At 54.6% G+C, this 138,766-nt stretch overlaps 1 long non-coding RNA gene and 21 other non-coding genes across 22 annotated transcripts; 17 read left to right on the plus strand and 5 right to left on the minus strand.

Moving 5' to 3' along the window:
- The first annotated feature begins 3,347 nt into the window (after window positions 1-3,347).
- TRNAG-UCC (transfer RNA glycine (anticodon UCC)) lies at window positions 3,348-3,419 on the plus strand. Its single transcript has one exon. It is a non-coding gene; the product is annotated as a tRNA-Gly (tRNA).
- A 952-nt stretch (window positions 3,420-4,371) lies between these two features.
- On the plus strand, window positions 4,372-4,454 carry TRNAL-CAG (transfer RNA leucine (anticodon CAG)). Its single transcript has one exon. It is a non-coding gene; the product is annotated as a tRNA-Leu (tRNA).
- A 14,364-nt stretch (window positions 4,455-18,818) lies between these two features.
- TRNAG-UCC (transfer RNA glycine (anticodon UCC)) lies at window positions 18,819-18,890 on the plus strand. The gene has a single exon. It is a non-coding gene; the product is annotated as a tRNA-Gly (tRNA).
- A 4,289-nt stretch (window positions 18,891-23,179) lies between these two features.
- On the plus strand, window positions 23,180-23,251 carry TRNAQ-CUG (transfer RNA glutamine (anticodon CUG)). Its single transcript has one exon. It is a non-coding gene; the product is annotated as a tRNA-Gln (tRNA).
- Window positions 23,252-35,025: 11,774 nt separating this feature from the next.
- TRNAG-UCC (transfer RNA glycine (anticodon UCC)) lies at window positions 35,026-35,097 on the plus strand. The gene has a single exon. It is a non-coding gene; the product is annotated as a tRNA-Gly (tRNA).
- Window positions 35,098-39,386: 4,289 nt separating this feature from the next.
- Window positions 39,387-39,458, plus strand: TRNAQ-CUG (transfer RNA glutamine (anticodon CUG)). Its single transcript has one exon. It is a non-coding gene; the product is annotated as a tRNA-Gln (tRNA).
- An 11,773-nt stretch (window positions 39,459-51,231) lies between these two features.
- TRNAG-UCC (transfer RNA glycine (anticodon UCC)) lies at window positions 51,232-51,303 on the plus strand. Its single transcript has one exon. It is a non-coding gene; the product is annotated as a tRNA-Gly (tRNA).
- Window positions 51,304-55,592: 4,289 nt separating this feature from the next.
- TRNAQ-CUG (transfer RNA glutamine (anticodon CUG)) lies at window positions 55,593-55,664 on the plus strand. Its single transcript has one exon. It is a non-coding gene; the product is annotated as a tRNA-Gln (tRNA).
- An 8,170-nt stretch (window positions 55,665-63,834) lies between these two features.
- On the plus strand, window positions 63,835-63,906 carry TRNAM-CAU (transfer RNA methionine (anticodon CAU)). Its single transcript has one exon. It is a non-coding gene; the product is annotated as a tRNA-Met (tRNA).
- Window positions 63,907-67,437: 3,531 nt separating this feature from the next.
- On the plus strand, window positions 67,438-67,509 carry TRNAG-UCC (transfer RNA glycine (anticodon UCC)). The gene has a single exon. It is a non-coding gene; the product is annotated as a tRNA-Gly (tRNA).
- A 4,289-nt stretch (window positions 67,510-71,798) lies between these two features.
- On the plus strand, window positions 71,799-71,870 carry TRNAQ-CUG (transfer RNA glutamine (anticodon CUG)). Its single transcript has one exon. It is a non-coding gene; the product is annotated as a tRNA-Gln (tRNA).
- Window positions 71,871-80,043: 8,173 nt separating this feature from the next.
- TRNAM-CAU (transfer RNA methionine (anticodon CAU)) lies at window positions 80,044-80,115 on the plus strand. Its single transcript has one exon. It is a non-coding gene; the product is annotated as a tRNA-Met (tRNA).
- Window positions 80,116-83,650: 3,535 nt separating this feature from the next.
- Window positions 83,651-83,722, plus strand: TRNAG-UCC (transfer RNA glycine (anticodon UCC)). Its single transcript has one exon. It is a non-coding gene; the product is annotated as a tRNA-Gly (tRNA).
- Window positions 83,723-84,674: 952 nt separating this feature from the next.
- TRNAL-CAG (transfer RNA leucine (anticodon CAG)) lies at window positions 84,675-84,757 on the plus strand. The gene has a single exon. It is a non-coding gene; the product is annotated as a tRNA-Leu (tRNA).
- An 11,824-nt stretch (window positions 84,758-96,581) lies between these two features.
- TRNAL-CAG (transfer RNA leucine (anticodon CAG)) lies at window positions 96,582-96,664 on the minus strand. The gene has a single exon. It is a non-coding gene; the product is annotated as a tRNA-Leu (tRNA).
- A 952-nt stretch (window positions 96,665-97,616) lies between these two features.
- TRNAG-UCC (transfer RNA glycine (anticodon UCC)) lies at window positions 97,617-97,688 on the minus strand. The gene has a single exon. It is a non-coding gene; the product is annotated as a tRNA-Gly (tRNA).
- A 3,544-nt stretch (window positions 97,689-101,232) lies between these two features.
- TRNAM-CAU (transfer RNA methionine (anticodon CAU)) lies at window positions 101,233-101,304 on the minus strand. The gene has a single exon. It is a non-coding gene; the product is annotated as a tRNA-Met (tRNA).
- Window positions 101,305-102,876: 1,572 nt separating this feature from the next.
- Window positions 102,877-102,958, minus strand: TRNAS-AGA (transfer RNA serine (anticodon AGA)). Its single transcript has one exon. It is a non-coding gene; the product is annotated as a tRNA-Ser (tRNA).
- A 16,589-nt stretch (window positions 102,959-119,547) lies between these two features.
- Window positions 119,548-119,629, plus strand: TRNAS-AGA (transfer RNA serine (anticodon AGA)). Its single transcript has one exon. It is a non-coding gene; the product is annotated as a tRNA-Ser (tRNA).
- Window positions 119,630-121,201: 1,572 nt separating this feature from the next.
- Window positions 121,202-121,273, plus strand: TRNAM-CAU (transfer RNA methionine (anticodon CAU)). The gene has a single exon. It is a non-coding gene; the product is annotated as a tRNA-Met (tRNA).
- A 3,397-nt stretch (window positions 121,274-124,670) lies between these two features.
- On the plus strand, window positions 124,671-124,742 carry TRNAG-UCC (transfer RNA glycine (anticodon UCC)). The gene has a single exon. It is a non-coding gene; the product is annotated as a tRNA-Gly (tRNA).
- Window positions 124,743-127,609: 2,867 nt separating this feature from the next.
- LOC126044027 (uncharacterized) lies at window positions 127,610-132,181 on the minus strand. Its single transcript, XR_007507554.1, has 3 exons — window positions 131,855-132,181; window positions 130,067-130,167; window positions 127,610-128,509 (listed from the first exon to the last, which is right to left on the minus strand). It is a non-coding gene; the product is annotated as an uncharacterized LOC126044027 (long non-coding RNA).
- Window positions 132,182-138,766: the final 6,585 nt, after the last annotated feature.

Consider the following 138,766-nt stretch of genomic DNA (forward strand, 5'->3'; position numbering starts at 1 on the left):
GACGGGTGGCTGTGGAGCAGCAGGCAGAGCTCCCCCCACAAGGAAGTGGGTGGCCTGTGGACACAGGCATTTCTCCCTTCCCATCCGGCAGCTCAATCCCAACTTCCCAGCCGCAAGCAGGGACCTCCAGGAATCTGGGACAAGGCTGCTGCTACTTTGGCAGACACCACTGCAATCAGCTTGACCATCTGGGGGGTTTCTCCATCCTAGTCAGTTTGCTGCCGTGCTCACTCGCAGCTCCAGCCAGGAGCAGGGCTGAGTAGGTATTCCCAGTGGGCACTGTATTGGCCATACGTGGCTCGGTGTTGGCAGTGGTGGGGAGAGGGGCTGCTGCAGGGTGGCCTCTGTGGGGAAGAGCTAAGGGGCTGCCCTGCACCACACACACAGCTGGTTCCAGGGGCCTCCACAACACTGAGCCATCTGCAAAGCTTCTGGCACCCGGGGCACCCATGCTGGCTGGAGCAGGTGGATATTCCTGAAGGAATTGCAACCTGCGGAGAAGGCACGCCAGTGAAGACCTTTCCTGATGGGCCTGAAGCCTGTGGAAGAGCCCACACTGAAAGAGATTTTCCTGTTCAGGAGCGCAGCATGTGGAGAACCCATGCTGGAGTAGTCTGCAGTGAAGGAGTGCAGCTGAGCCTGGAAAAATTGGGAGGCATGGCGGTGTTTTCTTTGTCTTCTCTTGCTCACTACAAGACAAAACACACACATAGCCTGAGACTTTCCCTCTCTTCTGGCTTCTCAGGACTGGAATTCAGTGCTGGACACCCACCCCCTCACTCCCACGTGCACATCAGCAGGTGCTCTGAACCCTAGACTGTACCACAGGTCTGTGCAGAATCCGTGCCTGGAGCCCAGGCCTGGTTTGTCCAGTGTCCTGCTCCAACCCTGGGCAGCCCCTGATGCCAATCCACTCTCCCCACTGGCTAGTGCAGCTTGAGATTTCCTAGCAAATACGCCTCTCTCTCTCTCTCTCACACACACACACACAAAAACACCCGCTAACCCCCCCAAAACCAGAAAAGCACAGTCTGATAGAAATGAGCTAGGAGAAGAATGCAATGAAAACAAGACCAATCGCAGTCTTGTTCTTCACCTGTCTGGAAAGGGTTTCCGGGATGAGTTGCTCCTTCTCCTTCCCAGTGATCGAGGTGAGGAGGACCAGCCTGCTGTTGCCCCCATTCTCCTTTGTGCCTTTTGGGAAGACAGGAGTGACAATGACTTTCTTCCTGGACTCAGGAGCCTCTCCCAGTTGTCGCGACCTTTCAAAGATAATGGAGAGTGGCCTCTTCTATGGGTCTTTCTTGGCTGAGTGCTTCACGTGCTTCCTGGCAGCAGGAAGATAGCACGGGTATCTGCAGGTGAGCTCCCTGTTACCTGAGTACCTGACTGGCCAGAAGCCAGAAGATCGCTTGCATGTTGACTGTGAGTCTGCCTCTGGCTCTGCAGGCAATGGGCCATCCACAGGAATATCGCTTGTGCTAAGTGCTCGTCTTCATTCCAGAGTGGATACCACTGCACGGTATATCTTTTCATATCCAAACACTTCTTGGTCCAAAGGAAGCGGACAGTCCCTGAGAGGGAGATCTGAGAACATGCGGGCATGACAGTGTCAAAAACGGCCGTCCGGCAATCACAAAGCAATAGGAGAACCCACGGGGAATGACGCTGTCAGAAGTTGCCTCTTCCCTTTGTTTAGCGAGTGGGGGCTTCCTTGCCTGACGTGCTTCTGGGTACACAGGTAGGGTTGGCTGGTCCTGGCAGCCAATCACAGGTCTGCCTGAGAGCAGGTGGGTACGACGGGGTCCAGAAATGGCTGTCAGCCAATCACAGAGCAGTAGGAAAACATGGTGGTTATGGTGCTATTTAATAAGAAAATGGCAGCTGAAAGAAAATGGTGCCCCCCGTGTATGTAGGGGAAGGTACGTCCTGGTCACGTGTACTTCATCATTCATCACTGCCGGCATGGGCATTCACCAAAGCAATCATCCATCACCAAAACCAGTGGCAGCACAAGGCAGATTTTAGCCCAGGAACACGTAATGCACGGAGTCCTGCAACACAAATTGCTTACTGGCACACAGCATGGAATGTGGCAGATGCTCATATCCGTCCAACTTCTATAGACCAAGAAACTTGTGCTAGAAATGATCCACCTGGCCTATTGGAACATTATATAGACAGAGAATTGTTACCCTAGCATTGCCTGCTTTTTACTTGCTGATGGCTGAGCTACCACTACACACGTCTACAAGCCATGGACCTATCCAGTGCCTAGGAAGAAACCCAGGCTGGTTGCTGTGCCTTTTTAATTCAACCAAAGGGTACATCATGCAACCACACGTTAACCCAGGACAGTGTGATCGTGACTCTGACTGGGGCAGGCTCCGACCGCTCTACCTCAGCGTTATGCCCTCTGGTATTCCCCATGGGCACTGTATTGGCTAGCCATGGCAAGGTTTTGGTAGTGGAGGGGTCAGGGGGTGCTGCAGAATGGCCTCTGTGGGAAGAGATAAGGGGCTGCCCTGTGTCAGACACAGCCAGTTCCAGCTCCACAGTGGACCCACCGCACAAGACAGCTGAGCCGCCGTCAACATTGGTGGCCCCTCTGTGAAAACATATTCCAGAAAGGGCAGAAAACGCCAGGCAGAGAGAGGTGGGAGGAAAAAACAGAGTGGGTGAGAGCAGAGACACGTCCTGCTTGGGCGGGTAGAGGAGTTTGGTGTGAAGCACTGAAGTTTTCCTGGTACAGGGGAGAGGAAAGGCTGTGTTTTATGTTTGCCTTTTTGTTTCTCAGTACTTGCATCTGTTTTAAGTGGCCAAGAATTGATTTTGCCCAAGTCAAGCCTGATTTTCCCACAAGAGTTTTGGCTAAGCCGTGTCCGTGTGTTTATCTTGAGCCATGAGATTTCTCATTGTGTTTTCAGTGCTCTGCATCGCCCTGCGGGTGGGGAAAGCAGTGAGCAGCTGGGTGGGCGTTTGTCTGTGCTTAAACCACCACAGGTACGTACACGCAAACGCACCTGCACCTGCATAGTACGTGCGCAGCTGGCCCACATATGAACGCAGATGGGGAGCGTGACCATTACCAGCATCCAGGAGCTGGAGTTTCCGTAGCCAACAGCTCAGAGGCAGAGAAGGACACCCACGTGCCAGCAGGTTGAGGTCGTGTGTATGTGTGCAGGGGGCTGGAAGGAGGAGGCGGGAGAGTCTGTGAAGCGGGGGAGCAGGCAAGAGGGCAGTTGGTGACCTGGCAGAGCAGGAGGCAGGCAAGAGTGGGACGTGGAGGAGCAGGAGGGAGGCCAGGCTCTGGGCTGGAGGAGCAGTAGGCAGCAGTGCATCCAGGAGCGTTGGTGGTATAGTGGTGAGCATAGCTGCCTTCCAAGCAGTTGACCCGGGTTTGATTCCTGGCCAATGCAGACCAACTTTCCTTCCTCCTGGCTCCACAGTGCCTTCCCCATTTAGCAACAGCAGGCTGCAGGGGCTGCTTTGTACCATTCTGAGATTTCAGGCAGTGTTGAAGCACTGCAGCAGGTGCCCAGAGAACCTTGGGATTCTCCATGCCTGGGTATCACACTTGGGTTTCAGTGGGGCTCAGGCACTGTGCTACCTGCTCTAGCTTTGGGGCTAGCCCTGCTTTGAGCAGGCATTTGGACTAGTGACCACCTGAGATGCCTTACAGTCTACCTCCTTCCATGAAGCAACAAGTCCCAGAGAGATCTGTGCCCTCCTTCCTCTGCACCATGCGCAATAAGTGAGCCTCTTCCCCACAGGAATGGGAGCTCAGTCGTTGCTCTGCACTTGGCGCATCCTCTGTGCTTTCACCATGACTCTCCAGCCCCTTTCCCACAGACTGGCTCCTTGAGATCGGCACAGCACTGACCCAGAGGTTGGTGTGGCAGAGCCCTCCTTGCCCAGCCTTCCCAGCTCCGAGGAGGGAAGAAGGAAGCACCCTTGTTGTCCCAGGAACAGTTCACGAGGCAGGACTGTGGGCCAAATGCTTAGCTTGCCATCTCCTGCGGCCCTGGAGGAATGGAGGAAGTCATGGGAAAGGTAGATGTGTGCCTGGAGCCCCTTGACATGGTGTTGGCATGTGCAGAGAAGTAATTTGTGATGGTTCGTTTGGTTGCTCCCGTGAAGGAGTGCCTTGGCCTTTGCAAGGAGATGCCCCTGTGCTGGCTACTGTGCAGTCCTGTAGTGCGTGTAGGTGCTGCAGTCACCTGTCAGCCGCCCTTGGTGGGAGCAAGGCAAAGGTGCTCCCAGGATACATCTCCCCCTGCAGCAGTGCCAGGAGGAGGCTGGCTGAGGTGGGGTGGCTCTGGCAGCTGCAAGGGGGTAGAGTGGCAGAGGCAATACTGATTGAAGCAATGGGTCAGGATGGCCGAGTGGTCTAAGGCGCTGCATCCAGGTTGCAGTCTCCCTGGGAGACGTGGGTTCGAGTCCCACTCCTGACAGGCTTGTCTTTCTCTTGCTTTCCTTACCCCCCCGAGGGGTTGGCCTTGCTCCTCTAGGCGTTCTGTGGGTTAGGTCTTGCTGCATATCCCAACCGCCACCACTGCCGGTGGCTTAGAAGAGAAATGCTGCTAGAGAGTCCCTCTGCAGTTCCTTTTTCCACTCTCCCCTATAAAACGTGCATTCTGCATGCCTCTCACCTAGATTGTGGACCTTTGGGCATGCTTCAAACATTCACCCACAAAATCCTCTCTCCCTGCTTCTGCTTTCCCCTCCAACAACCCTTCTGGTTGGAAGGAATTTCAGGGAGAGTGCATCCTCCTGCTTCTGGCAGGCTCCCACCAGCTGATCAGTGCTTTGTCCTTTTGGGTCATAAAATACCTTCAGGACAGACGTTTCACAGCCTCTCTGGACCCCTGTTCCCACGCTTAGGCACCCTCCGGGTGATCATCTGTGTTTGTGTAGCCAGTCACAAACCGCCTGCTCAACTTCTGACGATGGCGCTCATCCTCCAGCCATCGCAGTAGCCTCCTGGAGTAGGAACCAGGAGGCTCCTATTAGATCCCTGCTAAGCATTTTCTTCTCCCAGCTGAGCAAGCCTTGGGTCCTCAGCCTATCCTCACAAGGCCAGAGCCCCCCGCCCTGACTATCCTAGCGATCCTCTGTGGAACATGCTCCAGTATATCATCACCATTCCTTGGTTCCCTAGATAGTCCTTCTCCCCCCGTTTTGGAGATGGGGCAACTTTTCCCTCTCCTTTGTCATCAGGGAGCTCCTCTGCCCTCTGCTCCCAAAGCTGGAGAGCCCCTGCGATGCATCCTTCCCTCTTTCAGGCCCAGTGGCACACTCTGTAGGTGGCAATCCAGGATGTGGCATTGACCAGCAGGATTTCAACACCCAGAAAGTTTCCCTGAGCTGGCAGTTCCTCACCAGCAAACAGGGACAGCACCAGTGGGAAGAGGGACCGGTGGGAGTAAAGGCCCACCAGTAAGAGGCCAATGTGGGCATGGCAGGCTCTCTCCAACACTGCTGACAGGACAGAGGCATCTTCACACAATCCCACCACAGGTTGCACGAGCACTGGTGGCATTTTTCAGAAGGACCCCAGTCAGGAAGTATGAGCCACAGAAGAGGTCCTCCTGTGCACACAGGAGGAGGAAGAGGAAGAGGGGACATGCACAGGGTGGTATCAGAGCATGCCGGAGCATGTCGGGATTCATGCTGAAGGAGCTGGGATTGTTCATCCTGGAGAATAGAGGGTGAGGGGGCTTCTGCTATATTAAGGTAGCTCTCTGGCTTGCCAAGGCCTGCCCTTAGCCAGAAATTTCTTGGGAGTGCAGGACACAGGAGTGGCTTGGCCTCCTGCGTGAGCCAGCCTGGCCTGAGCTGCAGCTCCCAGGAGCTGGGGAGCTCTGGGAGATCTCTGGCTGCCCATTGAAGCCTGTAAGGGGGGCACAAAGTGTCCTCCCCGCAGTGTCCCGCAGGGAGGAGCAGCATCGGAGGCTGCAGTGGACGGAACATTTGCCGTGACCTTGAGGAAGCAAACAGTCTGGGGAGCACGGGCAGCCCCAGCAGGCAGTGCTGCCAGGAAGGAAACCAAGGACAAAATACCCCAAGCAAGGAAGCTGCCTTGTGGGCACTGGCACACACAACCCACTGGCCCAGAACCCTTTCTCCCCAAGTGCTGGGTGAGACTAGCAGAGCCCCAGGAAGACCCTCCATTGCTTGGAGAAACGCTATCTCAGCCCCAGAAGGGACATCCCTCCTCCTGCAGCGGCACAGCTTCTGCATGGGAAAGGGCTGTCCCTTTCCCCGTGCTCCAGCCCCTGGAGTGTGTGGGGGGTCCCTCCACCTCTTTGCAAGACCTTCAGAGACTGGGCCCTGCTCTTGCTGCTCCCAGACACTCCTCCCACCCTGCTCGGTCCTGCAGATCCCAGGGATGGATGAGGAAAGCCCTCAGCGATGCTGCTTCTCTGGGACATGCTTTCAGATTTGTGACTCTGTGGAAATTCAACCCTTCTCCAGTGACTAGGTGTTTCTCACGCCCTCTCTGAATGTAACTCTCCATTTGAAATCTTGGGCTTGGGCACGGCAGCCTGGTCTGTCCTGTGGGTTCAGAAGCACCAGCTGCCAGCCCAGTGCTTTGGGCAGTCCAAAGGTACCAGGCGGTTGCGTCCTCAGTGTCCCGGGCTAAGTGTGAGATCCAGCAGAGTGTCTCCGCATGTGTGTCCTCCCGTCTGACTGCTGGGAGGAAGGGCCCTGCTCTCAACACACAGGCTCAAACCCTGCCACAAGGAGGATAGCTCCAGTGCAGCTTCTCCCCACTGTGTGCGTGGACCCTTGGCCAGGTGGACCCAGGGCATGTGGGAGAGCTGCCTTGAGCTAATAGTAGAATTCACCGAAGTCTGGACCAGTCTGGAGCAGCCTCAGGAGAGAAAAACCTCATTCTCACTGCGGGAAGGGCCGCTTTGGGGCAGAAGGGGACAGCGTGTCCTGCAAAAGAGGACCAGGCTCTGAAGTCAGCCAGGACTGTCCCAGCAGAGGAAGGCAGTCCAGCTTGTGCAACCCATAACAAGCTGCCTTGGGTCCTCCTGCCAGCTCTTCCCTCTGTTGAACCACATCCGACAGCGTGTCCTGCAAAAGAGGACCAGGCTCTGAAGTCAGCCAGGACTGTCCCAGCAGAGGAAGGCAGTCCAGCTTGTGCAACCCATAACAAGCTGCCTTGAGTCCTCCTGCCATCTCTTCCCTCTGTTGAACAACATCCCCTGCCCTCTCTCTTGGTCGCCCCCTTTGGCAAGGTCAGGAGCTTGGTTAGGACCGCAACCAAGAGTAAGGATATGTGGTTAGCGGCTGCTTAGTATGAGGTACAACGTGAGAACAGGACAGGCAATAACTCCATAACACGATTTAGTGGGCATGGATGATGGTTGGACTCGATGATCTTGAAGGTCTCTTCAAACATAAATGATTCTATGATTAGCAGCCTTGCCTTGCTGTCAGGGCAATGGTTTAATGCACTCTCATCTTCCGTCCTTTCCTGTGCTCCTAGCCCTGGGACTGACACCAGTGCCCCTTCTGCTGCCCTGTGCCCACCAGCCGTCTGCAGCTTTCCTGAGCGCTGGACCTCGCCCCCTCTCTGCTCCCTTGGTCTTGATGGCTGCTCCTGGATGAGGGCGTCCAGCAGTGGCTCAGAGAATCACACAACACCTGAGGTGGAGAGCCTGCACTCCAAGCCTGGCTCAAAGCAGCCTCAAGTGGAGGAGGCTATTCAGGGCCTTGTCTGCTTGGATGTGGGACACCTCCAAAGATGGAGACGCTACAACACTCCCTGGGCAACCGTTTCCCGTCTTTCATTACCACTGTGTGTGGCAGTACTTGTATTCCCACCCCTGTCCATTGCTTCTGGTGCCATCTATTTCTCTGAGGCTTTTCTGTCTTTCTCTTGCCTGCTTGTTTATTTTTGGTGCTCTGGTATCAGTTCAGGGAGCTCCACCCACAACTGGCAGTGCCCCGTGCATGGGGACAGACTCACGGTCGTGGGAGAGAGCAGGTTCTCCCTCTGCCTTTATCCTGGGGTCGGCTGGGATAGAGTTTACTTTCACAAGGAGCTGGAGGGGGCCCAGCCAGGACAGCTGACCCGAACTAGCCAAGGGGGTATTCGATACCGTATGATGTCATGCTCAGTATATAACTGGGGGAGCTGGCGGTGGGGGGGTGAAGGGATCACAGCTCAGAAATGGGCTGAGCATCAGGTTCTGTGCAGTGAGCAATTGCACTGTGCGTCACATGCTTTATATATTCATTGGACAGCAAGCAGCCGTGTGGTGCTTAGTTGCCAGCTGGGCTTATCCCACGACATCCTTGCAGCTACGTTGGCGAACGGAGCGGGGAGGAGAACAAACCACCACGAGACTCCAGCGGTGCTGCACAGAGTCTTTAATGAGAAGGAGGAGATGCAGTGGCACGGAACAGAGACCAAGAAACACGTCTGCAGGGTTCAGGGAGGCACAGAGAATGGCCCATTTCCCAAGAACAAGCTCCAGGCAAAGCGCTTGCCTTTCCCCATTCCGATTGAGCCGGTGGCAATGCCAGCCCACCAAGAGCAGGCCCTAACTCCGGCACACTCCCTGCGTCAGCAGGAGGTTCAGCAAAGCAGAAGAGAACGAGCCCTTTCCTGAGGAGCTCAGAGCAAAGCAGAGCCACAGGAGACACGGCGAGGCCTGCAGTGCAGCGAGGAGCAGCAGGCACAGGTGCCTTCTGCCCGGTGGGATGAGGACACTCAGCCCACCTGCAAGCCGTGGCTACGCTCCTGCTGCTGCAGGATCCCTGTCTTCCTTGGTGCTCCAAAGGGGATGATCTGCTGGCTTCAGCAGTTCAGACCGCAGCGGGTGGGAGGCAGACACAGCCCTGACCCCCCCAGACCAAGGGAGCCCCCAGAAGAGATGGGAACCCCCCCGGCGCTGAGGGAGCTCCCAACAGCAGCTGACAGCGAGGATCCCACGGCTGTGCTCTGAGGGAAAGAGGTGAGGATGGGGCCCGGCAGGGTCACCACCACCGGAGAGGCCTGGATGGCCACCGTCGAATCAGCGCAGCGGGCGACACAGGGCTCACTGCAGCTGCTTGCAAGTGGGGTTGGGCCGGAGGCGCCGCAGGGCGTTGGGAGACAGGGTCTCAAGCAAGACATCTCTCGGCGAGGGAGGCAAAGCTGAAACACAGAGCAGGCAGGGAGCATGAACCTCAATAGCAGTCTGTCTGTCTTTTCCTCAGCTCTCTCCGTGGAGACTCTGTGGTTTCAAAACTCCCGGTACGCCTACGTTTGCCACGGCCCCCATTGTGCCCTCCGAGTTGCACGGCACAGGAAGGCTCACCCACTTTTGGAATAGGCCCCAGCGCAGTGGCTTTAAAGCGCCTGTGGAAAGACTGATCATACCCCATCTCCATTGTGGCTTTGAAGATGGCACTGGATGCACTTGGCCATTTGGTTAGAGATGGCCTCCTGCAGGTGCACGTTCTGGTGGGCAGATCCCCCTGCAGCTGAGCCCCATGGATCCCCTTCTGCTTGAATGAGCCCAGGTCTCCCCAGCCACCTCCCCCAAAAGGCAAAGAGATTGCAGCCCTTCAACAGTTGTATGGCAGGGCAAAGCTGAGGCAGCCCAAGTATCAGCCTCAGTAGCCACCAAGACAGCAGTTCAGCTCACAGAGAGAGATGGAGGGGACTCAGGCTTACCTTGCTCCTCGAGGAAAGGGAGGTAAGACAGGAGGATGCAGAGCCTGGAGCAGCGCAGGCTTTTATGCTGTGTCCCAGAGCCCTGGGGGACCCACAAACATTCCTTGCTCATGAAGCCTCTCCACACTTAGTAATTGCAGCTTGCCAAGGCCTCTCTGGTGATTAAGCCCTTGCCTCTTTCACTCAAAATGTTTTCCTCTCACTGCGTATCGCCTAACATCAATATAATTAATTTGTGTCCAGCTCTGCTAAAACCTATTTGCTCCGAGGTCTCAGGCTAGCTGTGCAGAGATTTTAAGTGACTGTGTCCTTCCACAGCTAAATTAACCCGTTTTGCTCAGCAAGGTCATCCCAGATGCCAAAGGCCTAGATGGCCTGCTTTTGAGCAGAGGCTGAGGGCAGTGAGCCAAAAGATCGTGGCTCTTTCTCCTGGGTCAGGGATGGGGGACCCATTCCATGCATTTCAAACTACAAAGGGACATCGGATCAGTCTCCCAGAGCACCTGGGAGTCACATGAGCCCTTGAGCAACCACCAAAAGGCAATGCCTTGGAAGACAGCAAATGCAGGAGGTTGCATAGAAGCACCAGTGGATTCAGGAAGGATGCTAAAATGTGTGGAAAATCCCATGAGGAAAGCGGCACTTTGGGACTATAAGCTCTGGTATCCCTGGTACGCCTCAGTACGGGGCAACGTGTCCACTGAAGTCCACCGCAGGGTGACTCATGTTTGCCTGGAGTTCAGGGTTTTTCCCAACTCCTCCACATCATGATGACTCCCAGGTGCTCTGGGAGACTGATCCGATGTCCCTTTGTAGTTTGAAATGCATGGAATGGGCCAGCCCATCCCTCACCCAGGAAAAAGGGTTGTGAGCTTTTGACTCCCTGCCCTGAGCCTCTCCTCAAAAGCAGGCCATTGAGGCTTCTGGGATGACCTTGCTAAGCAAAACAGGTGAATTTGGGCGTGGGTCTCTTTCAGAGAAGGAAGCGGGCATCTCTTTGATCACAAAACCATGCTGTGGTAGAGCCTGATGAGCGTAAGCTAGGTCCTCCTGGCTGTCACTCCGGCCCACAGGGGTCTTCCTTCCAGCCCACAAAGGACTTCCTTTGACGTTGAGGTTTGCCACATCCCTGGTGAGACGAGGCTCTTCTCCCATATGGGATTGTGCAGTCTTGATGTTCTGCTTAAATTTACTCACAGTCTTGTGTGTGTCTACTAGGTGTTGAGATGCTTCATGAGCAAGGAATGTTTGTGGCCCCCCCGCCAGGGCTCTGGGACACAGCATAAAAGCCTGCGCTGCTCCAGGCTCTGCATCCTCCTGTCTTGCCTCCCTTTCCTCGAGGAGCAAGGTAAGCCTGAGTCCCCTCCATCTCTCTCTGTGAGCTGAACTGCTGTCTTGGTGGCTACTGAGGCTGATACTTGGGCTGCCTCAGCTTTGCCCTGCCATACAACTGTTGAAGGGCTGCAATCTCTTTGCCTTTTGGGGGAGGTGGCTGGGGAGAGCTGGGAGGAGGAGGGCTCTTTCAAGCAGAAGGGGATCCATGGGGCTCAGCTGCAGGGGGGTCTGCGCACCAGAACGTCCACCTGCAGGAGGCCATCTCTAACCAAATGGCCAAGTGCATCCAGTGCCATCTTCAAAGCCACAATGGAGATGGGGTATGATCAGTCTTTCCACAGGCGCTTTAAAGCCACTGCGCTGGGGCCTATTCCAAAAGTGGGTGAGCCTTCCTGTGCCGTGCAACTCGGAGGGCACAATGGGGGCCGTGGCAAACGTAGGCGTACCGGGAGTTTTGAAACCAAAGAGTCTCCACGGAGAGAGCTGAGGAAAAGACAGACAGACTGCTATTGAGGTTCATGCTCCCTGCCTGCTCTGTGTTTCAGCTTTGCCTGCCTCGCCGAGAGATGTCTTGCTTCAGACCCTGTCTCCCAACGCCCTGCGGCGCCTCCGGCCCAACCCCACTTGCAAGCAGCTGCAGTGAGCCCTGTGTCGCCCGCTGCGCTGACTCGACGGTGTTCATCGAAGCCTCCCCGGTGGTGGTGACCCTGCCGGGCCCCATCCTCACCTCTTTCCCTCAGAGCACAGCCGTGGGATCCTCGCTGTCAGCTGCTGTTGGGAGCTCCCTCAGCGCCGGGGGGGTTCCCATCTCTTCTGGGGGCTCCCTTGGTCTGGGGGGGTCAGGGCTGTGTCTGCCTCCCACCCGCTGCGGTCTGAACTGCTGAAGCCAGCAGATCATCCCCTTTGGAGCACCAAGGAAGACAGGGATCCTGCAGCAGCAGGAGCGTAGCCACGGCTTGCAGGTGGGCTGAGTGTCCTCATCCCACCGGGCAGAAGGCACCTGTGCCTGCTGCTCCTCGCTGCACTGCAGGCCTCGCCGTGTCTCCTGTGGCTCTGCTTTGCTCTGAGCTCCTCAGGAAAGGGCTCGTTCTCTTCTGCTTTGCTGAACCTCCTGCTGACGCAGGGAGTGTGCCGGAGTTAGGGCCTGCTCTTGGTGGGCTGGCATGGCCACCGGCTCAATCGGAATGGGGAAAGGCAAGCGCTTTGCCTGGAGCTTGTCCTTGAGAAATGGGCCATTCTCTGTGCCTCCCTGAACCCTGCAGACGTGTTTCTCGGTCTCTGTTCCGTGCCACTGCATTTCCTCCTTCTCATTAAAGACTTTGTGCAGCACAGCTGGAGACCTGTGTTCATCTCTCCTCCTCCCTCAGTTAGCTACGTGCTCTGCAAGAAAGAGTAACTGGGTTCTGTCCTGAGTTTACCACATGTTGTCCATAGAGCTCCCTGAACTGATACCAGAGCACCAAAAATAAACAAGCAGGCAAGAAGAAGACTAAAAGCCCCAGAGAAATGGAGTGTGAGTCTGTAACCTGCTCATCACAGCCCTGAAATGTCTCCCAGGGTCAGCCCTGCGTCCCAACCCTGAAAGCATTCAGAAGCTGATCTCATTTCTTCTGCCAGTGTTCCCAGTGCTTTCTGCATGTATGCTCAGGAAGCAGTGACTTTTCATTGCCTCCCCCGAGTACTCCCTGGCAGAGGATATTAGCAGGCTTATGAACTGGCCTGGGATGGTAACATGGAGAAGTGTGCTCAGCTGAGTTGTGGAGGGTGTCGTCCAAAACAGGCAGGGATAAGTTGCCTCTCTGAGCCTGAATCTCAGCGAGACTCATGGGATTTGGAAGTCAGGTTTATGCCTCCTTTCCTTTTGCTGATGCACCTTGCTACTCACAGGTGTTTTGGAGGCAAGAAGCACCTAAGCTGCTCAGCAGTAAAGCAAGGCCTCCTACTTGCAAGCATGCAGCCAAGCACAAAGCTAGATCCAGTGTCACTGTTTAGTCTTGCAGATTATGCATTACTCTCCTCAGCGCTGCACCACCAACACCTCTCAGCGGTCACTGCTGCTCCAGGTGCATGAATTTTGGACCAGGGGCACATCTTCCCCTGACCGAATGCTGTTGCTTTTGCTTTCTCTCTTGGTCCCATCCGGCAGCAAGTGGAAAGCCTTCTGCAAGGTGTCCTTCCTCTGCAGCAGACCTCCATGTCTGCATGCTAGGTGTCCTTACAGGGATGCCACCAGTGTCTGTGTGGCTGATTCCCACTTCTGCACAGCTAGGGGCTCTGTCAGCCCTGCCAAAGGGACACTGAGGTGATTAAGGACTTGGCTCACCTGTCATACAAGGACAGGCTGGGCAGCTGGGGTTGGTTAGCCTGGGGAAGGGAAGGCTGAGGGTGCTGAAGAGTGGACAGGTAGATTAAAGGAGAAAGCGCCATCCTCTTGTCAGTGGTGCCCAGTGGGAGGGCAAGAAACAATGGACAGAGGTGGAAATATGAGAAATGTCTCACACTAAGTAACCCCATTTTACTGCGGGGGTGGTCAAAGACCAGTGTCCGAATTGGTGAGATGTGATTGTTAATACAGACATTTGAGTTAACGTCTCAGTCCTCTCAATTGTTGCTCACAGTCTTTGTATGAAAAACAGCCATTGCAATTCTCTCTTTCATTGGTGTTGTGGGAATAAACTCCAGGGGATGGGTATGGAGTGGAAAGGAGGAAAGCGCTGGTTTTCATGTCTGGACGTAGGCAGCATGATAGCCAGATGGATTTAGGATGGGCATTTCAGTAGGGAACTGAGCACGCACAATCACAATCCTGATCTTCATAACTCCACCTATTTGTAGCACTGCCGATGACAGAGTGGGAGTCTGTAAATACTGTGCTAATACAACACCACCACCCAGATTGGGTTTTGACTGTCAGCAGAGCAAAGAACGTTGCCTTTCTTGCTTTAAGTAACCGTGGAATCAGAGACTTGAGAAGCTTTGTCCCCTTTAGGTAGAGAGTCTAGTTGAGAGAGGATCCCTTTGACCACAGGCCGTAAGCTGCAAGAGAAGTGAGGGTGTCTCATTTCTTAGTGACCAGGAACATCGTTACACCCAATTCCAGTAAACTTCAGGATGCCTCTGCAATGCTGGAGACTGGACAGGTTAGGTCAGCCTCTCCAGGGTGACTTCAGATCAGACAGAGAGGCCTCTAAGCCACTACATCCACCCCACCTAACGCCCGTAAGTAACTATAGCGTGCAGCACTTCCCCCAAGTAAGTATATGCTCTTAGTTTCAGCAATCCCACTGGTTACGTTCTATGGTCCCCTGAATTTTTTCTCTGAGGGACTGGACATGTATCTTGAAGGCATCTGGCAGTCCTCTAATGAGGGGTTTAAGTCGGTTAGGGTTGACCAGGGCAGCTATGCAGATGATAAACCAATAGGAGATTTGTCTTTCAAAAAAACCCCAGGTATACAGCCATGGCCAGAACAGCAGTCAGCCTGAATCTAGTATAAAATCCTCCACCTGCACGGGATATTGGTTTAGAACAATGAAGATTAACACCCCACTGAGCATCTGTCCACACCACCTGCCCGGGAGAAGCACATACTGATCTTGGGAGCAATAGTAACTGAGTAACATGAGTAATTTGATTGGTCGACACAACTGTATTGTAAACATATACCAACCCTGCTTTCCTCTATCTTGGGGTCCTCCATGCATTAGGCTGGGGCTCCACTATGTGCACAGCCAAAATAGGAGGATTAATTCCCTTGGTAATGTTAAGCGTCCTTTTCTCCGTCCTCGGCTGGCAAAGAACAGACGTTGACACCGGGCACAGTCCCACAGCCCCCTGGGAGCTGGACTTCTGGGCAGGGTGGCAGCCCTCCTGAGCTCGCTGGAGAGCAGCTGCCCTCTGCCCTGCAAAGCAACAAGGCTGCCCCCTCGCTCCGGGGTTTCCTCCAGTGCCTGCAGAGCCAGCTTGGGTGGCCAAGAAGAAAGTCCCCATGCAGGGTTGTGGGCAGGAGATGTGGGGAGAAGGGCAAGGCAAGGCCCTTGAGCTACCCACCCCAGGCCCAAAGGAGGTGAACTTTGCAGAGAGCCCATTTTCTGGCCCGCGTGAGGGCACAGGACAGAGGAAGGGAAGGAGGCATGAGGGCTGGCAGTGCCAGGGAGCATCAAGCAGGGCCGTGGGAGGTGCCGTCAGAGGTGCTGGGGGGAGCAGAGTGGCGCAGCGGAAGCGTGCTGGGCCCATAACCCAGAGGTCGATGGATTGAAACCATCCTCTGCTAATTGGCCCTTTTATTCCCTCCTCCTGACAGCCGCTGCCTCTCCCAGCAACTTTTAACCTGCACTGCCCTAGCTCTCTGGGCACCCATGGCCCTCCTGTTCCGTCAGCCCCTTCCCTCTGCCACTGCCACCTTCTTTCTCCTTTGCCTTCTTAGGTGCCAGCACTCCCATAGTGCCCCTTGGCAAGGCAGACGGGTGGCTGTGGAGCAGCAGGCAGAGCTCCCCCCACAAGGAAGTGGGTGGCCTGTGGACACAGGCATTTCTCCCTTCCCATCCGGCAGCTCAATCCCAACTTCCCAGCCGCAAGCAGGGACCTCCAGGAATCTGGGACAAGGCTGCTGCTACTTTGGCAGACACCACTGCAATCAGCTTGACCATCTGGGGGGTTTCTCCATCCTAGTCAGTTTGCTGCCGTGCTCACTCGCAGCTCCAGCCAGGAGCAGGGCTGAGTAGGTATTCCCAGTGGGCACTGTATTGGCCATACGTGGCTCGGTGTTGGCAGTGGTGGGGAGAGGGGCTGCTGCAGGGTGGCCTCTGTGGGGAAGAGCTAAGGGGCTGCCCTGCACCACACACACAGCTGGTTCCAGGGGCCTCCACAACACTGAGCCATCTGCAAAGCTTGTGGCACCCGGGGCACCCATGCTGGCTGGAGCAGGTGGATATTCCTGAAGGAATTGCAACCTGCGGAGAAGGCACGCCAGTGAAGACCTTTCCTGATGGGCCTGAAGCCTGTGGAAGAGCCCACACTGAAAGAGATTTTCCTGTTCAGAAGCGCAGCATGTGGAGAACCCATGCTGGAGTAGTCTGCAGTGAAGGAGTGCAGCTGAGCCTGGAAAAACTGGGAGGCATGGCGGTGTTTTCTTTGTCTTCTCTTGCTCACTACAAGACAAAACACACACATAGCCTGAGACTTTCCCTCTCTTCTGGCTTCTCAGGACTGGAATTCAGTGCTGGACACCCACCCCCTCACTCCCACGTGCACATCAGCAGGTGCTCTGAACCCTAGACTGTACCACAGGTCTGTGCAGAATCCGTGCCTGGAGCCCAGGCCTGGTTTGTCCAGTGTCCTGCTCCAACCCTGGGCAGCCCCTGATGCCAATCCACTCTCCCCACTGGCTAGTGCAGCTTGAGATTTCCTAGCAAATACGCCTCTCTCTCTCTCTCACACACACACACAAAAACACCCGCTAACCCCCCCAAAACCAGAAAAGCACAGTCTGACAGAAATGAGCTAGGAGAAGAATGCAATGAAAACAAGACCAATCACATTCTTGTTCTTCACCTGTCTGGAAAGGGTTTCCAGGATGAGTTGCTCCTTCCCCTTCCCAGTGATCGAGGTGAGGAGGGCCAGCCTGCCGTTGCCCCCATTCTCCTTTGTGCCTTTTGGGAAGACAGGAGTGACAATGACTTTCTTCCTGGACTCAGGAGCCTCTCCCAGTTGTCGCGACCTTTCAAAGATAATGGAGAGTGGCCTCTTCTATGGGTCTTTCTTGGCTGAGTGCTTCACGTGCTTCCTGGCAGCAGGAAGATAGCACGGGTATCTGCAGGTGAGCTCCCTGTTACCTGAGTACCTGACTGGCCAGAAGCCAGAAGATCGCTTGCATGTTGACTGTGAGTCTGCCTCTGGCTCTGCAGGCAATGGGCCATCCACAGGAATATCGCTTGTGCTAAGTGCTCGTCTTCATTCCAGAGTGGATACCACTGCACGGTATATCTTTTCATATCCAAACACTTCTTGGTCCAAAGGAAGCGGACAGTCCCTGAGAGGGAGATCTGAGAACATGCGGGCATGACAGTGTCAAAAACGGCCGTCCGGCAATCACAAAGCAATAGGAGAACCCACGGGGAATGACGCTGTCAGAAGTTGCCTCTTCCCTTTGTTTAGCGAGTGGGGGCTTCCTTGCCTGACGTGCTTCTGGGTACACAGGTAGGGTTGGCTGGTCCTGGCAGCCAATCACAGGTCTGCCTGAGAGCAGGTGGGTACGACGGGGTCCAGAAATGGCTGTCAGCCAATCACAGAGCAGTAGGAAAACATGGTGGTTATGGTGCTATTTAATAAGAAAATGGCAGCTGAAAGAAAATGGTGCCCCCCGTGTATGTAGGGGAAGGTACGTCCTGGTCACGTGTACTTCATCATTCATCACTGCCGGCATGGGCATTCACCAAAGCAATCATCCATCACCAAAACCAGTGGCAGCACAAGGCAGATTTTAGCCCAGGAACACGTAATGCACGGAGTCCTGCAACACAAATTGCTTACTGGCACACAGCATGGAATGTGGCAGATGCTCATATCCGTCCAACTTCTATAGACCAAGAAACTTGTGCTAGAAATGATCCACCTGGCCTATTGGAACATTATATAGACAGAGAATTGTTACCCTAGCATTGCCTGCTTTTTACTTGCTGATGGCTGAGCTGCTACTACACACGTCTACAAGCCATGGACCTATCCAGTGCCTAGGAAGAAACCCAGGCTGGTTGCTGTGCCTTTTTAATTCAACCAAAGGGTACATCATGCAACCACACGTTAACCCAGGACAGTGTGATCGTGACTCTGACTGGGGCAGGCTCCGACCGCTCTACCTCAGCGTTATGCCCTCTGGTATTCCCCATGGGCACTGTATTGGCTAGCCATGGCAAGGTTTTGGTAGTGGAGGGGTCAGGGGGTGCTGCAGAATGGCCTCTGTGGGAAGAGATAAGGGGCTGCCCTGTGTCAGACACAGCCAGTTCCAGCTCCACAGTGGACCCACCGCACAAGACAGCTGAGCCGCCGTCAACATTGGTGGCCCCTCTGTGAAAACATATTCCAGAAAGGGCAGAAATCGACAGGCAGAGAGAGGTGGGAGGAAAAAACAGAGTGGGTGAGAGCAGAGACACGTCCTGCTTGGACAGGTAAAGGAGTTTGGTGTGAAGCACTGAAGTTGTCTCGGCACAGGGGAGAGGAAAGGCGATGTTTTGTGTTTGTGTTTTTGTTTCTCACTACTTGCATCCGTTTTAAGTGGCCAAGAATTGATTTTGCCCAAGTCAAGCCTGATTTTCCCACAAGAGTTTTGGCTAAGCCGTGTCCGTGTGTTTATCTTGAGCCATGAGATTTCTCATTGTGTTTTCAGTGCTCTGCATCGCCCTGCGGGTGGGGAAAGCAGTGAGCAGCTGGGTGGGCGTTTGTCTGTGCTTAAACCACCACAGGTACGTACACGCAAACGCACCTGCACCTGCATAGTACGTGCGCAGCTGGCCCACATATGAACGCAGATGGGGAGCGTGACCATTACCAGCATCCAGGAGCTGGAGTTTCCGTAGCCAACAGCTCAGAGGCAGAGAAGGACACCCACGTGCCAGCAGGTTGAGGTCGTGTGTATGTGTGCAGGGGGCTGGAAGGAGGAGGCGGGAGAGTCTGTGAAGCGGGGGAGCAGGCAAGAGGGCAGTTGGTGACCTGGCAGAGCAGGAGGCAGGCAAGAGTGGGACGTGGAGGAGCAGGAGGGAGGCCAGGCTCTGGGCTGGAGGAGCAGTAGGCAGCAGAGCATCCAGGAGCGTTGGTGGTATAGTGGTGAGCATAGCTGCCTTCCAAGCAGTTGACCCGGGTTCGATTCCTGGCCAACGCAGACCAGCTTTTCTTCTGCCTGGCTGCATCATGCCTTCCCCATTTAGCAACAGCAGGCTGCAGGGGCTGCTTTATACCATTCTGAGATTTCAGGCAGTGTTGAAGCACTGCAGCAGGTGCCCAGAGAACCTTGGGATTCTCCATGCCTGGGTGTCACACTCAAGTTTCAGTGGGGCTCAGGCACTGTGCTACCTGCTCTAGCTTTCGGGCTAGCCCTGCTTTAGGCAGGCATTTGGACTAGTGACCTCCTGAGATGCCTTACAGTCTACCTCCTTCCATGAAGCAACAATTCCCAGAGAGCTGTGCCCTCCCTCCTTCCTCTACATCACGGGCAGTAAGTCAGCCTCTTCCCCGCAGGAAGGGGAGCCCGCTCATTGCTCGGCACTTGGCGCATCTCCTGTCCTTTTGCCTTGACTCTCCAGACCCTTTCCCACACGCTGACCCCTTGAGACCGACACAGCATTCCCCCAGGTGTCGGTGTGGCACAGCCCTCCTTGCCCAGCATGCCCAGCCCTGAGCAGGGAAGAAGGAAGCACCCTTGCTGCCCCAGGAACCGTCCATGAGGAGGCGCTGCAGGCCAAGTGCTTGGCTTGCCATCCCCTGGGGCTCTGGAGGGAATGGAGGAAGTCACGGGAAAGGCAGACGTGTGCCTGGAGCCCTTGACAGGACACTGGCATGCGTAGAGCCGTAATTCACTGACGGTTCCTTTGGTTGCTCCCCTGAAGGAGTGCCTTGGGCTTTGGGAGATGTGTCGGAAGTGTGCTGCGCCTGTGCTGGGTACTCCGGTTCCATGCGGTACGAAGCGCGTGTAGGAGCTGTGATCACCAGTCCGCAGCCCTTGGTGGGAGCAAGGCAAGGGTGCTCCCAGGATACATCTCCCCCTGCAGCAGTGCCAGGAGGAGGCTGGCTGAGGTGGGCTGGCTCTGGCAGCTGCAGGGTGCGGACCAGCAGCAGCAGCAGCAGCAGCGGGTCAGGATGGCTGAGTGGTCTAAGGCGTGTTGCGTTCAGGTTGCAGCCTCCCTGGGAGGCATGGCTTCGAGTCCCACTCCTGACAGGCTCTTCTCTCTGGCTGCCCCCCTTCATGGTTTCTCTCTCTTGGCCTCTCTCTTCAGTGGAGGATTCTTGCCCCTCTGGGGGCTCTGCTCAGCCTGCTGACCAGGTCTTGCTGCAGTCCCAGCTCCTGTAGAAGGAGAAATGGGCGTACCCATGCTGCCCCACCAGTAGCAGGTGGGTAGGCCTAGAACAGAATCATGGAAGGAGGAGAGCCCCTGGGGAACTCCACTTTTCCACTCTCCCCTACAAAAGTGACATTCTGCATGCCTCTCCTCTCCCCTGCAATATGGAGCTTTGGGCATTCTTCAAACATTCACCCACAGAATACTCTCTCCCTGCTTCTGCTTTACCCTTCAACAACCCTTCTGGTTGGAAGGAATTTCAGGGAGAGTGCATCCTCCTGCTTCTGGCAGGCTCCCACCAGCTGATCAGTGCTTTGTCCTTTTGGGTCATAAAATACCTTCAGGACAGACATTTCACAGCCTCTCTGGACCCCTGTTCCCATGCTTAGGCACCCTCTGGGTGATCATCTGTGTTTGTGTAGCCAGTCACAAACTGCCTGCTCAACTTCTGACGATGGCGCTCATCCTCCAGCCATCGCAGTAGCCTCCTGGTAGGCACCAGGAGGCTCCTATTAGATCCCTGCTAAGCATTTTCTTCTCCCAGCTGAGCAAGCCTTGGGTCCTCAGCCTATCCTCACAAGGCCAGAGCCCCCTGCCCTGACTATCCTAGCGATCCTCTGTGGAACATGCTCCAGTTTATCATCGCCATTCCTTGGTTCCCCAGATAGTCCTTCTCCCCCCGTTTTGGAGATGGGGCAACTTTTCCCTCTCCTTTGTCATCAGGGAGCTCCTCTGCCCTCTGCTCCCAAAGCTGGAGAGCCCCTGCGATGCATCCTTCCCTCTTTCAGGCCCAGTGGCACACTCTGTAGGTGGCAATCCAGGATGTGGCATTGACCAGCAGGATTTCAACACCCAGAAAGTTTCCCTGAGCTGGCAGTTCCTCACCAGCAAACAGGGACAGCACCAGTGGGAAGAGGGACCGGTGGGAGTAAAGGCCCACCAGTAAGAGGCCAATGTGGGCATGGCAGGCTCTCTCCAACACTGCTGACAGGACAGAGGCATCTTCACACAATCCCACCACAGGTTGCACAAGCACTGGTGGCATTTTTCAGAAGGACCCCAGTCAGGAAGTATGAGCCACAGAAGAGGTCCTCCTGTGCACACAGGAAGAGGAAGAGGAAGAGGGGACATGCACAGGGTGGTATCAGAGCATGCCGGAGCATGTCGGGATTGAGGGAGATGCTGAAGGAGCTGGGATTGTTCATCCTGGAGAATAGAGGGTGAGGGGGCTTCTGCTATATTAAGGTAGCTCTCTGGCTTGCCAAGGCCTGCCCTTAGCCAGAAATTTCTTGGGAGTGCAGGACACAGGAGTGGCTTGGCCTCCTGCGTGAGCCAGCCTGGCCTGAGCTGCAGCTCCCAGGAGCTGGGGAGCTCTGGGAGATCTCTGGCTGCCCATTGAAGCCTGTAAGGGGGGCACAAAGTGTCCTCCCCGCAGTGTCCCGCAGGGAGGAGCAGCATCGGAGGCTGCAGTGGACGGAACATTTGCCGTGACCTTGAGGAAGCAAACAGTCTGGGGAGCACAGGCAGCCCCAGCAGGCCGTGCTGCCAGGAAGGAAACCAAGGACAAAATACCCCAAGCAAGGAAGCTGCCTTGTGGGCACTGGCACACACAACCCACTGGCCCAGAACCCTTTCTCCCCAAGTGCTGGGTGAGACTAGCAGAGCCCCAGGAAGACCCTCCATTGCTTGGAGAAACGCTATCTCAGCCCCAGAAGGGACATCCCTCCTCCTGCAGCGGCACAGCTTCTGCATGGGAAAGGGCTGTCCCTTTCCCCGTGCTCCAGCCCCTGGAGTGTGGGGGGGGTCCCTCCACCTCTTTGCAAGACCTTCAGAGACTGGGCCCTGCTCTTGCTGCTCCCAGACACTCCTCCCACCCTGCTCGGTCCTGCAGATCCCAGGGATGGATGAGGAAAGCCCTCAGCGATGCTGCTTCTCTGGGACATGCTTTCAGATTTGTGACTCTGTGGAAATTCAACCCTTCTCCAGTGACTAGGTGTTTCTCACGCCCTCTCTGAATGTAACTCTCCATTTGAAATCTTGGGCTTGGGCACGGCAGCCTGGTCTGTCCTGTGGGTTCAGAAGCACCAGCTGCCAGCCCAGTGCTTTGGGCAGTTCAAAGGTACCAGGCGGTTGCGTCCTCAGTGTCCCGGGCTAAGTGTGAGATCCAGCAGAGTGTCTCCGCATGTGTTTCCTCCCGTCTGACTGCTGGGAGGAAGGGCCCTGCTCTCAACACACAGGCTCAAACCCTGCCACAAGGAGGATAGCTCCAGTGCAGCTTCTCCCCACTGTGTGCGTGGACCCTTGGCCAGGTGGACCCAGGGCATGTGGGAGAGCTGCCTTGAGCTAATAGTAGAATTCACCGAAGTCTGGACCAGTCTGGAGCAGCCTCAGGAGAGAAAAACCTCATTCTCACTGCGGGAAGGGCCGCTTTGGGGCAGAAGGGGACAGCGTGTCCTGCAAAAGAGGACCAGGCTCTGAAGTCAGCCAGGACTGTCCCAGCAGAGGAAGGCAGTCCAGCTTGTGCAACCCATAACAAGCTGCCTTGGGTCCTCCTGCCAGCTCTTCCCTCTGTTGAACCACATCCCCTGCCCTCTCTCTTGGTCGCCCCCTTCGGCAAGGTCAGGAGCTTGGCTAGGACCGCAACCAAGAGTAAGGATATGTGGTTAGCGGCTGCTTAGTATGAGGTACAAGGTGAGAACAGGACAGGCAATAACTTACAGAGGCAGACTTGGAGGCTGTCCAACATGGGGGTGAAGGGAGGCAGCAGCAGAGACCGCAAGTGCAAGCATCGAGCCACAGATCGCTGAGCCACGAATGTAGTCTGCAAGGTGCAACGTTGAAGAGCTTCAGCTGGAAAATTCATAAACTAGTCTAACGAGGAAAAGGCAAGATTCTCCCAGGTTACCAGCCTGGGTCTTGTAAGAGAGGGCGTGCCAGGCTTGCACAAAGTGCTCTGCCACTCCCTTGAAAGATCCTGTGAGCAGAGGGTGGCCTGGTGGCCCTGAAGAAGGCTGCACTTGCTGATGCCCAGGGAGATGGAGAGACTGCCAGGCTCAGCCAGGAGCACGTGGCTCGGCAAGGGTGGCCACAGGGGAAAGACCACACCTGTCCAGGAGGTCCCATGGTGTAATGGTGAGCACTCTGGACTCTGAATCCAGCGATCTGAGTTCAAATCTCAGTGGGACCTTGAGCTTTTGGCTCCCTCAGGGCTTTCCTCCGCATGCTTGCACATTTAGCTCTCTACGGCTACCTGAAGGGGGGTTGTAGTGAGGTGGGTGCTGCTCTCTTCTGTCAGGTGGCTGGAGATAGGATGAGAGGAAAGGGCCTCAAGTTGAGGCAAGGGAGATTTAGGTTAGCTATTAGGAAAAAATTCACTACTGAGAGGGTTGTCACACATTGGAATAGGCTGGCCAGGGAAGTGGTTGAGTCACCATCCCTGGAGGTATTCAAAAGGCGAGCGGTCGGTCGGGGTACTCCATAACACGATTTAGTGGGCATGGATGATGGTTGGACTCGATGATCTTGAAGGTCTCTTCAAACATAAATGATTCTATGATTAGCAGCCTTGCCTTGCTGTCAGGGCAATGGTTTAATGCACTCTCATCTTCCGTCCTTTCCTGTGCTCCCAGCCCTGGGACTGACACCAGTGCCCCTTCTGCTGCCCTGTGCCCACCAGCCGTCTGCAGCTTTCCTGAGCGCTGGACCTCGCCCCCTCTCTGCTCCCTTGGTCTTGATGGCTGCTCCTGGATGAGGGCGTCCAGCAGTGGCTCAGAGAATCACACAACACCTGAGGTGGAGAGCCTGCACTCCAAGCCTGGCTCAAAGCAGCCTCAAGTGGAGGAGGCTATTCAGGGCCTTGTCTGCTTGGATGTGGGACACCTCCAAAGATGGAGACGCTACAACACTCCCCGGGCAACCGTTTCCCGTCTTTCATTACCACTGTGTGTGGCAGTACTTGTATTCCCACCCCTGTCCATTGCTTCTGGTGCCATCCATTTCTCTGAGGCTTTTCTGTCTTTCTCTTGCCTGCTTGTTTATTTTTGGTGCTCTGGTATCAGTTCAGGGAGCTCCACCCACAACTGGCAGTGCCCCGTGCATGGGGACAGACTCACGGTCGTGGGAGAGAGCAGGTTCTCCCTCTGCCTTTATCCTGGGGTCGGCTGGGATAGAGTTTACTTTCACAAGGAGCTGGAGGGGGCCCAGCCAGGACAGCTGACCCGAACTAGCCAAGGGGGTATTCGATACCGTATGATGTCATGCTCAGTATATAACTGGGGGAGCTGGCGGTGGGGGGGTGAAGGGATCACAGCTCAGAAATGGGCTGAGCATCAGGTTCTGTGCGGTGAGCAATTGCACTGTGCGTCACATGCTTTATATATTCATTGGACAGCAAGCAGCCGTGTGGTGCTTAGTTGCCAGCTGGGCTTATCCCACGACATCCTTGCAGCTATGTTGGCGAACGGAGCGGGGAGGAGAACAAACCACCACGAGACTCCAGCGGTGCTGCACAGAGTCTTTAATGAGAAGGAGGAGATGCAGTGGCACGGAACAGAGACCAAGAAACACGTCTGCAGGGTTCAGGGAGGCACAGAGAATGGCCCATTTCCCAAGAACAAGCTCCAGGCAAAGCGCTTGCCTTTCCCCATTCCGATTGAGCCGGTGGCAATGCCAGCCCACCAAGAGCAGGCCCTAACTCCGGCACACTCCCTGCGTCAGCAGGAGGTTCAGCAAAGCAGAAGAGAACGAGCCCTTTCCTGAGGAGCTCAGAGCAAAGCAGAGCCACAGGAGACACGGCGAGGCCTGCAGTGCAGCGAGGAGCAGCAGGCACAGGTGCCTTCTGCCCGGTGGGATGAGGACACTCAGCCCACCTGCAAGCCGTGGCTACGCTCCTGCTGCTGCAGGATCCCTGTCTTCCTTGGTGCTCCAAAGGGGATGATCTGCTGGCTTCAGCAGTTCAGACCGCAGCGGGTGGGAGGCAGACACAGCCCTGACCCCCCCAGACCAAGGGAGCCCCCAGAAGAGATGGGAACCCCCCCGGCGCTGAGGGAGCTCCCAACAGCAGCTGACAGTGAGGATCCCACGGCTGTGCTCTGAGGGAAAGAGGTGAGGATGGGGCCCGGCAGGGTCACCACCACCGGAGAGGCCTGGATGGCCACCGTCGAATCAGCGCAGCGGGCGACACAGGGCTCACTGCAGCTGCTTGCAAGTGGGGTTGGGCCGGAGGCGCCGCAGGGCGTTGGGAGACAGGGTCTCAAGCAAGACATCTCTCGGCGAGGGAGGCAAAGCTGAAACACAAAGCAGGCAGGGAGCATGAACCTCAATAGCAGTCTGTCTGTCTTTTCCTCAGCTCTCTCCGTGGAGACTCTGTGGTTTCAAAACTCCCGGTACGCCTACGTTTGCCACGGCCATCATCGAGCCCTCCGAGTTGCACGGCACAGGAAAGCTGACCCACTTTTGGAATAGGCCCCAGCGCAGTGGCTTTAAAGCGCCTGTGGAAAGACTGATCATACCCCATCTCCATTGTGGCTTTGAAGATGGCACTGGATGCACTTGGCCATTTGGTTAGAGATGGCCTCCTGCAGGTGCACGTTCTGTGGGGCAGACCGCCCTGCAGCTGAGCCCCATGGATCCCCTTCTGCTTGAAAGAGCCCTCCTCCTCCCATGTCTCCCAAGCCACCTCCCCCAAAAGGCAAAGAGATTGCAGCCCTTCAACAGTTGTATGGCAGGGCAAAGCTGAGGCAGCCCAAGTATCAGCCTCAGTAGCCACCAAAACAGCAGTTCAGCTCACAGAGAGAGATGGAGGGGACTCAGGCTTACCTTGCTCCTCGAGGAAAGGGAGGCAAGACAGGAGGATGCAGAGCTTGGAGCAGCGCAGGCTTTTATGCTGTGTCCCAGAGCCCTGGGGGACCCACAAACATTCCTTGCTCATGAAGCCTCTCCACACCTAGTAATTGCAGCTTGCCAAGGCCTCTCTGGTGATTAAGCCCTTGCCTCTTTCACCCAAAATGTTTTCCTCTCACTGCGTATCGTCTAACATCAATATAATTAATTTGTGTCCAGCTCTGCTAAGACCTGTTTGCTCCGAGGTCTCAGGCTAGCTGTGCAGAGATTTTAAGTGACTGTGTCCTTCCCACAGCCAAATTAACCTGTTTTCCTCAGCAAGGTCATCCCAGATGCCAAAGGCCTAGACGGCCTGCTTTTGAGCAGAGGCTGAGCGCAGTGAGCCAAAAGATCGTGGCTCTTTCTCCTGGGTCAGGGATGGGGTGGCCCATTCCATGCATTTCAAACTACAAAGGGACATCGGATCAGTCTCCCAGAGCACCTGGGAGTCACATGGCCCTTGAGCAACCACCAAAAGGCACTGCCTTGGAAGACAGCAAATGCGGGAGGTTGCATAGAAGCACCAGTTGATTCAGGAAGGATGCTAAAATGTGTGGAAAATCCCGTGAGGAAAGCGGCACTTTGGGACTATAAGCTCTGGTATCCCTGGTACGCCTGAGGCTGGGGCAACGTGTGCACTGAAGTCCACTGCAGGGTGACTCATGTTTGCCTGGAGTTCAGGGTTTTTCCCAACTCCTCCACATCATGATGACTCCCAGGTGCTCTGGGAGACTGATCCGATGTCCCTTTGTAGTTTGAAATGCATGGAATGGGCCAGCCCATCCCTCACCCAGGAAAAAGGGCTGTGAGCTTTTGACTCCCTGCCCTGAGCCTCTCCTCAAAAGCAGGCCATTGAGGCTTCTGGGATGACCTTGCTAAGCAAAACAGGTGAATTTGGGCGTGGGTCTCTTTCAGAGAAGGAAGAGGGCAACTCATTGATCACAAAACCATGCTGTGGTAGAGCCTGATGAGCGTAAGCTAGGTCCTCCTGGCTGTCACTCCGGCCCACAGGGGTCTTCCTTCCAGCCCACAAAGGACTTCCTTTGACGTTGAGGTTTGCCACATCCCTGGTGAGATGAGGCTCTTCTCCCATATGGGATTGTGCAGTCTTGATGTTCTGCTTAAATTTACTCACAGTCTCCTGTGTGTCTATTAGGTGTTGAGATGCTTCATGAGCAAGGAATGTTTGTGCCCCCCCCCCCCCAGGGCTCTGGGACACAGCATAAAAGCCTGCGCTGCTCCAGGCTCTGCATCCTCCTGTCTTGCCTCCCTTTCCTCGAGGAGCAAGGTAAGCCTGAGTCCCCTCCATCTCTCTCTGTGAGCTGAACTGCTGTCTTGGTGGCTACTGAGGCTGATACTTGGGCTGCCTCAGCTTTGCCCTGCCATACAACTGTTGAAGGGCTGCAATCTCTTTGCCTTTTGGGGGAGGTGGCTGGGGAGACATGGGAGGAGGAGGGCTCTTTCAAGCAGAAGGGGATCCATGGGGCTCAGCTGCAGGGCGGTCTGCCCCCCAGAATGTGCACCTGCAGGAGGCCATCTCTAACCAAATGGCCAAGTGCATCCAGTGCCATCTTCAAAGCCACAATGGAGATGGGGTATGATCAGTCTTTCCACAGGCGCTTTAAAGCCACTGCGCTGGGGCCTATTCCAAAAGTGGGTGAGCCTTCCTGTGCCGTGCAACTCGGAGGGCACAATGGGGGCCGTGGCAAACGTAGGCGTACCGGGAGTTTTGAAACCAAAGAGTCTCCACGGAGAGAGCTGAGGAAAAGACAGACAGACTGCTATTGAGGTTCATGCTCCCTGCCTGCTCTGTGTTTCAGCTTTGCCTCCCTCGCCGAGAGATGTCTTGCTTGAGACCCTGTCTCCCAACGCCCTGCGGCGCCTCCGGCCCAACCCCACTTGCAAGCAGCTGCAGTGAGCCCTGTGTCGTCCGCTGCGCTGACTCGACGGTGGCCATCCAGGCCTCTCCGGTGGTGGTGACCCTGCCGGGCCCCATCCTCACCTCTTTCCCTCAGAGCACAGCCGTGGGATCCTCCCTGTCAGCTGCTGTTGGGAGCTCCCTCAGCGCCGGGGGGGTTCCCATCTCTTCTGGGGGCTCCCTTGGTCTGGGGGGGTCAGGGCTGTGTCTGCCTCCCACCCGCTGCGGTCTGAACTGCTGAAGCCAGCAGATCATCCCCTTTGGAGCACCAAGGAAGACAGGGATCCTGCAGCAGCAGGAGCGTAGCCACGGCTTGCAGGTGGGCTGAGTGTCCTCATCCCACCGGGCAGAAGGCACCTGTGCCTGCTGCTCCTCGCTGCACTGCAGGCCTCGCCGTGTCTCCTGTGGCTCTGCTTTGCTCTGAGCTCCTCAGGAAAGGGCTCGTTCTCTTCTGCTTTGCTGAACCTCCTGCTGACGCAGGGAGTGTGCCGGAGTTAGGGCCTGCTCTTGGTGGGCTGGCATTGCCACCGGCTCAATCGGAATGGGGAAAGGCAAGCGCTTTGCCTGGAGCTTGTCCTTGAGAAATGGGCCATTCTCTGTGCCTCCCTGAACCCTGCAGACGTGTTTCTCGGTCTCTGTTCCGTGCCACTGCATTTCCTCCTTCTCATTAAAGACTTTGTGCAGCACAGCTGGAGACCTGTGTTCATCTCTCCTCCTCCCTCAGTTAGCTACGTGCTCTGCAAGAAAGAGTAACTGGTTTCTGTCCTGAGTTTACCACATGTTGTCCATAGAGCTCCCTGAACTGATACCAGAGCACCAAAAATAAACAAGCAGGCAAGAAGAAGACTAAAAGCCCCAGAGAAATGGAGTGTGAGTCTGTAACCTGCTCATCACAGCCCTGAAATGTCTCCCAGGGTCAGCCCTGCGTCCCAACCCTGAAAGCATTCAGAAGCTGATCTCATTTCTTCTGCCAGTGTTCCCAGTGCTTTCTGCATGTATGCTCAGGAAGCAGTGACTTTTCATTGCCTCCCCCGAGTACTCCCTGGCAGAGGATATTAGCAGGCTTATGAACTGGCCTGGGATGGTAACATGGAGAAGTGTGCTCAGCTGAGTTGTGGAGGGTGTCGTCCAAAACAGGCAGGGATAAGTTGCCTCTCTGAGCCTGAATCTCAGCGAGACTCATGGGATTTGGAAGTCAGGTTTATGCCTCCTTTCCTTTTGCTGATGCACCTTGCTACTCACAGGTGTTTTGGAGGCAAGAAGCACCTAAGCTGCTCAGCAGTAAAGCAAGGCCTCCTACTTGCAAGCATGCAGCCAAGCACAAAGCTAGATCCAGTGTCACTGTTTAGTCTTGCAGATTATGCATTACTCTCCTCAGCGCTGCACCACCAACACCTCTCAGCGGTCACTGCTGCTCCAGGTGCATGAATTTTGGACCAGGGGCACATCTTCCCCTGACCGAATGCTGTTGCTTTTGCTTTCTCTCTTGGTCCCATCCGGCAGCAAGTGGAAAGCCTTCTGCAAGGTGTCCTTCCTCTGCAGCAGACCTCCATGTCTGCATGCTAGGTGTCCTTACAGGGATGCCACCAGTGTCTTTGTGTGGCTGATTCCCACTTCTGCACAGCTAGGGGCTCTGTCAGCCCTGCCAAAGGGACACTGAGGTGATTAAGGACTTGGCTCATCTGTCATACAAGGACAGGCTGGGCAGCTGGGGTTGGTTAGCCTGGGGAAGGGAAGGCTGAGGGTGCTGAAGAGTGGACAGGTAGATTAAAGGAGAAAGCGCCATCCTCTTGTCAGTGGTGCCCAGTGGGAGGGCAAGAAACAATGGACAGAGGTGGAAATATGAGAAATGTCTCACACTAAGTAACCCCATTTTACTGCGGGGGTGGTCAAAGACCAGTGTCCGAATTGGTGAGATGTGATTGTTAATACAGACATTTGAGTTAACGTCTCAGTCCTCTCAATTGTTGCTCACAGTCTTTGTATGAAAAACAGCCATTGCAATTCTCTCTTTCATTGGTGTTGTGGGAATAAACTCCAGGGGATGGGTATGGAGTGGAAAGGAGGAAAGCGCTGGTTTTCATGTCTGGACGTAGGCAGCATGATAGCCAGATGGATTTAGGATGGGCATTTCAGTAGGGAACTGAGCACGCACAATCACAATCCTGATCTTCATAACTCCACCTATTTGTAGCACTGCCGATGACAGAGTGGGAGTCTGTAAATACTGTGCTAATACAACACCACCACCCAGATTGGGTTTTGACTGTCAGCAGAGCAAAGAACGTTGCCTTTCTTGCTTTAAGTAACCGTGGAATCAGAGACTTGAGAAGCTTTGTCCCCTTTAGGTAGAGAGTCTAGTTGAGAGAGGATCCCTTTGACCACAGGCCGTAAGCTGCAAGAGAAGTGAGGGTGTCTCATTTCTTAGTGACCAGGAACATCGTTACACCCAATTCCAGTAAACTTCAGGATGCCTCTGCAATGCTGGAGACTGGACAGGTTAGGTCAGCCTCTCCAGGGTGACTTCAGATCAGACAGAGAGGCCTCTAAGCCACTACATCCACCCCACCTAACGCCCGTAAGTAACTATAGCGTGCAGCACTTCCCCCAAGTAAGTATATGCTCTTAGTTTCAGCAGTCCCACTGGTTACGTTCTATGGTCCCCTGAATTTTTTCTCTGCGGGACTGGACATGTATCTTGAAGGCATCTGGCAGTCCTCTAATGAGGGGTTTAAGTCGGTTAGGGTTGACCAGGGCAGCTATGCAGATGATAAACCAATAGGAGATTTGTCTTTCAAAAAAACCCCAGGTATACAGCCATGGCCAGAACAGCAGTCAGCCTGAATCTAGTATAAAATCCTCCACCTGCACGGGATATTGGTTTAGAACAATGAAGATTAACACCCCACTGAGCATCTGTCCACACCACCTGCCCGGGAGAAGCACATACTGATCTTGGGAGCAATAGTAACTGAGTAACATGAGTAATTTGATTGGTCGACACAACTGTATTGTAAACATATACCAACCCTGCTTTCCTCTATCTTGGGGTCCTCCATGCATTAGGCTGGGGCTCCACTATGTGCACAGCCAAAATAGGAGGATTAATTCCCTTGGTAATGCTAAGCGTCCTTTTCTCCGTCCTCGGCCGGCAAAGAACAGACGTTGACACCGGGCACAGTCCCACAGCCCCCTGGGAGCTGGACTTCTGGGCAGGGTGGCAGCCCTCCTGAGCTCGCTGGAGAGCAGCTGCCCTCTGCCCTGCAAAGCAACAAGGCTGCCCCCTCGCTCCGGGGTTTCCTCCAGTGCCTGCAGAGCCAGCTTGGGTGGCCAAGAAGAAAGTCCCCATGCAGGGTTGTGGGCAGGAGATGTGGGGAGAAGGGCAAGGCAAGGCCCTTGAGCTACCCACCCCAGGCCCAAAGGAGGTGAACTTTGCAGAGAGCCCATTTTCTGGCCCGCGTGAGGGCACAGGACAGAGGAAGGGAAGGAGGCATGAGGGCTGGCAGTGCCAGGGAGCATCAAGCAGGGCTGTGGGAGGTGCCGTCAGAGGTGCTGGGGGGAGCAGAGTGGCGCAGCGGAAGCGTGCTGGGCCCATAACCCAGAGGTCGATGGATTGAAACCATCCTCTGCTAATTGGCCCTTTTATTCCCTCCTCCTGACAGCCGCTGCCTCTCCCAGCAACTTTTAACCTGCACTGCTCTAGCTCTCTGGGCACCCATGGCCCTCCTGTTCCGTCAGCCCCTTCCCTCTGCCACTGCCACCTTCTTTCTCCTTTGCCTTCTTAGGTGCCAGCACTCCCATAGTGCCCCTCGGCAAGGCAGACGGGTGGCTGTGGAGCAGCAGGCAGAGCTCCCCCCACAAGGAAGTGGGTGGCCTGTGGACACAGGCATTTCTCCCTTCCCATCCGGCAGCTCAATCCCAACTTCCCAGCCGCAAGCAGGGACCTCCAGGAATCTGGGACAAGGCTGCTGCTACTTTGGCAGACACCACTGCAATCAGCTTGACCATCTGGGGGGTTTCTCCATCCTAGTCAGTTTGCTGCCGTGCTCACTCGCAGCTCCAGCCAGGAGCAGGGCTGAGTAGGTATTCCCAGTGGGCACTGTATTGGCCATACGTGGCTCGGTGTTGGCAGTGGTGGGGAGAGGGGCTGCTGCAGGGTGGCCTCTGTGGGGAAGAGCTAAGGGGCTGCCCTGCACCACACACACAGCTGGTTCCAGGGGCCTCCACAACACTGAGCCATCTGCAAAGCTTGTGGCACCCGGGGCACCCATGCTGGCTGGAGCAGGTGGATATTCCTGAAGGAATTGCAACCTGCGGAGAAGGCACGCCAGTGAAGACCTTTCCTGATGGGCCTGAAGCCTGTGGAAGAGCCCACACTGAAAGAGATTTTCCTGTTCAGAAGCGCAGCATGTGGAGAACCCATGCTGGAGTAGTCTGCAGTGAAGGAGTGCAGCTGAGCCTGGAAAAATTGGGAGGCATGGCGGTGTTTTCTTTGTCTTCTCTTGCTCACTACAAGACAAAACACACACATAGCCTGAGACTTTCCCTCTCTTCTGGCTTCTCAGGACTGGAATTCAGTGCTGGACACCCACCCCCTCACTCCCACGTGCACATCAGCAGGTGCTCTGAACCCTAGACTGTACCACAGGTCTGTGCAGAATCCGTGCCTGGAGCCCAGGCCTGGTTTGTCCAGTGTCCTGCTCCAACCCTGGGCAGCCCCTGATGCCAATCCACTCTCCCCACTGGCTAGTGCAGCTTGAGATTTCCTAGCAAATACGCCTCTCTCTCTCTCTCACACACACACACAAAAACACCCGCTAACCCCCCCAAAACCAGAAAAGCACAGTCTGACAGAAATGAGCTAGGAGAAGAATGCAATGAAAACAAGACCAATCGCATTCTTGTTCTTCACCTGTCTGGAAAGGGTTTCCAGGATGAGTTGCTCCTTCCCCTTCCCAGGGATCGAGGTGAGGAGGACCAGCCTGCCGTTGCCCCCATTCTCCTTTGTGCCTTTTGGGAAGACAGGAGTGACAATGACTTTCTTCCTGGACTCAGGAGCCTCTCCCAGTTGTCGCGACCTTTCAAAGATAATGGAGAGTGGCCTCTTCTATGGGTCTTTCTTGGCTGAGTGCTTCACGTGCTTCCTGGCAGCAGGAAGATAGCACGGGTATCTGCAGGTGAGCTCCCTGTTACCTGAGTACCTGACTGGCCAGAAGCCAGAAGATCGCTTGCATGTTGACTGTGAGTCTGCCTCTGGCTCTGCAGGCAATGGGCCATCCACAGGAATATCGCTTGTGCTAAGTGCTCGTCTTCATTCCAGAGTGGATACCACTGCACGGTATATCTTTTCATATCCAAACACTTCTTGGTCCAAAGGAAGCGGACAGTCCCTGAGAGGGAGATCTGAGAACATGCGGGCATGACAGTGTCAAAAACGGCCGTCCGGCAATCACAAAGCAATAGGAGAACCCACGGGGAATGACGCTGTCAGAAGTTGCCTCTTCCCTTTGTTTAGCGAGTGGGGGCTTCCTTGCCTGACGTGCTTCTGGGTACACAGGTAGGGTTGGCTGGTCCTGGCAGCCAATCACAGGTCTGCCTGAGAGCAGGTGGGTACGACGGGGTCCAGAAATGGCTGTCAGCCAATCACAGAGCAGTAGGAAAACATGGTGGTTATGGTGCTATTTAATAAGAAAATGGCAGCTGAAAGAAAATGGTGCCCCCCGTGTATGTAGGGGAAGGTACGTCCTGGTCACGTGTACTTCATCATTCATCACTGCCGGCATGGGCATTCACCAAAGCAATCATCCATCACCAAAACCAGTGGCAGCACAAGGCAGATTTTAGCCCAGGAACACGTAATGCACGGAGTCCTGCAACACAAATTGCTTACTGGCACACAGCATGGAATGTGGCAGATGCTCATATCCGTCCAACTTCTATAGACCAAGAAACTTGTGCTAGAAATGATCCACCTGGCCTATTGGAACATTATATAGACAGAGAATTGTTACCCTAGCATTGCCTGCTTTTTACTTGCTGATGGCTGAGCTACCACTACACACGTCTACAAGCCATGGACCTATCCAGTGCCTAGGAAGAAACCCAGGCTGGTTGCTGTGCCTTTTTAATTCAACCAAAGGGTACATCATGCAACCACACGTTAACCCAGGACAGTGTGATCGTGACTCTGACTGGGGCAGGCTCCGACCGCTCTACCTCAGCGTTATGCCCTCTGGTATTCCCCATGGGCACTGTATTGGCTAGCCATGGCAAGGTTTTGGTAGTGGAGGGGTCAGGGGGTGCTGCAGAATGGCCTCTGTGGGAAGAGATAAGGGGCTGCCCTGTGTCAGACACAGCCAGTTCCAGCTCCACAGTGGACCCACCGCACAAGACAGCTGAGCCGCCGTCAACATTGGTGGCCCCTCTGTGAAAACATATTCCAGAAAGGGCAGAAATCGACAGGCAGAGAGAGGTGGGAGGAAAAAACAGAGTGGGTGAGAGCAGAGACACGTCCTGCTTGGACAGGTAAAGGAGTTTGGTGTGAAGCACTGAAGTTGTCTCGGCACAGGGGAGAGGAAAGGCGATGTTTTGTGTTTGTGTTTTTGTTTCTCACTACTTGCATCCGTTTTAAGTGGCCAAGAATTGATTTTGCCCAAGTCAAGCCTGATTTTCCCACAAGAGTTTTGGCTAAGCCGTGTCCGTGTGTTTATCTTGAGCCATGAGATTTCTCATTGTGTTTTCAGTGCTCTGCATCGCCCTGCGGGTGGGGAAAGCAGTGAGCAGCTGGGTGGGCGTTTGTCTGTGCTTAAACCACCACAGGTACGTACACGCAAACGCACCTGCACCTGCATAGTACGTGCGCAGCTGGCCCACATATGAACGCAGATGGGGAGCGTGACCATTACCAGCATCCAGGAGCTGGAGTTTCCGTAGCCAACAGCTCAGAGGCAGAGAAGGACACCCACGTGCCAGCAGGTTGAGGTCGTGTGTATGTGTGCAGGGGGCTGGAAGGAGGAGGCGGGAGAGTCTGTGAAGCGGGGGAGCAGGCAAGAGGGCAGTTGGTGACCTGGCAGAGCAGGAGGCAGGCAAGAGTGGGACGTGGAGGAGCAGGAGGGAGGCCAGGCTCTGGGCTGGAGGAGCAGTAGGCAGCAGAGCATCCAGGAGCGTTGGTGGTATAGTGGTGAGCATAGCTGCCTTCCAAGCAGTTGACCCGGGTTCGATTCCTGGCCAACGCAGACCAGCTTTTCTTCTGCCTGGCTGCATCATGCCTTCCCCATTTAGCAACAGCAGGCTGCAGGGGCTGCTTTATACCATTCTGAGATTTCAGGCAGTGTTGAAGCACTGCAGCAGGTGCCCAGAGAACCTTGGGATTCTCCATGCCTGGGTGTCACACTCAAGTTTCAGTGGGGCTCAGGCACTGTGCTACCTGCTCTAGCTTTCGGGCTAGCCCTGCTTTAGGCAGGCATTTGGACTAGTGACCTCCTGAGATGCCTTACAGTCTACCTCCTTCCATGAAGCAACAATTCCCAGAGAGCTGTGCCCTCCCTCCTTCCTCTACATCACGGGCAGTAAGTCAGCCTCTTCCCCGCAGGAAGGGGAGCCCGCTCATTGCTCGGCACTTGGCGCATCTCCTGTCCTTTTGCCTTGACTCTCCAGACCCTTTCCCACACGCTGACCCCTTGAGACCGACACAGCATTCCCCCAGGTGTCGGTGTGGCACAGCCCTCCTTGCCCAGCATGCCCAGCCCTGAGCAGGGAAGAAGGAAGCACCCTTGCTGCCCCAGGAACCGTCCATGAGGAGGCGCTGCAGGCCAAGTGCTTGGCTTGCCATCCCCTGGGGCTCTGGAGGGAATGGAGGAAGTCACGGGAAAGGCAGACGTGTGCCTGGAGCCCTTGACAGGACACTGGCGTGCGTAGAGCCGTAATTCACTGACGGTTCCTTTGGTTGCTCCCCTGAAGGAGTGCCTTGGGCTTTGGGAGATGTGTCGGAAGTGTGCTGCGCCTGTGCTGGGTACTCCGGTTCCATGCGGTACGAAGCGCGTGTAGGAGCTGTGATCACCAGTCCGCAGCCCTTGGTGGGAGCAAGGCAAGGGTGCTCCCAGGATACATCTCCCCCTGCAGCAGTGCCAGGAGGAGGCTGGCTGAGGTGGGCTGGCTCTGGCAGCTGCAGGGTGCGGACCAGCAGCAGCAGCAGCAGCAGCGGGTCAGGATGGCTGAGTGGTCTAAGGCGTGTTGCGTTCAGGTTGCAGCCTCCCTGGGAGGCATGGCTTCGAGTCCCACTCCTGACAGGCTCTTCTCTCTGGCTGCCCCCCTTCATGGTTTCTCTCTCTTGGCCTCTCTCTTCAGTGGAGGATTCTTGCCCCTCTGGGGGCTCTGCTCAGCCTGCTGACCAGGTCTTGCTGCAGTCCCAGCTCCTGTAGAAGGAGAAATGGGCGTACCCATGCTGCCCCACCAGTAGCAGGTGGGTAGGCCTAGAACAGAATCATGGAAGGAGGAGAGCCCCTGGGGAACTCCACTTTTCCACTCTCCCCTACAAAAGTGACATTCTGCATGCCTCTCCTCTCCCCTGCAATATGGAGCTTTGGGCATTCTTCAAACATTCACCCACAGAATACTCTCTCCCTGCTTCTGCTTTACCCTTCAACAACCCTTCTGGTTGGAAGGAATTTCAGGGAGAGTGCATCCTCCTGCTTCTGGCAGGCTCCCACCAGCTGATCAGTGCTTTGTCCTTTTGGGTCATAAAATACCTTCAGGACAGACATTTCACAGCCTCTCTGGACCCCTGTTCCCATGCTTAGGCACCCTCTGGGTGATCATCTGTGTTTGTGTAGCCAGTCACAAACTGCCTGCTCAACTTCTGACGATGGCGCTCATCCTCCAGCCATCGCAGTAGCCTCCTGGTAGGCACCAGGAGGCTCCTATTAGATCCCTGCTAAGCATTTTCTTCTCCCAGCTGAGCAAGCCTTGGGTCCTCAGCCTATCCTCACAAGGCCAGAGCCCCCTGCCCTGACTATCCTAGCGATCCTCTGTGGAACATGCTCCAGTTTATCATCGCCATTCCTTGGTTCCCCAGATAGTCCTTCTCCCCCCGTTTTGGAGATGGGGCAACTTTTCCCTCTCCTTTGTCATCAGGGAGCTCCTCTGCCCTCTGCTCCCAAAGCTGGAGAGCCCCTGCGATGCATCCTTCCCTCTTTCAGGCCCAGTGGCACACTCTGTAGGTGGCAATCCAGGATGTGGCATTGACCAGCAGGATTTCAACACCCAGAAAGTTTCCCTGAGCTGGCAGTTCCTCACCAGCAAACAGGGACAGCACCAGTGGGAAGAGGGACCGGTGGGAGTAAAGGCCCACCAGTAAGAGGCCAATGTGGGCATGGCAGGCTCTCTCCAACACTGCTGACAGGACAGAGGCATCTTCACACAATCCCACCACAGGTTGCACAAGCACTGGTGGCATTTTTCAGAAGGACCCCAGTCAGGAAGTATGAGCCACAGAAGAGGTCCTCCTGTGCACACAGGAAGAGGAAGAGGAAGAGGGGACATGCACAGGGTGGTATCAGAGCATGCCGGAGCATGTCGGGATTGAGGGAGATGCTGAAGGAGCTGGGATTGTTCATCCTGGAGAATAGAGGGTGAGGGGGCTTCTGCTATATTAAGGTAGCTCTCTGGCTTGCCAAGGCCTGCCCTTAGCCAGAAATTTCTTGGGAGTGCAGGACACAGGAGTGGCTTGGCCTCCTGCGTGAGCCAGCCTGGCCTGAGCTGCAGCTCCCAGGAGCTGGGGAGCTCTGGGAGATCTCTGGCTGCCCATTGAAGCCTGTAAGGGGGGCACAAAGTGTCCTCCCCGCAGTGTCCCGCAGGGAGGAGCAGCATCGGAGGCTGCAGTGGACGGAACATTTGCCGTGACCTTGAGGAAGCAAACAGTCTGGGGAGCACAGGCAGCCCCAGCAGGCCGTGCTGCCAGGAAGGAAACCAAGGACAAAATACCCCAAGCAAGGAAGCTGCCTTGTGGGCACTGGCACACACAACCCACTGGCCCAGAACCCTTTCTCCCCAAGTGCTGGGTGAGACTAGCAGAGCCCCAGGAAGACCCTCCATTGCTTGGAGAAACGCTATCTCAGCCCCAGAAGGGACATCCCTCCTCCTGCAGCGGCACAGCTTCTGCATGGGAAAGGGCTGTCCCTTTCCCCGTGCTCCAGCCCCTGGAGTGTGGGGGGGGTCCCTCCACCTCTTTGCAAGACCTTCAGAGACTGGGCCCTGCTCTTGCTGCTCCCAGACACTCCTCCCACCCTGCTCGGTCCTGCAGATCCCAGGGATGGATGAGGAAAGCCCTCAGCGATGCTGCTTCTCTGGGACATGCTTTCAGATTTGTGACTCTGTGGAAATTCAACCCTTCTCCAGTGACTAGGTGTTTCTCACGCCCTCTCTGAATGTAACTCTCCATTTGAAATCTTGGGCTTGGGCACGGCAGCCTGGTCTGTCCTGTGGGTTCAGAAGCACCAGCTGCCAGCCCAGTGCTTTGGGCAGTTCAAAGGTACCAGGCGGTTGCGTCCTCAGTGTCCCGGGCTAAGTGTGAGATCCAGCAGAGTGTCTCCGCATGTGTTTCCTCCCGTCTGACTGCTGGGAGGAAGGGCCCTGCTCTCAACACACAGGCTCAAACCCTGCCACAAGGAGGATAGCTCCAGTGCAGCTTCTCCCCACTGTGTGCGTGGACCCTTGGCCAGGTGGACCCAGGGCATGTGGGAGAGCTGCCTTGAGCTAATAGTAGAATTCACCGAAGTCTGGACCAGTCTGGAGCAGCCTCAGGAGAGAAAAACCTCATTCTCACTGCGGGAAGGGCCGCTTTGGGGCAGAAGGGGACAGCGTGTCCTGCAAAAGAGGACCAGGCTCTGAAGTCAGCCAGGACTGTCCCAGCAGAGGAAGGCAGTCCAGCTTGTGCAACCCATAACAAGCTGCCTTGGGTCCTCCTGCCAGCTCTTCCCTCTGTTGAACCACATCCCCTGCCCTCTCTCTTGGTCGCCCCCTTCGGCAAGGTCAGGAGCTTGGCTAGGACCGCAACCAAGAGTAAGGATATGTGGTTAGCGGCTGCTTAGTATGAGGTACAAGGTGAGAACAGGACAGGCAATAACTTACAGAGGCAGACTTGGAGGCTGTCCAACATGGGGGTGAAGGGAGGCAGCAGCAGAGACCGCAAGTGCAAGCATCGAGCCACAGATCGCTGAGCCACGAATGTAGTCTGCAAGGTGCAACGTTGAAGAGCTTCAGCTGGAAAATTCATAAACTAGTCTAACGAGGAAAAGGCAAGATTCTCCCAGGTTACCAGCCTGGGTCTTGTAAGAGAGGGCGTGCCAGGCTTGCACAAAGTGCTCTGCCACTCCCTTGAAAGATCCTGTGAGCAGAGGGTGGCCTGGTGGCCCTGAAGAAGGCTGCACTTGCTGATGCCCAGGGAGATGGAGAGACTGCCAGGCTCAGCCAGGAGCACGTGGCTCGGCAAGGGTGGCCACAGGGGAAAGACCACACCTGTCCAGGAGGTCCCATGGTGTAATGGTGAGCACTCTGGACTCTGAATCCAGCGATCTGAGTTCAAATCTCAGTGGGACCTTGAGCTTTTGGCTCCCTCAGGGCTTTCCTCCGCATGCTTGCACATTTAGCTCTCTACGGCTACCTGAAGGGGGGTTGTAGTGAGGTGGGTGCTGCTCTCTTCTGTCAGGTGGCTGGAGATAGGATGAGAGGAAAGGGCCTCAAGTTGAGGCAAGGGAGATTTAGGTTAGCTATTAGGAAAAAATTCACTACTGAGAGGGTTGTCACACATTGGAATAGGCTGGCCAGGGAAGTGGTTGAGTCACCATCCCTGGAGGTATTCAAAAGGCGAGCGGTCGGTCGGGGTACTCCATAACACGATTTAGTGGGCATGGATGATGGTTGGACTCGATGATCTTGAAGGTCTCTTCAAACATAAATGATTCTATGATTAGCAGCCTTGCCTTGCTGTCAGGGCAATGGTTTAATGCACTCTCATCTTCCGTCCTTTCCTGTGCTCCCAGCCCTGGGACTGACACCAGTGCCCCTTCTGCTGCCCTGTGCCCACCAGCCGTCTGCAGCTTTCCTGAGCGCTGGACCTCGCCCCCTCTCTGCTCCCTTGGTCTTGATGGCTGCTCCTGGATGAGGGCGTCCAGCAGTGGCTCAGAGAATCACACAACACCTGAGGTGGAGAGCCTGCACTCCAAGCCTGGCTCAAAGCAGCCTCAAGTGGAGGAGGCTATTCAGGGCCTTGTCTGCTTGGATGTGGGACACCTCCAAAGATGGAGACGCTACAACACTCCCCGGGCAACCGTTTCCCGTCTTTCATTACCACTGTGTGTGGCAGTACTTGTATTCCCACCCCTGTCCATTGCTTCTGGTGCCATCCATTTCTCTGAGGCTTTTCTGTCTTTCTCTTGCCTGCTTGTTTATTTTTGGTGCTCTGGTATCAGTTCAGGGAGCTCCACCCACAACTGGCAGTGCCCCGTGCATGGGGACAGACTCACGGTCGTGGGAGAGAGCAGGTTCTCCCTCTGCCTTTATCCTGGGGTCGGCTGGGATAGAGTTTACTTTCACAAGGAGCTGGAGGGGGCCCAGCCAGGACAGCTGACCCGAACTAGCCAAGGGGGTATTCGATACCGTATGATGTCATGCTCAGTATATAACTGGGGGAGCTGGCGGTGGGGGGGTGAAGGGATCACAGCTCAGAAATGGGCTGAGCATCAGGTTCTGTGCGGTGAGCAATTGCACTGTGCGTCACATGCTTTATATATTCATTGGACAGCAAGCAGCCGTGTGGTGCTTAGTTGCCAGCTGGGCTTATCCCACGACATCCTTGCAGCTATGTTGGCGAACGGAGCGGGGAGGAGAACAAACCACCACAAGACTCCAGCGGTGCTGCACAGAGTCTTTAATGAGAAGGAGGAGATGCAGTGGCACGGAACAGAGACCAAGAAACACGTCTGCAGGGTTCAGGGAGGCACAGAGAATGGCCCATTTCCCAAGAACAAGCTCCAGGCAAAGCGCTTGCCTTTCCCCATTCCGATTGAGCCGGTGGCAATGCCAGCCCACCAAGAGCAGGCCCTAACTCCGGCACACTCCCTGCGTCAGCAGGAGGTTCAGCAAAGCAGAAGAGAACGAGCCCTTTCCTGAGGAGCTCAGAGCAAAGCAGAGCCACAGGAGACACGGCGAGGCCTGCAGTGCAGCGAGGAGCAGCAGGCACAGGTGCCTTCTGCCCGGTGGGATGAGGACACTCAGCCCACCTGCAAGCCGTGGCTACGCTCCTGCTGCTGCAGGATCCCTGTCTTCCTTGGTGCTCCAAAGGGGATGATCTGCTGGCTTCAGCAGTTCAGACCGCAGCGGGTGGGAGGCAGACACAGCCCTGACCCCCCCAGACCAAGGGAGCCCCCAGAAGAGATGGGAACCCCCCCGGCGCTGAGGGAGCTCCCAACAGCAGCTGACAGTGAGGATCCCACGGCTGTGCTCTGAGGGAAAGAGGTGAGGATGGGGCCCGGCAGGGTCACCACCACCGGAGAGGCCTGGATGGCCACCGTCGAATCAGCGCAGCGGGCGACACAGGGCTCACTGCAGCTGCTTGCAAGTGGGGTTGGGCCGGAGGCGCCGCAGGGCGTTGGGAGACAGGGTCTCAAGCAAGACATCTCTCGGCGAGGGAGGCAAAGCTGAAACACAAAGCAGGCAGGGAGCATGAACCTCAATAGCAGTCTGTCTGTCTTTTCCTCAGCTCTCTCCGTGGAGACTCTGTGGTTTCAAAACTCCCGGTACGCCTACGTTTGCCACGGCCATCATCGAGCCCTCCGAGTTGCACGGCACAGGAAAGCTGACCCACTTTTGGAATAGGCCCCAGCGCAGTGGCTTTAAAGCGCCTGTGGAAAGACTGATCATACCCCATCTCCATTGTGGCTTTGAAGATGGCACTGGATGCACTTGGCCATTTGGTTAGAGATGGCCTCCTGCAGGTGCACGTTCTGTGGGGCAGACCGCCCTGCAGCTGAGCCCCATGGATCCCCTTCTGCTTGAAAGAGCCCTCCTCCTCCCATGTCTCCCAAGCCACCTCCCCCAAAAGGCAAAGAGATTGCAGCCCTTCAACAGTTGTATGGCAGGGCAAAGCTGAGGCAGCCCAAGTATCAGCCTCAGTAGCCACCAAAACAGCAGTTCAGCTCACAGAGAGAGATGGAGGGGACTCAGGCTTACCTTGCTCCTCGAGGAAAGGGAGGCAAGACAGGAGGATGCAGAGCTTGGAGCAGCGCAGGCTTTTATGCTGTGTCCCAGAGCCCTGGGGGACCCACAAACATTCCTTGCTCATGAAGCCTCTCCACACCTAGTAATTGCAGCTTGCCAAGGCCTCTCTGGTGATTAAGCCCTTGCCTCTTTCACCCAAAATGTTTTCCTCTCACTGCGTATCGTCTAACATCAATATAATTAATTTGTGTCCAGCTCTGCTAAGACCTGTTTGCTCCGAGGTCTCAGGCTAGCTGTGCAGAGATTTTAAGTGACTGTGTCCTTCCCACAGCCAAATTAACCTGTTTTCCTCAGCAAGGTCATCCCAGATGCCAAAGGCCTAGACGGCCTGCTTTTGAGCAGAGGCTGAGCGCAGTGAGCCAAAAGATCGTGGCTCTTTCTCCTGGGTCAGGGATGGGGTGGCCCATTCCATGCATTTCAAACTACAAAGGGACATCGGATCAGTCTCCCAGAGCACCTGGGAGTCACATGGCCCTTGAGCAACCACCAAAAGGCACTGCCTTGGAAGACAGCAAATGCGGGAGGTTGCATAGAACCACCAGTTGATTCAGGAAGGATGCTAAAATGTGTGGAAAATCCCATGAGGAAAGCGGCACTTTGGGACTATAAGCTCTGGTATCCCTGGTACGCCTGAGGCTGGGGCAACGTGTGCACTGAAGTCCACTGCAGGGTGACTCATGTTTGCCTGGAGTTCAGGGTTTTTCCCAACTCCTCCACATCATGATGACTCCCAGGTGCTCTGGGAGACTGATCCGATGTCCCTTTGTAGTTTGAAATGCATGGAATGGGCCAGCCCATCCCTCACCCAGGAAAAAGGGTTGTGAGCTTTTGACTCCCTGCCCTGAGCCTCTCCTCAAAAGCAGGCCATTGAGGCTTCTGGGATGACCTTGCTAAGCAAAACAGGTGAATTTGGGCGTGGGTCTCTTTCAGAGAAGGAAGAGGGCAACTCATTGATCACAAAACCATGCTGTGGTAGAGCCTGATGAGCGTAAGCTAGGTCCTCCTGGCTGTCACTCCGGCCCACAGGGGTCTTCCTTCCAGCCCACAAAGGACTTCCTTTGACGTTGAGGTTTGCCACATCCCTGGTGAGATGAGGCTCTTCTCCCATATGGGATTGTGCAGTCTTGATGTTCTGCTTAAATTTACTCACAGTCTCCTGTGTGTCTATTAGGTGTTGAGATGCTTCATGAGCAAGGAATGTTTGTGCCCCCCCCCCCCAGGGCTCTGGGACACAGCATAAAAGCCTGCGCTGCTCCAGGCTCTGCATCCTCCTGTCTTGCCTCCCTTTCCTCGAGGAGCAAGGTAAGCCTGAGTCCCCTCCATCTCTCTCTGTGAGCTGAACTGCTGTCTTGGTGGCTACTGAGGCTGATACTTGGGCTGCCTCAGCTTTGCCCTGCCATACAACTGTTGAAGGGCTGCAATCTCTTTGCCTTTTGGGGGAGGTGGCTGGGGAGACATGGGAGGAGGAGGGCTCTTTCAAGCAGAAGGGGATCCATGGGGCTCAGCTGCAGGGCGGTCTGCCCCCCAGAATGTGCACCTGCAGGAGGCCATCTCTAACCAAATGGCCAAGTGCATCCAGTGCCATCTTCAAAGCCACAATGGAGATGGGGTATGATCAGTCTTTCCACAGGCGCTTTAAAGCCACTGCGCTGGGGCCTATTCCAAAAGTGGGTGAGCCTTCCTGTGCCGTGCAACTCGGAGGGCACAATGGGGGCCGTGGCAAACGTAGGCGTACCGGGAGTTTTGAAACCAAAGAGTCTCCACGGAGAGAGCTGAGGAAAAGACAGACAGACTGCTATTGAGGTTCATGCTCCCTGCCTGCTCTGTGTTTCAGCTTTGCCTGCCTCGCCGAGAGATGTCTTGCTTCAGACCCTGTCTCCCAACGCCCTGCGGCGCCTCCGGCCCAACCCCACTTGCAAGCAGCTGCAGTGAGCCCTGTGTCGCCCGCTGCGCTGACTCGACGGTGTTCATCGAAGCCTCCCCGGTGGTGGTGACCCTGCCGGGCCCCATCCTCACCTCTTTCCCTCAGAGCACAGCCGTGGGATCCTCGCTGTCAGCTGCTGTTGGGAGCTCCCTCAGCGCCGGGGGGGTTCCCATCTCTTCTGGGGGCTCCCTTGGTCTGGGGGGGTCAGGGCTGTGTCTGCCTCCCACCCGCTGCGGTCTGAACTGCTGAAGCCAGCAGATCATCCCCTTTGGAGCACCAAGGAAGACAGGGATCCTGCAGCAGCAGGAGCGTAGCCACGGCTTGCAGGTGGGCTGAGTGTCCTCATCCCACCGGGCAGAAGGCACCTGTGCCTGCTGCTCCTCGCTGCACTGCAGGCCTCGCCGTGTCTCCTGTGGCTCTGCTTTGCTCTGAGCTCCTCAGGAAAGGGCTCGTTCTCTTCTGCTTTGCTGAACCTCCTGCTGACGCAGGGAGTGTGCCGGAGTTAGGGCCTGCTCTTGGTGGGCTGGCATTGCCACCGGCTCAATCGGAATGGGGAAAGGCAAGCGCTTTGCCTGGAGCTTGTCCTTGAGAAATGGGCCATTCTCTGTGCCTCCCTGAACCCTGCAGACGTGTTTCTCGGTCTCTGTTCCGTGCCACTGCATTTCCTCCTTCTCATTAAAGACTTTGTGCAGCACAGCTGGAGACCTGTGTTCATCTCTCCTCCTCCCTCAGTTAGCTACGTGCTCTGCAAGAAAGAGTAACTGGTTTCTGTCCTGAGTTTACCACATGTTGTCCATAGAGCTCCCTGAACTGATACCAGAGCACCAAAAATAAACAAGCAGGCAAGAAGAAGACTAAAAGCCCCAGAGAAATGGAGTGTGAGTCTGTAACCTGCTCATCACAGCCCTGAAATGTCTCCCAGGGTCAGCCCTGCGTCCCAACCCTGAAAGCATTCAGAAGCTGATCTCATTTCTTCTGCCAGTGTTCCCAGTGCTTTCTGCATGTATGCTCAGGAAGCAGTGACTTTTCATTGCCTCCCCCGAGTACTCCCTGGCAGAGGATATTAGCAGGCTTATGAACTGGCCTGGGATGGTAACATGGAGAAGTGTGCTCAGCTGAGTTGTGGAGGGTGTCGTCCAAAACAGGCAGGGATAAGTTGCCTCTCTGAGCCTGAATCTCAGCGAGACTCATGGGATTTGGAAGTCAGGTTTATGCCTCCTTTCCTTTTGCTGATGCACCTTGCTACTCACAGGTGTTTTGGAGGCAAGAAGCACCTAAGCTGCTCAGCAGTAAAGCAAGGCCTCCTACTTGCAAGCATGCAGCCAAGCACAAAGCTAGATCCAGTGTCACTGTTTAGTCTTGCAGATTATGCATTACTCTCCTCAGCGCTGCACCACCAACACCTCTCAGCGGTCACTGCTGCTCCAGGTGCATGAATTTTGGACCAGGGGCACATCTTCCCCTGACCGAATGCTGTTGCTTTTGCTTTCTCTCTTGGTCCCATCCGGCAGCAAGTGGAAAGCCTTCTGCAAGGTGTCCTTCCTCTGCAGCAGACCTCCATGTCTGCATGCTAGGTGTCCTTACAGGGATGCCACCAGTGTCTTTGTGTGGCTGATTCCCACTTCTGCACAGCTAGGGGCTCTGTCAGCCCTGCCAAAGGGACACTGAGGTGATTAAGGACTTGGCTCATCTGTCATACAAGGACAGGCTGGGCAGCTGGGGTTGGTTAGCCTGGGGAAGGGAAGGCTGAGGGTGCTGAAGAGTGGACAGGTAGATTAAAGGAGAAAGCGCCATCCTCTTGTCAGTGGTGCCCAGTGGGAGGGCAAGAAACAATGGACAGAGGTGGAAATATGAGAAATGTCTCACACTAAGTAACCCCATTTTACTGCGGGGGTGGTCAAAGACCAGTGTCCGAATTGGTGAGATGTGATTGTTAATACAGACATTTGAGTTAACGTCTCAGTCCTCTCAATTGTTGCTCACAGTCTTTGTATGAAAAACAGCCATTGCAATTCTCTCTTTCATTGGTGTTGTGGGAATAAACTCCAGGGGATGGGTATGGAGTGGAAAGGAGGAAAGCGCTGGTTTTCATGTCTGGACGTAGGCAGCATGATAGCCAGATGGATTTAGGATGGGCATTTCAGTAGGGAACTGAGCACGCACAATCACAATCCTGATCTTCATAACTCCACCTATTTGTAGCACTGCCGATGACAGAGTGGGAGTCTGTAAATACTGTGCTAATACAACACCACCACCCAGATTGGGTTTTGACTGTCAGCAGAGCAAAGAACGTTGCCTTTCTTGCTTTAAGTAACCGTGGAATCAGAGACTTGAGAAGCTTTGTCCCCTTTAGGTAGAGAGTCTAGTTGAGAGAGGATCCCTTTGACCACAGGCCGTAAGCTGCAAGAGAAGTGAGGGTGTCTCATTTCTTAGTGACCAGGAACATCGTTACACCCAATTCCAGTAAACTTCAGGATGCCTCTGCAATGCTGGAGACTGGACAGGTTAGGTCAGCCTCTCCAGGGTGACTTCAGATCAGACAGAGAGGCCTCTAAGCCACTACATCCACCCCACCTAACGCCCGTAAGTAACTATAGCGTGCAGCACTTCCCCCAAGTAAGTATATGCTCTTAGTTTCAGCAGTCCCACTGGTTACGTTCTATGGTCCCCTGAATTTTTTCTCTGCGGGACTGGACATGTATCTTGAAGGCATCTGGCAGTCCTCTAATGAGGGGTTTAAGTCGGTTAGGGTTGACCAGGGCAGCTATGCAGATGATAAACCAATAGGAGATTTGTCTTTCAAAAAAACCCCAGGTATACAGCCATGGCCAGAACAGCAGTCAGCCTGAATCTAGTATAAAATCCTCCACCTGCACGGGATATTGGTTTAGAACAATGAAGATTAACACCCCACTGAGCATCTGTCCACACCACCTGCCCGGGAGAAGCACATACTGATCTTGGGAGCAATAGTAACTGAGTAACATGAGTAATTTGATTGGTCGACACAACTGTATTGTAAACATATACCAACCCTGCTTTCCTCTATCTTGGGGTCCTCCATGCATTAGGCTGGGGCTCCACTATGTGCACAGCCAAAATAGGAGGATTAATTCCCTTGGTAATGCTAAGCGTCCTTTTCTCCGTCCTCGGCCGGCAAAGAACAGACGTTGACACCGGGCACAGTCCCACAGCCCCCTGGGAGCTGGACTTCTGGGCAGGGTGGCAGCCCTCCTGAGCTCGCTGGAGAGCAGCTGCCCTCTGCCCTGCAAAGCAACAAGGCTGCCCCCTCGCTCCGGGGTTTCCTCCAGTGCCTGCAGAGCCAGCTTGGGTGGCCAAGAAGAAAGTCCCCATGCAGGGTTGTGGGCAGGAGATGTGGGGAGAAGGGCAAGGCAAGGCCCTTGAGCTACCCACCCCAGGCCCAAAGGAGGTGAACTTTGCAGAGAGCCCATTTTCTGGCCCGCGTGAGGGCACAGGACAGAGGAAGGGAAGGAGGCATGAGGGCTGGCAGTGCCAGGGAGCATCAAGCAGGGCTGTGGGAGGTGCCGTCAGAGGTGCTGGGGGGAGCAGAGTGGCGCAGCGGAAGCGTGCTGGGCCCATAACCCAGAGGTCGATGGATTGAAACCATCCTCTGCTAATTGGCCCTTTTATTCCCTCCTCCTGACAGCCGCTGCCTCTCCCAGCAACTTTTAACCTGCACTGCTCTAGCTCTCTGGGCACCCATGGCCCTCCTGTTCCGTCAGCCCCTTCCCTCTGCCACTGCCACCTTCTTTCTCCTTTGCCTTCTTAGGTGCCAGCACTCCCATAGTGCCCCTCGGCAAGGCAGACGGGTGGCTGTGGAGCAGCAGGCAGAGCTCCCCCCACAAGGAAGTGGGTGGCCTGTGGACACAGGCATTTCTCCCTTCCCATCCGGCAGCTCAATCCCAACTTCCCAGCCGCAAGCAGGGACCTCCAGGAATCTGGGACAAGGCTGCTGCTACTTTGGCAGACACCACTGCAATCAGCTTGACCATCTGGGGGGTTTCTCCATCCTAGTCAGTTTGCTGCCGTGCTCACTCGCAGCTCCAGCCAGGAGCAGGGCTGAGTAGGTATTCCCAGTGGGCACTGTATTGGCCATACGTGGCTCGGTGTTGGCAGTGGTGGGGAGAGGGGCTGCTGCAGGGTGGCCTCTGTGGGGAAGAGCTAAGGGGCTGCCCTGCACCACACACACAGCTGGTTCCAGGGGCCTCCACAACACTGAGCCATCTGCAAAGCTTGTGGCACCCGGGGCACCCATGCTGGCTGGAGCAGGTGGATATTCCTGAAGGAATTGCAACCTGCGGAGAAGGCACGCCAGTGAAGACCTTTCCTGATGGGCCTGAAGCCTGTGGAAGAGCCCACACTGAAAGAGATTTTCCTGTTCAGAAGCGCAGCATGTGGAGAACCCATGCTGGAGTAGTCTGCAGTGAAGGAGTGCAGCTGAGCCTGGAAAAATTGGGAGGCATGGCGGTGTTTTCTTTGTCTTCTCTTGCTCACTACAAGACAAAACACACACATAGCCTGAGACTTTCCCTCTCTTCTGGCTTCTCAGGACTGGAATTCAGTGCTGGACACCCACCCCCTCACTCCCACGTGCACATCAGCAGGTGCTCTGAACCCTAGACTGTACCACAGGTCTGTGCAGAATCCGTGCCTGGAGCCCAGGCCTGGTTTGTCCAGTGTCCTGCTCCAACCCTGGGCAGCCCCTGATGCCAATCCACTCTCCCCACTGGCTAGTGCAGCTTGAGATTTCCTAGCAAATACGCCTCTCTCTCTCTCTCACACACACACACAAAAACACCCGCTAACCCCCCCAAAACCAGAAAAGCACAGTCTGACAGAAATGAGCTAGGAGAAGAATGCAATGAAAACAAGACCAATCGCATTCTTGTTCTTCACCTGTCTGGAAAGGGTTTCCAGGATGAGTTGCTCCTTCCCCTTCCCAGGGATCGAGGTGAGGAGGACCAGCCTGCCGTTGCCCCCATTCTCCTTTGTGCCTTTTGGGAAGACAGGAGTGACAATGACTTTCTTCCTGGACTCAGGAGCCTCTCCCAGTTGTCGCGACCTTTCAAAGATAATGGAGAGTGGCCTCTTCTATGGGTCTTTCTTGGCTGAGTGCTTCACGTGCTTCCTGGCAGCAGGAAGATAGCACGGGTATCTGCAGGTGAGCTCCCTGTTACCTGAGTACCTGACTGGCCAGAAGCCAGAAGATCGCTTGCATGTTGACTGTGAGTCTGCCTCTGGCTCTGCAGGCAATGGGCCATCCACAGGAATATCGCTTGTGCTAAGTGCTCGTCTTCATTCCAGAGTGGATACCACTGCACGGTATATCTTTTCATATCCAAACACTTCTTGGTCCAAAGGAAGCGGACAGTCCCTGAGAGGGAGATCTGAGAACATGCGGGCATGACAGTGTCAAAAACGGCCGTCCGGCAATCACAAAGCAATAGGAGAACCCACGGGGAATGACGCTGTCAGAAGTTGCCTCTTCCCTTTGTTTAGCGAGTGGGGGCTTCCTTGCCTGACGTGCTTCTGGGTACACAGGTAGGGTTGGCTGGTCCTGGCAGCCAATCACAGGTCTGCCTGAGAGCAGGTGGGTACGACGGGGTCCAGAAATGGCTGTCAGCCAATCACAGAGCAGTAGGAAAACATGGTGGTTATGGTGCTATTTAATAAGAAAATGGCAGCTGAAAGAAAATGGTGCCCCCCGTGTATGTAGGGGAAGGTACGTCCTGGTCACGTGTACTTCATCATTCATCACTGCCGGCATGGGCATTCACCAAAGCAATCATCCATCACCAAAACCAGTGGCAGCACAAGGCAGATTTTAGCCCAGGAACACGTAATGCACGGAGTCCTGCAACACAAATTGCTTACTGGCACACAGCATGGAATGTGGCAGATGCTCATATCCGTCCAACTTCTATAGACCAAGAAACTTGTGCTAGAAATGATCCACCTGGCCTATTGGAACATTATATAGACAGAGAATTGTTACCCTAGCATTGCCTGCTTTTTACTTGCTGATGGCTGAGCTACCACTACACACGTCTACAAGCCATGGACCTATCCAGTGCCTAGGAAGAAACCCAGGCTGGTTGCTGTGCCTTTTTAATTCAACCAAAGGGTACATCATGCAACCACACGTTAACCCAGGACAGTGTGATCGTGACTCTGACTGGGGCAGGCTCCGACCGCTCTACCTCAGCGTTATGCCCTCTGGTATTCCCCATGGGCACTGTATTGGCTAGCCATGGCAAGGTTTTGGTAGTGGAGGGGTCAGGGGGTGCTGCAGAATGGCCTCTGTGGGAAGAGATAAGGGGCTGCCCTGTGTCAGACACAGCCAGTTCCAGCTCCACAGTGGACCCACCGCACAAGACAGCTGAGCCGCCGTCAACATTGGTGGCCCCTCTGTGAAAACATATTCCAGAAAGGGCAGAAATCGACAGGCAGAGAGAGGTGGGAGGAAAAAACAGAGTGGGTGAGAGCAGAGACACGTCCTGCTTGGACAGGTAAAGGAGTTTGGTGTGAAGCACTGAAGTTGTCTCGGCACAGGGGAGAGGAAAGGCGATGTTTTGTGTTTGTGTTTTTGTTTCTCACTACTTGCATCCGTTTTAAGTGGCCAAGAATTGATTTTGCCCAAGTCAAGCCTGATTTTCCCACAAGAGTTTTGGCTAAGCCGTGTCCGTGTGTTTATCTTGAGCCATGAGATTTCTCATTGTGTTTTCAGTGCTCTGCATCGCCCTGCGGGTGGGGAAAGCAGTGAGCAGCTGGGTGGGCGTTTGTCTGTGCTTAAACCACCACAGGTACGTACACGCAAACGCACCTGCACCTGCATAGTACGTGCGCAGCTGGCCCACATATGAACGCAGATGGGGAGCGTGACCATTACCAGCATCCAGGAGCTGGAGTTTCCGTAGCCAACAGCTCAGAGGCAGAGAAGGACACCCACGTGCCAGCAGGTTGAGGTCGTGTGTATGTGTGCAGGGGGCTGGAAGGAGGAGGCGGGAGAGTCTGTGAAGCGGGGGAGCAGGCAAGAGGGCAGTTGGTGACCTGGCAGAGCAGGAGGCAGGCAAGAGTGGGACGTGGAGGAGCAGGAGGGAGGCCAGGCTCTGGGCTGGAGGAGCAGTAGGCAGCAGAGCATCCAGGAGCGTTGGTGGTATAGTGGTGAGCATAGCTGCCTTCCAAGCAGTTGACCCGGGTTCGATTCCTGGCCAACGCAGACCAGCTTTTCTTCTGCCTGGCTGCATCATGCCTTCCCCATTTAGCAACAGCAGGCTGCAGGGGCTGCTTTATACCATTCTGAGATTTCAGGCAGTGTTGAAGCACTGCAGCAGGTGCCCAGAGAACCTTGGGATTCTCCATGCCTGGGTGTCACACTCAAGTTTCAGTGGGGCTCAGGCACTGTGCTACCTGCTCTAGCTTTCGGGCTAGCCCTGCTTTAGGCAGGCATTTGGACTAGTGACCTCCTGAGATGCCTTACAGTCTACCTCCTTCCATGAAGCAACAATTCCCAGAGAGCTGTGCCCTCCCTCCTTCCTCTACATCACGGGCAGTAAGTCAGCCTCTTCCCCGCAGGAAGGGGAGCCCGCTCATTGCTCGGCACTTGGCGCATCTCCTGTCCTTTTGCCTTGACTCTCCAGACCCTTTCCCACACGCTGACCCCTTGAGACCAACACAGCATTCCCCCAGGTGTCGGTGTGGCACAGCCCTCCTTGCCCAGCATGCCCAGCCCTGAGCAGGGAAGAAGGAAGCACCCTTGCTGCCCCAGGAACCGTCCATGAGGAGGCGCTGCAGGCCAAGTGCTTGGCTTGCCATCCCCTGGGGCTCTGGAGGGAATGGAGGAAGTCACGGGAAAGGCAGACGTGTGCCTGGAGCCCTTGACAGGACACTGGCGTGCGTAGAGCCGTAATTCACTGACGGTTCCTTTGGTTGCTCCCCTGAAGGAGTGCCTTGGGCTTTGGGAGATGTGTCGGAAGTGTGCTGCGCCTGTGCTGGGTACTCCGGTTCCATGCGGTACGAAGCGCGTGTAGGAGCTGTGATCACCAGTCCGCAGCCCTTGGTGGGAGCAAGGCAAGGGTGCTCCCAGGATACATCTCCCCCTGCAGCAGTGCCAGGAGGAGGCTGGCTGAGGTGGGCTGGCTCTGGCAGCTGCAGGGTGCGGACCAGCAGCAGCAGCAGCAGCAGCGGGTCAGGATGGCTGAGTGGTCTAAGGCGTGTTGCGTTCAGGTTGCAGCCTCCCTGGGAGGCATGGCTTCGAGTCCCACTCCTGACAGGCTCTTCTCTCTGGCTGCCCCCCTTCATGGTTTCTCTCTCTTGGCCTCTCTCTTCAGTGGAGGATTCTTGCCCCTCTGGGGGCTCTGCTCAGCCTGCTGACCAGGTCTTGCTGCAGTCCCAGCTCCTGTAGAAGGAGAAATGGGCGTACCCATGCTGCCCCACCAGTAGCAGGTGGGTAGGCCTAGAACAGAATCATGGAAGGAGGAGAGCCCCTGGGGAACTCCACTTTTCCACTCTCCCCTACAAAAGTGACATTCTGCATGCCTCTCCTCTCCCCTGCAATATGGAGCTTTGGGCATTCTTCAAACATTCACCCACAGAATACTCTCTCCCTGCTTCTGCTTTACCCTTCAACAACCCTTCTGGTTGGAAGGAATTTCAGGGAGAGTGCATCCTCCTGCTTCTGGCAGGCTCCCACCAGCTGATCAGTGCTTTGTCCTTTTGGGTCATAAAATACCTTCAGGACAGACATTTCACAGCCTCTCTGGACCCCTGTTCCCATGCTTAGGCACCCTCTGGGTGATCATCTGTGTTTGTGTAGCCAGTCACAAACTGCCTGCTCAACTTCTGACGATGGCGCTCATCCTCCAGCCATCGCAGTAGCCTCCTGGTAGGCACCAGGAGGCTCCTATTAGATCCCTGCTAAGCATTTTCTTCTCCCAGCTGAGCAAGCCTTGGGTCCTCAGCCTATCCTCACAAGGCCAGAGCCCCCTGCCCTGACTATCCTAGCGATCCTCTGTGGAACATGCTCCAGTTTATCATCGCCATTCCTTGGTTCCCCAGATAGTCCTTCTCCCCCCGTTTTGGAGATGGGGCAACTTTTCCCTCTCCTTTGTCATCAGGGAGCTCCTCTGCCCTCTGCTCCCAAAGCTGGAGAGCCCCTGCGATGCATCCTTCCCTCTTTCAGGCCCAGTGGCACACTCTGTAGGTGGCAATCCAGGATGTGGCATTGACCAGCAGGATTTCAACACCCAGAAAGTTTCCCTGAGCTGGCAGTTCCTCACCAGCAAACAGGGACAGCACCAGTGGGAAGAGGGACCGGTGGGAGTAAAGGCCCACCAGTAAGAGGCCAATGTGGGCATGGCAGGCTCTCTCCAACACTGCTGACAGGACAGAGGCATCTTCACACAATCCCACCACAGGTTGCACAAGCACTGGTGGCATTTTTCAGAAGGACCCCAGTCAGGAAGTATGAGCCACAGAAGAGGTCCTCCTGTGCACACAGGAAGAGGAAGAGGAAGAGGGGACATGCACAGGGTGGTATCAGAGCATGCCGGAGCATGTCGGGATTGAGGGAGATGCTGAAGGAGCTGGGATTGTTCATCCTGGAGAATAGAGGGTGAGGGGGCTTCTGCTATATTAAGGTAGCTCTCTGGCTTGCCAAGGCCTGCCCTTAGCCAGAAATTTCTTGGGAGTGCAGGACACAGGAGTGGCTTGGCCTCCTGCGTGAGCCAGCCTGGCCTGAGCTGCAGCTCCCAGGAGCTGGGGAGCTCTGGGAGATCTCTGGCTGCCCATTGAAGCCTGTAAGGGGGGCACAAAGTGTCCTCCCCGCAGTGTCCCGCAGGGAGGAGCAGCATCGGAGGCTGCAGTGGACGGAACATTTGCCGTGACCTTGAGGAAGCAAACAGTCTGGGGAGCACAGGCAGCCCCAGCAGGCCGTGCTGCCAGGAAGGAAACCAAGGACAAAATACCCCAAGCAAGGAAGCTGCCTTGTGGGCACTGGCACACACAACCCACTGGCCCAGAACCCTTTCTCCCCAAGTGCTGGGTGAGACTAGCAGAGCCCCAGGAAGACCCTCCATTGCTTGGAGAAACGCTATCTCAGCCCCAGAAGGGACATCCCTCCTCCTGCAGCGGCACAGCTTCTGCATGGGAAAGGGCTGTCCCTTTCCCCGTGCTCCAGCCCCTGGAGTGTGGGGGGGGTCCCTCCACCTCTTTGCAAGACCTTCAGAGACTGGGCCCTGCTCTTGCTGCTCCCAGACACTCCTCCCACCCTGCTCGGTCCTGCAGATCCCAGGGATGGATGAGGAAAGCCCTCAGCGATGCTGCTTCTCTGGGACATGCTTTCAGATTTGTGACTCTGTGGAAATTCAACCCTTCTCCAGTGACTAGGTGTTTCTCACGCCCTCTCTGAATGTAACTCTCCATTTGAAATCTTGGGCTTGGGCACGGCAGCCTGGTCTGTCCTGTGGGTTCAGAAGCACCAGCTGCCAGCCCAGTGCTTTGGGCAGTTCAAAGGTACCAGGCGGTTGCGTCCTCAGTGTCCCGGGCTAAGTGTGAGATCCAGCAGAGTGTCTCCGCATGTGTTTCCTCCCGTCTGACTGCTGGGAGGAAGGGCCCTGCTCTCAACACACAGGCTCAAACCCTGCCACAAGGAGGATAGCTCCAGTGCAGCTTCTCCCCACTGTGTGCGTGGACCCTTGGCCAGGTGGACCCAGGGCATGTGGGAGAGCTGCCTTGAGCTAATAGTAGAATTCACCGAAGTCTGGACCAGTCTGGAGCAGCCTCAGGAGAGAAAAACCTCATTCTCACTGCGGGAAGGGCCGCTTTGGGGCAGAAGGGGACAGCGTGTCCTGCAAAAGAGGACCAGGCTCTGAAGTCAGCCAGGACTGTCCCAGCAGAGGAAGGCAGTCCAGCTTGTGCAACCCATAACAAGCTGCCTTGGGTCCTCCTGCCAGCTCTTCCCTCTGTTGAACCACATCCCCTGCCCTCTCTCTTGGTCGCCCCCTTCGGCAAGGTCAGGAGCTTGGCTAGGACCGCAACCAAGAGTAAGGATATGTGGTTAGCGGCTGCTTAGTATGAGGTACAAGGTGAGAACAGGACAGGCAATAACTTACAGAGGCAGACTTGGAGGCTGTCCAACATGGGGGTGAAGGGAGGCAGCAGCAGAGACCGCAAGTGCAAGCATCGAGCCACAGATCGCTGAGCCACGAATGTAGTCTGCAAGGTGCAACGTTGAAGAGCTTCAGCTGGAAAATTCATAAACTAGTCTAACGAGGAAAAGGCAAGATTCTCCCAGGTTACCAGCCTGGGTCTTGTAAGAGAGGGCGTGCCAGGCTTGCACAAAGTGCTCTGCCACTCCCTTGAAAGATCCTGTGAGCAGAGGGTGGCCTGGTGGCCCTGAAGAAGGCTGCACTTGCTGATGCCCAGGGAGATGGAGAGACTGCCAGGCTCAGCCAGGAGCACGTGGCTCGGCAAGGGTGGCCACAGGGGAAAGACCACACCTGTCCAGGAGGTCCCATGGTGTAATGGTGAGCACTCTGGACTCTGAATCCAGCGATCTGAGTTCAAATCTCAGTGGGACCTTGAGCTTTTGGCTCCCTCAGGGCTTTCCTCCGCATGCTTGCACATTTAGCTCTCTACGGCTACCTGAAGGGGGGTTGTAGTGAGGTGGGTGCTGCTCTCTTCTGTCAGGTGGCTGGAGATAGGATGAGAGGAAAGGGCCTCAAGTTGAGGCAAGGGAGATTTAGGTTAGCTATTAGGAAAAAATTCACTACTGAGAGGGTTGTCACACATTGGAATAGGCTGGCCAGGGAAGTGGTTGAGTCACCATCCCTGGAGGTATTCAAAAGGCGAGCGGTCGGTCGGGGTACTCCATAACACGATTTAGTGGGCATGGATGATGGTTGGACTCGATGATCTTGAAGGTCTCTTCAAACATAAATGATTCTATGATTAGCAGCCTTGCCTTGCTGTCAGGGCAATGGTTTAATGCACTCTCATCTTCCGTCCTTTCCTGTGCTCCCAGCCCTGGGACTGACACCAGTGCCCCTTCTGCTGCCCTGTGCCCACCAGCCGTCTGCAGCTTTCCTGAGCGCTGGACCTCGCCCCCTCTCTGCTCCCTTGGTCTTGATGGCTGCTCCTGGATGAGGGCGTCCAGCAGTGGCTCAGAGAATCACACAACACCTGAGGTGGAGAGCCTGCACTCCAAGCCTGGCTCAAAGCAGCCTCAAGTGGAGGAGGCTATTCAGGGCCTTGTCTGCTTGGATGTGGGACACTTCCAAAGATGGAGACGCTACAACACTCCCCGGGCAACCGTTTCCCGTCTTTCATTACCACTGTGTGTGGCAGTACTTGTATTCCCACCCCTGTCCATTGCTTCTGGTGCCATCCATTTCTCTGAGGCTTTTCTGTCTTTCTCTTGCCTGCTTGTTTATTTTTGGTGCTCTGGTATCAGTTCAGGGAGCTCCACCCACAACTGGCAGTGCCCCGTGCATGGGGACAGACTCACGGTCGTGGGAGAGAGCAGGTTCTCCCTCTGCCTTTATCCTGGGGTCGGCTGGGATAGAGTTTACTTTCACAAGGAGCTGGAGGGGGCCCAGCCAGGACAGCTGACCCGAACTAGCCAAGGGGGTATTCGATACCGTATGATGTCATGCTCAGTATATAACTGGGGGAGCTGGCGGTGGGGGGGTGAAGGGATCACAGCTCAGAAATGGGCTGAGCATCAGGTTCTGTGCGGTGAGCAATTGCACTGTGCGTCACATGCTTTATATATTCATTGGACAGCAAGCAGCCGTGTGGTGCTTAGTTGCCAGCTGGGCTTATCCCACGACATCCTTGCAGCTATGTTGGCGAACGGAGCGGGGAGGAGAACAAACCACCACAAGACTCCAGCGGTGCTGCACAGAGTCTTTAATGAGAAGGAGGAGATGCAGTGGCACGGAACAGAGACCAAGAAACACGTCTGCAGGGTTCAGGGAGGCACAGAGAATGGCCCATTTCCCAAGAACAAGCTCCAGGCAAAGCGCTTGCCTTTCCCCATTCCGATTGAGCCGGTGGCAATGCCAGCCCACCAAGAGCAGGCCCTAACTCCGGCACACTCCCTGCGTCAGCAGGAGGTTCAGCAAAGCAGAAGAGAACGAGCCCTTTCCTGAGGAGCTCAGAGCAAAGCAGAGCCACAGGAGACACGGCGAGGCCTGCAGTGCAGCGAGGAGCAGCAGGCACAGGTGCCTTCTGCCCGGTGGGATGAGGACACTCAGCCCACCTGCAAGCCGTGGCTACGCTCCTGCTGCTGCAGGATCCCTGTCTTCCTTGGTGCTCCAAAGGGGATGATCTGCTGGCTTCAGCAGTTCAGACCGCAGCGGGTGGGAGGCAGACACAGCCCTGACCCCCCCAGACCAAGGGAGCCCCCAGAAGAGATGGGAACCCCCCCGGCGCTGAGGGAGCTCCCAACAGCAGCTGACAGTGAGGATCCCACGGCTGTGCTCTGAGGGAAAGAGGTGAGGATGGGGCCCGGCAGGGTCACCACCACCGGAGAGGCCTGGATGGCCACCGTCGAATCAGCGCAGCGGGCGACACAGGGCTCACTGCAGCTGCTTGCAAGTGGGGTTGGGCCGGAGGCGCCGCAGGGCGTTGGGAGACAGGGTCTCAAGCAAGACATCTCTCGGCGAGGGAGGCAAAGCTGAAACACAAAGCAGGCAGGGAGCATGAACCTCAATAGCAGTCTGTCTGTCTTTTCCTCAGCTCTCTCCGTGGAGACTCTGTGGTTTCAAAACTCCCGGTACGCCTACGTTTGCCACGGCCATCATCGAGCCCTCCGAGTTGCACGGCACAGGAAAGCTGACCCACTTTTGGAATAGGCCCCAGCGCAGTGGCTTTAAAGCGCCTGTGGAAAGACTGATCATACCCCATCTCCATTGTGGCTTTGAAGATGGCACTGGATGCACTTGGCCATTTGGTTAGAGATGGCCTCCTGCAGGTGCACGTTCTGTGGGGCAGACCGCCCTGCAGCTGAGCCCCATGGATCCCCTTCTGCTTGAAAGAGCCCTCCTCCTCCCATGTCTCCCAAGCCACCTCCCCCAAAAGGCAAAGAGATTGCAGCCCTTCAACAGTTGTATGGCAGGGCAAAGCTGAGGCAGCCCAAGTATCAGCCTCAGTAGCCACCAAAACAGCAGTTCAGCTCACAGAGAGAGATGGAGGGGACTCAGGCTTACCTTGCTCCTCGAGGAAAGGGAGGCAAGACAGGAGGATGCAGAGCTTGGAGCAGCGCAGGCTTTTATGCTGTGTCCCAGAGCCCTGGGGGACCCACAAACATTCCTTGCTCATGAAGCCTCTCCACACCTAGTAATTGCAGCTTGCCAAGGCCTCTCTGGTGATTAAGCCCTTGCCTCTTTCACCCAAAATGTTTTCCTCTCACTGCGTATCGTCTAACATCAATATAATTAATTTGTGTCCAGCTCTGCTAAGACCTGTTTGCTCCGAGGTCTCAGGCTAGCTGTGCAGAGATTTTAAGTGACTGTGTCCTTCCCACAGCCAAATTAACCTGTTTTCCTCAGCAAGGTCATCCCAGATGCCAAAGGCCTAGACGGCCTGCTTTTGAGCAGAGGCTGAGCGCAGTGAGCCAAAAGATCGTGGCTCTTTCTCCTGGGTCAGGGATGGGGTGGCCCATTCCATGCATTTCAAACTACAAAGGGACATCGGATCAGTCTCCCAGAGCACCTGGGAGTCACATGGCCCTTGAGCAACCACCAAAAGGCACTGCCTTGGAAGACAGCAAATGCGGGAGGTTGCATAGAACCACCAGTTGATTCAGGAAGGATGCTAAAATGTGTGGAAAATCCCATGAGGAAAGCGGCACTTTGGGACTATAAGCTCTGGTATCCCTGGTACGCCTGAGGCTGGGGCAACGTGTGCACTGAAGTCCACTGCAGGGTGACTCATGTTTGCCTGGAGTTCAGGGTTTTTCCCAACTCCTCCACATCATGATGACTCCCAGGTGCTCTGGGAGACTGATCCGATGTCCCTTTGTAGTTTGAAATGCATGGAATGGGCCAGCCCATCCCTCACCCAGGAAAAAGGGTTGTGAGCTTTTGACTCCCTGCCCTGAGCCTCTCCTCAAAAGCAGGCCATTGAGGCTTCTGGGATGACCTTGCTAAGCAAAACAGGTGAATTTGGGCGTGGGTCTCTTTCAGAGAAGGAAGAGGGCAACTCATTGATCACAAAACCATGCTGTGGTAGAGCCTGATGAGCGTAAGCTAGGTCCTCCTGGCTGTCACTCCGGCCCACAGGGGTCTTCCTTCCAGCCCACAAAGGACTTCCTTTGACGTTGAGGTTTGCCACATCCCTGGTGAGATGAGGCTCTTCTCCCATATGGGATTGTGCAGTCTTGATGTTCTGCTTAAATTTACTCACAGTCTCCTGTGTGTCTATTAGGTGTTGAGATGCTTCATGAGCAAGGAATGTTTGTGCCCCCCCCCCCCAGGGCTCTGGGACACAGCATAAAAGCCTGCGCTGCTCCAGGCTCTGCATCCTCCTGTCTTGCCTCCCTTTCCTCGAGGAGCAAGGTAAGCCTGAGTCCCCTCCATCTCTCTCTGTGAGCTGAACTGCTGTCTTGGTGGCTACTGAGGCTGATACTTGGGCTGCCTCAGCTTTGCCCTGCCATACAACTGTTGAAGGGCTGCAATCTCTTTGCCTTTTGGGGGAGGTGGCTGGGGAGACATGGGAGGAGGAGGGCTCTTTCAAGCAGAAGGGGATCCATGGGGCTCAGCTGCAGGGCGGTCTGCCCCCCAGAATGTGCACCTGCAGGAGGCCATCTCTAACCAAATGGCCAAGTGCATCCAGTGCCATCTTCAAAGCCACAATGGAGATGGGGTATGATCAGTCTTTCCACAGGCGCTTTAAAGCCACTGCGCTGGGGCCTATTCCAAAAGTGGGTGAGCCTTCCTGTGCCGTGCAACTCGGAGGGCACAATGGGGGCCGTGGCAAACGTAGGCGTACCGGGAGTTTTGAAACCAAAGAGTCTCCACGGAGAGAGCTGAGGAAAAGACAGACAGACTGCTATTGAGGTTCATGCTCCCTGCCTGCTCTGTGTTTCAGCTTTGCCTCCCTCGCCGAGAGATGTCTTGCTTGAGACCCTGTCTCCCAACGCCCTGCGGCGCCTCCGGCCCAACCCCACTTGCAAGCAGCTGCAGTGAGCCCTGTGTCGTCCGCTGCGCTGACTCGACGGTGGCCATCCAGGCCTCTCCGGTGGTGGTGACCCTGCCGGGCCCCATCCTCACCTCTTTCCCTCAGAGCACAGCCGTGGGATCCTCCCTGTCAGCTGCTGTTGGGAGCTCCCTCAGCGCCGGGGGGGTTCCCATCTCTTCTGGGGGCTCCCTTGGTCTGGGGGGGTCAGGGCTGTGTCTGCCTCCCACCCGCTGCGGTCTGAACTGCTGAAGCCAGCAGATCATCCCCTTTGGAGCACCAAGGAAGACAGGGATCCTGCAGCAGCAGGAGCGTAGCCACGGCTTGCAGGTGGGCTGAGTGTCCTCATCCCACCGGGCAGAAGGCACCTGTGCCTGCTGCTCCTCGCTGCACTGCAGGCCTCGCCGTGTCTCCTGTGGCTCTGCTTTGCTCTGAGCTCCTCAGGAAAGGGCTCGTTCTCTTCTGCTTTGCTGAACCTCCTGCTGACGCAGGGAGTGTGCCGGAGTTAGGGCCTGCTCTTGGTGGGCTGGCATTGCCACCGGCTCAATCGGAATGGGGAAAGGCAAGCGCTTTGCCTGGAGCTTGTCCTTGAGAAATGGGCCATTCTCTGTGCCTCCCTGAACCCTGCAGACGTGTTTCTCGGTCTCTGTTCCGTGCCACTGCATTTCCTCCTTCTCATTAAAGACTTTGTGCAGCACAGCTGGAGACCTGTGTTCATCTCTCCTCCTCCCTCAGTTAGCTACGTGCTCTGCAAGAAAGAGTAACTGGTTTCTGTCCTGAGTTTACCACATGTTGTCCATAGAGCTCCCTGAACTGATACCAGAGCACCAAAAATAAACAAGCAGGCAAGAAGAAGACTAAAAGCCCCAGAGAAATGGAGTGTGAGTCTGTAACCTGCTCATCACAGCCCTGAAATGTCTCCCAGGGTCAGCCCTGCGTCCCAACCCTGAAAGCATTCAGAAGCTGATCTCATTTCTTCTGCCAGTGTTCCCAGTGCTTTCTGCATGTATGCTCAGGAAGCAGTGACTTTTCATTGCCTCCCCCGAGTACTCCCTGGCAGAGGATATTAGCAGGCTTATGAACTGGCCTGGGATGGTAACATGGAGAAGTGTGCTCAGCTGAGTTGTGGAGGGTGTCGTCCAAAACAGGCAGGGATAAGTTGCCTCTCTGAGCCTGAATCTCAGCGAGACTCATGGGATTTGGAAGTCAGGTTTATGCCTCCTTTCCTTTTGCTGATGCACCTTGCTACTCACAGGTGTTTTGGAGGCAAGAAGCACCTAAGCTGCTCAGCAGTAAAGCAAGGCCTCCTACTTGCAAGCATGCAGCCAAGCACAAAGCTAGATCCAGTGTCACTGTTTAGTCTTGCAGATTATGCATTACTCTCCTCAGCGCTGCACCACCAACACCTCTCAGCGGTCACTGCTGCTCCAGGTGCATGAATTTTGGACCAGGGGCACATCTTCCCCTGACCGAATGCTGTTGCTTTTGCTTTCTCTCTTGGTCCCATCCGGCAGCAAGTGGAAAGCCTTCTGCAAGGTGTCCTTCCTCTGCAGCAGACCTCCATGTCTGCATGCTAGGTGTCCTTACAGGGATGCCACCAGTGTCTTTGTGTGGCTGATTCCCACTTCTGCACAGCTAGGGGCTCTGTCAGCCCTGCCAAAGGGACACTGAGGTGATTAAGGACTTGGCTCATCTGTCATACAAGGACAGGCTGGGCAGCTGGGGTTGGTTAGCCTGGGGAAGGGAAGGCTGAGGGTGCTGAAGAGTGGACAGGTAGATTAAAGGAGAAAGCGCCATCCTCTTGTCAGTGGTGCCCAGTGGGAGGGCAAGAAACAATGGACAGAGGTGGAAATATGAGAAATGTCTCACACTAAGTAACCCCATTTTACTGCGGGGGTGGTCAAAGACCAGTGTCCGAATTGGTGAGATGTGATTGTTAATACAGACATTTGAGTTAACGTCTCAGTCCTCTCAATTGTTGCTCACAGTCTTTGTATGAAAAACAGCCATTGCAATTCTCTCTTTCATTGGTGTTGTGGGAATAAACTCCAGGGGATGGGTATGGAGTGGAAAGGAGGAAAGCGCTGGTTTTCATGTCTGGACGTAGGCAGCATGATAGCCAGATGGATTTAGGATGGGCATTTCAGTAGGGAACTGAGCACGCACAATCACAATCCTGATCTTCATAACTCCACCTATTTGTAGCACTGCCGATGACAGAGTGGGAGTCTGTAAATACTGTGCTAATACAACACCACCACCCAGATTGGGTTTTGACTGTCAGCAGAGCAAAGAACGTTGCCTTTCTTGCTTTAAGTAACCGTGGAATCAGAGACTTGAGAAGCTTTGTCCCCTTTAGGTAGAGAGTCTAGTTGAGAGAGGATCCCTTTGACCACAGGCCGTAAGCTGCAAGAGAAGTGAGGGTGTCTCATTTCTTAGTGACCAGGAACATCGTTACACCCAATTCCAGTAAACTTCAGGATGCCTCTGCAATGCTGGAGACTGGACAGGTTAGGTCAGCCTCTCCAGGGTGACTTCAGATCAGACAGAGAGGCCTCTAAGCCACTACATCCACCCCACCTAACGCCCGTAAGTAACTATAGCGTGCAGCACTTCCCCCAAGTAAGTATATGCTCTTAGTTTCAGCAGTCCCACTGGTTACGTTCTATGGTCCCCTGAATTTTTTCTCTGAGGGACTGGACATGTATCTTGAAGGCATCTGGCAGTCCTCTAATGAGGGGTTTAAGTCGGTTAGGGTTGACCAGGGCAGCTATGCAGATGATAAACCAATAGGAGATTTGTCTTTCAAAAAAACCCCAGGTATACAGCCATGGCCAGAACAGCAGTCAGCCTGAATCTAGTATAAAATCCTCCACCTGCACGGGATATTGGTTTAGAACAATGAAGATTAACACCCCACTGAGCATCTGTCCACACCACCTGCCCGGGAGAAGCACATACTGATCTTGGGAGCAATAGTAACTGAGTAACATGAGTAATTTGATTGGTCGACACAACTGTATTGTAAACATATACCAACCCTGCTTTCCTCTATCTTGGGGTCCTCCATGCATTAGGCTGGGGCTCCACTATGTGCACAGCCAAAATAGGAGGATTAATTCCCTTGGTAATGCTAAGCGTCCTTTTCTCCGTCCTCGGCCGGCAAAGAACAGACGTTGACACCGGGCACAGTCCCACAGCCCCCTGGGAGCTGGACTTCTGGGCAGGGTGGCAGCCCTCCTGAGCTCGCTGGAGAGCAGCTGCCCTCTGCCCTGCAAAGCAACAAGGCTGCCCCCTCGCTCCGGGGTTTCCTCCAGTGCCTGCAGAGCCAGCTTGGGTGGCCAAGAAGAAAGTCCCCATGCAGGGTTGTGGGCAGGAGATGTGGGGAGAAGGGCAAGGCAAGGCCCTTGAGCTACCCACCCCAGGCCCAAAGGAGGTGAACTTTGCAGAGAGCCCATTTTCTGGCCCGCGTGAGGGCACAGGACAGAGGAAGGGAAGGAGGCATGAGGGCTGGCAGTGCCAGGGAGCATCAAGCAGGGCTGTGGGAGGTGCCGTCAGAGGTGCTGGGGGGAGCAGAGTGGCGCAGCGGAAGCGTGCTGGGCCCATAACCCAGAGGTCGATGGATCGAAACCATCCTCTGCTAATTGGCCCTTTTATTCCCTCCTCCTGACAGCCGCTGCCTCTCCCAGCAACTTTTAACCTGCACTGCTCTAGCTCTCTGGGCACCCATGGCCCTCCTGTTCCGTCAGCCCCTTCCCTCTGCCACTGCCACCTTCTTTCTCCTTTGCCTTCTTAGGTGCCAGCACTCCCATAGTGCCCCTCGGCAAGGCAGACGGGTGGCTGTGGAGCAGCAGGCAGAGCTCCCCCCACAAGGAAGTGGGTGGCCTGTGGACACAGGCATTTCTCCCTTCCCATCCGGCAGCTCAATCCCAACTTCCCAGCCGCAAGCAGGGACCTCCAGGAATCTGGGACAAGGCTGCTGCTACTTTGGCAGACACCACTGCAATCAGCTTGACCATCTGGGGGGTTTCTCCATCCTAGTCAGTTTGCTGCCGTGCTCACTCGCAGCTCCAGCCAGGAGCAGGGCTGAGTAGGTATTCCCAGTGGGCACTGTATTGGCCATACGTGGCTCGGTGTTGGCAGTGGTGGGGAGAGGGGCTGCTGCAGGGTGGCCTCTGTGGGGAAGAGCTAAGGGGCTGCCCTGCACCACACACACAGCTGGTTCCAGGGGCCTCCACAACACTGAGCCATCTGCAAAGCTTGTGGCACCCGGGGCACCCATGCTGGCTGGAGCAGGTGGATATTCCTGAAGGAATTGCAACCTGCGGAGAAGGCACGCCAGTGAAGACCTTTCCTGATGGGCCTGAAGCCTGTGGAAGAGCCCACACTGAAAGAGATTTTCCTGTTCAGAAGCGCAGCATGTGGAGAACCCATGCTGGAGTAGTCTGCAGTGAAGGAGTGCAGCTGAGCCTGGAAAAATTGGGAGGCATGGCGGTGTTTTCTTTGTCTTCTCTTGCTCACTACAAGACAAAACACACACATAGCCTGAGACTTTCCCTCTCTTCTGGCTTCTCAGGACTGGAATTCAGTGCTGGACACCCACCCCCTCACTCCCACGTGCACATCAGCAGGTGCTCTGAACCCTAGACTGTACCACAGGTCTGTGCAGAATCCGTGCCTGGAGCCCAGGCCTGGTTTGTCCAGTGTCCTGCTCCAACCCTGGGCAGCCCCTGATGCCAATCCACTCTCCCCACTGGCTAGTGCAGCTTGAGATTTCCTAGCAAATACGCCTCTCTCTCTCTCTCTCACACACACACAAAAACACCCGCTAACCCCCCCAAAACCAGAAAAGCACAGTCTGACAGAAATGAGCTAGGAGAAGAATGCAATGAAAACAAGACCAATCGCATTCTTGTTCTTCACCTGTCTGGAAAGGGTTTCCAGGATGAGTTGCTCCTTCCCCTTCCCAGGGATCGAGGTGAGGAGGACCAGCCTGCCGTTGCCCCCATTCTCCTTTGTGCCTTTTGGGAAGACAGGAGTGACAATGACTTTCTTCCTGGACTCAGGAGCCTCTCCCAGTTGTCGCGACCTTTCAAAGATAATGGAGAGTGGCCTCTTCTATGGGTCTTTCTTGGCTGAGTGCTTCACGTGCTTCCTGGCAGCAGGAAGATAGCACGGGTATCTGCAGGTGAGCTCCCTGTTACCTGAGTACCTGACTGGCCAGAAGCCAGAAGATCGCTTGCATGTTGACTGTGAGTCTGCCTCTGGCTCTGCAGGCAATGGGCCATCCACAGGAATATCGCTTGTGCTAAGTGCTCGTCTTCATTCCAGAGTGGATACCACTGCACGGTATATCTTTTCATATCCAAACACTTCTTGGTCCAAAGGAAGCGGACAGTCCCTGAGAGGGAGATCTGAGAACATGCGGGCATGACAGTGTCAAAAACGGCCGTCCGGCAATCACAAAGCAATAGGAGAACCCACGGGGAATGACGCTGTCAGAAGTTGCCTCTTCCCTTTGTTTAGCGAGTGGGGGCTTCCTTGCCTGACGTGCTTCTGGGTACACAGGTAGGGTTGGCTGGTCCTGGCAGCCAATCACAGGTCTGCCTGAGAGCAGGTGGGTACGACGGGGTCCAGAAATGGCTGTCAGCCAATCACAGAGCAGTAGGAAAACATGGTGGTTATGGTGCTATTTAATAAGAAAATGGCAGCTGAAAGAAAATGGTGCCCCCCGTGTATGTAGGGGAAGGTACGTCCTGGTCACGTGTACTTCATCATTCATCACTGCCGGCATGGGCATTCACCAAAGCAATCATCCATCACCAAAACCAGTGGCAGCACAAGGCAGATTTTAGCCCAGGAACACGTAATGCACGGAGTCCTGCAACACAAATTGCTTACTGGCACACAGCATGGAATGTGGCAGATGCTCATATCCGTCCAACTTCTATAGACCAAGAAACTTGTGCTAGAAATGATCCACCTGGCCTATTGGAACATTATATAGACAGAGAATTGTTACCCTAGCATTGCCTGCTTTTTACTTGCTGATGGCTGAGCTACCACTACACACGTCTACAAGCCATGGACCTATCCAGTGCCTAGGAAGAAACCCAGGCTGGTTGCTGTGCCTTTTTAATTCAACCAAAGGGTACATCATGCAACCACACGTTAACCCAGGACAGTGTGATCGTGACTCTGACTGGGGCAGGCTCCGACCGCTCTACCTCAGCGTTATGCCCTCTGGTATTCCCCATGGGCACTGTATTGGCTAGCCATGGCAAGGTTTTGGTAGTGGAGGGGTCAGGGGGTGCTGCAGAATGGCCTCTGTGGGAAGAGATAAGGGGCTGCCCTGTGTCAGACACAGCCAGTTCCAGCTCCACAGTGGACCCACCGCACAAGACAGCTGAGCCGCCGTCAACATTGGTGGCCCCTCTGTGAAAACATATTCCAGAAAGGGCAGAAATCGACAGGCAGAGAGAGGTCGGAGGAAAAAACAGAGTGGGTGAGAGCAGAGACACGTCCTGCTTGGACAGGTAAAGGAGTTTGGTGTGAAGCACTGAAGTTGTCTCGGCACAGGGGAGAGGAAAGGCGATGTTTTGTGTTTGTGTTTTTGTTTCTCACTACTTGCATCCGTTTTAAGTGGCCAAGAATTGATTTTGCCCAAGTCAAGCCTGATTTTCCCACAAGAGTTTTGGCTAAGCCGTGTCCGTGTGTTTATCTTGAGCCATGAGATTTCTCATTGTGTTTTCAGTGCTCTGCATCGCCCTGCGGGTGGGGAAAGCAGTGAGCAGCTGGGTGGGCGTTTGTCTGTGCTTAAACCACCACAGGTACGTACACGCAAACGCACCTGCACCTGCATAGTACGTGCGCAGCTGGCCCACATATGAACGCAGATGGGGAGCGTGACCATTACCAGCATCCAGGAGCTGGAGTTTCCGTAGCCAACAGCTCAGAGGCAGAGAAGGACACCCACGTGCCAGCAGGTTGAGGTCGTGTGTATGTGTGCAGGGGGCTGGAAGGAGGAGGCGGGAGAGTCTGTGAAGCGGGGGAGCAGGCAAGAGGGCAGTTGGTGACCTGGCAGAGCAGGAGGCAGGCAAGAGTGGGACGTGGAGGAGCAGGAGGGAGGCCAGGCTCTGGGCTGGAGGAGCAGTAGGCAGCAGAGCATCCAGGAGCGTTGGTGGTATAGTGGTGAGCATAGCTGCCTTCCAAGCAGTTGACCCGGGTTCGATTCCTGGCCAACGCAGACCAGCTTTTCTTCTGCCTGGCTGCATCATGCCTTCCCCATTTAGCAACAGCAGGCTGCAGGGGCTGCTTTATACCATTCTGAGATTTCAGGCAGTGTTGAAGCACTGCAGCAGGTGCCCAGAGAACCTTGGGATTCTCCATGCCTGGGTGTCACACTCAAGTTTCAGTGGGGCTCAGGCACTGTGCTACCTGCTCTAGCTTTCGGGCTAGCCCTGCTTTAGGCAGGCATTTGGACTAGTGACCTCCTGAGATGCCTTACAGTCTACCTCCTTCCATGAAGCAACAATTCCCAGAGAGCTGTGCCCTCCCTCCTTCCTCTACATCACGGGCAGTAAGTCAGCCTCTTCCCCGCAGGAAGGGGAGCCCGCTCATTGCTCGGCACTTGGCGCATCTCCTGTCCTTTTGCCTTGACTCTCCAGACCCTTTCCCACACGCTGACCCCTTGAGACCGACACAGCATTCCCCCAGGTGTCGGTGTGGCACAGCCCTCCTTGCCCAGCATGCCCAGCCCTGAGCAGGGAAGAAGGAAGCACCCTTGCTGCCCCAGGAACCGTCCATGAGGAGGCGCTGCAGGCCAAGTGCTTGGCTTGCCATCCCCTGGGGCTCTGGAGGGAATGGAGGAAGTCACGGGAAAGGCAGACGTGTGCCTGGAGCCCTTGACAGGACACTGGCGTGCGTAGAGCCGTAATTCACTGACGGTTCCTTTGGTTGCTCCCCTGAAGGAGTGCCTTGGGCTTTGGGAGATGTGTCGGAAGTGTGCTGCGCCTGTGCTGGGTACTCCGGTTCCATGCGGTACGAAGCGCGTGTAGGAGCTGCGATCACCAGTCCGCAGCCCTTGGTGGGAGCAAGGCAAGGGTGCTCCCAGGATACATCTCCCCCTGCAGCAGTGCCAGGAGGAGGCTGGCTGAGGTGGGCTGGCTCTGGCAGCTGCAGGGTGCGGACCAGCAGCAGCAGCAGCAGCAGCGGGTCAGGATGGCTGAGTGGTCTAAGGCGTGTTGCGTTCAGGTTGCAGCCTCCCTGGGAGGCATGGCTTCGAGTCCCACTCCTGACAGGCTCTTCTCTCTGGCTGCCCCCCTTCATGGTTTCTCTCTCTTGGCCTCTCTCTTCAGTGGAGGATTCTTGCCCCTCTGGGGGCTCTGCTCAGCCTGCTGACCAGGTCTTGCTGCAGTCCCAGCTCCTGTAGAAGGAGAAATGGGCGTACCCATGCTGCCCCACCAGTAGCAGGTGGGTAGGCCTAGAACAGAATCATGGAAGGAGGAGAGCCCCTGGGGAACTCCACTTTTCCACTCTCCCCTACAAAAGTGACATTCTGCATGCCTCTCCTCTCCCCTGCAATATGGAGCTTTGGGCATTCTTCAAACATTCACCCACAGAATACTCTCTCCCTGCTTCTGCTTTACCCTTCAACAACCCTTCTGGTTGGAAGGAATTTCAGGGAGAGTGCATCCTCCTGCTTCTGGCAGGCTCCCACCAGCTGATCAGTGCTTTGTCCTTTTGGGTCATAAAATACCTTCAGGACAGACATTTCACAGCCTCTCTGGACCCCTGTTCCCATGCTTAGGCACCCTCTGGGTGATCATCTGTGTTTGTGTAGCCAGTCACAAACTGCCTGCTCAACTTCTGACGATGGCGCTCATCCTCCAGCCATCGCAGTAGCCTCCTGGTAGGCACCAGGAGGCTCCTATTAGATCCCTGCTAAGCATTTTCTTCTCCCAGCTGAGCAAGCCTTGGGTCCTCAGCCTATCCTCACAAGGCCAGAGCCCCCTGCCCTGACTATCCTAGCGATCCTCTGTGGAACATGCTCCAGTTTATCATCGCCATTCCTTGGTTCCCCAGATAGTCCTTCTCCCCCCGTTTTGGAGATGGGGCAACTTTTCCCTCTCCTTTGTCATCAGGGAGCTCCTCTGCCCTCTGCTCCCAAAGCTGGAGAGCCCCTGCGATGCATCCTTCCCTCTTTCAGGCCCAGTGGCACACTCTGTAGGTGGCAATCCAGGATGTGGCATTGACCAGCAGGATTTCAACACCCAGAAAGTTTCCCTGAGCTGGCAGTTCCTCACCAGCAAACAGGGACAGCACCAGTGGGAAGAGGGACCGGTGGGAGTAAAGGCCCACCAGTAAGAGGCCAATGTGGGCATGGCAGGCTCTCTCCAACACTGCTGACAGGACAGAGGCATCTTCACACAATCCCACCACAGGTTGCACAAGCACTGGTGGCATTTTTCAGAAGGACCCCAGTCAGGAAGTATGAGCCACAGAAGAGGTCCTCCTGTGCACACAGGAAGAGGAAGAGGAAGAGGGGACATGCACAGGGTGGTATCAGAGCATGCCGGAGCATGTCGGGATTGAGGGAGATGCTGAAGGAGCTGGGATTGTTCATCCTGGAGAATAGAGGGTGAGGGGGCTTCTGCTATATTAAGGTAGCTCTCTGGCTTGCCAAGGCCTGCCCTTAGCCAGAAATTTCTTGGGAGTGCAGGACACAGGAGTGGCTTGGCCTCCTGCGTGAGCCAGCCTGGCCTGAGCTGCAGCTCCCAGGAGCTGGGGAGCTCTGGGAGATCTCTGGCTGCCCATTGAAGCCTGTAAGGGGGGCACAAAGTGTCCTCCCCGCAGTGTCCCGCAGGGAGGAGCAGCATCGGAGGCTGCAGTGGACGGAACATTTGCCGTGACCTTGAGGAAGCAAACAGTCTGGGGAGCACAGGCAGCCCCAGCAGGCCGTGCTGCCAGGAAGGAAACCAAGGACAAAATACCCCAAGCAAGGAAGCTGCCTTGTGGGCACTGGCACACACAACCCACTGGCCCAGAACCCTTTCTCCCCAAGTGCTGGGTGAGACTAGCAGAGCCCCAGGAAGACCCTCCATTGCTTGGAGAAACGCTATCTCAGCCCCAGAAGGGACATCCCTCCTCCTGCAGCGGCACAGCTTCTGCATGGGAAAGGGCTGTCCCTTTCCCCGTGCTCCAGCCCCTGGAGTGTGGGGGGGGTCCCTCCACCTCTTTGCAAGACCTTCAGAGACTGGGCCCTGCTCTTGCTGCTCCCAGACACTCCTCCCACCCTGCTCGGTCCTGCAGATCCCAGGGATGGATGAGGAAAGCCCTCAGCGATGCTGCTTCTCTGGGACATGCTTTCAGATTTGTGACTCTGTGGAAATTCAACCCTTCTCCAGTGACTAGGTGTTTCTCACGCCCTCTCTGAATGTAACTCTCCATTTGAAATCTTGGGCTTGGGCACGGCAGCCTGGTCTGTCCTGTGGGTTCAGAAGCACCAGCTGCCAGCCCAGTGCTTTGGGCAGTCCAAAGGTACCAGGCGGTTGCGTCCTCAGTGTCCCGGGCTAAGTGTGAGATCCAGCAGAGTGTCTCCGCATGTGTTTCCTCCCGTCTGACTGCTGGGAGGAAGGGCCCTGCTCTCAACACACAGGCTCAAACCCTGCCACAAGGAGGATAGCTCCAGTGCAGCTTCTCCCCACTGTGTGCGTGGACCCTTGGCCAGGTGGACCCAGGGCATGTGGGAGAGCTGCCTTGAGCTAATAGTAGAATTCACCGAAGTCTGGACCAGTCTGGAGCAGCCTCAGGAGAGAAAAACCTCATTCTCACTGCGGGAAGGGCCGCTTTGGGGCAGAAGGGGACAGCGTGTCCTGCAAAAGAGGACCAGGCTCTGAAGTCAGCCAGGACTGTCCCAGCAGAGGAAGGCAGTCCAGCTTGTGCAACCCATAACAAGCTGCCTTGGGTCCTCCTGCCAGCTCTTCCCTCTGTTGAACCACATCCCCTGCCCTCTCTCTTGGTCGCCCCCTTCGGCAAGGTCAGGAGCTTGGCTAGGACCGCAACCAAGAGTAAGGATATGTGGTTAGCGGCTGCTTAGTATGAGGTACAAGGTGAGAACAGGACAGGCAATAACTTACAGAGGCAGACTTGGAGGCTGTCCAACATGGGGGTGAAGGGAGGCAGCAGCAGAGACCGCAAGTGCAAGCATCGAGCCACAGATCGCTGAGCCACGAATGTAGTCTGCAAGGTGCAACGTTGAAGAGCTTCAGCTGGAAAATTCATAAACTAGTCTAACGAGGAAAAGGCAAGATTCTCCCAGGTTACCAGCCTGGGTCTTGTAAGAGAGGGCGTGCCAGGCTTGCACAAAGTGCTCTGCCACTCCCTTGAAAGATCCTGTGAGCAGAGGGTGGCCTGGTGGCCCTGAAGAAGGCTGCACTTGCTGATGCCCAGGGAGATGGAGAGACTGCCAGGCTCAGCCAGGAGCACGTGGCTCGGCAAGGGTGGCCACAGGGGAAAGACCACACCTGTCCAGGAGGTCCCATGGTGTAATGGTGAGCACTCTGGACTCTGAATCCAGCGATCTGAGTTCAAATCTCAGTGGGACCTTGAGCTTTTGGCTCCCTCAGGGCTTTCCTCCGCATGCTTGCACATTTAGCTCTCTACGGCTACCTGAAGGGGGGTTGTAGTGAGGTGGGTGCTGCTCTCTTCTGTCAGGTGGCTGGAGATAGGATGAGAGGAAAGGGCCTCAAGTTGAGGCAAGGGAGATTTAGGTTAGCTATTAGGAAAAAATTCACTACTGAGAGGGTTGTCACACATTGGAATAGGCTGGCCAGGGAAGTGGTTGAGTCACCATCCCTGGAGGTATTCAAAAGGCGAGCGGTCGGTCGGGGTACTCCATAACACGATTTAGTGGGCATGGATGATGGTTGGACTCGATGATCTTGAAGGTCTCTTCAAACATAAATGATTCTATGATTAGCAGCCTTGCCTTGCTGTCAGGGCAATGGTTTAATGCACTCTCATCTTCCGTCCTTTCCTGTGCTCCCAGCCCTGGGACTGACACCAGTGCCCCTTCTGCTGCCCTGTGCCCACCAGCCGTCTGCAGCGTTCCTGAGCGCTGGACCTCGCCCCCTCTCTGCTCCCTTGGTCTTGATGGCTGCTCCTGGATGAGGGCGTCCAGCAGTGGCTCAGAGAATCACACAACACCTGAGGTGGAGAGCCTGCACTCCAAGCCTGGCTCAAAGCAGCCTCAAGTGGAGGAGGCTATTCAGGGCCTTGTCTGCTTGGATGTGGGACACCTCCAAAGATGGAGACGCTACAACACTCCCCGGGCAACCGTTTCCCGTCTTTCATTACCACTGTGTGTGGCAGTACTTGTATTCCCACCCCTGTCCATTGCTTCTGGTGCCATCCATTTCTCTGAGGCTTTTCTGTCTTTCTCTTGCCTGCTTGTTTATTTTTGGTGCTCTGGTATCAGTTCAGGGAGCTCCACCCACAACTGGCAGTGCCCCGTGCATGGGGACAGACTCACGGTCGTGGGAGAGAGCAGGTTCTCCCTCTGCCTTTATCCTGGGGTCGGCTGGGATAGAGTTTACTTTCACAAGGAGCTGGAGGGGGCCCAGCCAGGACAGCTGACCCGAACTAGCCAAGGGGGTATTCGATACCGTATGATGTCATGCTCAGTATATAACTGGGGGAGCTGGCGGTGGGGGGGTGAAGGGATCACAGCTCAGAAATGGGCTGAGCATCAGGTTCTGTGCGGTGAGCAATTGCACTGTGCGTCACATGCTTTATATATTCATTGGACAGCAAGCAGCCGTGTGGTGCTTAGTTGCCAGCTGGGCTTATCCCACGACATCCTTGCAGCTATGTTGGCGAACGGAGCGGGGAGGAGAACAAACCACCACGAGACTCCAGCGGTGCTGCACAGAGTCTTTAATGAGAAGGAGGAGATGCAGTGGCACGGAACAGAGACCAAGAAACACGTCTGCAGGGTTCAGGGAGGCACAGAGAATGGCCCATTTCCCAAGAACAAGCTCCAGGCAAAGCGCTTGCCTTTCCCCATTCCGATTGAGCCGGTGGCAATGCCAGCCCACCAAGAGCAGGCCCTAACTCCGGCACACTCCCTGCGTCAGCAGGAGGTTCAGCAAAGCAGAAGAGAACGAGCCCTTTCCTGAGGAGCTCAGAGCAAAGCAGAGCCACAGGAGACACGGCGAGGCCTGCAGTGCAGCGAGGAGCAGCAGGCACAGGTGCCTTCTGCCTGGTGGGATGAGGACACTCAGCCCACCTGCAAGCCGTGGCTACGCTCCTGCTGCTGCAGGATCCCTGTCTTCCTTGGTGCTCCAAAGGGGATGATCTGCTGGCTTCAGCAGTTCAGACCGCAGCGGGTGGGAGGCAGACACAGCCCTGACCCCCCCAGACCAAGGGAGCCCCCAGAAGAGATGGGAACCCCCCCGGCGCTGAGGGAGCTCCCAACAGCAGCTGACAGTGAGGATCCCACGGCTGTGCTCTGAGGGAAAGAGGTGAGGATGGGGCCCGGCAGGGTCACCACCACCGGAGAGGCCTGGATGGCCACCGTCGAATCAGCGCAGCGGGCGACACAGGGCTCACTGCAGCTGCTTGCAAGTGGGGTTGGGCCGGAGGCGCCGCAGGGCGTTGGGAGACAGGGTCTCAAGCAAGACATCTCTCGGCGAGGGAGGCAAAGCTGAAACACAAAGCAGGCAGGGAGCATGAACCTCAATAGCAGTCTGTCTGTCTTTTCCTCAGCTCTCTCCGTGGAGACTCTGTGGTTTCAAAACTCCCGGTACGCCTACGTTTGCCACGGCCATCATCGAGCCCTCCGAGTTGCACGGCACAGGAAAGCTGACCCACTTTTGGAATAGGCCCCAGCGCAGTGGCTTTAAAGCGCCTGTGGAAAGACTGATCATACCCCATCTCCATTGTGGCTTTGAAGATGGCACTGGATGCACTTGGCCATTTGGTTAGAGATGGCCTCCTGCAGGTGCACGTTCTGTGGGGCAGACCGCCCTGCAGCTGAGCCCCATGGATCCCCTTCTGCTTGAAAGAGCCCTCCTCCTCCCATGTCTCCCAAGCCACCTCCCCCAAAAGGCAAAGAGATTGCAGCCCTTCAACAGTTGTATGGCAGGGCAAAGCTGAGGCAGCCCAAGTATCAGCCTCAGTAGCCACCAAAACAGCAGTTCAGCTCACAGAGAGAGATGGAGGGGACTCAGGCTTACCTTGCTCCTCGAGGAAAGGGAGGCAAGACAGGAGGATGCAGAGCTTGGAGCAGCGCAGGCTTTTATGCTGTGTCCCAGAGCCCTGGGGGACCCACAAACATTCCTTGCTCATGAAGCCTCTCCACACCTAGTAATTGCAGCTTGCCAAGGCCTCTCTGGTGATTAAGCCCTTGCCTCTTTCACCCAAAATGTTTTCCTCTCACTGCGTATCGTCTAACATCAATATAATTAATTTGTGTCCAGCTCTGCTAAGACCTGTTTGCTCCGAGGTCTCAGGCTAGCTGTGCAGAGATTTTAAGTGACTGTGTCCTTCCCACAGCCAAATTAACCTGTTTTCCTCAGCAAGGTCATCCCAGATGCCAAAGGCCTAGACGGCCTGCTTTTGAGCAGAGGCTGAGCGCAGTGAGCCAAAAGATCGTGGCTCTTTCTCCTGGGTCAGGGATGGGGTGGCCCATTCCATGCATTTCAAACTACAAAGGGACATCGGATCAGTCTCCCAGAGCACCTGGGAGTCACATGGCCCTTGAGCAACCACCAAAAGGCACTGCCTTGGAAGACAGCAAATGCGGGAGGTTGCATAGAACCACCAGTTGATTCAGGAAGGATGCTAAAATGTGTGGAAAATCCCGTGAGGAAAGCGGCACTTTGGGACTATAAGCTCTGGTATCCCTGGTACGCCTGAGGCTGGGGCAACGTGTGCACTGAAGTCCACTGCAGGGTGACTCATGTTTGCCTGGAGTTCAGGGTTTTTCCCAACTCCTCCACATCATGATGACTCCCAGGTGCTCTGGGAGACTGATCCGATGTCCCTTTGTAGTTTGAAATGCATGGAATGGGCCAGCCCATCCCTCACCCAGGAAAAAGGGTTGTGAGCTTTTGACTCCCTGCCCTGAGCCTCTCCTCAAAAGCAGGCCATTGAGGCTTCTGGGATGACCTTGCTAAGCTAAACAGGTGAATTTGGGCGTGGGTCTCTTTCAGAGAAGGAAGAGGGCAACTCATTGATCACAAAACCATGCTGTGGTAGAGCCTGATGAGCGTAAGCTAGGTCCTCCTGGCTGTCACTCCGGCCCACAGGGGTCTTCCTTCCAGCCCACAAAGGACTTCCTTTGACGTTGAGGTTTGCCACATCCCTGGTGAGATGAGGCTCTTCTCCCATATGGGATTGTGCAGTCTTGATGTTCTGCTTAAATTTACTCACAGTCTCCTGTGTGTCTATTAGGTGTTGAGATGCTTCATGAGCAAGGAATGTTTGTGCCCCCCCCCCCCCCCGGGGCTCTGGGACACAGCATAAAAGCCTGCGCTGCTCCAGGCTCTGCATCCTCCTGTCTTGCCTCCCTTTCCTCGAGGAGCAAGGTAAGCCTGAGTCCCCTCCATCTCTCTCTGTGAGCTGAACTGCTGTCTTGGTGGCTACTGAGGCTGATACTTGGGCTGCCTCAGCTTTGCCCTGCCATACAACTGTTGAAGGGCTGCAATCTCTTTGCCTTTTGGGGGAGGTGGCTGGGGAGACATGGGAGGAGGAGGGCTCTTTCAAGCAGAAGGGGATCAATGGGGCTCAGCTGCAGGGCGGTCTGCCCCCCAGAATGTGCACCTGCAGGAGGCCATCTCTAACCAAATGGCCAAGTGCATCCAGTGCCATCTTCAAAGCCACAATGGAGATGGGGTATGATCAGTCTTTCCACAGGCGCTTTAAAGCCACTGCGCTGGGGCCTATTCCAAAAGTGGGTGAGCCTTCCTGTGCCGTGCAACTCGGAGGGCACAATGGGGGCCGTGGCAAACGTAGGCGTACCGGGAGTTTTGAAACCAAAGAGTCTCCACGGAGAGAGCTGAGGAAAAGACAGACAGACTGCTATTGAGGTTCATGCTCCCTGCCTGCTCTGTGTTTCAGCTTTGCCTCCCTCGCCGAGAGATGTCTTGCTTGAGACCCTGTCTCCCAACGCCCTGCGGCGCCTCCGGCCCAACCCCACTTGCAAGCAGCTGCAGTGAGCCCTGTGTCGTCCGCTGCGCTGACTCGACGGTGGCCATCCAGGCCTCTCCGGTGGTGGTGACCCTGCCGGGCCCCATCCTCACCTCTTTCCCTCAGAGCACAGCCGTGGGATCCTCCCTGTCAGCTGCTGTTGGGAGCTCCCTCAGCGCCGGGGGGGTTCCCATCTCTTCTGGGGGCTCCCTTGGTCTGGGGGGGTCAGGGCTGTGTCTGCCTCCCACCCGCTGTGGTCTGAACTGCTGAAGCCAGCAGATCATCCCCTTTGGAGCACCAAGGAAGACAGGGATCCTGCAGCAGCAGGAGCGTAGCCACGGCTTGCAGGTGGGCTGAGTGTCCTCATCCCACCGGGCAGAAGGCACCTGTGCCTGCTGCTCCTCGCTGCACTGCAGGCCTCGCCGTGTCTCCTGTGGCTCTGCTTTGCTCTGAGCTCCTCAGGAAAGGGCTCGTTCTCTTCTGCTTTGCTGAACCTTCTGCTGACGCAGGGAGTGTGCCGGAGTTAGGGCCTGCTCTTGGTGGGCTGGCATTGCCACCGGCTCAATCGGAATGGGGAAAGGCAAGCGCTTTGCCTGGAGCTTGTCCTTGAGAAATGGGCCATTCTCTGTGCCTCCCTGAACCCTGCAGACATGTTTCTCGGTCTCTGTTCCGTGCCACTGCATTTCCTCCTTCTCATTAAAGACTTTGTGCAGCACAGCTGGAGACCTGTGTTCATCTCTCCTCCTCCCTCAGTTAGCTACGTGCTCTGCAAGAAAGAGTAACTGGGTTCTGTCCTGAGTTTACCACATGTTGTCCATAGAGCTCCCTGAACTGATACCAGAGCACCAAAAATAAACAAGCAGGCAAGAAGAAGACTAAAAGCCCCAGAGAAATGGAGTGTGAGTCTGTAACCTGCTCATCACAGCCCTGAAATGTCTCCCAGGGTCAGCCCTGCGTCCCAACCCTGAAAGCATTCAGAAGCTGATCTCATTTCTTCTGCCAGTGTTCCCAGTGCTTTCTGCATGTATGCTCAGGAAGCAGTGACTTTTCATTGCCTCCCCCGAGTACTCCCTGGCAGAGGATATTAGCAGGCTTATGAACTGGCCTGGGATGGTAACATGGAGAAGTGTGCTCAGCTGAGTTGTGGAGGGTGTCGTCCAAAACAGGCAGGGATAAGTTGCCTCTCTGAGCCTGAATCTCAGCGAGACTCATGGGATTTGGAAGTCAGGTTTATGCCTCCTTTCCTTTTGCTGATGCACCTTGCTACTCACAGGTGTTTTGGAGGCAAGAAGCACCTAAGCTGCTCAGCAGTAAAGCAAGGCCTCCTACTTGCAAGCATGCAGCCAAGCACAAAGCTAGATCCAGTGTCACTGTTTAGTCTTGCAGATTATGCATTACTCTCCTCAGCGCTGCACCACCAACACCTCTCAGCGGTCACTGCTGCTCCAGGTGCATGAATTTTGGACCAGGGGCACATCTTCCCCTGACCGAATGCTGTTGCTTTTGCTTTCTCTCTTGGTCCCATCCGGCAGCAAGTGGAAAGCCTTCTGCAAGGTGTCCTTCCTCTGCAGCAGACCTCCATGTCTGCATGCTAGGTGTCCTTACAGGGATGCCACCAGTGTCTTTGTGTGGCTGATTCCCACTTCTGCACAGCTAGGGGCTCTGTCAGCCCTGCCAAAGGGACACTGAGGTGATTAAGGACTTGGCTCATCTGTCATACAAGGACAGGCTGGGCAGCTGGGGTTGGTTAGCCTGGGGAAGGGAAGGCTGAGGGTGCTGAAGAGTGGACAGGTAGATTAAAGGAGAAAGCGCCATCCTCTTGTCAGTGGTGCCCAGTGGGAGGGCAAGAAACAATGGACAGAGGTGGAAATATGAGAAATGTCTCACACTAAGTAACCCCATTTTACTGCGGGGGTGGTCAAAGACCAGTGTCCGAATTGGTGAGATGTGATTGTTAATACAGACATTTGAGTTAACGTCTCAGTCCTCTCAATTGTTGCTCACAGTCTTTGTATGAAAAACAGCCATTGCAATTCTCTCTTTCATTGGTGTTGTGGGAATAAACTCCAGGGGATGGGTATGGAGTGGAAAGGAGGAAAGCGCTGGTTTTCATGTCTGGACGTAGGCAGCATGATAGCCAGATGGATTTAGGATGGGCATTTCAGTAGGGAACTGAGCACGCACAATCACAATCCTGATCTTCATAACTCCACCTATTTGTAGCACTGCCGATGACAGAGTGGGAGTCTGTAAATACTGTGCTAATACAACACCACCACCCAGATTGGGTTTTGACTGTCAGCAGAGCAAAGAACGTTGCCTTTCTTGCTTTAAGTAACCGTGGAATCAGAGACTTGAGAAGCTTTGTCCCCTTTAGGTAGAGAGTCTAGTTGAGAGAGGATCCCTTTGACCACAGGCCGTAAGCTGCAAGAGAAGTGAGGGTGTCTCATTTCTTAGTGACCAGGAACATCGTTACACCCAATTCCAGTAAACTTCAGGATGCCTCTGCAATGCTGGAGACTGGACAGGTTAGGTCAGCCTCTCCAGGGTGACTTCAGATCAGACAGAGAGGCCTCTAAGCCACTACATCCACCCCACCTAACGCCCGTAAGTAACTATAGCGTGCAGCACTTCCCCCAAGTAAGTATATGCTCTTAGTTTCAGCAATCCCACTGGTTACGTTCTATGGTCCCCTGAATTTTTTCTCTGAGGGACTGGACATGTATCTTGAAGGCATCTGGCAGTCCTCTAATGAGGGGTTTAAGTCGGTTAGGGTTGACCAGGGCAGCTATGCAGATGATAAACCAATAGGAGATTTGTCTTTCAAAAAAACCCCAGGTATACAGCCATGGCCAGAACAGCAGTCAGCCTGAATCTAGTATAAAATCCTCCACCTGCACGGGATATTGGTTTAGAACAATGAAGATTAACACCCCACTGAGCATCTGTCCACACCACCTGCCCGGGAGAAGCACATACTGATCTTGGGAGCAATAGTAACTGAGTAACATGAGTAATTTGATTGGTCGACACAACTGTATTGTAAACATATACCAACCCTGCTTTCCTCTATCTTGGGGTCCTCCATGCATTAGGCTGGGGCTCCACTATGTGCACAGCCAAAATAGGAGGATTAATTCCCTTGGTAATGCTAAGCGTCCTTTTCTCCGTCCTCGGCCGGCAAAGAACAGACGTTGACACCGGGCACAGTCCCACAGCCCCCTGGGAGCTGGACTTCTGGGCAGGGTGGCAGCCCTCCTGAGCTCGCTGGAGAGCAGCTGCCCTCTGCCCTGCAAAGCAACAAGGCTGCCCCCTCGCTCCGGGGTTTCCTCCAGTGCCTGCAGAGCCAGCTTGGGTGGCCAAGAAGAAAGTCCCCATGCAGGGTTATGGGCAGGAGATGTGGGGAGAAGGGCAAGGCAAGGCCCTTGAGCTACCCACCCCAGGCCCAAAGGAGGTGAACTTTGCAGAGAGCCCATTTTCTGGCCCGCGTGAGGGCACAGGACAGAGGAAGGGAAGGAGGCATGAGGGCTGGCAGTGCCAGGGAGCATCAAGCAGGGCCGTGGGAGGTGCCGTCAGAGGTGCTGGGGGGAGCAGAGTGGCGCAGCGGAAGCGTGCTGGGCCCATAACCCAGAGGTCGATGGATCGAAACCATCCTCTGCTAATTGGCCCTTTTATTCCCTCCTCCTGACAGCCGCTGCCTCTCCCAGCAACTTTTAACCTGCACTGCTCTAGCTCTCTGGGCACCCATGGCCCTCCTGTTCCGTCAGCCCCTTCCCTCTGCCACTGCCACCTTCTTTCTCCTTTGCCTTCTTAGGTGCCAGCACTCCCATAGTGCCCCTCGGCAAGGCAGACGGGTGGCTGTGGAGCAGCAGGCAGAGCTCCCCCCACAAGGAAGTGGGTGGCCTGTGGACACAGGCATTTCTCCCTTCCCATCCGGCAGCTCAATCCCAACTTCCCAGCCGCAAGCAGGGACCTCCAGGAATCTGGGACAAGGCTGCTGCTACTTTGGCAGACACCACTGCAATCAGCTTGACCATCTGGGGGGTTTCTCCATCCTAGTCAGTTTGCTGCCGTGCTCACTCGCAGCTCCAGCCAGGAGCAGGGCTGAGTAGGTATTCCCAGTGGGCACTGTATTGGCCATACGTGGCTCGGTGTTGGCAGTGGTGGGGAGAGGGGCTGCTGCAGGGTGGCCTCTGTGGGGAAGAGCTAAGGGGCTGCCCTGCACCACACACACAGCTGGTTCCAGGGGCCTCCACAACACTGAGCCATCTGCAAAGCTTGTGGCACCCGGGGCACCCATGCTGGCTGGAGCAGGTGGATATTCCTGAAGGAATTGCAACCTGCGGAGAAGGCACGCCAGTGAAGACCTTTCCTGATGGGCCTGAAGCCTGTGGAAGAGCCCACACTGAAAGAGATTTTCCTGTTCAGAAGCGCAGCATGTGGAGAACCCATGCTGGAGTAGTCTGCAGTGAAGGAGTGCAGCTGAGCCTGGAAAAATTGGGAGGCATGGCGGTGTTTTCTTTGTCTTCTCTTGCTCACTACAAGACAAAACACACACATAGCCTGAGACTTTCCCTCTCTTCTGGCTTCTCAGGACTGGAATTCAGTGCTGGACACCCACCCCCTCACTCCCACGTGCACATCAGCAGGTGCTCTGAACCCTAGACTGTACCACAGGTCTGTGCAGAATCCGTGCCTGGAGCCCAGGCCTGGTTTGTCCAGTGTCCTGCTCCAACCCTGGGCAGCCCCTGATGCCAATCCACTCTCCCCACTGGCTAGTGCAGCTTGAGATTTCCTAGCAAATACCCCTCTCTCTCTCTCTCTCTCACACACACACACAAAAACACCCGCTAACCCCCCCAAAACCAGAAAAGCACAGTCTGACAGAAATGAGCTAGGAGAAGAATGCAATGAAAACAAGACCAATCGCATTCTTGTTCTTCACGTGTCTGGAAAGGCTTTCCAGGATGAGTTGCTCCTTCCCCTTCCCAGTGATCGAGGTGAGGAGGACCAGCCTGCTGTTGCCCCCATTCTCCTTTGTGCCTTTTGGGAAGACAGGAGTGACAATGACTTTCTTCCTGGACTCAGGAGCCTCTCCCAGTTGTCGCGACCTTTCAAAGATAATGGAGAGTGGCCTCTTCTACGGGTCTTTCTTGGCTGAGTGCTTCACGTGCTTCCTGGCAGCAGGAAGATAGCACGGGTATCTGCAGGTGAGCTCCCTGTTACCTGAGTACCTGACTGGCCAGAAGCCAGAAGATCGCTTGCATGTTGACTGTGAGTCTGCCTCTGGCTCTGCAGGCAATGGGCCATCCACAGGAATATCGCTTGTGCTAAGTGCTCGTCTTCATTCCAGAGTGGATACCACTGCACGGTATATCTTTTCATATCCAAACACTTCTTGGTCCAAAGGAAGCGGACAGTCCCTGAGAGGGAGATCTGAGAACATGCGGGCATGACAGTGTCAAAAACGGCCGTCCGGCAATCACAAAGCAATAGGAGAACCCACGGGGAATGACGCTGTCAGAAGTTGCCTCTTCCCTTTGTTTAGCGAGTGGGGGCTTCCTTGCCTGACGTGCTTCTGGGTACACAGGTAGGGTTGGCTGGTCCTGGCAGCCAATCACAGGTCTGCCTGAGAGCAGGTGGGTACGACGGGGTCCAGAAATGGCTGTCAGCCAATCACAGAGCAGTAGGAAAACATGGTGGTTATGGTGCTATTTAATAAGAAAATGGCAGCTGAAAGAAAATGGTGCCCCCCGTGTATGTAGGGGAAGGTACGTCCTGGTCACGTGTACTTCATCATTCATCACTGCCGGCATGGGCATTCACCAAAGCAATCATCCATCACCAAAACCAGTGGCAGCACAAGGCAGATTTTAGCCCAGGAACACGTAATGCACGGAGTCCTGCAACACAAATTGCTTACTGGCACACAGCATGGAATGTGGCAGATGCTCATATCCGTCCAACTTCTATAGACCAAGAAACTTGTGCTAGAAATGATCCACCTGGCCTATTGGAACATTATATAGACAGAGAATTGTTACCCTAGCATTGCCTGCTTTTTACTTGCTGATGGCTGAGCTACCACTACACACGTCTACAAGCCATGGACCTATCCAGTGCCTAGGAAGAAACCCAGGCTGGTTGCTGTGCCTTTTTAATTCAACCAAAGGGTACATCATGCAACCACACGTTAACCCAGGACAGTGTGATCGTGACTCTGACTGGGGCAGGCTCCGACCGCTCTACCTCAGCGTTATGCCCTCTGGTATTCCCCATGGGCACTGTATTGGCTAGCCATGGCAAGGTTTTGGTAGTGGAGGGGTCAGGGGGTGCTGCAGAATGGCCTCTGTGGGAAGAGATAAGGGGCTGCCCTGTGTCAGACACAGCCAGTTCCAGCTCCACAGTGGACCCACCGCACAAGACAGCTGAGCCGCCGTCAACATTGGTGGCCCCTCTGTGAAAACATATTCCAGAAAGGGCAGAAAACGACAGGCAGAGAGAGGTGGGAGGAAAAAACAGAGTGGGTAAGAGCAGAGACACGTCCTGCTTGGACAGGTAAAGGAGTTTGGTGTGAAGCACTGAAGTTGTCCCGGCACAGGGGAGAGGAAAGGCGATGTTTTGTGTTTGTCTTTTTGTTTCTCACTACTTGCATCCGTTTTAAGTGGCCAAGAATTGATTTTGCCCAAGTCAAGCCTGATTTTCCCACAAGAGTTTTGGCTAAGCCGTGTCCGTGTGTTTATCTTGAGCCATGAGATTTCTCATTGTGTTTTCAGTGCTCTGCATCGCCCTGCGGGTGGGGAAAGCAGTGAGCAGCTGGGTGGGCGTTTGTCTGTGCTTAAACCACCACAGGTACGTACACGCAAACGCACCTGCACCTGCATAGTACGTGCGCAGCTGGCCCACATATGAACGCAGATGGGGAGCGTGACCATTACCAGCATCCAGGAGCTGGAGTTTCCGTAGCCAACAGCTCAGAGGCAGAGAAGGACACCCACGTGCCAGCAGGTTGAGGTCGTGTGTATGTGTGCAGGGGGCTGGAAGGAGGAGGCGGGAGAGTCTGTGAAGCGGGGGAGCAGGCAAGAGGGCAGTTGGTGACCTGGCAGAGCAGGAGGCAGGCAAGAGTGGGACGTGGAGGAGCAGGAGGGAGGCCAGGCTCTGGGCTGGAGGAGCAGTAGGCAGCAGTGCATCCAGGAGCGTTGGTGGTATAGTGGTGAGCATAGCTGCCTTCCAAGCAGTTGACCCGGGTTTGATTCCTGGCCAATGCAGACCAACTTTCCTTCCTCCTGGCTCCACAGTGCCTTCCCCATTTAGCAACAGCAGGCTGCAGGGGCTGCTTTGTACCATTCTGAGATTTCAGGCAGTGTTGAAGCACTGCAGCAGGTGCCCAGAGAACCTTGGGATTCTCCATGCCTGGGTATCACACTTGGGTTTCAGTGGGGCTCAGGCACTGTGCTACCTGCTCTAGCTTTGGGGCTAGCCCTGCTTTGAGCAGGCATTTGGACTAGTGACCACCTGAGATGCCTTACAGTCTACCTCCTTCCATGAAGCAACAAGTCCCAGAGAGATCTGTGCCCTCCTTCCTCTGCACCATGCGCAATAAGTGAGCCTCTTCCCCACAGGAATGGGAGCTCAGTCGTTGCTCTGCACTTGGCGCATCCTCTGTGCTTTCACCATGACTCTCCAGCCCCTTTCCCACAGACTGGCTCCTTGAGATCGGCACAGCACTGACCCAGAGGTTGGTGTGGCAGAGCCCTCCTTGCCCAGCCTTCCCAGCTCCGAGGAGGGAAGAAGGAAGCACCCTTGTTGTCCCAGGAACAGTTCACGAGGCAGGACTGTGGGCCAAATGCTTAGCTTGCCATCTCCTGCGGCCCTGGAGGAATGGAGGAAGTCATGGGAAAGGTAGATGTGTGCCTGGAGCCCCTTGACATGGTGTTGGCATGTGCAGAGAAGTAATTTGTGATGGTTCGTTTGGTTGCTCCCGTGAAGGAGTGCCTTGGCCTTTGCAAGGAGATGCCCCTGTGCTGGCTACTGTGCAGTCCTGTAGTGCGTGTAGGTGCTGCAGTCACCTGTCAGCCGCCCTTGGTGGGAGCAAGGCAAAGGTGCTCCCAGGATACATCTCCCCCTGCAGCAGTGCCAGGAGGAGGCTGGCTGAGGTGGGGTGGCTCTGGCAGCTGCAAGGGGGTAGAGCGGCAGAGGCAATACTGATTGAAGCAATGGGTCAGGATGGCCGAGTGGTCTAAGGCGCTGCATCCAGGTTGCAGTCTCCCTGGGAGACGTGGGTTCGAGTCCCACTCCTGACAGGCTTGTCTTTCTCTTGCTTTCCTTACCCCCCCGAGGGGTTGGCCTTGCTCCTCTAGGCGTTCTGTGGGTTAGGTCTTGCTGCATATCCCAACCGCCACCACTGCCGGTGGCTTAGAAGAGAAATGCTGCTAGAGAGTCCCTCTGCAGTTCCTTTTTCCACTCTCCCCTATAAAACGTGCATTCTGCATGCCTCTCACCTAGATTGTGGACCTTTGGGCATTCTTCAAACATTCACCCACAAAATCCTCTCTCCCTGCTTCTGCTTTCCCCTCCAACAACCCTTCTGGTTGGAAGGAATTTCAGGGAGAGTGCATCCTCCTGCTTCTGGCAGGCTCCCACCAGCTGATCAGTGCTTTGTCCTTTTGGGTCATAAAATACCTTCAGGACAGACGTTTCACAGCCTCTCTGGACCCCTGTTCCCACGCTTAGGCACCCTCCGGGTGATCATCTGTGTTTGTGTAGCCAGTCACAAACCGCCTGCTCAACTTCTGACGATGGCGCTCATCCTCCAGCCATCGCAGTAGCCTCCTGGAGTAGGAACCAGGAGGCTCCTATTAGATCCCTGCTAAGCATTTTCTTCTCCCAGCTGAGCAAGCCTTGGGTCCTCAGCCTATCCTCACAAGGCCAGAGCCCCCCGCCCTGACTATCCTAGCGATCCTCCGCAGAATGTGCTCCAGTATATCATCACCATTCCTTGGTTCCCTAGATAGTCCTTCTCCCCCCGTTTTGGAGATGGGGCAACTTTTCCCTCTCCTTTGTCATCAGGGAGCTCCTCTGCCCTCTGCTCCCAAAGCTGGAGAGCCCCTGCGATGCATCCTTCCCTCTTTCAGGCCCAGTGGCACACTCTGTAGGTGGCAATCCAGGATGTGGCATTGACCAGCAGGATTTCAACACCCAGAAAGTTTCCCTGAGCTGGCAGTTCCTCACCAGCAAACAGGGACAGCACCAGTGGGAAGAGGGACCGGTGGGAGTAAAGGCCCACCAGTAAGAGGCCAATGTGGGCATGGCAGGCTCTCTCCAACACTGCTGACAGGACAGAGGCATCTTCACACAATCCCACCACAGGTTGCACGAGCACTGGTGGCATTTTTCAGAAGGACCCCAGTCAGGAAGTATGAGCCACAGAAGAGGTCCTCCTGTGCACACAGGAGGAGGAAGAGGAAGAGGGGACATGCACAGGGTGGTATCAGAGCATGCCGGAGCATGTCGGGGTTCATGCTGAAGGAGCTGGGATTGTTCATCCTGGAGAATAGAGGGTGAGGGGGCTTCTGCTATATTAAGGTAGCTCTCTGGCTTGCCAAGGCCTGCCCTTAGCCAGAAATTTCTTGGGAGTGCAGGACACAGGAGTGGCTTGGCCTCCTGCGTGAGCCAGCCTGGCCTGAGCTGCAGCTCCCAGGAGCTGGGGAGCTCTGGGAGATCTCTGGCTGCCCATTGAAGCCTGTAAGGGGGGCACAAAGTGTCCTCCCCGCAGTGTCCCGCAGGGAGGAGCAGCATCGGAGGCTGCAGTGGACGGAACATTTGCCGTGACCTTGAGGAAGCAAACAGTCTGGGGAGCACGGGCAGCCCCAGCAGGCAGTGCTGCCAGGAAGGAAACCAAGGACAAAATACCCCAAGCAAGGAAGCTGCCTTGTGGGCACTGGCACACACAACCCACTGGCCCAGAACCCTTTCTCCCCAAGTGCTGGGTGAGACTAGCAGAGCCCCAGGAAGACCCTCCATTGCTTGGAGAAACGCTGTCTCAGCCCCAGAAGGGACATCCCTCCTCCTGCAGCGGCACAGCTTCTGCATGGGAAAGGGCTGTCCCTTTCCCCGTGCTCCAGCCCCTGGAGTGTGGGGGGGGTCCCTCCACCTCTTTGCAAGACCTTCAGAGACTGGGCCCTGCTCTTGCTGCTCCCAGACACTCCTCCCACCCTGCTCGGTCCTGCAGATCCCAGGGATGGATGAGGAAAGCCCTCAGCGATGCTGCTTCTCTGGGACATGCTTTCAGATTTGTGACTCTGTGGAAATTCAACCCTTCTCCAGTGACTAGGTGTTTCTCACGCCCTCTCTGAATGTAACTCTCCATTTGAAATCTTGGGCTTGGGCACGGCAGCCTGGTCTGTCCTGTGGGTTCAGAAGCACCAGCTGCCAGCCCAGTGCTTTGGGCAGTCCAAAGGTACCAGGCGGTTGCGTCCTCAGTGTCCCGGGCTAAGTGTGAGATCCAGCAGAGTGTCTCCGCATGTGTTTCCTCCCGTCTGACTGCTGGGAGGAAGGGCCCTGCTCTCAACACACAGGCTCAAACCCTGCCACAAGGAGGATAGCTCCAGTGCAGCTTCTCCCCACTGTGTGAGTGGACCCTTGGCCAGGTGGACCCAGGGCATGTGGGAGAGCTGCCTTGAGCTAATAGTAGAATTCACCGAAGTCTGGACCAGTCTGGAGCAGCCTCAGGAGAGAAAAACCTCATTCTCACTGCGGGAAGGGCCGCTTTGGGGCAGAAGGGGACAGCGTGTCCTGCAAAAGAGGACCAGGCTCTGAAGTCAGCCAGGACTGTCCCAGCAGAGGAAGGCAGTCCAGCTTGTGCAACCCATAACAAGCTGCCTTGGGTCCTCCTGCCAGCTCTTCCCTCTGTTGAACCACATCCGACAGCGTGTCCTGCAAAAGAGGACCAGGCTCTGAAGTCAGCCAGGACTGTCCCAGCAGAGGAAGGCAGTCCAGCTTGTGCAACCCATAACAAGCTGCCTTGGGTCCTCCTGCCAGCTCTTCCCTCTGTTGAACAACATCCCCTGCCCTCTCTCTTGGTCGCCCCCTTCGGCAAGGTCAGGAGCTTGGTTAGGACCGCAACCAAGAGTAAGGATATGTGGTTAGCGGCTGCTTAGTATGAGGTACAACGTGAGAACAGGACAGGCAATAACTCCATAACACGATTTAGTGGGCATGGATGATGGTTGGACTCGATGATCTTGAAGGTCTCTTCAAACATAAATGATTCTATGATTAGCAGCCTTGCCTTGCTGTCAGGGCAATGGTTTAATGCACTCTCATCTTCCGTCCTTTCCTGTGCTCCCAGCCCTGGGACTGACACCAGTGCCCCTTCTGCTGCCCTGTGCCCACCAGCCGTCTGCAGCTTTCCTGAGCGCTGGACCTCGCCCCCTCTCTGCTCCCTTGGTCTTGATGGCTGCTCCTGGATGAGGGCGTCCAGCAGTGGCTCAGAGAATCACACAACACCTGAGGTGGAGAGCCTGCACTCCAAGCCTGGCTCAAAGCAGCCTCAAGTGGAGGAGGCTATTCAGGGCCTTGTCTGCTTGGATGTGGGACACCTCCAAAGATGGAGACGCTACAACACTCCCTGGGCAACCGTTTCCCGTCTTTCATTACCACTGTGTGTGGCAGTACTTGTATTCCCACCCCTGTCCATTGCTTCTGGTGCCATCCATTTCTCTGAGGCTTTTCTGTCTTTCTCTTGCCTGCTTGTTTATTTTTGGTGCTCTGGTATCAGTTCAGGGAGCTCCACCCACAACTGGCAGTGCCCCGTGCATGGGGACAGACTCACGGTCGTGGGAGAGAGCAGATTCTCCCTCTGCCTTTATCCTGGGGTCGGCTGGGATAGAGTTTACTTTCACAAGGAGCTGGAGGGGGCCCAGCCAGGACAGCTGACCCGAACTAGCCAAGGGGGTATTCGATACCGTATGATGTCATGCTCAGTATATAACTGGGGGAGCTGGCGGTGGGGGGGGTGAAGGGATCACAGCTCAGAAATGGGCTGAGCATCAGGTTCTGTGCGGTGAGCAATTGCACTGTGCGTCACATGCTTTATATATTCATTGGACAGCAAGCAGCCGTGTGGTGCTTACTTGCCAGCTGGGCTTAACCCACGACATCCTTGCAGCTATGTTGGTGAACGAAGCGGGGAGGAGAACAAACCACCACGAGACTCCAGCTGTGCTGCACAGAGTTTTTAATGAGAAGGAGGAGATGCAGTGGCACGGAACAGAGACCGAGAAACACGTCTACAGGGTTCAGGGAGGCACAGAGAATGGCCCATTTCCCAAGAACAAGCTCCAGGCAAAGCGCTTGCCTTTCCCCATTCCGATTGAGCCGGTGGCAATGCCAGCCCACCAAGAGCAGGCCCTATCTCCGGCACACTCCCTGCGTCAGCAGGAGGTTCAGCAAAGCAGAAGAGAGCGAGCCCTTTCCTGAGGAGCTCAGAGCAAAGCAGAGCCACAGGAGACACGGCGAGGCCTGCAGTGCAGCGAGGAGCAGCAGGCACAGGTGCCTTCTGCCCGGTGGGATGAGGACACTCAGCCCACCTGCAAGCTGTGGCTACGCTCCTGCTGCTGCAGGATCCCTGTCTTCCTTGGTGCTCCAAAGGGGATGATCTGCTGGCTTCAGCAGTTCAGACCGCAGCGGGTGGGAGGCAGACACAGCCCTGACCCCCCCAGACCAAGGGAGCCCCCAGAAGAGATGGGAACCCCTCCGGCGCTGAGGGAGCTCCCAACAGCAGCTGACAGGGAGGATCCCACGGCTGTGCTCTGAGGGAAAGAGGTGAGGATGGGGCCCGGCAGGGTCACCACCACCGGAGAGGCCTGGATGGCCACCGTCGAATCAGCGCAGCGGGCGACACAGGGCTCACTGCAGCTGCTTGCAAGTGGGGTTGGGCCGGAGGCGCCGCAGGGCGTTGGGAGACAGGGTCTCAAGCAAGACATCTCTCGGCGAGGCAGGCAAAGCTGAAACACAGAGCAGGCAGGGAGCATGAACCTCAATAGCAGTCTGTCTGTCTTTTCCTCAGCTCTCTCCGTGGAGACTCTGTGGTTTCAAAACTCCCGGTACGCCTACGTTTGCCACGGCCATCATCGTGCCCTCCGAGTTGCACGGCACAGGAAGGCTCACCCACTTTTGGAATAGGCCCCAGCGCAGTGGCTTTAAAGCGCCTGTGGAAAGACTGATCATACCCCATCTCCATTGTGGCTTTGAAGATGGCACTGGATGCACTTGGCCATTTGGTTAGAGATGGCCTCCTGCAGGTGCACGTTCTGTGGGGCAGACCGCCCTGCAGCTGAGCCCCATGGATCCCCTTCTGCTTGAAAGAGCCCTCCTCCTCCCATGTCTCCCCAGCCACCTCCCCCAAAAGGCAAAGAGATTGCAGCCCTTCAACAGTTGTATGGCAGGGCAAAGCTGAGGCAGCCCAACTATCAGCCTCAGTAGCCACCAAGACAGCAGTTCAGCTCACAGAGAGAGATGGAGGGGACTCAGGCTTACCTTGCTCCTCGAGGAAAGGGAGGCAAGACAGGAGGATGCAGAGCCTGGAGCAGCGCAGGCTTTTATGCTGTGTCCCAGAGCCCTGGCGGGGGGGCCACAAACATTCCTTGCTCATGAAGCCTCTCCACACCTAGTAATTGCAGCTTGCCAAGGCCTCTCTGGTGATTAAGCCCTTGCCTCTTTCACCCAAAATGTTTTCCTCTCACTGCGTATCGTCTGACATCAATATAATTAATTTGTGTCCAGCTCTGCTAAGACCTGTTTGCTCCGAGGTCTCAGGCTAGCTGTGCAGAGATTTTAAGTGACTGTGTCCTTCCCACAGCCAAATTAACCTGTTTTCCTCAGCAAGGTCATCCCAGATGCCAAAGGCCTAGACGGCCTGCTTTTGAGCAGAGGCTGAGCGCAGTGAGCCAAAAGATCGTGGCTCTTTCTCCTGGGTCAGGGATGGGGTGGCCCATTCCATGCATTTCAAACTACAAAGGGACATCGGATCAGTCTCCCAGAGCACCTGGGAGTCACATGAGCCCTTGAGCAACCACCAAAAGGCACTGCCTTGGAAGACAGCAAATGCGGGAGGTTGCATAGAACCACCAGTTGATTCAGGAAGGATGCTAAAATGTGTGGAAAATCCCATGAGGAAAGCGACACTTTGGGACTATAAGCTCTGGTATCCCTGGTACGCCTGAGGCTGGGGCAACGTGTCCACTGAAGTCCACTGCAGGGTGACTCATGTTTGCCTGGAGTTCAGGGTTTTTCCCAACTCCTCCACATCATGATGACTCCCAGGTGCTCTGGGAGACTGATCCGATGTCTCTTTGTAGTTTGAAATGCATGGAATGGGCCAGCCCATCCCTCACCCAGGAAAAAGGGTTGTGAGCTTTTGACTCCCTGCCCTGAGCCTCTCCTCAAAAGCAGGCCATTGAGGCTTCTGGGATGACCTTGCTAAGCAAAACAGGTGAATTTGGGCGTGGGTCTCTTTCAGAGAAGGAAGCGGGCATCTCTTTGATCACAAAACCATGCTGTGGTAGAGCCTGATGAGCGTAAGCTAGGTCCTCCTGGCTGTCACTCCGGCCCACAGGGGTCTTCCTTCCAGCCCACAAAGGACTTCCTTTGACGTTGAGGTTTGCCACATCCCTGGTGAGATGAGGCTCTTCTCCCATATGGGATTGTGCAGTCTTGATGTTCTGCTTAAATTTACTCACAGTCTCCTGTGTGTCTACTAGGTGTTGAGATGCTTCATGAGCAAGGAATGTTTGTGCCCCCCCCGCCAGGGCTCTGGGACACAGCATAAAAGCCTGCGCTGCTCCAGGCTCTGCATCCTCCTGTCTTGCCTCCCTTTCCTCGAGGAGCAAGGTAAGCCTGAGTCCCCTCCATCTCTCTCTGTGAGCTGAACTGCTGTCTTGGTGGCTACTGAGGCTGATAGTTGGGCTGCCTCAGCTTTGCCCTGCCATACAACTGTTGAAGGGCTGCAATCTCTTTGCCTTTTGGGGGAGGTGGCTGGGGAGACATGGGAGGAGGAGGGCTCTTTCAAGCAGAAGGGGATCCATGGGGCTCAGCTGCAGGGCGGTCTGCCCCACAGAACGTGCACCTGCAGGAGGCCATCTCTAACCAAATGGCCAAGTGCATCCAGTGCCATCTTCAAAGCCACAATGGAGATGGGGTATGATCAGTCTTTCCACAGGCGCTTTAAAGCCACTGCGCTGGGGCCTATTCCAAAAGTGGGTGAGCCTTCCTGTGCCGTGCAACTCGGAGGGCACGATGATGGCCGTGGCAAACGTAGGCGTACCGGGAGTTTTGAAACCACAGAGTCTCCACGGAGAGAGCTGAGGAAAAGACAGACAGACTGCTATTGAGGTTCATGCTCCCTGCCTGCTCTGTGTTTCAGCTTTGCCTGCCTCGCCGAGAGATGTCTTGCTTGAGACCCTGTCTCCCAACGCCCTGCGGCGCCTCCGGCCCAACCCCACTTGCAAGCAGCTGCAGTGAGCCCTGTGTCGCCCGCTGCGCTGATTCGACGGTGGCCATCCAGGCCTCTCCGGTGGTGGTGACCCTGCCGGGCCCCATCCTCACCTCTTTCCCTCAGAGCACAGCCGTGGGATCCTCGCTGTCAGCTGCTGTTGGGAGCTCCCTCAGCGCCGGAGGGGTTCCCATCTCTTCTGGGGGCTCCCTTGGTCTGGGGGGGTCAGGGCTGTGTCTGCCTCCCACCCGCTGCGGTCTGAACTGCTGAAGCCAGCAGATCATCCCCTTTGGAGCACCAAGGAAGACAGGGATCCTGCAGCAGCAGGAGCGTAGCCACAGCTTGCAGGTGGGCTGAGTGTCCTCATCCCACCGGGCAGAAGGCACCTGTGCCTGCTGCTCCTCGCTGCACTGCAGGCCTCGCCGTGTCTCCTGAGGCTCTGCTTTGCTCTGAGCTCCTCAGGAAAGGGCTCGCTCTCTTCTGCTTTGCTGAACCTCCTGCTGACGCAGGGAGTGTGCCGGAGATAGGGCCTGCTCTTGGTGGGCTGGCATTGCCACCGGCTCAATCGGAATGGGGAAAGGCAAGCGCTTTGCCTGGAGCTTGTTCTTGGGAAATGGGCCATTCTCTGTGCCTCCCTGAACCCTGTAGACGTGTTTCTCGGTCTCTGTTCCGTGCCACTGCATCTCCTCCTTCTCATTAAAAACTCTGTGCAGCACAGCTGGAGTCTCGTGGTGGTTTGTTCTCCTCCCCGCTTCGTTCACCAACATAGCTGCAAGGATGTCGTGGGTTAAGCCCAGCTGGCAACTAAGCACCACACGGCTGCTTGCTGTCCAATGAATATATAAAGCATGTGACGCACAGTGCAATTGCTCACCGCACAGAACCTGATGCTCAGCCCATTTCTGAGCTGTGATCCCTTCACCCCCCCACCGCCAGCTCCCCCAGTTATATACTGAGCATGACATCATACGGTATCGAATACCCCCTTGGCTAGTTCGGGTCAGCTGTCCTGGCTGGGCCCCCTCCAGCTCCTTGTGAAAGTAAACTCTATCCCAGCCGACCCCAGGATAAAGGCAGAGGGAGAACCTGCTCTCTCCCACGACCGTGAGTCTGTCCCCATGCACGGGGCACTGCCAGTTGTGGGTGGAGCTCCCTGAACTGATACCAGAGCACCAAAAATAAACAAGCAGGCAAGAGAAAGACAGAAAAGCCTCAGAGAAATGGATGGCACCAGAAGCAATGGACAGGGGTGGGAATACAAGTACTGCCACACACAGTGGTAATGAAAGACGGGAAACGGTTGCCCAGGGAGTGTTGTAGCGTCTCCATCTTTGGAGGTGTCCCACATCCAAGCAGACAAGGCCCTGAATAGCCTCCTCCACTTGAGGCTGCTTTGAGCCAGGCTTGGAGTGCAGGCTCTCCACCTCAGGTGTTGTGTGATTCTCTGAGCCACTGCTGGACGCCCTCATCCAGGAGCAGCCATCAAGACCAAGGGAGCAGAGAGGGGGCGAGGTCCAGCGCTCAGGAAAGCTGCAGACGGCTGGTGGGCACAGGGCAGCAGAAGGGGCACTGGTGTCAGTCCCAGGGCTGGGAGCACAGGAAAGGACGGAAGATGAGAGTGCATTAAACCATTGCCCTGACAGCAAGGCAAGGCTGCTAATCATAGAATCATTTATGTTTGAAGAGACCTTCAAGATCATCGAGTCCAACCATCATCCATGCCCACTAAATCGTGTTATGGAGTTATTGCCTGTCCTGTTCTCACGTTGTACCTCATACTAAGCAGCCGCTAACCACATATCCTTACTCTTGGTTGCGGTCCTAGCCAAGCTCCTGACCTTGCCGAAGGGGGCGACCAAGAGAGAGGGCAGGGGATGTTGTTCAACAGAGGGAAGAGCTGGCAGGAGGACCCAAGGCAGCTTGTTATGGGTTGCACAAGCTGGACTGCCTTCCTCTGCTGGGACAGTCCTGGCTGACTTCAGAGCCTGGTCCTCTTTTGCAGGACACGCTGTCGGATGTGGTTCAACAGAGGGAAGAGCTGGCAGGAGGACCCAAGGCAGCTTGTTATGGGTTGCACAAGCTGGACTGCCTTCCTCTGCTGGGACAGTCCTGGCTGACTTCAGAGCCTGGTCCTCTTTTGCAGGACACACTGTCCCCTTCTGCCCCAAAGCGGCCCTTCCCGCAGTGAGAATGAGGTTTTTCTCTCCTGAGGCTGCTCCAGACTGGTCCAGACTTCGGTGAATTCTACTATTAGCTCAAGGCAGCTCTCCCACATGCCCTGGGTCCACCTGGCCAAGGGTCCACGCACACAGTGGGGAGAAGCTGCACTGGAGCTATCCTCCTTGTGGCAGGGTTTGAGCCTGTGTGTTGAGAGCAGGGCCCTTCCTCCCAGCAGTCAGACGGGAGGAAACACATGCGGAGACACTCTGCTGGATCTCACACTTAGCCCGGGACACTGAGGACGCAACCGCCTGGTACCTTTGGACTGCCCAAAGCACTGGGCTGGCAGCTGGTGCTTCTGAACCCACAGGACAGACCAGGCTGCCGTGCCCAAGCCCAAGATTTCAAATGGAGAGTTACATTCAGAGAGGGCGTGAGAAACACCTAGTCACTGGAGAAGGGTTGAATTTCCACAGAGTCACAAATCTGAAAGCATGTCCCAGAGAAGCAGCATCGCTGAGGGCTTTCCTCATCCATCCCTGGGATCTGCAGGACCGAGCAGGGTGGGAGGAGTGTCTGGGAGCAGCAAGAGCAGGGCCCAGTCTCTGAAGGTCTTGCAAAGAGGTGGAGGGACCCCCCCCACACTCCAGGGGCTGGAGCACGGGGAAAGGGACAGCCCTTTCCCATGCAGAAGCTGTGCCGCTGCAGGAGGAGGGATGTCCCTTCTGGGGCTGAGACAGCGTTTCTCCAAGCAATGGAGGGTCTTCCTGGGGCTCTGCTAGTCTCACCCAGCACTTGGGGAGAAAGGGTTCTGGGCCAGTGGGTTGTGTGTGCCAGTGCCCACAAGGCAGCTTCCTTGCTTGGGGTATTTTGTCCTTGGTTTCCTTCCTGGCAGCACTGCCTGCTGGGGCTGCCCGTGCTCCCCAGACTGTTTGCTTCCTCAAGGTCACGGCAAATGTTCCGTCCACTGCAGCCTCCGATGCTGCTCCTCCCTGCGGGACACTGCGGGGAGGACACTTTGTGCCCCCCTTACAGGCTTCAATGGGCAGCCAGAGATCTCCCAGAGCTCCCCAGCTCCTGGGAGCTGCAGCTCAGGCCAGGCTGGCTCACGCAGGAGGCCAAGCCACTCCTGTGTCCTGCACTCCCAAGAAATTTCTGGCTAAGGGCAGGCCTTGGCAAGCCAGAGAGCTACCTTAATATAGCAGAAGCCCCCTCACCCTCTATTCTCCAGGATGAACAATCCCAGCTCCTTCAGCATGAACCCCGACATGCTCCGGCATGCTCTGATACCACCCTGTGCATGTCCCCTCTTCCTCTTCCTCCTCCTGTGTGCACAGGAGGACCTCTTCTGTGGCTCATACTTCCTGACTGGGGTCCTTCTGAAAAATGCCACCAGTGCTCGTGCAACCTGTGGTGGGATTGTGTGAAGATGCCTCTGTCCTGTCAGCAGTGTTGGAGAGAGCCTGCCATGCCCACATTGGCCTCTTACTGGTGGGCCTTTACTCCCACCGGTCCCTCTTCCCACTGGTGCTGTCCCTGTTTGCTGGTGAGGAACTGCCAGCTCAGGGAAACTTTCTGGGTGTTGAAATCCTGCTGGTCAATGCCACATCCTGGATTGCCACCTACAGAGTGTGCCACTGGGCCTGAAAGAGGGAAGGATGCATCGCAGGGGCTCTCCAGCTTTGGGAGCAGAGGGCAGAGGAGCTCCCTGATGACAAAGGAGAGGGAAAAGTTGCCCCATCTCCAAAACGGGGGGAGAAGGACTATCTAGGGAACCAAGGAATGGTGATGATATACTGGAGCACATTCTGCGGAGGATCGCTAGGATAGTCAGGGCGGGGGGCTCTGGCCTTGTGAGGATAGGCTGAGGACCCAAGGCTTGCTCAGCTGGGAGAAGAAAATGCTTAGCAGGGATCTAATAGGAGCCTCCTGGTTCCTACTCCAGGAGGCTACTGCGATGGCTGGAGGATGAGCGCCATCGTCAGAAGTTGAGCAGGCGGTTTGTGACTGGCTACACAAACACAGATGATCACCCGGAGGGTGCCTAAGCGTGGGAACAGGGGTCCAGAGAGGCTGTGAAACGTCTGTCCTGAAGGTATTTTATGACCCAAAAGGACAAAGCACTGATCAGCTGGTGGGAGCCTGCCAGAAGCAGGAGGATGCACTCTCCCTGAAATTCCTTCCAACCAGAAGGGTTGTTGGAGGGGAAAGCAGAAGCAGGGAGAGAGGATTTTGTGGGTGAATGTTTGAAGAATGCCCAAAGGTCCACAATCTAGGTGAGAGGCATGCAGAATGCACGTTGTATAGGGGAGAGTGGAAAAAGGAACTGCAGAGGGACTCTCTAGCAGCATTTCTCTTCTAAGCCACCGGCAGTGGTGGCGGTTGGGATATGCAGCAAGACCTAACCCACAGAACGCCTAGAGGAGCAAGGCCAACCCCTCGGGGGGGTAAGGAAAGCAAGAGAAAGACAAGCCTGTCAGGAGTGGGACTCGAACCCACGTCTCCCAGGGAGACTGCAACCTGGATGCAGCGCCTTAGACCACTCGGCCATCCTGACCCATTGCTTCAATCAGTATTGCCTCTGCCGCTCTACCCCCTTGCAGCTGCCAGAGCCACCCCACCTCAGCCAGCCTCCTCCTGGCACTGCTGCAGGGGGAGATGTATCCTGGGAGCACCTTTGCCTTGCTCCCACCAAGGGCGGCTGACAGGTGACTGCAGCACCTACACGCACTACAGGACTGCACAGTAGCCAGCACAGGGGCATCTCCTTGCAAAGGCCAAGGCACTCCTTCACGGGAGCAACCAAACGAACCATCACAAATTACTTCTCTGCACATGCCAACACCATGTCAAGGGGCTCCAGGCACACATCTACCTTTCCCATGACTTCCTCCATTCCTCCAGGGCCGCAGGAGATGGCAAGCTAAGCATTTGGCCCACAGTCCTGCCTCGTGAACTGTTCCTGGGACAACAAGGGTGCTTCCTTCTTCCCTCCTCGGAGCTGGGAAGGCTGGGCAAGGAGGGCTCTGCCACACCAACCTCTGGGTCAGTGCTGTGCCGATCTCAAGGAGCCAGTCTGTGGGAAAGGGGCTGGAGAGTCATGGTGAAAGCACAGAGGATGCGCCAAGTGCAGAGCAACGACTGAGCTCCCATTCCTGTGGGGAAGAGGCTCACTTATTGCGCATGGTGCAGAGGAAGGAGGGCACAGATCTCTCTGGGACTTGTTGCTTCATGGAAGGAGGTAGACTGTAAGGCATCTCAGGTGGTCACTAGTCCAAATGCCTGCTCAAAGCAGGGCTAGCCCCAAAGCTAGAGCAGGTAGCACAGTGCCTGAGCCCCACTGAAACCCAAGTGTGATACCCAGGCATGGAGAATCCCAAGGTTCTCTGGGCACCTGCTGCAGTGCTTCAACACTGCCTGAAATCTCAGAATGGTACAAAGCAGCCCCTGCAGCCTGCTGTTGCTAAATGGGGAAGGCACTGTGGAGCCAGGAGGAAGGAAAGTTGGTCTGCATTGGCCAGGAATCAAACCCGGGTCAACTGCTTGGAAGGCAGCTATGCTCACCACTATACCACCAACGCTCCTGGATGCACTGCTGCCTACTGCTCCTCCAGCCCAGAGCCTGGCCTCCCTCCTGCTCCTCCACATCCCACTCTTGCCTGCCTCCTGCTCTGCCAGGTCACCAACTGCCCTCTTGCCTGCTCCCCCGCTTCACAGACTCTCCCGCCTCCTCCTTCCAGCCCCCTGCACACATACACACGACCTCAACCTGCTGGCACGTGGGTGTCCTTCTCTGCCTCTGAGCTGTTGGCTACGGAAACTCCAGCTCCTGGATGCTGGTAATGGTCACGCTCCCCATCTGCGTTCATATGTGGGCCAGCTGCGCACGTACTATGCAGGTGCAGGTGCGTTTGCGTGTACGTACCTGTGGTGGTTTAAGCACAGACAAACGCCCACCCAGCTGCTCACTGCTTTCCCCACCCGCAGGGCGATGCAGAGCACTGAAAACACAATGAGAAATCTCATGGCTCAAGATAAACACACGGACATGGCTTAGCCAAAACTCTTGTGGGAAAATCAGGCTTGACTTGGGCAAAATCAATTCTTGGCCACTTAAAACGGATGCAAGTAGTGAGAAACAAAAACACAAACACAAAACATCGCCTTTCCTCTCCCCTGTGCCGGGACAACTTCAGTGCTTCACACCAAACTCCTTTACCTGTCCAAGCAGGACGTGTCTCTGCTCTCACCCACTCTGTTTTTTCCTCCCACCTCTCTCTGCCTGTCGTTTTCTGCCCTTTCTGGAATATGTTTTCACAGAGGGGCCACCAATGTTGACGGCGGCTCAGCTGTCTTGTGCGGTGGGTCCACTGTGGAGCTGGAACTGGCTGTGTATGACACAGGGCAGCCCCTTATCTCTTCCCACAGAGGCCATTCTGCAGCACCCCCTGACCCCTCCACTACCAAAACCTTGCCATGGCTAGCCAATACAGTGCCCATGGGGAATACCAGAGGGCATAACGCTGAGGTAGAGCGGTCGGAGCCTGCCCCAGTCAGAGTCACGATCACACTGTCCTGGGTTAACGTGTGGTTGCATGATGTACCCTTTGGTTGAATTAAAAAGGCACAGCAACCAGCCTGGGTTTCTTCCTAGGCACTGGATAGGTCCATGGCTTGTAGACGTGTGTAGTGGTAGCTCAGCCATCAGCAAGTAAAAAGCAGGCAATGCTAGGGTAACAATTCTCTGTCTATATAATGTTCCAATAGGCCAGGTGGATCATTTCTAGCACAAGTTTCTTGGTCTATAGAAGTTGGACGGATATGAGCATCTGCCACATTCCATGCTGTGTGCCAGTAAGCAATTTGTGTTGCAGGACTCCGTGCATTACGTGTTCCTGGGCTAAAATCTGCCTTGTGCTGCCACTGGTTTTGGTGATGGATGATTGCTTTGGTGAATGCCCATGCCGGCAGTGATGAATGATGAAGTACACGTGACCAGGACGTACCTTCCCCTACATACACGGGGGGCACCATTTTCTTTCAGCTGCCATTTTCTTATTAAATAGCACCATAACCACCATGTTTTCCTACTGCTCTGTGATTGGCTGACAGCCATTTCTGGACCCCGTCGTACCCACCTGCTCTCAGGCAGACCTGTGATTGGCTGCCAGGACCAGCCAACCCTACCTGTGTACCCAGAAGCACGTCAGGCAAGGAAGCCCCCACTCGCTAAACAAAGGGAAGAGGCAACTTCTGACAGCGTCATTCCCCGTGGGTTCTCCTATTGCTTTGTGATTGCCGGACGGCCGTTTTTGACACTGTCATGCCCGCATGTTCTCAGATCTCCCTCTCAGGGACTGTCCGCTTCCTTTGGACCAAGAAGTGTTTGGATATGAAAAGATATACCGTGCAGTGGTATCCACTCTGGAATGAAGACGAGCACTTAGCACAAGCGATATTCCTGTGGATGGCCCATTGCCTGCAGAGCCAACTCACAGTCAACATGCAAGCGATCTTCTGGCTTCCGGCCAGTCAGGTACTCAGGTAGCAGAGAGCTCACCTGCAGATACCCGTGCTATCTTCCTGCTGCCAGGAAGCACGTGAAGCACTCAGCCAAGAAAGACCCATAGAAGAGGCCACTCTCCATTATCTTTGAAAGGTCGCGACAACTGGGAGAGGCTCCTGAGTCCAGGAAGAAAGTCATTGTCACTCCTGTCTTCCCAAAAGGCACAAAGGAGAATGGGGGCAACGGCAGGCTGGTCCTCCTCACCTCGATCCCTGGGAAGGGGAAGGAGCAACTCATCCTGGAAACCCTTTCCAGACACGTGAAGAACAAGAATGCGATTGGTCTTGTTTTCATTGCATTCTTCTCCTAGCTCATTTCTGTCAGACTGTGCTTTTCTGGTTTTGGGGGGGTTAGGGGGTGTTTTTGTGTGTGTGTGTGTGTTAGAGAGAGAGAGAGGGGTATTTGCTAGGAAATCTCAAGCTGCACTAGCCAGTGGGGAGAGTGGATTGGCATCAGGGGCTGCCCAGGGTTGGAGCAGGACACTGGACAAACCAGGCCTGGGCTCCAGGCACGGATTCTGCACAGACCTGTGGTACAGTCTAGGGTTCAGAGCACCTGCTGATGTGCACGTGGGAGTGAGGGGGTGGGTGTCCAGCACTGAATTCCAGTCCTGAGAAGCCAGAAGAGAGGGAAAGTCTCAGGCTATGTGTGTGTTTTGTCTTGTAGTGAGCAAGAGAAGACAAAGAAAACACCGCCATGCCTCCCAATTTTTCCAGGCTCAGCTGCACTCCTTCACTGCAGACTACTCCAGCATGGGTTCTCCACATGCTGCGCTCCTGAACAGGAAAATCTCTTTCAGTGTGGGCTCTTCCACAGGCTTCAGGCCCATCAGGAAAGGTCTTCACTGGCGTGCCTTCTCCGCAGGTTGCAATTCCTTCAGGAATATCCACCTGCTCCAGCCAGCATGGGTGCCCCGGGTGCCAGAAGCTTTGCAGATGGCTCAGTGTTGTGGAGGCCCCTGGAACCAGCTGTGTGTGTGGTGCAGGGCAGCCCCTTAGCTCTTCCCCACAGAGGCCACCCTGCAGCAGCCCCTCTCCCCACCACTGCCAACACCTAGCCACGTATGGCCAATACAGTGCCCACTGGGAATACCTACTCAGCCCTGCTCCTGGCTGGAGCTGCGAGTGAGCACGGCAGCAAACTGACTAGGATGGAGAAACCCCCCAGATGGTCAAGCTGATTGCAGTGGTGTCTGCCAAAGTAGCAGCAGCCTTGTCCTCCTCCTCCCCACCTGCAGATTCCTGGAGGTCCCTGCTTGCGGCTGGGAAGTTGGGATTGAGCTGCCGGATGGGAAGGGAGAAATGCCTGTGTCCACAGGCCACCCACTTCCTTGTGGGGGGAGCTCTGCCTGCTGCTCCACAGCCACCCGTCTGCCTTGCCGAGGGGCACTATGGGAGTGCTGGCACCTAAGAAGGCAAAGGAGAAAGAAGGTGGCAGTGGCAGAGAGAAGGGGCTGACGGAACAGGAGGGCCATGGGTGCCCAGAGAGCTAGAGCAGTGCAGGTTAAAAGTTGCTGGGAGAGGCAGCAGCTGTCAGGAGGAGGGAATAAAAGGGCCAATTAGCAGAGGATGGTTTCGATCCATCGACCTCTGGGTTATGGGCCCAGCACGCTTCCGCTGCGCCACTCTGCTCCCCCCAGCACCTCTGACGGCACCTCCCACGGCCCTGCTTGATGCTCCCTGGCACTGCCAGCCCTCATGCCTCCTTCCCTTCCTCTGTCCTGTGCCCTCACGCGGGCCAGAAAATGGGCTCTCTGCAAAGTTCACCTCCTTTGGGCCTGGGGTGGGTAGCTCAAGGGCCTTGCCTTGCCCTTCTCCCCACATCTCCTGCCCATAACCCTGCATGGGGACTTTCTTCTTGGCCACCCAAGCTGGCTCTGCAGGCACTGGAGGAAACCCCGGAGCGAGGGGGCAGCCTTGTTGCTTTGCAGGGCAGAGGGCAGCTGCTCTCCAGCGAGCTCAGGAGGGCTGCCACCCTGCCCAGAAGTCCAGCTCCCAGGGGGCTGTGGGACTGTGCCCGGTGTCAACGTCCGTTCTTTGCCGGCCGAGGACGGAGACAAGGACGCTTAGCATCACCAAGCGTAGAATTACCACAAGGGAACTAATACTCCTAATTTGGCTGTGCACATAGTGGAGCCCCAGCCTAACGCATGGAGGACCCCGAGACAGAGGAAAGCAGGGTTGGTATATGTTTACAATACAGTTGTGTCAACCAATCAAATTACTCATGTTAAGGGGTGGGCTAATCAGTTACTATTGCTCCCAAGATCAGTATGTGCTTCTCCCGGGCAGGTGGTGTGGACAGATGCTCTGTGGGGTGTTAATCTTCATTCTTCTAAACCAATGTCCCGTGCAGGTGGAGGGGCTTTATACTAGATTCAGGTTGATTGCTGTTCTGGCCGTGGCTGTATACCCGGGGTTTTTTTGAAAGACAAATCTCCCATTGGTTTATCATCTGCATGGGGTGTTGTCAGCCAGTGAGAACCAGTCTAGGTTGGGTCGTCAGGTGACGTTGACGCTCAGGTAAAAGCCCTTAGTCCTAGGCAGTGTTCGTTCTTCTAAGCAAGTTGTCGAGCAGTTGGTGCCTTGCCTTTCACACCAGCGGTGAGGGCCTTGCCCTGCCGGTGCTGTGCTGTGCTGTGCTCTCCCATTCTGTAGCTCATAGTTGGCACTGGCCCCTTCCCTTCCCCCCACCCCCACCCCTTGCCTGCTGCTCCACACCAGTCTGCCTTTGTAAGACCTAAAGTGAGGGGCACTTTGTGAGTGCTGGCAAGATCTCAGATCCAGGAGGTGCCTCCCCTTCATCTTTAGCAATGAGGGCCATGCTGTGCAGGCTGTCTTTGGAGGTGAGCTGCTGTAGGTTCAGGCCTAGGGAGGACAGACAGCTGGTAGGGTTGTTCTGCATGAGGTCTGAGGTGAGATCAGGCTCTTAAGTTCTGTTCAAGAGCCAACAACGGTGGACCTCTTGTCATGGCTGGTACTCGGCACTGGTCCATTCTCTTCCCCAACCTGCCTACCTTGTCAATGGGAGCAGGATTTCCCTGTCATCCAGGAATTTCTGAGGTGGTGGGGGGAAGGCGCAGACAAGTGCTGTAGGCAAAGGGCTTTCACTGAGTCCCTGGGCGCCAGGCACAGTGTGGAGCTGAGTCCCACTGCTGGCTGCAGCGTGGTCAATTGCAGGGAGCCCAAAAGGGAACTGCGCCCCGTAGTTGGCAGGATTCGAACCTCCGCGGGGAAACCCCAATGGATTTCTAGTCCATCGCCTTCACCACTCGGCCACAACTACCTGCTCCAGCCCTCTCTGCCCTGCTGATCACGTGCCCTGTGCAATGACACCCGGCTCCCTGGGAGTTTCAGGGCTAGGCTCCACTCGAAGATTTGCAGTTGGGACCTGCACTGAGCATGACGGGCACCTGCTGCCAGCCTTGCAGAGGCCTTGAGAGGCGTAACCCCAGGGGCTACAGCTGAAGCTCCCAGCGCCTTGTCCTCAGCCGGGCATCTGGGATATTCTGCCACCGGAGGGGGGGATGGTTTCACCCCCCAGCTGGTGTCTCTGCTGCTTCCAGGGAAGAAGAGAAGGCAGCTGGGTGGAGACAACCAGGGTGAGGCGAGATATTAGACCCCACTTTGCCTCTCAGATTTATCTGAGGGGGCCTCCAAGCCTGCTGTGAGCACTACGGCGGGGACACTGCTGCAGGGCAGATGGTGATCTCCTGGCAGCACTTCCAGCCTCTTGGGGACATAGGGCAGCGTCAGCCCTTGAACACAGACCATGACCGCCGTGCAGGTTGTTGGTGTGTAGGGGCAATGGTTTGCGAGAGTGGCAGAGATCCATGGAAAAGGCAAGGTAGAGACTGGCTGAGCAAAAGCGTGGAGGGGCAAAGGGAGAATAAATGGGGGGTGTGGGTGACTTAGAGGGAGACTGGGGAGAGCTTGATTTGGTGGAATAGGTATGTGCAGAGCTTTTTTCCACCACTGCAAGCCTTGTCCAGTTCCTGAGCAAGGACCAAAATATCAAACGATCCACAAAAGCGGTAATTTACACCACTAGACGCAAGTGGCTCCCCTTCTGTCTTGGCTCTGGAGCAGGAAAATGGCGTTAAGGAGGCAGTGTGGAGGTGGTGCACCTGGCAGTGTCTGACTGCATGCAGAGCAAGGGAGGGAGGTGGTTGCAGCTGAGAGGCTGAGCATGAGGAGTGGCTTGAGGAAGTGTGGGGGGGAGGGGGGCTGGAGGGAGGAGGCCGGCCAGTCTGTGAAGTGGAACAGCAGGAGGCTGGCCAGGCTCTGATCTGGAGGAGCAGGAGGCAGCACTGCCCACAGGTGCATTGCTGGAATATTAGTGAGCACAGCTGCTTTCCAAGCCGTTGACCCAGCTTTGATTCCTGGCCAAGAGACAGATGTCTCTTCAGGCTGGCTCCAGGGTGGGTGCCTTACATCTTCTGCAGGCAGGCTCTTCTGCTCAGAAAATGCCCAGCTTTCCCCTGGGGTTTCAAGCCAGTCCCCTTGCCTCCTTGCAGCCTTGAGACCGCCTGAGGCCAGTGCTTTCTGCCTGTTGGGAGGGCTCCAGGCTGGGCTCCTCACTGCAGTGCTGGTACAGGAGCCAGGAGGGAGGCTTTTTTTGGCCTGGCACAGAACTGCACCTGCTGCTGCTGCTGGTGGTTGCACCTGTCAAGACAAGCATGCTGCCATGGCAGGGTACAGATGAAGATCAATAATGCTGTCCTGGTTTCAGCTGGGATAGAGTTAACTCTCTTCCTAGAAGCTGGTACGGTGCTATGTTGTGAGTTCAGTATGCAAAGAATGTTGATAACACTGATGTTTTCAGTTGTTGCTCAGTAGTGTTTAGACCAAAGTCAAGGATTTTTCAGCTTCTCAAGCCCAGCCAGTGAGAATGCTGGAGGGGCACAAGAAGCTGGCGGAGGACACTGCCAGGGCAGCTGACCCAAACTGGACAACGGGGTATTCCTTACCATGTGACGTCCCATCTAGTATAGGAACTGAGGGGTGGGGGTGGGGAATCGCAGCTCGGAGACTAGCTGGGTGTTGGTCGGCGGGTGGTGAGCAATGGCACTGCGCATCATTTGTACATTCCAATCCTTTTATTACTACTGTTGTAATTTTATTAGTATTATCATTATCATTATTAGTTCTTTTCTGTTCTATTAAACCATTCATATGTCAACCCCGGAGTTTTACTTCTTTTCACGATTCTCTCCCCCATCCCACTGGGTGTTGGGGGCGGTGAGTGAGTGAGCGGCTGCGTGGTGCTTAGGTGCTGGCTGGGGTTAAACCACAACAGTCCTTTTTAGGCACCCAACATGGGGCCTGAAAGGTTGAGATAAGGAGAAACCTGACCGGAGCTCGTTAAAACAAATTTGTTATATGCATTCATTATATTGGTCTAATAGTCACTGGTCATTATGTTGATTTGTGTGTTCTTAGAGTTGTTGCTCTGGTTTTTGAAGTTCTGTTATTTATCACCTCGTTTGCTATATGTAGTCCCTCTTCTGCTGCTTATCATCCATGGGAAGCGGATTAAGGTTTTCACTTTGATGTATTATATAACATTGGTTTATGGTATGATGAAGTCATCGGTTGTGGGATTAATCCGGTATTTGCACTCAGCATTGTCACCTTTATACTGTGGGAGCCATCTGTGGGAAACTATTAATAATTACACCATTTACCTTTCCTCCTTGGGAAACCAGTCTATGGGTGGGATACCTCTCTTCACGTCTCCTTTCTCCTTCAGTCCAGTTACAATGGTGTTTGAGAATTTTGAAAAATTTGAATACCCTTGCGATGTTGAGACCAGCATGGTCCTAGCCCTACTGCTAGGAATTAGCATACTTCTGAATGTGGTTCAGCTGTCGTTTAAGGTTAAACAACTATTTAAGAAGATCACTCAGAGATCTGCCCCGAGGCTGGATAATTATGAGTGGCAGGGTGTGTGGTGTAGTATGGGCAACTACCTAGAGAAGTGGGCACCTCCAGTGTTTTGGAAATTCACCCCTGAACAAGTGCAGAATCTGGAAGAACTAGTAAAATATTTGGAAAAGGTATGCTGCCACCCTGGCAGCTCCAGAGAGATACAAATCACTGCAATGTGCTGGGGCCTGGCCCGTGCCTATTGAGCCCTGTTCAACACCACTCAGTACCCTCAAGGGGAAGAGAAGGTCTCTGGACTTAACAATGAAACAATGAGCTCTGCGGTCACCCAAACCTCAGCAACGGGCACTGCGGTCCCTCCAGCCCCAGTGATGAGCACTGCTGCTACCCAAACCTCGGCAACAGACACTGCGGTTATCCAAAACCCGGCGAGCGATACTGCAACTGAACCAGCGGACCAACCTGCACCAGTATCAGTTGCCCCCGTACAGAAAAAGACATACACAAAAAAGTCAGCTTGCTTAGCGAAGGATGAAGGTGAACCAGGGTCATCACAGGAACAGGAGGAAGAGGCAGAACCAGAGGTAATAACACGTTCCCTATCCTTGAGTGAGCTGCAGGATATGCGAAAAGATTTCGGTCACCGTATAGGTGAGCATATTACCACCTGGCTCCTCCGATGCTGGGACAATGGGGCTTGGAATTAGAAGGCAGGGAAGCCAAGCAGCTGGGATCGCTTGCCAGGGAAGGTGACATTGACAAGGTAATTGGAGAAGGGACACAAGCCATCAGCCTCTGGAGGTGACCCCTGTCAAGTGTGAAGGAAAGGTACCCCTTTAAGGAAGATGTTATATGTCAATCAAGCAAGTGGACCACCATGGAAAAAGGTATCCAATATCTGAGGGAATTAGCTGTACTAGAGATGATTCATCATGTCCCGGACAACCCACAATTACCCAAAGATCCAGGTGAAGTCCAATGCACACGACCCATGTGGCGGAAGTTTGTACGGAGCACACCATCGTCCTATGCCAACTCACTGGCAATAATGACCTGGAAAGACGCAGAGGCACCGACAGTGGATGAAGTGGCTTGCCAACTCTGTCAATACAAAGAAAATCTCTCCTCCTCCCTACAAGCCTGCATTTCAGCTGTGGAGAAGCTGTCCAAGGATTTCCAGCAATTCAAGGATCATATGTCCTATTGCCCACCTGTAAGGACCAATGTCTCAGCTATTAGGAGTGAGCGCTCCTCTGCCCAAGAGAGAGAATACAGAAGGTACACGCCGCGAGGTGCCCTGTGGTTTTACCTATGGGATCATGGAGAGGACATGAGGAAATGGGATGGAAAACCTACCTCGGTCCTAAATGCACAGAGACGTGAGCTGCGAGAAAAAAACACCACAAAAGGGGATTCTACCAGGAAAAATGCCGGTCCAGTTTCCAAACAGAGTAGAAGGGCTGATCTTATTTCTGATCGTCTTGAAGGGAATTCTGAGCCAATTTTATGAGAAGTGAATACTGGATACTCTGACCAGAATTAGAGGGGCCCTGCCTCCAGCCATGTGGAGGAAAGGGATAACTGGTTCTATTGGACTGTGTGGATTAGATGGCCTGGCACGTCAGACCCACAGGAGTATAAGGCTCTAGTAGACACCGGTGCACAGTGCGCTCTAATGCCATCAAGTTATAAAGGGACAGAACCCATTTGTATTTCTGGTGTGACAGGGGGATCCCAAGAGTTGACTGTATTGGAAGCTGAAGTAAGCCTAACTGGAAATGAACGGCAGAAACACCCCATCATGACTGGTCCAGAGGCTCCGTGTATCCTTGGCATAGACTATCTCAGGAGAGGGTATTTTAAGGACCCGGAGCTTTTGGTATAGCTGCCTTGGAGACGGAGGGCACTGAACAGCTGTCTACCCTGCCTGGTCTCTCTCAAGACCCTTTGATTGTGGGGTTGCTGAAGGTTGAAGAACAACAAGTGCCAACTGCTACCACGACGGTGCAGTGGCGGCAATATCGCACCAACTGAGACTCTCTGATTCCCATCCACAAGTTGATTGGCCAACTGGAGAGCCAAGGAGTGATCAGCAAAACTCGCTCACCCTGTAATAGTCCCATATGGCCAGTGCAGAAGTCTAATGGGGAATGGAGATTAACAGTTGACTATCGCGGCCTGAATGAAGTTAGCCACCGCTGAGTGCTGCCGTTTCAGATATGCTAGAACTTCAATACGAGCTAGTCAAAGGCAGCCAAGTGGTATGCCACAACTGACATTGCTAATGCATTTTTCTCAATCCCTCTGGCAGCGGAGTGTCATCCACAATTTGCCTTTTCTTGGAGGGGTGTCCAGTACACTTGGAATCGATTGCCCCAGGGGTGGAAACACAGCCCCACCATTTGCCACGGACTAATCCAGACTGCACTGGAAAAAGGTGAAGCCCCAGAACACCTGCAATACATAGATGACATCATCGTATCGGGCAACATGCCAGAAGAAGTCTTTGAGAAAGGGAAGAAAATAATCCAAATCCTTCTGAAAGCTGGTTTTGCCATAAAAGAAACTAAGGTCAAGGGACCTGCACAGGAGATCCAGTTTTTAGGAATAAAATGGCAAGATGGACGACGTCAGATCCCAATGGACGTACGTAACAAAATAGCAGCTATGTCTCCCCCAACTAATAAAAAGGACACACAGGCCTTCTTAGGTGTCGTGGGTTTTTGGAGAATGCATATTCCAAATTACAGTCTGATTGTAAGCCCTCTCTATCAAGTGACCCGGAAGAAGAATGATTTTGAATGGGGCCCTGAGCAACAACAAGCCTTTGAACAAATTAAGCAGGAGGTTGTTCATGCAGTAGCCCTTGGACCAGTCCAGACAGGACAAGATGTTAAAAATGTGCTTTATACTGCAGCTGGGGAGAATGGCCTTACCTGGAGCCTCTGGCAGAAAGCACCTGGGAACACCTGAGGCTGACCCCTGGGGTTTTGGAGTCGAGGATATCAAGGATCCGAGGCTCGCTATAATCCAACTGAAAAAGAGATATTGGCAGCATATGAAGGAGTTCGAGCTGCCTCAGAAGCGGTTAGTACTGAAACACAGTTCCTCTTAGCACCCTGACTGCCAGTGCTGGGCTGGATGTTCAAAGGGAGGGTCTCCTCTACACATCACGCAACTGATGCCAACATGGAGTAAGTGGATTGCACTGATCACACAATGGGCTCGCATAGGAAACCCCAGTCACCCAGGAATTTTAGAAGTGATCATGGACTGGCCAGAAGGCAAAGATTTTGGAATGTCGCCAAAGGAGGAGGTGACACGTGCTGAAGAAGCCTCGCTGTATAATAAACTGCCAGAAAATGAGAGGCAATATGCCCTGTTCACTGACGGATCCTGTCGCATTGTGGGAAAGCATCGGAGGTGGAAGGCTGCTGTATGGAGTCCTACACGACAAGTTGCAGAAATTGCTGAAGGAGGAGGTGAATTGAGTCAGTTTGCAGAGGTGAAAGCCATCCAGCTAGCATTAGACATTGCTGAAAGAGAAAAGTGGCCAGTGCTCTATCTCTCTACTGACTCATGGATGGTGGCAAATGCCCTGTGGGGGTGGTTACAGCAATGGAAGCACAGCAACTGGCAGTGCAGAGGTAAACCCATTTGGGCTGCCACACTGTGGCAAGATATTGCATCCTGGCTAGAGAATCTGGTTGTAAAAGTACGCCATGTAGATGCTCACGTACCCAAGAGTTGGGCCACTGAAGAACTTCAAAACAACCAACAGGCAGATCAGGCCAATAAGATTGAAGTGTCTCAGGTGGACATAAGGGTGAGCTATTTATGGCTTGGTGGGCCCATGATACTTCAGGCCATCAGGGAAGAGATGCAACATATAGATGGGCTCATGATCAAAGGGTGGACTTGACCATGGACACTATCACACAGTTTATCCATGAATGTGAAACATGTGCTGCAATTAAGCAAGCCAAGCAGTTAAAGCCCCTGTGGTATGGAGGGCGATGGCTGAAATATAAATATGGGGAAGCCTGGCAAATTGACTATATCACACTCCCACTAACTCACCAAGGCACGCGCTGTGTGCCTACAATGGTGGAAGCAACCACCAGATGGCTGGAAACATATTCTGTACTCTATGCCACTGCCCAGAACACTATCCTGGGCCTTGAAAAGCAGGTCTTGTGGTGACATGGCACCCCAGAAAGAATTGAGTCAGACAACGGGACTCATTTCCGAAACAAACCTCATAGACACCTGGGCCAAAGAGCATGGCATTGAGTGGGTGTATCATATCCCCTATCATGCACCAGCCTCTGGGAAAATTGAGCGATACAATGGACTGTTAAAGACTACATTGAAAGCAATGGGGTGGGGGGAACTTTCAAACATTGGGATACACATTTAGCAAAAGCCACCTGGTTAGTCAACACCAGAGGATCTGCCAGTCAGGGTGGCCCTGCCCAGTCAGAATTTTTATATACTGTAGAAGGGGATAAAGTCCCTGTAGTGCACATAAAAAAATATGTTAGGGAAGGCAGTCTGGGTTACTCCTGCCTCAGGCAAAGGTAAACCCATTCGTGGGATTGCTTTTCCTCAATGGCCTGGGTGCACTTGGTGGGTGATGCAAAAAGATGGAGAAGTCCGATGTATGCCTCAAGGGGATTTGATTTTAGGTGAGAATAGCCAGAAGTAAACTGTATGATATTAGTTGCTATATAACCCTGCTACTGTATGCTATCATTACTATAATTGTTATATGATATATCCATAGTACTATAGTAAGAATCACTTAGATCAAGCAAGAATGAACTATGATAAAACTGAGCGAAGCGCAGTAGTGATGGAACCAGAATTGACTCCAGCATGCAACAATCCAACGGTGCACACCATCCTCCTGCTGCATCCAATGTCACCTGCTCATCGCACCAGACTGAAGCCCAATTCTGCTCTACCAACTGAGAGGACTTTGCACCATCCCTCCTGCCCAGAAAGACTGGTAGGACAGCTGGCACCCTGAGTCAGGAACTAAATTAACTCAATGAACACTTTATGAACATGACGCATAAACTAAAGGAATGCTATCTCTGTGTGTGTATACATATATACATATATATATTTCTAATTGTTCATAAGTCTCAAAGGGATGGAAAAGGTGATGATGATTGACAAGGATGTAACTAAAGTTATGGGAACTGAGCATGACGTCAATGGTATAGAATAAAGGGTGGATACTGTCCTGGTTTCAGCTGGGATAGAGTTAACTGTCTTCCTAGAAGCTGGTACGGTGCTATGTTTTGAGTTCAGTATGCAAAGAATGTTGATAATGCTGATGTTTTCAGTTGTTGCTGAGTAGACCAAAGTCGAGGATTTTTCAGCTTCTCAAGCCCAGCCAGTGAGAATGCTGGAGGGGCACGAGAAGCTGGCAGAGGACGGAGCCAGGGCAGCTGACCCAAACTGGCCAACGGGGTATTCCTTACCATGTGACGTCCCATCTAGTATAGGAACTGGGCAGTGGGGGCGGGGAATGGCCGCTCGGGGACTAGCTGGGTGTTGGTCGGCGGGTGGTGAGCAATTGCACTGCGCATCATTTGTACATTCCAATCCTTTTATTATTGCTGTTGTCATTGTTATTGTTATCATTATCATTATTAGTTTCTTCTTTTCTGTTCTATTAAACCATTCTTATCTCAACCCATGAGTTTTACTTCTTTTCACGATTCTCTCCCTCATCCCACTGGGAGGGTGTGAGGGGGTGGTGAGTGAGTGAGTGGCTGCGTGGTGCTTAGTTGCTGGCTGGGGTTAAATCACGACAAATGCCTAGGTGGTGGTCAAGGGACAGGCTGTGCTTCATGAGGCCAGCAAGGCAATTGGGCTGTGTGGTGGCAGGAGGCCTGCTCCTTACGTAATGGCTCAGAGGCCTGTCTGTCAGATCTGAAGTCACCCTGGAGAGGCTGACCTAACCTGTCCAGGCTCTGGCATTGCAGAGGCATCCTGAAGTTTACTGGAACTGGATGTAACGATGTTCCTGGTAAGTAAGAACTGAGACACTCTCATTTCTCTTGCAGCTTACAGCCTGTGGGCCAAGGGCACCACAAGGAGCCTCTCACAGCTAGACTCTCTACCTAAAGCTTCTCAAGTCTCTGATTCCAGGGCTGCTTAAAGCAAAAAGCATGGATTTGCTGTGCTGACAGTCAAAACGCAGTCTGGACAGTGGGCTTGTATGCGGGGTGCGTGTTAGCACAATATATACAGACTCCCGCCCTGCCAATAGCAGTTCGACAAGTAGGTGGAGTTACGAAGAGGGGGTTCGTGATTGTGCATGCTCAGTTCCCTAGTGAAATGCCCAGCCTAACCCCATCTTGCAGTCACACTGCCTACGTCCAGCCATGAAAAGAAGGGCTTTTCTGCTTTCCACTCCATACCTATCCCCTGGAGTTTCTTTCCACAACACCAATGAAAGAGAGAAGTGCCATGACTGTTTTTCGTATGATTTTGTGAACAACAATTGAGAGGACTGAAAAGTTAATTCAAAAGGTCTCTATTAACTTTCACAATGAACAATTTGGCAACTGGCCCCACAGGGCCGTGATCACCAGGTTACAGACTCATGCTCAATGACTCTGAGGCTTTTTGGTGCTCTGCTCTAAGTTCAGGGAGCTCCACCCACAACTGCTGGTAGAGATTGGGACAGAAGCCAGTGCTCCTCCTTGCAGAGCGCGTAGCCAACGGAGGGAGGAGGAGAACAAACCGCCACAAGACTCCAGCTGTGCTGCACAAAGTCTTTAATGAGAAGGAGGAAATGCAGTGGCACGTAACAGAGACCAAGAAACACGTCTGCAGGGTTCAGGGAGGCACAGAGAATGGCCCATTTCCCAAGAACAAGCTCCAGGCAAAGCGCTTGCCTTTCCCCATTCCGATTGAGCCGGTGGCAATGCCAGCCCACCAAGAGCAGGCCCTAACTCCGGCACACTCCCTGCGTCAGCAGGAGGTTCAGCAAAGCAGAAGAGAACGAGCCCTTTCCTGAGGAGCTCAGAGCAAAGCAGAGCCACAGGAGACACGGCGAGGCCTGCAGTGCAGCGAGGAGCAGCAGGCACAGGTGCCTTCTGCCCGGTGGGATGAAGACACTCAGCCCACCTGCAAGCCGTGGCTACGCTCCTGCTGCTGCAGGATCCCTGTCTTCCTTGGTGCTCCAAAGGGGATGATCTGCTGGCTTCAGCAGTTCAGACCGCAGCGGGTGGGAGGCAGACACAGCCCTGACCCCCCCAGACCAAGGGAGCCCCCAGAAGAGATGGGAACCCCCCCAGCGCTGAGGGAGCTCCCAACAGCAGCTGACAGCGAGGATCCCACGGCTGTGCTCTGAGGGAAAGAGGTGAGGATGGGGCCCGGCAGGGTCACCACCACCGGAGAGGCCTGGATGGCCACTGTCGAGTCAGCGCAGCGGGCGACACAGGGCTCACTGCAGCTGCTTGCAAGTGGGGTTGGGCCGGAGGCGCCGCAGGGCGTTGGGAGACAGGGTCTGAAGCAAGACATCTCTCGGCGAGGGAGGCAAAGCTGAAACACAGAGCAGGCAGGGAGCATGAACCTCAATAGCAGTCTGTCTGTCTTTTCCTCAGCTCTCTCCGTGGAGACTCTGTGGTTTCAAAACTCCCGGTACGCCTACGTTTGCCACGGCCCCCATTGTGCCCTCCGAGTTGCACGGCACAGAAAGGCTCACCCACTTTTGGAACAGGCCCCAGCGCAGTGGCTTTAAAGCGCCTGTGGAAAGACTGATCATACCCCATCTCCATTGTGGCTTTGAAGATGGCACTGGATGCACTTGGCCATTTGGTTAGAGATGGCCTCCTGCAGGTGCATGTTCTGGTGCGCTGACCCCCCGGCAGCTGAGCCCCATTGATCCCCTTCAGCTTGAATGAGCCCAGGTCTCCCCAGCCACCTCCCCCAAAAGGCAAAGAGATTGCAGCCCTTCAACAGTTGTATGGCAGGGCAAAGCTGAGGCAGCCCAAGTATCAGCCTCAGTAGCCACCAAGACAGCAGTTCAGCTCACAGAGAGAGATGGAGGGGACTCAGGCTTACCTTGCTCCTCGAGGAAAGGGAGGCAAGACAGGAGGATGCAGAGCCTGGAGCAGCGCAGGCTTTTATGCTGTGTCCCAGAGCCCGGGGGGGGGGGGGGGGGGCACAAACATTCCTTGCTCATGAAGCATCTCAACACCTAGTAGACACACACGAGACTGTGAGTAAATTTAAGCAGAACATCAAGACTGCACAATCCCATATGGGAGAAAAGCCTCATCTCACCAGGGATGTGGCAAACCTCAACGTCAAAGGAAGTCCTTTGTGGGCTGGAAGGAAGACCCCTGTGGGCCTGAGTTACAGGCAGGTGGACCTAGCTTACGCTCATCAGGCTCTACCTGATTTGTGATCAAAGAGATGCCCGCTTCCTTCTCTGAAAGAGACCCACGCCCAAATTCACCTGTTTTGCTTAGCAAGGTCATCCCAGAGGCCAGAGGCCTGGATTGTCTGCTTTTGAGGAGAGGCTCAGGGCAGGGAGCCAAAAGCTCACAGCCCTTTTTCCTGGGTGAGGGATGGGCTGGCCCATTCCATGCATTTCAAACTACAAAGGGACATTGGATCAGTCTCCCAGAGCACCTGGGAGTCATCATGATGTGGAGGAGTTGGGAAAAACCCTGAACTCCAGGCAAACATGAGTCACCCTGCAGTGGACTTCAGTGGACATGTTGCCCCAGCCTGAGGCATACCAGGCATACCAGAGCTTCTAGTCCCAAAGTGCCGCTTTTCTCACAGGCTTTTCCACACATTTTAGCATCCTTCCTGAATCAACTGGTGCTTCTATGCAACCTCCTGCATTTTGCATGTGTCCACGAATCACAGTGAAATTCAACTAGGAAGGGCACCTCAAACCAGCTCTCAAGTGCTTTCACTTCAGGCACTCAGGCTGAACTGGGGAGGCATTTATCCCTGCGCATGATCATAGGTACACAGAAGACTGCAGGTAGGTTCAGGCAGCAGGTCAAAACTGCACAATCTCATATGAGAGAAGAGATGCCCTTTCCAGGGATGTGGCGAAGCTCCATGGCAAGGAAAAACCATGGTGTGCTGCAGGGAAGTCCCCTGCCCGTAGGTGTTATGGCCACGAAGACCATGCTTGCACTCATCAGACTGTACCACAGCATGGTTTTGTGATCAAAAAGATGCCCGCATCCTTCCCTGAGACAGACCCACAGCCAAATTTACATGTTTTGCTCAGAAAGGTCATCCCAGAGGCGAGAGGCCTGGATGGCCTGCTTTTGAGCAGAGGCTGAGGGCAGTGAGCCAAAAGATCGTGGCTCTTTCTCCTGGGTCAGGGATGGGGGACCCATTCCATGCATTTCAAACTACAAAGGGACGTCGGATCAGTCTCCCAGAGCACCTGGGAGTCACATGAGCCCTTGAGCAACCACCAAAAGGCACTGCCTTGGAAGACAGCAAATGCAGGAGGTTGCATAGAAGCACCAGTGGATTCAGGAAGGATGCTAAAATGTGTGGAAAATCCCATGACGAAAGCGGCACTTTGGGACTATAAGCTCTGGTATCCCTGGTACGCCTCAGTACGGGGCAACGTGTCCACTGAAGTCCACCGCAGGGTGACTCATGTTTGCCTGGAGTTCAGGGTTTTTCCCAACTCCTCCACATCATGATGACTCCCAGGTGCTCTGGGAGACTGATCCGATGTCCCTTTGTAGTTTGAAATGCATGGAATGGGCCAGCCCATCCCTCACCCAGGAAAAAGGGTTGTGAGCTTTTGACTCCCTGCCCTGAGCCTCTCCTCAAAAGCAGGCCATTGAGGCTTCTGGGATGACCTTGCTAAGCAAAACAGGTGAATTTGGGCGTGGGTCTCTTTCAGAGAAGGAAGCGGGCATCTCTTTGATCACAAAACCATGCTGTGGTAGAGCCTGATGAGCGTAAGCTAGGTCCTCCTGGCTGTCACTCCGGCCCACAGGGGTCTTCCTTCCAGCCCACAAAGGACTTCCTTTGACGTTGAGGTTTGCCACATCCCTGGTGAGACGAGGCTCTTCTCCCATATGGGATTGTGCAGTCTTGATGTTCTGCTTAAATTTACTCACAGTCTCGTGTGTGTCTACTAGGTGTTGAGATGCTTCATGAGCAAGGAATGTTTGTGGCCCCCCCGCCAGGGCTCTGGGACACAGCATAAAAGCCTGCGCTGCTCCAGGCTCTGCATCCTCCTCTCTTGCCTCCCTTTCCTCGAGGAGCAAGGTAAGCCTGAGTCCCCTCCATCTCTCTCTGTGAGCTGAACTGCTGTCTTGGTGGCTACTGAGGCTGATACTTGGGCTGCCTCAGCTTTGCCCTGCCATACAACTGTTGAAGGGCTGCAATCTCTTTGCCTTTTGGGGGAGGTGGCTGGGGAGAGCTGGGAGGAGGAGGGCTCTTTCAAGCAGAAGGGGATCCATTGGGCTCAGCTGCAGGGGGGTCTGCCCACCAGAACGTGCACCTGCAGGAGGCCGTCTCTAACCAAATGGCCAAGTGCATCCAGTGCCATCTTCAAAGCCACAATGGAGATGGGGTATGATCAGTCTTTCCACAGGCGCTTTAAAGCCACTGCGCTGGGGCCTATTCCAAAAGTGGGTGAGCCTTTCTGTGCCGTGCAACTCGGAGGGCACAATGGGGGCCGTGGCAAACGTAGGCGTACCGGGAGTTTTGAAACCACAGAGTCTCCACGGAGAGAGCTGAGGAAAAGACAGACAGACTGCTATTGAGGTTCATGCTCCCTGCCTGCTCTGTGTTTCAGCTTTGCCTCCCTCGCCGAGAGATGTCTTGCTTGAGACCCTGTCTCCCAACGCCCTGCGGCGCCTCCGGCCCAACCCCACTTGCAAGCAGCTGCAGTGAGCCTTGTGTCGCCCGCTGCGCTGACTCGACGGTGTTCATCGAAGCCTCCCCAGTGGTGGTGACCCTGCCGGGCCCCATCCTCACCTCTTTCCCTCAGAGCACAGCCGTGGGATCCTCGCTGTCAGCTGCTGTTGGGAGCTCCCTCAGCGCCGGGGGGGTTCCCATCTCTTCTGGGGGCTCCCTTGGTCTGGGGGGGTCAGGGCTGTGTCTGCCTCCCACCCGCTGCGGTCTGAACTGCTGAAGCCAGCAGATCATCCCCTTTGGAGCACCAAGGAAGACAGGGATCCTGCAGCAGCAGGAGCGTAGCCACGGCTTGCAGGTGGGCTGAGTGTCCTCATCCCACCGGGCAGAAGGCACCTGTGCCTGCTGCTCCTCGCTGCACTGCAGGCCTCGCCGTGTCTCCTGTGGCTCTGCTTTGCTCTGAGCTCCTCAGGAAAGGGCTCGTTCTCTTCTGCTTTGCTGAACCTCCTGCTGACGCAGGGAGTGTGCCGGAGTTAGGGCCTGCTCTTGGTGGGCTGGCATTGCCACCGGCTCAATCGGAATGGGGAAAGGCAAGCGCTTTGCCTGGAGCTTGTTCTTGGGAAATGGGCCATTCTCTGTGCCTCCCTGAACCCTGCAGACGTGTTTCTCGGTCTCTGTTCCATGCCACTGCATTTCCTCCTTCTCATTAAAGACTTTGTGCAGCACAGCTGGAGTCTTGTGGCGGTTTGTTCTCCTCCTCCCTCCGTTGGCTACGCGCTCTGCAAGGAGGAGCACTGGCTTCTGTCCCAATCTCTACCAGCAGTTGTGGGTGGAGCTCCCTGAACTTAGAGCAGAGCACCAAAAAGCCTCAGAGTCATTGAGCATGAGTCTGTAACCTGGTGATCACGGCCCTGTGGGGCCAGTTGCCAAATTGTTCATTGTGAAAGTTAATAGAGACCTTTTGAATTAACTTTTCAGTCCTCTCAATTGTTGTTCACAAAATCATACGAAAAACAGTCATGGCACTTCTCTCTTTCATTGGTGTTGTGGAAAGAAACTCCAGGGGATAGGTATGGAGTGGAAAGCAGAAAAGCCCTTCTTTTCATGGCTGGACGTAGGCAGTGTGACTGCAAGATGGGGTTAGGCTGGGCATTTCACTAGGGAACTGAGCATGCACAATCACGAACCCCCTCTTCGTAACTCCACCTACTTGTCGAACTGCTATTGGCAGGGCGGGAGTCTGTATATATTGTGCTAACACGCACCCCGCATACAAGCCCACTGTCCAGACTGCGTTTTGACTGTCAGCACAGCAAATCCATGCTTTTTGCTTTAAGCAGCCCTGGAATCAGAGACTTGAGAAGCTTTAGGTAGAGAGTCTAGCTGTGAGAGGCTCCTTGTGGTGCCCTTGGCCCACAGGCTGTAAGCTGCAAGAGAAATGAGAGTGTCTCAGTTCTTACTTACCAGGAACATCGTTACATCCAGTTCCAGTAAACTTCAGGATGCCTCTGCAATGCCAGAGCCTGGACAGGTTAGGTCAGCCTCTCCAGGGTGACTTCAGATCTGACAGACAGGCCTCTGAGCCATTATGTAAGGAGCAGGCCTCCTGCCACCACACAGCCCAATTGCCTTGCTGGCCTCATGAAGCACAGCCTGTCCCTTGACCACCACCTAGGCATTATTGATCTTCATCTGTACCCTGCCATGGCAGCATGCTTGTCTTGACAGGTGCAACCACCAGCAGCAGCAGCAGGTGCAGTTCTGTGCCAGGCCAAAAAAAGCCTCCCTCCTGGCTCCTGTACCAGCACTGCAGTGAGGAGCCCAGCCTGGAGCCCTCCCAACAGGCAGAAAGCACTGGCCTCAGGCGGTCTCAAGGCTGCAAGGAGGCAAGGGGACTGGCTTGAAACCCCAGGGGAAAGCTGGGCATTTTCTGAGCAGAAGAGCCTGCCTGCAGAAGATGTAAGGCACCCACCCTGGAGCCAGCCTGAAGAGACATCTGTCTCTTGGCCAGGAATCAAAGCTGGGTCAACGGCTTGGAAAGCAGCTGTGCTCACTAATATTCCAGCAATGCACCTGTGGGCAGTGCTGCCTCCTGCTCCTCCAGATCAGAGCCTGGCCAGCCTCCTGCTGTTCCACTTCACAGACTGGCCGGCCTCCTCCCTCCAGCCCCCCTCCCCCCCCACACTTCCTCAAGCCACTCCTCATGCTCAGCCTCTCAACTGCAACCACCTCCCTCCCTTGCTCTGCATGCAGTCAGACACTGCCAGGTGCACCACCTCCACACTGCCTCCTTAACGCCATTTTCCTGCTCCAGAGCCAAGACAGAAGGGGAGCCACTTGCGTCTAGTGGTGTAAATTACCGCTTTTGTGGATCGTTTGATATTTTGGTCCTTGCTCAGGAACTGGACAAGGCTTGCAGTGGTGGAAAAAAGCTCTGCACATACCTATTCCACCAAATCAAGCTCTCCCCAGTCTCCCTCTAAGTCACCCACACCCCCCATTTATTCTCCCTTTGCCCCTCCACGCTTTTGCTCAGCCAGTCTCTACCTTGCCTTTTCCATGGATCTCTGCCACTCTCGCAAACCATTGCCCCTACACACCAACAACCTGCACGGCGGTCATGGTCTGTGTTCAAGGGCAGACGCTGCCCTACGTCCCCAAGAGGCTGGAAGTGCTGCCAGGAGATCACCATCTGCCCTGCAGCAGTGTCCCCGCCGTAGTGCTCACAGCAGGCTTGGAGGCCCCCTCAGATAAATCTGAGAGGCAAAGTGGGGTCTAATATCTCGCCTCACCCTGGTTGTCTCCACCCAGCTGCCTTCTCTTCTTCCCTGGAAGCAGCAGAGACACCAGCTGGGGGGTGAAACCATCCCCCCCTCCGGTGGCAGGATATCCCAGATGCCCGGCTGAGGACAAGGCGCTGGGAGCTTCAGCTGTAGCCCCTGGGGTTACGCCTCTCAAGGCCTCTGCAAGGCTGGCAGCAGGTGCCCGTCATGCTCAGTGCAGGTCCCAACTGCAAATCTTCGAGTGGAGCCTAGCCCTGAAACTCCCAGGGAGCCGGGTGTCATTGCACAGGGCACGTGATCAGCAGGGCAGAGAGGGCTGGAGCAGGTAGTTGTGGCCGAGTGGTGAAGGCGATGGACTAGAAATCCATTGGGGTTTCCCCGCGCAGGTTCGAATCCTGCCAACTACGGGGCGCAGTTCCCTTTTGGGCTCCCTGCAATTGACCACGCTGCAGCCAGCAGTGGGACTCAGCTCCACACTGTGCCTGGCGCCCAGGGACTCAGTGAAAGCCCTTTGCCTACAGCACTTGTCTGCGCCTTCCCCCCACCACCTCAGAAATTCCTGGATGACAGGGAAATCCTGCTCCCATTGACAAGGTAGGCAGGTTGGGGAAGAGAATGGACCAGTGCCGAGTACCAGCCATGACAAGAGGTCCACCGTTGTTGGCTCTTGAACAGAACTTAAGAGCCTGATCTCACCTCAGACCTCATGCAGAACAACCCTACCAGCTGTCTGTCCTCCCTAGGCCTGAACCTACAGCAGCTCACCTCCAAAGACAGCCTGCACAGCATGGCCCTCATTGCTAAAGATGAAGGGGAGGCACCTCCTGGATCTGAGATCTTGCCAGCACTCACAAAGTGTCCCTCACTTTAGGTCTTACAAAGGCAGACTGGTGTGGAGCAGCAGGCAAGGGGTGGGGGTGGGGGGAAGGGAAGGGGCCAGTGCCAACTATGAGCTACAGAATGGGAGAGCACAGCACGGCACAGCACCGGCAGGGCAAGGCCCTCACCACTGGTGTGAAAGGCAAGGCACCAACTGCTCGACAACTTGCTTAGAAGAACGAACACTGCCTAGGACTAAGGGCTTTTACCTGAGCGTCAATGTCACCTGACGACCCAACCTAGACTGGTTCTCACTGGCTGACAACACCCCATGCAGATGATAAACCAATGGGAGATTTGTCTTTCAAAAAAAACCCGGGTATACAGCCACGGCCAGAACAGCAATCAACCTGAATCTAGTATAAAGCCCCTCCACCTGCACGGGACATTGGTTTAGAAGAATGAAGATTAACACCCCACAGAGCATCTGTCCACACCACCTGCCCGGGAGAAGCACATACTGATCTTGGGAGCAATAGTAACTGATTAGCCCACCCCTTAACATGAGTAATTTGATTGGTTGACACAACTGTATTGTAAACATATACCAACCCTGCTTTCCTCTGTCTCGGGGTCCTCCATGCGTTAGGCTGGGGCTCCACTATGTGCACAGCCAAATTAGGAGTATTAGTTCCCTTGTGGTAATTCTACGCTTGGTGATGCTAAGCGTCTTTGTCTCCGTCCTCGGCCGGCAAAGAACGGACGTTGACACCGGGCACAGTCCCACAGCCCCCTGGGAGCTGGACTTCTGGGCAGGGTGGCAGCCCTCCTGAGCTCGCTGGAGAGCAGCTGCCCTCTGCCCTGCAAAGCAACAAGGCTGCCCCCTCGCTCCGGGGTTTCCTCCAGTGCCTGCAGAGCCAGCTTGGGTGGCCAAGAAGAAAGTCCCCATGCAGGGTTATGGGCAGGAGATGTGGGGAGAAGGGCAAGGCAAGGCCCTTGAGCTACCCACCCCAGGCCCAAAGGAGGTGAACTTTGCAGAGAGCCCATTTTCTGGCCCGCGTGAGGGCACAGGACAGAGGAAGGGAAGGAGGCATGAGGGCTGGCAGTGCCAGGGAGCATCAAGCAGGGCCGTGGGAGGTGCCGTCAGAGGTGCTGGGGGGAGCAGAGTGGCGCAGCGGAAGCGTGCTGGGCCCATAACCCAGAGGTCGATGGATCGAAACCATCCTCTGCTAATTGGCCCTTTTATTCCCTCCTCCTGACAGCTGCTGCCCCTCCCAGCAACTTTTAACCTGCACTGCTCTAGCTCTCTGGGCACCCATGGCCCTCCTGTTCCGTCAGCCCCTTCTCTCTGCCACTGCCACCTTCTTTCTCCTTTGCCTTCTTAGGTGCCAGCACTCCCATAGTGCCCCTCGGCAAGGCAGACGGGTGGCTGTGGAGCAGCAGGCAGAGCTCCCCCCACAAGGAAGTGGGTGGCCTGTGGACACAGGCATTTCTCCCTTCCCATCCGGCAGCTCAATCCCAACTTCCCAGCCGCAAGCAGGGACCTCCAGGAATCTGCAGGTGGGGAGGAGGAGGACAAGGCTGCTGCTACTTTGGCAGACACCACTGCAATCAGCTTGACCATCTGGAGGGTTTCTCCATCCTAGTCAGTTTGCTGCCGTGCTCACTCGCAGCTCCAGCCAGGAGCAGGGCTGAGTAGGTATTCCCAGTGGGCACTGTATTGGCCATACGTGGCTAGGTGTTGGCAGTGGTGGGGAGAGGGGCTGCTGCAGGGTGGCCTCTGTGGGGAAGAGCTAAGGGGCTGCCCTGCACCACACACACAGCTGGTTCCAGGGGCCTCCACAACACTGAGCCATCTGCAAAGCTTGTGGCACCCGGGGCACCCATGCTGGCTGGAGCAGGTGGATATTCCTGAAGGAATTGCAACCTGCGGAGAAGGCACGCCAGTGAAGACCTTTCCTGATGGGCCTGAAGCCTGTGGAAGAGCCCACACTGAAAGAGATTTTCCTGTTCAGGAGCGCAGCATGTGGAGAACCCATGCTGGAGTAGTCTGCAGTGAAGGAGTGCAGCTGAGCCTGGAAAAATTGGGAGGCATGGCGGTGTTTTCTTTGTCTTCTCTTGCTCACTACAAGACAAAACACACACATAGCCTGAGACTTTCCCTCTCTTCTGGCTTCTCAGGACTGGAATTCAGTGCTGGACACCCACCCCCTCACTCCCACGTGCACATCAGCAGGTGCTCTGAACCCTAGACTGTACCACAGGTCTGTGCAGAATCCGTGCCTGGAGCCCAGGCCTGGTTTGTCCAGTGTCCTGCTCCAACCCTGGGCAGCCCCTGATGCCAATCCACTCTCCCCACTGGCTAGTGCAGCTTGAGATTTCCTAGCAAATACCCCTCTCTCTCTCTCTAACACACACACACACACAAAAACACCCCCTAACCCCCCCAAAACCAGAAAAGCACAGTCTGACAGAAATGAGCTAGGAGAAGAATGCAATGAAAACAAGACCAATCGCATTCTTGTTCTTCACGTGTCTGGAAAGGGTTTCCAGGATGAGTTGCTCCTTCCCCTTCCCAGGGATCGAGGTGAGGAGGACCAGCCTGCCGTTGCCCCCATTCTCCTTTGTGCCTTTTGGGAAGACAGGAGTGACAATGACTTTCTTCCTGGACTCAGGAGCCTCTCCCAGTTGTCGCGACCTTTCAAAGATAATGGAGAGTGGCCTCTTCTATGGGTCTTTCTTGGCTGAGTGCTTCACGTGCTTCCTGGCAGCAGGAAGATAGCACGGGTATCTGCAGGTGAGCTCTCTGCTACCTGAGTACCTGACTGGCCGGAAGCCAGAAGATCGCTTGCATGTTGACTGTGAGTTGGCTCTGCAGGCAATGGGCCATCCACAGGAATATCGCTTGTGCTAAGTGCTCGTCTTCATTCCAGAGTGGATACCACTGCACGGTATATCTTTTCATATCCAAACACTTCTTGGTCCAAAGGAAGCGGACAGTCCCTGAGAGGGAGATCTGAGAACATGCGGGCATGACAGTGTCAAAAACGGCCGTCCGGCAATCACAAAGCAATAGGAGAACCCATGGGGAATGACGCTGTCAGAAGTTGCCTCTTCCCTTTGTTTAGCGAGTGGGGGCTTCCTTGCCTGACGTGCTTCTGGGTACACAGGTAGGGTTGGCTGGTCCTGGCAGCCAATCACAGGTCTGCCTGAGAGCAGGTGGGTACGACGGGGTCCAGAAATGGCTGTCAGCCAATCACAGAGCAGTAGGAAAACATGGTGGTTATGGTGCTATTTAATAAGAAAATGGCAGCTGAAAGAAAATGGTGCCCCCCGTGTATGTAGGGGAAGGTACGTCCTGGTCACGTGTACTTCATCATTCATCACTGCCGGCATGGGCATTCACCAAAGCAATCATCCATCACCAAAACCAGTGGCAGCACAAGGCAGATTTTAGCCCAGGAACACGTAATGCGCAGAGTCCTGCAACACAAATTGCTTACTGATTGCTGAGCTACTACTGCACACGTCTACAAGCTACGGACATATCCATTGCCTAGGAAGAAACCCAGGCTGGTTGCTGTGCCTTTTTAATTCAACCAAAGGGTACATCATGCAACCACACGTTAACCCAGGACAGTGTGATCGTGACTCCAACTGCGGCAGCCTCCGACCACGCTACCTCAGCGTTATGCCCTCTGGTATTCCCCATGGGCACTGTATTGGCTAGCCATGGCAAGGTTTTGGTAGTGGAGGGGTCAGGGGGTGCTGCAGAATGGCCTCTGTGGGAAGAGATAAGGGGCTGCCCTGTGTCAGACACAGCCAGTTCCAGCTCCACAGTGGACCCACCGCACAAGACAGCTGAGCCGCCGTCAACATTGGTGGCCCCTCTGTGAAAACATATTCCAGAAAGGGCAGAAAACGACAGGCAGAGAGAGGTGGGAGGAAAAAACAGAGTGGGTGAGAGCAGAGACACATCCTGCTTGGACAGGTAAAGGAGTTTGGTGTGAAGCACTGAAGTTGTCCCGGCACAGGGGAGAGGAAAGGCGATGTTTTGTGTTTGTGTTTTTGTTTCTCACTACTTGCATCCGTTTTAAGTGGCCAAGAATTGATTTTGCCCAAGTCAAGCCTGATTTTCCAACAAGAGTTTTGGCTAAGCCGTGTCCGTGTGTTTATCTTGAGCCATGAGATTTCTCATTGTGTTTTCAGTGCTCTGCATCGCCCTGCGGGTGGGGAAAGCAGTGAGCAGCTGGGTGGGCGTTTGTCTGTGCTTAAACCACCACAGGTACGTACACGCAAACGCACCTGCACCTGCATAGTACGTGCGCAGCTGGCCCACATATGAACGCAGATGGGGAGCGTGACCATTACCAGCATCCAGGAGCTGGAGTTTCCGTAGCCAACAGCTCAGAGGCAGAGAAGGACACCCACGTGCCAGCAGGTTGAGGTCGTGTGTATGTGTGCAGGGGGCTGGAAGGAGGAGGCGGGAGAGTCTGTGAAGCGGGGGAGCAGGCAAGAGGGCAGTTGGTGACCTGGCAGAGCAGGAGGCAGGCAAGAGTGGGATGTGGAGGAGCAGGAGGGAGGCCAGGCTCTGGGCTGGAGGAGCAGTAGGCAGCAGTGCATCCAGGAGCGTTGGTGGTATAGTGGTGAGCATAGCTGCCTTCCAAGCAGTTGACCCGGGTTCGATTCCTGGCCAACGCAGACTAGCTTTTCTTCTGCCTGGCTGCATCGTGCCTTCCCCATTTAGCAACAGCAGGCTGCAGGGGCTGCTTTATACCATTCTGAGATTTCAGGCAGTGTTGAAGCACTGCAGCAGGTGCCCAGAGAACCTTGGGATTCTCCATGCCTGGGTGTCACACTCAAGTTTCAGTGGGGCTCAGGCACTGTGCTACCTGCTCTAGCTTTCGGGCTAGCCCTGCTTTAGGCAGGCATTTGGACTAGTGACCTCCTGAGATGCCTTACAGTCTACCTCCTTCCATGAAGCAACAATTCCCAGAGAGCTGTGCCCTCCCTCCTTCCTCTACATCACGGGCAGTAAGTCAGCCTCTTCCCCGCAGGAAGGGGAGCCCGCTCATTGCTCGGCACTTGGCGCATCTCCTGTCCTTTTGCCTTGACTCTCCAGACCCTTTCCCACACGCTGACCCCTTGAGACCGACACAGCATTCCCCCAGGTGTCGGTGTGGCACAGCCCTCCTTGCCCAGCATGCCCAGCCCTGAGCAGGGAAGAAGGAAGCACCCTTGCTGCCCCAGGAACCGTCCATGAGGCAGCGCTGCAGGCCAAGTGCTTGGCTTGCCATCCCCTGGGGCTCTGGAGGGAATGGAGGAAGTCACGGGAAAGGCAGACGTGTGCCTGGAGCCCTTGACAGGACACTGGCGTGCGTAGAGCCGTAATTCACTGACGGTTCCTTTGGTTGCTCCCCTGAAGGAGTGCCTTGGGCTTTGGGAGATGTGTCGGAAGTGTGCTGCGCCTGTGCTGGGTACTCCGGTTCCATGCGGTACGAAGCGCGTGTAGGAGCTGCGATCACCAGTCCGCAGCCCTTGGTGGGAGCAAGGCAAGGGTGCTCCCAGGATACATCTCCCCCTGCAGCAGTGCCAGGAGGAGGCTGGCTGAGGTGGGCTGGCTCTGGCAGCTGCAGGGTGCGGACCAGCAGCAGCAGCAGCAGCGGGTCAGGATGGCCGAGTGGTATAAGGCGTGTTGCGTTCAGGTTGCAGCCTCCCTGGGAGGCATGGCTTCGAGTCCCACTCCTGACAGGCTCTTCTCTCTGGCTGCCCCCCTTCATGGTTTCTCTCTCTTGGCCTCTCTCTTCAGTGGAGGATTCTTGCCCCTCTGGGGGCTCTGCTCAGCCTGCTGACCAGGTCTTGCTGCAGTCCCAGCTCCTGTAGAAGGAGAAATGTGTTGGAGCGGCGGAGGAATGCACATAAGTCGACCCAATATGAGTGATAGAAGTGATTCAACTTTATTTGCACGGATAGCTCATATTTATACAGTTTGTGATAATTATGCCTACTAGTCCTAATACGATTGGTACATTGCTAATGTTTATTCATTACTAAAACACACCCACTTGTGATTGGCAGCTACGCGTGTTCAGTAACTTTCTCATGAGAACTTCTTCAAAAGTTACTTGTGAAGTTATGCCAAGGTCACACCGTCCCTGTCTTTCTCCTGATAACAGCGAGACCAGCTGTTGTTTTTCTCCCAATATCAGTAAAGCCAGCTATTTTCGGCCAAGGCCTAGTCTTGCTGCTCAAACTGACGTTCTTTCACACAGAACTTTGCTCAAACAACTTTTCCACAGGCCCATGTCCTTTTTCAGCAAGCCACTTCCCAACAATTCCCCCTTTTTCTTTTTGTGCGAGTAGAGCTTGGTGTGTCAGCTTTGAGACTCCTCTCATCATGTACCCATACACAATTCTAACTATTACACAGATTAATTTCAATATACCCAGCCATCGTAAGGCTTCCTTAATCAATGACATTAGCCATGGTGTTATCCCACCGAATATTGACTGTAACACCCCATCAAACCAACTAGTTTCTTGCTGGATCTTTGTGTATGTTTCTTCAGCCAATTTATCTGTTTGTGAATAGATTGAGGTAAAATTTTAACACCTGCTGTATTGCCCTTTGCAAAGATCTGTGAACACAACTAATTAAGCACAGTAAAAACAACATTATACCTAATAAAATACATAAGCACACAAAAAGAGGTTTGATTAATAGCTTTAGCTAGTGACACCCAAACATTCTTACTGTCCCATGGCGTTAACCGATGTGGATCAATCACCGGTGTCACTGTCATACTGCTTACTACAGTCAGTGTGTTCCATATCAATCTCAGCATAAGGTTTCAAATTTATGGGTAAATCAGGAACGTATCTGCCAGACATGGATGATGTGACTTCTTTTTTTTGTCCAATTGCTGCCAAGGCTTGCCATCCCGGTGCACTTAGTTGTCTTGTAGAAGTTAAGCTATCGCTGCCCCTCAATAAATTCAGCAGCGGCTGTAAGTCTGTATTTGTAATACCAAAACAAGGTTGAATCCACTGTAGGTCTCTGTTTAAATCTTTCTCCCTCTTTTTGTTTTTGAGCAATCCAGGCTTGCTTAATAACTTGGGATGCCATTTTCCTTAATAAGCTGAACAAGGTAAAACTATTACAATAGCTACAATCACAGTAACTACAATAATGCCCATAATTCTTTGAGCCAACCTGTTACCCCTAATGACCCAGACCATGAGGACTATGAGGAAAATGAACCATCCATACATTCTTGTGCCATCTTGCTCCACGAACTCAGCCCAGCAATCAGTAGGTGCCAGCTTTCCGTGGGCGTCCCCACAGAGGCAACGATGGCCTCACCGTACACCAGCCCGATGTTCTTCGGAAAATCCCGGTATTTATACATTTGCAGAGGAACGGGTTTTAGCACACGTGGCCAGCGGGTGCCAAAAGTCCGCCTCGGTTGCAATCTATGACGCATGTGCTCGCTGGCCAGGCGCGCTGCACGAGTCATAGCCATCTTGTCTAATTGGTTCGTGGGCTTTACGATACAGTTGCGATGCACAGAGAATCTTGACCTGTTATTTTAGCCAAGGTGACCTATACATTAGTTTTTGGCTGAGGTGGTATTCATATTGCCACATCATCTATGATGCTCCAGATGATGATGGTCGCGCACACCGAACAGGAGTCCATCGTGGGCCTGTATCTGTGGAAACACAATCAAACTCGTTCCCAGGTTATTAATGGAAATAGACCTTACCCCTAATTTTGGCTTTAACTAACTTTTACATTTACCCCACACTGTCTTCCCGTAATCACGCTATGTTTAATCAAATTATGCTTAACACACTTTTTACCTAAAGCAAGTTCTATATACAATAAGGCACGCTGTTCTAAAAACCTGTCTGAAGGACTCAGTGTCCGCTAGTAATACTCTATTAGTTAGAATCTGTCGGATCAGTGGCTTCAGCACCCGCCAGTGCCGTGCCAGTTGCCATTGGGACAATTCTGGGTCCAGCATCAGTGCGAAGCCATGGCTTGACCCACTTAGCCAGGATCTCCCAGTAAGTTTTACTTCTGCTGATCCGCACCATTTCCCGGATTCTGGGTCCTTATACATTACCATGATTCCTGTACTTTGTTGCGTCCTTTCTGCCTGTAAAAGAACATGATGCACTACCATTGGTGGGTCTTTGTGATCACCTGTCAATCTAAGGTAATTTAGCACAAATAAGGCTTTGGCCAATCGTTCCTCTGGGAGTAAGCCCTGGGTTCCCCCTTTTTGTTTTTGCAGCATGTTCTTTTAGGGTTTGGTTGGCCCATCCGACAATAGCCTGTCCTGTGGGAAGATGTGGAATACCGGTACCATGATGAATTCCCCACAAATTACAAAATCGAGCAAATCATGTAGAACCATAGGCTGGGCCGTTGTCCGTCTTAATTTCTTTAGGCACACCCAGTACTGCAAAAGAAGCATGAAGATGTCATTCAATACGTAAGGCCTTTTCTCCAGTTCATGCCGTGGCCCACATGGCAGCAGGATAGGTATCAATACACACGTGCACAGAACGCTTTGCACCAAACCACTTGACATGGGTGACATCCATTTGCCACAACTGCAATGGCAAAAGACCTCATCGGTTAACCCCACAGCCCAAGCCGAGCCCGTCCTCTTGACAATCAGGGCATGCTTTAAAGATACCTTGGGCGTCAGTAAGTGGTAAGTCAAATTGCTTTGCTAACATCCTAGCGGGTTGGTGCAAGAGCGCATGTGATTGCCGTGCTTTGTTGAAAACGATTCCCTGGAGGAGGCTTCCGTGGCGCTGCAACCAATTGGTCAGCTCTGTCATTTCCCGTTTCTCATCTGCACAGTGTTCTCATACCCAAGAGTTCTACCAGAGGGGTCATATCGCAATTAGTGATACCGCAAAGATTCCGCACCCACCGGATATCTCCCACAAGCTTCTGGACATCATGTAACGTTGAAATTTCTCATGGTATTTGAACCTTCTGAGGTTTAACACTGCTTACATCTATGTGCCACCCCAAATACTTCCAAGGTGCTGCCTCTTGCACCTTTTCAGGAGTGATTATTACTCCGCGATGGCTTAAGATGTCCTGAATTGAGTTAAAATCTCATCCTGTGGCAAGTTACTGAGGGAACTGCTTTCTTACAGGCTCTGATGCCCAGGCCACATACACCTGACGCATCGTGGGGGAATTGCGCATTCATTGTGGTAACACGACCCAATGGTATCTCTTATAGGGATCTGCCTTGTTAATTGATGTTACCGAAAAGGCGAACCGTTCAGCGCCATCTGGGTGCAATCTTTTAAATTTATAATTAACAAATCCCATTCTTCTGGAAGCATAACTGGAGATGGCAAACCTGGCTGCAGGGCTCCCATACTGTCCATCACCGCATTCACAGCTCTGAGATCATGTAACAGTCTCCATTTCCCACTTTTCTTGGGAATGGTAAATATTGATGTATTCCATGGACTAGTAGAAGGGACAACATGTCCCGCTCTCAATTGGTCTTCAACTAACCCTTGTATTTTTAGCAGCCTTTCAGAATTTAGCAGCTACTGATCAATCCAAACAGGCTCATCTGTTTTCCAGTTAATTTTCAGAATTGGCTACCCCTCAGTGACCGCTCCTAAAAAGGATGCATCACTAACATTGCCTTCATTTGGCTCAATAAATCATGGCCTACGAGGCCAAACAATTCAGTTGGGGTAGTCATGACATACGGACACGTCATAATGTGTTCACCATCGGGGAACACAAATGTAATCGGTAGCTGACTTACTAAGGTGGCTTGTGTGCCCCCTATCCCAGCAATACCAAAATTCGGATTGATCGATGGCCATGATGGAGGCCAAATGCATCATAAAATAATCGTAACATCAGCTCCTGTATTGATTGTCATTGGTTTCTTGACGACAACTCCATCGGGCCCTTCCAATTGCACTACCTTTTCTGGTTTACCTCTTCTTGTGTCCATGGCAAAGTATACCTGCGGTTTCCCTGTGGAGCCGAATCCACCATCTCCACGTTGTACTTCACCTGGGTTCGGAACACACGACCTGAATGGAACTAATTGTGCTATTCTGGTACCTTTAGGAATAGAAACAGGAGGGATTACAACATGAATCATAATTTTCACAGTCCCACAATAATCTGCATCAATAAGCCCTGGGAGCACCAGAATTCCTTCTAGAGCTGTTGAAGATTGCCCCATTAAAAATGCACTAAGTCCAAACCCCAATGGTCCCTTTATGTTGACTGCGGTTTCCACATCCACTCCGGAGCTTCCTGCGGTGGCGGATCTGGTGGTTGCGAGGCTGCCTGAGGGCTGGCAGCTAAAGCCACTTGCATTCGTGTCGCCGCGTGAGGGGCCTTCGCAGTCGGTGTAAAGTTTCCCTTCTTCCTGTATTCTTGGTGGTATGGTTATCTTTCTTACACTTGTTGCAGCACTTACTGTTAACGGTACCTGTACATTTGCTCCTAATGTGTCCACGTTTGCCACAGTTAGAACACTTGACCAAGGGTGTCTTACTGGCCTTGTGTTTCTTTGTAGCTCCTTGGAGAGCTGTGGCAGCATAGGCTACTTTCTGTGAGTCCACTGATCGATCCGTGTATTCTATCATATCAACGACGTCTGAATTTTTCGTCAAACTACACAATGCTTTGTGTGTCTTTTCAGTAGCATTTTCAAAAGCGAGTATTGAGGTATCAGCGTATCAGCAGAAAAAATGAATTGCAGTATTTGGTGAGTTAACGCAAATTTGATTCCGTACTGACTCACAGCATTCCTTAATTTCTCAATGACCTTCCAGTCAAACACCTCCCATTTTTTCTGTCCATTTGATGCAATAACTGGGAATGCTTGGAGCATAGTCCCTTCTATAATGGCATCTTTTATTACACCCCTCCAATGTCTCTGCCTTTCTTCTGCAGTGGCTATTACAAGCGGCTATTACAGGCGGCTCCGCGTCTATCACGGGTGCGGTTGGTTTCCCCGTCTCTTTTCTGCATTTCCTTTAACAATTCTAACATTGTCTCTTTTTGTTCTATTATTAGAGTAGACAAGTCCTTGTTTGCATTATTCGAATCAGGGTGTATGCTAGGTATAATTTGTTCATGTTGAACGGTGGTATCTGGGGGCTGTGTTTTCGTAGGCAGATTTTTACTCACTCCCTGATTCTGTAGGGTTTCCTTTAATCGTACGGTTAGGGAGGCTTAGGAACTGTCGGATGGCTGATTAATATCGGCAGTCCCAGGGAGTGGAGCAGAAGTCAAGGGCACAAGAGCAGGCGAACAAGCTCCAAAAAGTCTCTCTCGCTGCATTATGTTTTTCTCCCCGCTTTTCCCTTTCACTTGCGGTTGGAGAGAGAGAGCAGCAAAAGCAGACGCAGACGCTTTACGATCTGCTTTCATTTTTTACAGAGTTGTCTTAATCAATTTCCATAAAGTTGCAAGATCTTTAACTTCTTTAGACCCGTCACTAATTTCATCCCATAGGGAGGTTCCGATAGCATTCCAGGTACTAAGCTCAGAAGCTGTACCCACACTAATTGAAAGGTTTCTGTCCTTGCTTCATTAGTTTTTTAGCTGATTTATCATCGTCAGTTACCATATCCCATAATACGTCTCCTAATCTACGCCATTCACTCTCCTCAAATAATAAATCCGGATTCTTAAAGCATCCCTTAACACAACCTAAAGCAACTAATCCCAAAACTTGCTTAACGCAATTTACCCCCTGCTTTTGTAAAAAGCATTGTAATAATTTTAGGGCTACCTCTTGATCCATTGCCGGCCGGCTTCTTGATACTCCTTGGTGCTACCTTGATTAAGGCACCTCGGTTAAAAAGTCTTTGCAGCCTTTTTCCAGTAGCCCTCACTGACGGCGAACCCCTTTTGGATGGTCCAGGCACGAGAGTTAACACACCAACCAAGACGATCAGCGTTCGGTTAATCTTTTGCCCCCCAGTCGCTGCTACCGGTGCTTCTCAGTGTCCGTCGCTCCAATTCCCCTTTCTTCGGCCCCACGTTGGGCGCCATTTGTTGGAGCGGCGGAGGAATGCACATAAGTCGACCCAATATGAGTGATAGAAGTGATTCAACTTTATTTGCACGGATAGCTCATATTTATACAGTTTGTGATAATTATGCCTACTAGTCCTAATACGATTGGTACATTGCTAATGTTTATTCATTACTAAAACACACCCACTTGTGGTTGGCAGCTACGCGTGTTCAGTAACTTTCTCATGAGAACTTCTTCAAAAGTTACTTGTGAAGTTATGCCAAGGTCACACCGTCCCTGTCTTTCTCCTGATAACAGCGAGACCAGCTGTTGTTTTTCTCCCAATATCAGTAAAGCCAGCTATTTTCGGCCAAGGCCTAGTCTTGCTGCTCAAACTGACGTTCTTTCACACAGAACTCTGCTCACACAACTTTTCCACAGACCCATGTCCTTTTTCAGCAAGCCACTTCCCAACAGAAATGGAGGTACCCATGCTGCCCCACCAGTAGCAGGTGGGTAGGCCTAGAACAGAATCATGGAAGGAGGAGAGCCCCTGGGGAACTCCACTTTTCCACTCTCCCCTACAAAAGTGACATTCTGCATGCCTCTCCTCTCCCCTGCAATGTGGAGCTTTGGGCATTCTTCAAACATTCATCCACAAAATCCTCTCTCCCTGCTTCTGCTTTCCCCTCCAACAACCCTTCTGGTTGGAAGGAATTTCAGGGAGAGTGCATCCTCCTGCTTCTGGCAGGCTCCCACCAGCTGATCAGTGCTTTGTCCTTTTGGGCCATAAAATACCTTCAGGACAGACGTTTCACAGCCTCTCTGGACCCCTGTTCCCATGCTTAGGCACCCTCCGGGTGATCATCTGTGTTTGTGTAGCCAGTCACAAACCGCCTGCTCAACTTCTGACGATGGCGCTCATCCTCCAGCCATCGCAGTAGCCTCCTGGTAGGCACCAGGAGGCTCCTATTAGATCCCTGCTAAGCATTTTCTTCTCCCAGCTGAGCAAGCCTTGGGTCCTCAGCCTATCCTCACAAGGCCAGAGCTCCCTGCCCTGACTATCCTAGCGATCCTCCGCGGAACATGCTCCAGTTTATCATCGCCATTCCTTGGTTCCCCAGATAGTCCTTCTCCCCCCGTTTTGGAGATGGGGCAACTTTTCCCTCTCCTTTGTCATCAGGGAGCTCCTCTGCCCTCTGCTTCCAAAGCTGGAGAGCCCCTGCGATGCATCCTTCCCTCTTTCAGGCCCAGTGGCACACTCTGTAGGTGGCAATCCAGGATGTGGCATTGACCAGCAGGATTTCAACACCCAGAAAGTTTCCCTGAGCTGGCAGTTCCTCACCAGCAAACAGGGACAGCACCAGTGGGAAGAGGGACAGGTGGGAGTAAAGGCCCACCAGTAAGAGGCCGATGCGGGCATGGCAGGCTCTCTCCAACACTGCTGACAGGACAGAGGCATCTTCACACAATCCCACCACAGGTTGCACGAGCACTGGTGGCATTTTTCAGAAGGACCCCAGTCAGGAAGTATGAGCCACAGAAGAGGTCCTCCTGTGCACACAGGAAGAGGAAGAGGAAGAGGGGACATGCACAGGGTGGTATCAGAGCATGCCGGAGCATGTCGGGATTCATGCTGAAGGAGCTGGGATTGTTCATCCTGGAGAATAGAGGGTGAGGGGGCTTCTGCTATATTAAGGTAGCTCTCTGGCTTGCCAAGGCCTGCCCTTAGCCAGAAATTTCTTGGGAGTGCAGGACACAGGAGTGGCTTGGCCTCCTGCGTGAGCCAGCCTGGCCTGAGCTGCAGCTCCCAGGAGCTGGGGAGCTCTGGGAGATCTCTGGCTGCCCATTGAAGCCTGTAAGGGGGGCACAAAGTGTCCTCCCCGCAGTGTCCCGCAGGGAGGAGCAGCATCGGAGGCTGCAGTGGACGGAACATTTGCCGTGACCTTGAGGAAGCAAACAGTCTGGGGAGCACGGGCAGCCCCAGCAGGCAGTGCTGCCAGGAAGGAAACCAAGGACAAAATACCCCAAGCAAGGAAGCTGCCTTGTGGGCACTGGCACACACAACCCACTGGCCCAGAACCCTTTCTCCCCAAGTGCTGGGTGAGACTAGCAGAGCCCCAGGAAGACCCTCCATTGCTTGGAGAAACGCTGTCTCAGCCCCAGAAGGGACATCCCTCCTCCTGCAGCGGCACAGCTTCTGCATGGGAAGGGGCTGTCCACCTCTTTGCAAGACCTTCAGAGACTGGGCCCTGCTCTTGCTGCTCCCAGACACTCCTCCCACCCTGCTCGGTCCTGCAGATCCCAGGGATGGATGAGGAAAGCCCTCAGCGATGCTGCTTCTCTGGGACATGCTTTCAGATTTGTGACTCTCTGGAAATTCAACCCTTCTCCAGTGACTAGGTGTTTCTCACGCCCTCTCTGAATGTAACTCTCCATTTGAAATCTTGGGCTTGGGCACGGCAGCCTGGTCTGTCCTGTGGGTTCAGAAGCACCAGCTGCCAGCCCAGTGCTTTGGGCAGTCCAAAGGTACCAGGCGGTTGCGTCCTCAGTGTCCCGGGCTAAGTGTGAGATCCAGCAGAGTGTCTCCGCATGTGTTTCCTCCTGTCTGACTGCTGGGAGGAAGGGCCCTGCTCTCAACACACAGGCTCAAACCCTGCCACAAGGAGGGTAGCTCCAGTGCAGCTTCTCCCCACTGTGTGCGTGGACCCTTGGCCAGGTGGACCCAGGGCATGTGGGAGAGCTGCCTTGAGCTAATAGTAGAATTCACCGAAGTCTGGACCAGTCTGGAGCAGCCTCAGGAGAGAAAAACCTCATTCTCACTGCGGGAAGGGCCGCTTTGGGGCAGAAGGGGACAGCGTGTCCTGCAAAAGAGGACCAGGCTCTGAAGTCAGCCAGGACTGTCCCAGCAGAGGAAGGCAGTCCAGCTTGTGCAACCCATAACAAGCTGCCTTGGGTCCTCCTGCCAGCTCTTCCCTCTGTTGAACCACATCCGACAGCGTGTCCTGCAAAAGAGGACCAGGCTCTGAAGTCAGCCAGGACTGTCCCAGCAGAGGAAGGCAGTCCAGCTTGTGCAACCCATAACAAGCTGCCTTGGGTCCTCCTGCCAGTTCTTCCCTCTGTTGAACCACATCCCCTGCCCTCTCTCTTGGTCGCCCCCTTCGGCAAGGTCAGGAGCTTGGCTAGGACCGCAACCAAGAGCACGGATATGTTGTTAGCGGCTGCTTAGTATGAGGTACAACGTGAGAACAGGACAGGCAATAACTCCATAACACGATTTAGTGGGCATGGATGATGGTTGGACTCGATGATCTTGAAGGTCTCTTCAAACATAAATGATTCTATGATTAGCAGCCTTGCCTTGCTGTCAGGGCAATGGTTTAATGCACTCTCATCTTCCGTCCTTTCCTGTGCTCCCAGCCCTGGGACTGACACCAGTGCCCCTTCTGCTGCCCTGTGCCCACCAGCCGTCTGCAGCTTTCCTGAGCGCTGGACCTCGCCCCCTCTCTGCTCCCTTGGTCTTGATGGCTGCTCCTGGATGAGGGCGTCCAGCAGTGGCTCAGAGAATCACACAACACCTGAGGTGAAGAGCCTGCACTCCAAGCCTGGCTCAAAGCAGCCTCAAGTGGAGGAGGCTATTCAGGGCCTTGTCTGCTTGGATGTGGGACACCTCCAAAGATGGAGACGCTACAACACTCCCTGGGCAACCGTTTCCCGTCTTTCATTACCACTGTGTGTGGCAGTACTTGTATTCCCACCCCTGTCCATTGCTTCTGGTGCCATCCATTTCTCTGAGGCTTTTCTGTCTTTCTCTTGCCTGCTTGTTTATTTTTGGTGCTCTGGTATCAGTTCAGGGAGCTCCACCCACAACTGGCAGTGCCCCGTGCATGGGGACAGACTCACGGTCGTGGGAGAGAGCAGGTTCTCCCTCTGCCTTTATCCTGGGGTCGGCTGGGATAGAGTTTACTTTCACAAGGAGCTGGAGGGGGCCCAGCCAGGACAGCTGACCCGAACTAGCCAAGGGGGTATTCGATACCGTATGATGTCATGCTCAGTATATAACTGGGGGAGCTGGCGGTGGGGGGGTGAAGGGATCACAGCTCAGAAATGGGCTGAGCATCAGGTTCTGTGCGGTGAGCAATTGCACTGTGCGTCACATGCTTTATATATTCATTGGACAGCAAGCAGCCGTGTGGTGCTTAGTTGCCAGCTGGGCTTATCCCACGACATCCTTGCAGCTATGTTGGCGAACGGAGCGGGGAGGAGAACAAACCACCACGAGACTCCAGCGGTGCTGCACAGAGTCTTTAATGAGAAGGAGGAAATGCAGTGGCATGGAACAGAGACCAAGAAACACGTCTGCAGGGTTCAGGGAGGCACAGAGAATGGCCCATTTCCCAAGAACAAGCTCCAGGCAAAGCGCTTGCCTTTCCCCATTCCGATTGAGCCGGTGGCAATGCCAGCCCACCAAGAGCAGGCCCTAACTCCGGCACACTCCCTGCGTCAGCAGGAGGTTCAGCAAAGCAGAAGAGAACGAGCCCTTTCCTGAGGAGCTCAGAGCAAAGCAGAGCCACAGGAGACACGGCGAGGCCTGCAGTGCAGCGAGGAGCAGCAGGCACAGGTGCCTTCTGCCCGGTGGGATGAGGACACTCAGCCCACCTGCAAGCCGTGGCTACGCTCCTGCTGCTGCAGGATCCCTGTCTTCCTTGGTGCTCCAAAGGGGATGATCTGCTGGCTTCAGCAGTTCAGACCGCAGCGGGTGGGAGGCAGACACAGCCCTGACCCCCCCAGACCAAGGGAGCCCCCAGAAGAGATGGGAACCCCCCCGGCGCTGAGGGAGCTCCCAACAGCAGCTGACAGCGAGGATCCCACGGCTGTGCTCTGAGGGAAAGAGGTGAGGATGGGGCCCGGCAGGGTCACCACCACCGGAGAGGCCTGGATGGCCACCGTCGAGTCAGCGCAGCGGGCGACACAGGGCTCACTGCAGCTGCTTGCAAGTGGGGTTGGGCCGGAGGCGCCGCAGGGCGTTGGGAGACAGGGTCTGAAGCAAGACATCTCTCGGCGAGGCAGGCAAAGCTGAAACACAGAGCAGGCAGGGAGCATGAACCTCAATAGCAGTCTGTCTGTCTTTTCCTCAGCTCTCTCCGTGGAGACTCTGTGGTTTCAAAACTCCCGGTACGCCTACGTTTGCCACGGCAATCATCGTGCCCTCTGAGTTTGCACAGCACAGGAAGGCTGACCCACTTTTGGAATAGGCCCCAGCGCAGTGGCTTTAAAGCGCCTGTGGAAAGACTGATCATACCCCATCTCCATTGTGGCTTTGAAGATGGCACTGGATGCACTTGGCCATTTGGTTAGAGATGGCCTCCTGCAGGTGCATGTTCTGGTGCGCTGACCCCCCTGCAGCTGAGCCCCATTGATCCCCTTCAGCTTGAATGAGCCCAGGTCTCCCCAGCCACCTCCCCCAAAAGGCAAAGAGATTGCAGCCCTTCAACAGTTGTATGGCAGGGCAAAGCTGAGGCAGCCCAAGTATCAGCCTCAGTAGCCACCAAGACAGCAGTTCAGCTCACAGAGAGAGATGGAGGGGACTCAGGCTTACCTTGCTCCTCGAGGAAAGGGAGGCAAGACAGGAGGATGCAGAGCCTGGAGCAGCGCAGGCTTTTATGCTGTGTCCCAGAGCCCGGGGGGGGTGGGTACAAACATTCCTTGCTCATGAAGCATCTTAACACCTAGTAGTTGAAGCTTGATGAGGCCTCTCTGGTGATTAAGCCCTTGCCTCTTTCACCTGAAATGTTCTGCTTCCACTTCATACCACCTAGAGTCATAGAATGAATCATAGAGCCGTTTTATGTGGAATGGAACTTAAAGATCATCTTGTTGCATCTCCACCTGCCGTGGGGAGGGATGCCTTCCACTAGATTATGTTCCACTAGATCAGGCCCTCCAACCTGGCCTTGAACACTTCAGGGATGTGGCATCCACAACTTCTCTGGATGACCTGTTCCAGTGTCTCACCAGCCTCACAGGAAATAATTTCTTCCTAATACCTAATCTAAATCTACTCTCTTCCATTTTAAACCATCACACCACATCGTATCACTACACTCCCTGACCAAGAGTCCCTCCCACCTTTCCTGAAGGTCTCTCAGGAGCCTTCTCTTCTCTAGGCTAATCAACCCCGATGCTCTCAGACTCTCCTCATAGGAGACGGGCTCCAGCCCCCCGATCACCTTTGTGGCCCTCCTCTCGAACCGTTCGAGCAGGTCCATGTCTTTCTAATGCTTTGGGCCATAGACCTGAACACAGTGCTCCAGGTACTGTGGAGTAGAGGGGGAAAATCACCTCCCTCGACCTGCTAGCCACATTGCTTTTGATGCAGCCCAGGATACAAATGCTTTTCTGGGCTGCAAGTGTGCATTGCTGGCTCATATTCAGTTTTTCATCCACCAGTACCCCCAAGTCCTTCTCCACAGGGCTGCCCTCAATCCACTCATTGCCCAGCCTGTATCCATGTTTGGGATTGCCCCAGCCCAGCTGCAGGACCTTGCACTTGGCTCTTTTGAACTTCATGAGGTTTGCATGGGCCCACGTCTCTAGCCTGTCAAGGTCCCTCTGAATTTCATTCCTTCTCTCTAGAGTATCAACCACATCACCCAGCTTGGTGTCGTCCACAAACTTGCTGAG

The sequence above is a fragment of the Accipiter gentilis genome, chromosome 10, assembly GCF_929443795.1.
Source record: "Accipiter gentilis chromosome 10, bAccGen1.1, whole genome shotgun sequence".
NCBI lineage: Eukaryota > Metazoa > Chordata > Aves > Accipitriformes > Accipitridae > Astur > Astur gentilis.